Here is a 144,179-nt window from a genome sequence, read left to right as displayed (position 1 = left end):
CAAACATATTTTTTTAGAATATACACTTACATGAGATCGCCACTGTTGCTCGTGGATATCTGAAATGCTCTAGCACACCCCTTATGTACTGACGATTATCTTTATCGAAGACTTTCTCTAGGTCGATGTTCAGTATGCCTAGTGTTTGTTCCTGATGCTTCCATGAGCACAAGGTCAAATATCCTAAGGGGCAGATTCCATTTATAATACTTATGTTTGGTATACGACACGTCTGTTAAATTACACGATGCAACCAGTCCATGCAAATTAAATTTCTTTAATGCTATTGAGCTCACACAAAAATCTGAATTTTTTAAGTCAATTACTTGCAAACAGGAACCAACTATGTTAAATGGTTGCTGGGTGTGATACCAGCGATCCAGGTATATTAACCTACATCACTGTACTCGTATATTTGGTTTCAAACAGTCGAGTCCATCGCATGGGACCTCTCATTGTCAATCTGGTTTACTGAAAAACGTAGAAAAGACAGCACGCAGTTCTAATGTGAATGGGAACTGCAGATACATGCTAATCTCCTTGTCTCCCTTGTCTCTATACCTCTCTTCTTCCACTTCCTCCTTGTCCCCCCCTCTCTGTCCAGCACCTTCTCCCTCTCTCTCTCTGCCCATTTTCCCACCTCTCTCTCTCCATCTCCTCCTACCCTCCCTCTCCGTACATCTCCTTCATTCTGCAGGAAGGAGGTATATGGCTCGTGTTGTCTGTATTTCAACCTTGCCTAAACAGTCAATACCGTGGTTCGATTGCATCCACATTATTACTTTGTGACAGGAAAGACTCTCAACAACAGAAGTGTCCAGGTAACTTAGAGTGAACCAAAGTGATGTTGTTCGGATGTGGAGGGCATACAGAGAGACAGGAACAGTCAATGACATGACTCACTCAGGCTGCCCAAAGGCTACTACTGCAGTGGGTGATCTCTACCTACGGATCAGGGCTCAGAGGAACCCTAACAGCAACGCCACCATGTTGAATAATACTTTTTGTGCAGCCACAGGACGCCATGTTACGACACAAACTATGTACAATAGGCTGCATGATGCGCAAATTCACTCCCAATGCCCATGGCGAGATCCATCTTTGCAACCATGACATCATGCAGTGCGGTACAGATGGGCCCAACAACATGCCGAATGGACCACTCAGGATTGGCATCATGTTCTCTTCACCGATGAGTGTTGCTTACGCTTTCAACCATACAATCGTCGGAGACGTGTTTGGAGGCAACCCAGTCAGGCTGAATGCCTTACACACACTGTCCAGCAAGTGCAGCAACGTGGAGGTTCCCTGCTGTTTTGGGGTGGCATTATGTGGGGCCGACATACGCCGCTGGTGGTCATGGGAGGCGCCACAATGGCTGTACAATACGTGAATGCCATTCTTCGACCATAGTGCAACCATATCAGCAGCATATTGGCGAGGCATTCGTCTTCATGGACGACAATTCGCGCCCCTCATCATGCACATCTTGTGAATGACTTCCTTCAGGATAATGACATTTCTCGACTAGAGTGGCCGGCATGTTCTCCAGACATGAACCATGTCGAACATGCCTGGGATAGAATGAATGGGGCTTTTAATGGACAATGTGACCCACCAACCACTCTGAGAGATCTACGCTGTATCGCCATTGAGGAGTGGAACAATCTGGACCAACAGTGCCTTGACAAACTTGTGGATAGTATGCTACTACAAATACAGTCTTGCATCAATGCAAGAGGAAATGCTACTGGGTATTAGAGGTACTGGTGTGTACAGCAATCTGGACCACCACCTGTGAAGATCTCGTTGAATTGTGGTACAACATGCAATGTGTGGTTTTCTTGAGCAATATAAATGGTGTAAATGATGCTTATATTGATCTCTATTCCAATTTTCTGTACATGTTCCAGAAATCTCGGAACCGAGGTGATGCAAGAATTTTTTTGATGTGTGTATATAATGATAAAGAATATATATGGGACACACAGTTTGTCTAAAGGTTTAAATGCCACACTATCATAGAAAAAGCTAGCTGTAATAGGGGAAACAAAACTGCACATTTTTACAGCAGAGGATATCAGAACATTTTCATTCTTGCAGTCGGTTTTAAGGAAAATTTTTACATTTTTTAAAGAAAAATGTTGCAAGGTGGCATGGTCTCCTGACCTTCATTTCTAACGTATTCTGACCTCAATGTCGTATTCTGTGTATCAAGACGCGTCATTCGAGAGCAAACTTGATAGGGTAGAGTCAATTTTACATATTTCCATTTAATCGATATGCAAATCTAATAAATAAACCGCAAGTGGGCACCGAGATTAAAAAGTCAAGGCTGGCATACACAAACATTCACAACACGAAGGCCACAGGAGTTTTTGTTCAGCAGAGGCAACCAGCCCGCTGGAAAGTCAGTAGGAGGGCGAGTTAGCACGCAGCTGTGCCGACCGGCTGACTGCCCAGGGACCAAAACACCAAAACAGTTTTTTGCCAGAGAAAAGGGATAATGGCCTGAGTGTTCACCTTCAGAGCAAAACCCGCTGTATTGTTTGGGAGAGCCCCAGCATACGCATGTTTCGACAGACCTAGTGCACGGTTTCAGAGTTCTCACAGGTGGACAGTAAATGGCCAACACAGAAGCTATATATTCCAGATTGGTCGGCTTACACGGCGCGCTATTCTCCTGTTTGTAAGTGTAACGCTGATTAGCGGACTCTTTCTGATGCAGTGAGCCGGAGGAGTGAGGGAAAGAGAGCGGATGATACGCCCTTTTTGCTTGGAGAGTGGTTGTTCCAGTGACGCTCTTGAAGTGGTAACGCGTAGCGGGAGCAAGTGCGCTGATGCGTGTACGCAGAGAGCGAGGAACAAAGTCTCTACTCAGTACTGCACTGAGAGAGCACCTCTGTCACTAGCGAATTGGAGTGATACTTTATACTGAGTCACTCGCGATTAACAATTTGTTCACTGTGTTTGCCGCGACACTTAATGTGCAGTGTGAACACAGACAGAGTACGAGTTAAATGCCTGCAAGCGAATATTGAATGGCATTGCGGTGGACTGCTTATCTGACCAGTGTACCACGCCAATAGTTAGACTAGGGGCAGATAGGAGAACTTGACTTCATCAAGGCATAGTGAGAGATCGATTGGCAAAGATCAATTCAGATAGTAAGAGAGAGTTTATTATTTTTCAGTAGCAAACAATGCAGGCAGCAGTCGTCGCAGCTCAATGTATTGTGCGCTACTGCGTAGGCGAGCCCCATCTTTCCTCCATTAGAAATAACATACTTCATTCATGTCACTCCATTACATTTCTCACGCGACAGCCTCGACCATACTAAAAAAAATTCAGTTGGATAATTATTCAAGTTGCCGAGTAAATGTCATTCTTAAAGAAAAGGGATAAAAGAGCTTTCTCACACTTTGTATATAAATTCCATTAACAGGATTCCTATCCATAAGAGGTAACTTCCTATTAAGAAAAGAATCCGGAAATTTGTGTATCAGTTTATAAATAAAAGTTTCACTTGATATTCTCAGATTTGGCAATAAATAATATTTTCCATTCGTTTAAGGTTTTTCGTACACTAACTAGCAATACTCCGGTACCCAAGTATCCCACTTGTTATGTAAGAAAATAGAATATTTTTGTCTTTTCCTTGCAGTGGACGACTCCAGAAGATATTTATTGCTGAAAGTTTTTCAGGCATTTCTTTTTCGTACGTTAGGAGTCTGACTTCTGTAGTAGTGTGGGGTGGAAATTGCTTCTTGCAGGAGCCAAAGGATACTTGTCAGATCTATCCATAGCGCAATTCGTCAACATAACACCATCTGAATGTTTTTAATAGAGTTTTGTTAGAAATTTGAAGTGAACCGGTGAAGAACTTTACGAGATATTGGCTAACAGTATTTCATTGTTACATACTTTTTATATATTTTTATAAACGTTTTCTCTCCTAAGAGTCATCAGGCACATCTTGTCTGGTGTTTCAGTAGGTGTTTACATTTTCGTTTTTGCATTGTGTAGCTGGAGTTAGCTCAAACAAATAGTGCACATAAGGCCTGCATGCGAAGCCAATCGATAATCTGTGGAACCATATTAATTGGGCTGTCGTACCATGGACCCTCAACCGAGAAACCTGGCACACTTGGCCATGGCCCTAGAGCCTGCAGGGCTCCACATCCTAGAGCGCCTCCCAGAACCTCATCGACTCTCTTCCTGCACATCTCGCAGCGGTCGGCGCTGCAAAAGGTGATTATTCAGGCTTTTAACACGTGGTCATGAATTAATGTGACTGGGCAGGGTGTATTGCAATGCAACCACCCTACCAATGGTACTGATAAAAATCGACCAGCTGGGGTATTTACTGTCGCTTATCATGCCCTACTGCTTCTGCAAGTTACCCTCTTTAGTACTGTTTTACAAAACTCATGTGCTCCACGACATTACAGGACCTTGCGAGCTACTGCTGGGTAATTAATAATTTTTATCAGGTGGGTTCAACAGATAACGTAATGCTTATAACAACTACATGAAGCACCTTTGCAGGGCTTAATAGGGAGCATAGTACTTTTAATTATTTTTATTTATTGACCCAAGCTGCGACAGAGGTAGGGACTAATTTGTGGGGGTTTTCCTGTCACATCTAAGGGATACTTTACCAGTCCTATTTTCCATATTCTAGGGAGGTTTGGATACTCTAGGTTCACCTATTCTTTAAGTAGTTAATAATGAAGGGAGGAAACAATCAGTAGAAGATATAGATTAATTGATATCTCTTGACTACCTATAGCATTTGAACAATTAGCTGTGTATCTATTTGAATAGTTACTGTCCATTCTTATGCAACAGCAGAGGCTCTCATATTATACACAATGACAAATGGTCTCTCTAGTCAACAGGATTTACTTTCACCACGTGATTGTGGAGAGTGAGCACAGACCTGGCTTCAGCGGAGTTTTATGCAGGCACACAATTACACATAAAACCATGCCTCTTATTGATATTACATTTAATTATTATAGGTCACTGAAAACAAGTTCAGCAAAAGCCACTCCAAATGAACTCGGTGGGGCGGAAGAGTATCCGCCTAAATATTTCAAATTTCATTAAAACTTGCGCCGAAGAGGGATAGCAAGTGGTTCACTTGACTATCATTGCCAATTTTGGTTTAAGACTGCTTTCCGAAACAACGCAACCTTACTGAGCTGGGGGCGCAAGAACGTTCACTATCACATGGCGGGAAAAGCTTGCAGGTCTCCATCCCATCAGTAGGCTTTAAAATCTGAAATTTTCATAGATATTCGAGTTTAACAAGTATATTTTATGTAACTCACTTCATTATAAGCAAATCAGATAGTAATCATGGGGGGCACAAGAAAATTTACTAATTATCACTTTGATGCTAGTTCACACACGTGGCCAAGTTGGGGTAGCCAACAGAAACGCAAAAATTCTGACACACAAGACAATTTCTTCCCTATCTTACACTCACGCTCTACGATATAATTATTCACTTGTACCTTATATCAATTGATGTGACCACCGTTCTATTTAAGACCGTTGACACAGTTTCAGGCCATAGCAAATACGCGCACATTTCATGAATCAGAGTTCATATTCTCCACACAAATTTGCTACTTTGGAATATATCTATATGAAACTGTAATGAAGATACTGTTCATTTTTGGAATGAAACTGCACTTTACTAATGTGGTGGTGCTCCAACCAATCACGTGGCGGGAAACCAAGTACACAAGAAAAACATATCAGAAATAAAAAAAGTCCCAAAATATCACTGTGAAAGAAACACCACATTACAATGTATTAAATGGCTTTGGGCCCATGGTGCATACCTGAGCAAGGCATAAACGCAAAGTTTTTACTGAAATTTAATCAAATTACGAAAATAAACTCCCTTATGGGGGTTTCGTGGAAATCTCACACTTGACCTCAACATCCGGACTGTAGTAACTATCAGATTTGAAACATTCTAATACCTTTGATAATATTACCATAAAGTCGAGAGTTAAGTCTTCAACGTTTGCCCATCGCCAGTGCCGAGAGTGACCTGTGGGCCGTATCGCCTAACCGTTGCACATCCAAAAGCGGTGGTGGAGCGGGTGTTTCGCCAACCTGCCAGAGCCTATACTCGACCCTTCGCGACCTCTCTGACCTGACTTGCACACTTTGTCTTTGCCAAATTTGTTCGCGTTTAGGGGTTGGTACTGCACTACCACAGAACCAATCTACTCATGCAATGCTACAACCTCTGACTAAAGCTTTGTGCTACTTCACATAGTTTCTTATTCATACAGCCCAGGTTGCACAGGGGAAAGGATGTAGGGAAACGTGGCGCACACGAAATAAAATCAATAAGTAAGTAATCAAACGCCGTTTGGTCCATTCTCTCCTGCTTGTTACGCAATGATTAATTTCTGCAGAGTAAAAACACTCTCCCTATTGATTCTCTTGTACCAGAAATTTATTGAGAAAGTATGGAACGGTACAAGAAGTTCTGTTTCAATATAAAGGGGGAACAGAGCAAAAATCTCGAAAAGTACTCTACCGATTTACTTCAGATTTCTAAACGCGACTCTACATAAACGTTTGGATGAATATATGGCATGTTATTTTTAATACAAATGTTATACAGTGTGTCCCTTCCAAGAGTCGTCAGGCGAATTTTATCTGGGGTTTCAGTAGATATTAGAAATTTCGTTTTTGCATTGTCTAGCTTGAATCAACCCAAACAAATGCTCCGATATTGCCTTTGTCGATTTGTATTAAGAGGGATAAGAATAACCAGTGCTGTAGCAGCGACATCACCACCCGGCTACCGCCAAGTATGCAGCGCTATTGTCAGTAAATCGCTCCTGGATTCCTTATTCTTCGTGTTTTACTCTCTCTGATAACACATATCCACAAAAAGGAATATCGCACTAGATTAATTTGGGACCTTTCTGTCGTATGGGCTTGAAAAATTTCTCTTTAAAAATCATTTAGTTTGTAATGGGAAAAAACTGGCGCTTTCCAGTAACGCTGGGCGTCCGTATGGAAGACATGATGATCAGTATTTGGGCTGATTCAAGCTACACAGTACAAAAACGAAACTGCAAATATTTGCTGAAACACGAGAGAAGATACGCCTGACGACTCTTGGGAGAGACACTCCGTATAATATGTATATTAAAAAATATATATGTCCTATTTCTTTCAAACGTTTGTTAGAGTAACGTTTAAAAATCTACAGAAATTCAGTCGAGTACTTTTTAAGATATCTGCTAATGTTGACCCATTGTACACACTGATTCAACCAGATGTCAAAAACCTGAATAACCATCTTTTGCAGCGCGGACCGCTGTGAAATGTGCAGGAAGAGAACCAATGATGTTCTGGAAGGTACTGACTACGACGTGGAGCCTGCAGGCTCCAATGCCGTGCCGTTCTCTAGGTTTCTCGGTTGAAGGTCCATGGCACGGCAGCCCGACCAAGATGGTCCCACAGATTCTCAATTGGGTTTAAATTTGGGGAGTCTGAAGGCCAGGCGAGCACTGTAAACTCACCCTGATGCTCTTCGAGCCACGCATATACACTGTGAGCTGTGGCGCGTTGCATTGTCCTGCTCGTAGACGTCATCGTGCCGAGGAAAAGCACACTGCATGCAGATGTAGCATGTTGATAAGAGTAGATGCACACTTGTGTTGATCCATTCTGCCTTCTCGAATTACAATATCAAACAGGGAGTGCCACGAAAGCATTCCATAGGCCGGAGGCACTCAGCCCATCGATTGCGATCAACCAGTCGATTGCTATACCTTTATGAGTCGATCTTTCAAACCGTTGACTTAAATCTGTGTAAATGAGTTGTTTTTGTAAAATACTAGCTTACTGACTGTTAGTGTTCCGCACAGTATTTGTAGGTGGTAAATCTGACAATAATGTCTGAGCCTGTTTCTTCTCCATCTGCATTTCATTGGCTTTTAAAATTGCACCAAACAACAGTTTTCTCCTACTTGGCGAGGTTACTACTACATTTGGAAAGCAAAGTTACAGAAATTAGATGCAAAAATACTTTGCTCATATACAGTCAGAACGGTCGGATCAAAAGACACCATTGGATCAAATAGCTGCAAAGAAGAAAGCGAAGGCACAGTTAAGGCCTGTCTCAAGCTAAAGACCTGATCGTGAGGAATAAGTATAAGGAGAAATAAGGATATCTGAAGATGCAAAGCTAGTTCTTTTTGCTGATGATACAAGTATAGTAATCACACCCAAGAAGCAAGAATCAGCTGAGGAAATCGCAAATAAAGTCTTTCAGAAAATTATTAAGTGGTTCTCTGCAAATTGACTCTCCCTAAATTCTGAGAAAACACAGTTTATGCAATTCTGTTCAGTAAATGGCATAATACCATCGATAAATATAGACTATGAATGGAAATCTGTTGCTAAGGCAGAATACTCAAAATTTCTGGGTGTGTGCGCTGATGAGAAATTGAATTGGAAGAAACACATCGGTGATCTGCTGAAATGGTTAGGTTCAGCTACTTATGCTATTAGGGTTATTGCAAATTTTGGTGATAAACATATCAGTAAATTAGCCTATTATGCCTATTTTCATTCATTGCTTTCATATGACATCATATTTTGATGCAATTCATCATTAAGAGAGAAAGTTTTCATTGCAGAAATAATAGCAGAATGATAGCTGAAGCACAACCAAGATCACCTTGCAGACATTTATTTAAAGAACTCGGGATATTCACAGTACCTTCGAAATACATATATTCACTTATGAAATTTGTCATTAATAAGCCATACCAATTCAAAAATAACAGCGAAGTCCACATCTACAACATCAGAAGAAAGGATGATATTCACCATTCTGGATTAAATCTCACTTTGGCATAGAACGGGGTGAATTATGCTGCCACAAAAAACTTTGGTCATTTGTCAAATAGTGTTAAACGTCTGACAGATAGTCAACCAACATTTAAAAGCAAATTAAAAGAATTTCTGTATGACAACTCCTCCTACTCAATAGATGAATTCTTAGGTATGCAGAAGTAACCGTAAAAAAAAAAGAAAATAAAAAAATTAATTAATTAGTTAATTATTTTGTGTGAAGAAAACTTATGTTGAAGTGACATGTTTCATAACATTACGAAATGTCGTATTCATGATCTATGGATAAGGATTAGTGTATGTATGTATGTATCATAAGCATATACAGATATACAAGTTATTGAAATTAGCAGAATATCACTTTGCAATCCCAAGCTATAATGCCAGCGTCTCTTTCATAAACGTCCAATGGACAAAGACTGCAATAAATTTGAAACCCTCACCATTACAAAGACGTTTTGACACATAAAATTATCCAGCCAATAGTTCCACATAGTGATTTCCAGGAGAAATAACTTTCTTGATAAAGTGAATTCAAATGATAAATATTAATATTTAAACACATATTTATTTATTTCTTTATAAGTCCAATTGAAATGACAAAAATTATTGAATATCTTTCTTTTCCTTCCCAGAAGAATAGATAATTATTTTTGTTTAATGAAGCACTTGCCACCAAATCATAACGCTGTTTACCGGTCTTTTCTTAGCTTAGGCGTGTTTGAGGTAGATCTACATCTACATCTACATGATTACTCTGCAATTCACATTTAAGTGCTTGGCAGAGGGTTCATCGAACCACAATCATACTATCTCCCTACAACACCACTCCTGAAAAGCGCGCGGGAAAAACGGACACCCAAATCTTTCTGTTCGAGCTCTGATTTCTCTTATTTTATTTTGATGATCATTCCTACCTATTCCTTTAGTGGACTTGCCAATGAAAGGCAACCTTTGGCTCCCCTTCCCCACAATGTTATCTACGTGGTCTTTCCAACTGAAGTTATTTGTCATTTTAACACCCAGGTACTTAGTTGAATTGACAGCCTTGAGAATTGTACTATTTATCGAGTAATCGAATTCCAACGGATTTCTTTTGGAACTCATGTGGATCACCTCACACTTTTCGTTATTTAGCGTCAACTGCCACCTGCCACACCATACCGCAATCTTTTCTAAATTGCTTTGCAACTGATACTGGTCATCGGATGACCTTACTAGACGGTAAATTACAGCATCATCTGCGAACAACCTAAGAGAACTGCTCAGATTGTCACCCAGGTCATTTATATAGATCAGGAACAGCAGAGGTCCCAGGACACTTCCCTGGGGAACACCTGATATCACTTCAGTTTTACTCGATGGTTTTCCGTCTATTACTACGAACTGCGACCTTCCTGACAGGAAATCACGAATCCAGTCGCACAACTGAGACGATACCCCATAGGCCCGCAGCTTGATTAGAAGTCACTTGTGAGGAACGATGTCAGAAGCTTTCCAGAAATCTAGAAATACGGAATCCACTTGAGATCCCCTGTCGATAGCGGCCATTACTTCGTGCGAATAAAGAGCTAGCTGCGTTGCACAAGAACGATGTTTTCTGAAACCATGCTGATTACGTATCAATATACCGTTCCCTTCGAGGTGATTCATAATGTTTGAATACAGTATATGCTTCAAAACCCTACTGCAAACCGATGTCAATGATATAGGTCTGTAGTTCGATGGATTACTCCTGCTACCCTTCTTAAGCACTGGTGCGAACTGCACAATTTTCCAATCTGTAGGTACAGATCTATCGGTGAGCGAGCGGTTGTATATGATTGCTAAGTAGGGAGCTATTCAGTCAGCGTAATCTGAAAGGAACCTAATCGGTATACAATCTGGACCTGAAGACTTGCCCGTATCAAGCGATTTGAGTTGCTTCGCAACCCCTAAGGTATCTACTTCTAAGAAACTCATGCTAGCAGCTGTTCGTGTTTCAAATTCTGGAATATTCAATTCGTCTTCCCTGGTGAAGGAATTTCGGAAAACTGCGTTCATTAACTCCGCTTTAGCGGCACAGTCGTTGGTAACAGTGCCATCGGCACTGCGCAGCGAAGGTATTGACTGCGTCTTGCCGCTAGTGTACTTTACATACGACCAGAATTTCTTCGGATTTTCTACCAAATTTCGAGACAATGTTTCGTTGTGGAACCTATTAAAGGCATCTCGCATTGAAGTCCGTGCCAAATTTCGCGTGTCTGTAAATTTTAGTCAATCTTCGGGATTTCGCGTTCTTCTGAACTTCGCATGCTTTTTCCGTTTCCTCTGCAGCAGCGTTCGGATCTGTTTTGTGTACCATGGGGGATCAGTTCCATCTCTTACCAATTTATGAGGTATGAATCTCTAAACTGCTGTTGCTACTATATCTTTGAATTTGAACCACATCTCGTCTACATTTACATAGTCAGTTCGGAAGGAATGGAGATTGTCTCTTAGGAAGGCTTCTAGTGACAATTTATCTGCTTTTTTAAATAAAATTATTTTGCTTTTGTTTCTGGTGGATTTGGAAGAAACGGTATTGAGCCTAGCTACAACGACCTTGTGAACACTAATCCCTGTATCAGTCATGATGCTCTCTATTAGCTCTGGATTGTTTGTGGCTAAGAGGTCATGTGTGTTTTCGCAACCATTTACAATCCGCGTGGGTTCGTGGACTAACTGCTCGAAATAATTTTCGTAGAAAGCATTTAGGACAATACCGGAAGATGTTTTCTGCCTACCACCGGTTTTGAACAAGTATTTTTGCCAACATGTCGAGGGAAGGTTGAAGTCCCCACCAACTATAACCGTATGAGTGGGGTATTTATATGTTACGAAACTTAAATTTTCTCTGAAATGTTCAGCAACTATATCATCGGAGTCTGGGGGTCGGTAGAAGGAGCCAATTATTAACTTAGTTCGGCTGTTAAGTATAACCTCCACCCATACCAATTCGCGCACAGTATCTACTTCGACATCACTACAAGATAAACCGCTACTGACAGACACAAACACTCCACCACCAATTCTGCCTAATCTATCTTTCCTGAGCACCGTCTCAGACTTCGTAAAAATTTCTGCAGAACTTATTTCAGGCTATATCCAGCTTTCTGTAGCTATAACGATTTCAGCTTCTGTGCTTTCTATTAGTGCTTGAAGCTCAGGGACTTTCCCAGCACAACTACAACAATTTACAACTACAATTCCGACTGTTCCTTGATCCAAGCACGTCCTGTATTTGCCGTGCACCCTTTGAAATTGCAGCCCACCCCGTACTTTCCCGAGGCCTTCTAACCTAAAAAACCGCCCAGTCCTCGACACACAGCCTCCGCTAACCGTGTAGCCACCAGCAAAAAACTGACTGTATCTGATTTTTAATAAACGACTAAAACACCCAACTCATTATTTCTGTTTAAAAGAAGTAGATCGCCTTTTAGGGCAAAATGTCCGGCTAAATATAACGCCGAGCCAGGCTTCCGTATTTTTGGACGTGGCAATCCTAACTCGAACATCAGTTGTATTTCAGAGTGGTACCATTCCTCGTTTGGAAGCATTTTACGAAGTTCAGTAGCAGTGAATTACAATGCTCCATTCGCTTTAATTATTGATGAGCTATAAACTTAGGTTTCTGTTGCTTGAAAAACTCATACCACCCGAAAATTACTATGCAGAGAAATTATCAACTTGTGAACTTGCGCAGTCGCTGTTGCCATACCTCTCTCCTTCACCCTCAGAATCTTCGCTGGTGACAGTGAGATCCAACTTCTGCTGCGCCCGCAGCCTCATATCGACCGTGATCTCCTACTCCTTCACCTTCATTAGATTTTTTCAATATATGTCCGAAATAGACGTATATTATTGAAGGCAATAGCAATAAAAAAAAAACGAAAATCGGTGGTTTCAGAAACCGGTTGCCTTGCTGATTGAAAAGTCACGTTAAAATGGAGACGAAAAGAACCGGACTAACCGAAAACTGATTGTTTCAGCAATAACCGCCGTCCCTGCCCCACTCCCCTTGAGCATCAGTCAGCCATGTGTGTATGAACCAGGCGCCCGCTGCGGAGCCCTATACGTACCAACGTTCGCTGAGCGGTCGGCGAGGAGGCGCTATCGGTAGCCCCTTGGTTCATCTGGGTGATCAGTTACTGAACATTTGCACTCCTATTTGCCCACACACATCTCCACAGCCGTCGTTCACCCCTGTCATCTATGGCCCGTAGTGCACTTTAACTGCCTTGGCGCCGGTTTTGTACAGCTCCATTTTCCCATGAACGGTATACCGAACATTAACCACGGTGGTACGCGAGTAGTTTACAAAGCTCGCCGTTTCGCAAATGCTTCTACCCTTGGCCCGAAAGCCGATGATCATATTCAAATACAGAGATATGTACACAGGCAGAATACGGCGCTACGGTCGGCAACGCCTGTATGAGTCAACAAGTGTCTGGCGCAGTTGTTAGATCGGTTACAGCTGGTGTAACGGCAGGTTATCAAGATTTAAGTGAGTCTGAACGTGGAATTACAGTCGGGGCACGAGCGATGGGATACATCTCCGAGGTAGCGATGAAGTGGGGATTTTCCCGTTCGACCATTTCGCGAGTGTACAATGAACATCCAGAATCCGGTGAAACATCAAATCTCTGAGATCGCTTCGGCCGGAAAAAAATCTCTCAAGAATGGGGCCAACGACGTCTGAAGAGAATTCCACAAATTGCTGCAGATTCCAATGCTGGGCCATCAGTAAGGGCCAGTGTGCGAAACATTCAACGAAACATCATCGATATGGGCCTTCGGAGTCGAAGGCCCACTTGTGTACCCTTGATGACTGCACGACGCAAAGCTTTATGTTTCCCCTAGGCCCGTCAACACCGACATTGGACAGTTGACTGGAAACAAGTTGCCTGGTCCTACGAGTCTCATTTCAAATTGTATCGTGCGGATGGATGTGTACAGGTATGGAGACAACCTGATGAACCGATGGATCTTGCATGGCAGCAGGGGACTGTTCAAGCTGATCTGTAATGGTGTGGGGCGTGTGCAGTTGGAGTGATATAGGACCCCTGATACGTTTAAATACGACTGTGGCAGGTGGCACGTACGAAAGCATTCTGTCTGATCACGTGTGTCCATTCATGTCTAGTGTGCATTCCGACGGACTTGGGCAATTCCAGCAGGACAATGCGACATCCCACACATCCAGAACTGCTACATAGTGGCTTCAGGAATCTTCTTCTGAGTTTAAACACTTCCGCAGACCACCAAATTACTCAGACATGAACATTATTGAGTATATCTGGCATGCCTTGCAACGTTCTGCTCAGAAGAAATCTCCACCCCCTCGTACTCTTACTTATTTAAGGTCAGCCCTGCAGGATTCATGGTGTCAATTCCCTACTGCACTGCTTCAGACATTAGTCGAGTCCATACCACGTCATGTTGCAGCACTTTTATGTGCTTATGAGACCCTACACGGTATTAAGCTGGTGTACCGGTATCTTTGGCTCTTCAGTGCATATATATATATATATATATATATATATATATATATATATATATATATATATGGACGAATCACCTAAAACTTACACCGCAAATATTGCGGAAATGGAAAGTGCTATTGATGTGCAGTTTCCACAGAATGGATTGGTAGTTATGGGCTCATACTCTTAGGCAATCAACAGAATGTCACAACAATAAAAAAGTTTTTTTTGGCAAATGTGTGCAAATATACACTTTTTAAATGCAACAATGCCTATTGACATTAATAAACCATAACTAGTGTAAATTAGAATGTCAGTGGTTTGTTTTACAGGATTGTAGTCTGAGTCGTGTATGAGAAATCGTATTTTGTTAAGTTCACCCAATGACACTTGTACGATACTTGTGGCAGCACATACTAAAGAACAACACAAATGTATACACGTGTTATGTGGATTGTGACCAGTAATGAGTCAATTAACCATCAGAGGTTGAGTCCAAAATGACCACTGGCAGAGACGGTTCATGCTTCCAATCTGTTAGGTAATGACTGCTGCACACATGCTAGCATTTTAGTGGGGATGTCTGACAGGCTGCAGTAATACGTCATTGCATATCATCGGGTGTAGTTGGTATGTCATTGTAGGTACAGTCTTCCAGTTTTCCTCCATAGAAATAAGTGTACAGACGTCTAATTCGGGGAACAGGCTGGCCAAGGTGCAGGTCCTCTGTGTCTAATCCAACGATTTGGACAGAATTGGTGAAGACATGCTGTAGTACTTCATGCACTATGGGTTGGACAGCCATCAAGGTGGCACCATAAGTTCCTTCTAGTGTGCAGAGGAACTTCTTCTAGCATCTGTGGGAGATGGTCTATTAGGAGGTCGCGATACTTCATGCACGTTCCGTGTTCAATCTTCGAAACACCGGCCTATGAACTGATGGTTCACTATCCCACACCACAGATAGATAGACAATGACGTTCCATCTGATGAAGTCAATGGGGATTGTCAACAGACCAGTAGTGCTTGTTTTGGCAGTTTACCTGGTCATGATTAATAAATATGGCTCCATCACTATATGAGATACATGATACATCTGGAGTATCCTGTCTTAATGCCCATGAGCGGAAGCTAACACAATTCTCATAAGCGTTTCCATACAGTTCGAGATGGAGGGGGATTTGGTAGGGATGGAATCTACGTCGACGGAGAATGAATGGTACACTTGCCTGTCTCATGCCACTTCCTCATGTGGTAGCACGGCAGCTAATGTGCAGATCAATTGCAACAACAGCAAGAACATTAATTTCCCCCACTGTTAAGTCGTCTAGTTGTTTCACTAACAATTCCACGTAAATGGTTGAAGAGGTTGCTAAATAACTGCCGAGATGGTTGACGTCTACTGTGACATTTTGCCGCACATATCGTACAAGAACGAACTGCATTCTTCCTACACTTACCATACACCACGAGCATGTGCACTTTTTCTGTATTGGTAAATCACATTTCCAGTCACGACCTACTGCTTGGACTGTCGCACACTAACTAAATAAGTCACAATGCACTCAAGGAAGCACTGTAAGCAAACATAACAAGTGAGTGTAGGTGTGAGAACTTTTCAAAATACGATATCTCGTAAACGACTCGGGCTAGAATTCTGCATCTAACACTACTACCATTCTAAATTACCCTATTTTTAGTTTGTTGACATCAGTAGGCATTGTTCCACTGAAAAAGTGTTCGTTTGCACAAAAATACGCTTTTTAAGTATCACTACAACTGGCTTATAGGCTAGCAATAAGAGCTCCCGACCACCAATCCATCCTGTGAAAACCGCACTTCAGTAGCACTTTCCATTTCCACAATATTTACGGAGAAAGGTTTGGATGATTCACCAATTCACTATATATATTACCCTGTACTGCTAGTGCTGCCACCTGGCATCTGTGAGGGGTTATTGCATGTTGACGTCGAAAATAGGTAGTCGTCACATTATGGGATTGCATCGTGTGTTACATATATATTTTGGTATTATTACAAGTATATTATAAAAATATAACCTGCTGTAGGTCTGAATGTTCATTAGAGTATTGTGTAAAATTTCGATTAAATCAGTCAAGAACGTTTCGAAATTTTTGGTAACAATAGTTCCGCTTTGTGTGTTACATATTTATTTAAAAATAAGTACATAAAACATGCATTTATTCACGTGAAAAATTGTAACAAAATTTCAAAGCAATCTACTGACTACTTGCATTTCTGCGAGCATAAACACACGCAATCCTAATTTCTATATACTCAATACAAAGAAAGATCACGGTCGGGCGGGCACGCATCTCACCTGTTATTTCCGGCTCAACTTTTACAACTCGTGGAAACTCAGAGTAACTGCTTTTGTTATACTGTCAAGTTTTCTTCTTTAGATTCTCCACCTCAAGTTGTGCAGCGGACTGTTTGAGAACCGGCCAATTAATAACTGGCGGTTCCACGCAGCCAACGGCTCATCAACCCTTTCGGTCATGGCGTCCTCATATAAGGACATACTAAATAAATGCTTAGTGTATAAACATTCGTTAAATTATGAATTAACACGCAGAGTGTTTATTTGAGAACAGTGTCGACATCTCCTGTTAATCTGTGGTACCACAAAACAAAACTGAATGTGCTTAGTCACATGGGCACTTCCCAGTAACCTTTGTATCTCCAATCAGTCGATTAATATCTTCTAGGTTTAGGTAAACATATTTATATGTGCCTAGAAAGGTGTATTCTTGAACGAGAAAACTAAAGGTGTCTTTCAGAACGAAAGATAAGTGACATATTTATAACTTTATACATGTCTCCAAATGAGGACATTGTGACTGAAAGGTTGTAATAGCATAGAAATTTAAGACATTATTTCACTGTCTTTTTAGTCATCTTACGGTGATTTCACAACGCCCCGAGTCCAAGATAAGGCCACTTACAGAAGAACTTTAGAGCTCCTTAATTCATCTGAAACTGACGATCTATCCCATGATACTGGCGATAATTTTGAACATGAGGACAATGAAGGAGATAATATCAGACATTTTATATCATACTGTATACTGTAAGCTGAGTAGCCTAGACGCAAAGCCCGCTAACTGGATGATAAGTAACACTGAGATAATCACGAAACACTCGTCCCATTCAAACGACTATGCATTGGCAGCGAGAATTTTATTGTTGTGTACGGATTTCTTTCAGCGCAGCCAACCTTAAGCTGAATAAGAAAAATATCCAGTATAATCGTAACAGACTGAAAGGTAACTTTGAATGTCCAGACTGGTAAGTCTATTGTCTGTTCACATGCTTTGCATCCGGATATGGCAGGGCGATAGCCACGCCTATAGGGCATAGGGGGCTTTGCGCCCGAAGACAGCTGTCAGCTGCTTTTGAAACAGAACACGGTTTTCGACGGTTTACTGCCGGTTTTGCAACCTTAAACATATTCGATCACTTTCGCGCTGAAAAAAATTATACGGCCGTGTGCCCACCTCAAAATCGACATAAAACGAATTTAGCGTCTTTCTCATCTGCGTTAACCAGATGTAGGTTTTTTATGAATTTTTCTTTTCGTAATAGTATTTTTTACTATAGGTTCTGGAGAAATTGGTGTAATCGACAGGCCAGAAGTTATTCAAGTTTACACTCAGCATATGGGAGGGGTCGACAAGATGGATCTTCCGATCACAATTTATCGCACAGTCATCAGATCGCGAAAGTGGAAGATTTACATGTTTGCTCATGCAATTGATATTGCATGTGTAAATGCATGGATTAAGTACAAGATAAACGCATCAGAATAAGGTGTTTCTAAAAATAATACCCTTGATTTGCTTCACTTTAGGGTATGTCTGGCCAAAGTACTGACAAAAATAGATTAGCCAACTGCCAGGAAAAGAGGGCATCCCACTTGTGAAAGTCCAATGCCATCTCCAAGAGCCAGTGCGGAAGTTCGTCCAGAAACTGATGTTCGTTTGGACAACGTTGGGCATCTTCCAGTGGTCAGTGGCAAAAAATCATTTGACTGGTGCAGAAAACCAGGCTGCAGAGGCAAAACCACATTTTATTGTGTAACATGTAACATTCACTTATGTCTGGATGGAAAAAAATTGTTTCTTTCATTATCATTCTTCACAATTGTAAAACCATAGTTTATGTATATAATAATTAAATGAGTATTGTGTAATTTATCCATTTTGGAGAAATAAAATAAAATAAAATATTTTGAGTTTTCGACCTATAGTGCACCCACTTGAGCAGTATTGCTGAAAGACTTGGAAGGTATGTAGCCACTGTAAAAGATTGCCAGCAGCGGTCGTCACGAGAAAGTTCGACTGATAGCAGATCACGCTCTAGACAGCCATGTGGCTCTACCGAAAGGGAAGACCATCATGTTCGGAATATGGCTCTGGCACATCGTACTGCATCTGCAGCAGCAATGTGAACAGAAGTTGGCACCGCTGTGACACAAAGAAGTATTACAAATCGGTTACTTCAAGGACAGCTCCAAGTCACATGCCCTGTACTGTGCATTCTACTGACCCCAAACCACCGCCATTTGCGACTTCGGTGGTGTCCAGCGAGAGCTCATTGGGGAGGGGGGGAGGTAGGGTGGAGGCCTGTTGTGTTTCCTGACGAAAGCTGGTTCTGCCTCGGTAGCATTGATGGCCATGTGTTGGTTAGAAGGAGGCCAGTTGAGGGTCTGTCTGCATGCTTGGCATATTGGACCACACCTGGAGCTGTGGTCTGGGGTGCAATTTCGTACTACAGCAGGAGCACTCTCGTGATTATCCTATGCATCCTAACTGCAAATGTATACGTCAGTCTGGTGATTCGACTTGCTGTACTGCCATTCATGAACAGCATACCAAAGGGTTTTTCCAACAAGATATCGCTCGTCCACATACTGCTCTTGTAACCCAACATGCCCTACTGAGTATCGACATTTTGCCTTTGGCCTTGTCAGTCACAAAATCTGTCTTCAATTAAGTACATATGGAACATCACTGGACAACAACTCCAATGTCATCCACAGTCAGCCTTAACTGTCCCTGTATTGAATGACCAAGAGCAACAGGCATGAAAGTCCATCCCACAAACTGCCATCTGGCACCTGCAAATAACAATGCTTGCAAGTTTGCATGCTTGGATTCAAAATTCTGACGGTTACTCAAGATATTAAACCTCCGCTACACGCGCGATTTTTCTACCTCTGCTACACGCGCGCGGACTGAGAGTCCGTATTGCGTTTTATACCATTTTCCTGAACATTTCTGACATTACAGTTGGCAAATATAATATATTCGAGTCTGGATAACATAAATAAAACAATTAATTCGTAAACATAATGTATTTTAGCATCAGTAGTGTACATAAAAATTTTAACTCATAATTTACCTGTAAACCAAACAGAAAAATGCTGGATTCCACAGGACGATCGTTTGCTACTGTCATAGATGGAGGAATTCCACTTTTTTTTTCGAATTATTCCAACCATTGTCAGCCTGTCGTTTTCCAACAAGTCAGCCGCAAGTGGAATTGATGTGAACCAATTATCACATGTTACATTTCTGCTAAATTTGGATATGCATTTCACCATTCTTTTGACAATAGCATGAGGTGTGTTATCACAGAGATACGGCTCATCCACTTGCTTTCCACCGTATATTTGTAAATGGCTGGTATAGAACATCCTTGTATCTGTAAGTGCAAACATTTTTATGCCATATACTGCCGGTTTTGATGGAATGTATTGTATAAATCCACATCTGCTCCTGAATGCATCCAACATTTCATCTACTGTAACTAGTTGATAAACTGTAAAGTTTCTTGCAGTTGTCATTGAACTGATCTATCAAGAATCGGACAGCAGCTAATTCGTCTGTTTCCTTCCGATTAGCTCTGTTTCTGACGTCATCAAATCTCAGACATGTCAGCAAGAAACGAAAACGGTTTATGTCCATTGAGAGTCTGATGTACTCCACTCCAGTACCATCTGCAGCCCAGAGATCTAGTAAATTTGTGTGTGATGTTCGTAGCACACCCGCCAAGAAAAGGAGTCCTAAACAAGCTTTGATTTTTGTAATGTTTGTGTCTGCAGCATCTCTTTCTCTGGAATATTTAGAACGGATAGTAGCAATGTAAATATTAGTGCAGCGAACAATTTCTTCTAAAATGTCATATGTGAAGAAAAGTTGTAAACAATCAATTGGACGCTTGGCATTTTTTGCTTCGCCTATGAGTCCAGGTAAATGCTTGACAATATTAATGTTGAGGTCTTCTTACTCTTCTGTTTTGGATTAGAGGTCGATGGATTCATTGCATACCGTCTTTCCCAAAATACAAGTCAAATTGTTCGATAGAATCACTTTCGCCCAGCGACTATTCACTATCTGAATAGTGACCACTTTCGAATATTGACTCCAGATCACTACATTCTTCATTACCAAGCTCTTCGTCCAACAACTGTAAACCTGATCATCATCCACCGTTCTTCAGAAAAAAAGTGTATAACTTGTTTTACTTATCGGTGGTGGTCAATGAAAAGGCTCATAATTGTATGACAGTTTGGATAATAAATAAATAAAAAAAGTTTCAAAATCTAACTGTCTATGTTTTGTAATATTATAAAGGAAGAAACCTCCTTATTTGCAATACATCGTAAAAGAACTGATGATAGAACCGCGCCACACGAATGCACACACGCGGACTGACACTCCGTACCTCACGAGACTGCTGCTTCTGGCATTAATGACTAGCTTCAGTTGTTGCCAATAATTCGTTACGGAAGCAGGGGAAGGTAGAAAAAGGCGCTAATGGAAATATTGAATTTATAAGTGATTGCTGATGGAAAGATAAAACTGCGGACTCAACAGTTCGCGGTGCGTGTAACGGAGCGTTAATGTGCCAGTATGTCACATTTGCATGGTTTATCTCTCTGTTACGTTAACCTGTGATTTTGCACTATTAACGAGAGGGACTTGGCAGTTCCAGCATTCGCCTTACAACCAAGGGAAACTCCCCAAAATCCTTTGTCGAAATCGGGGGTTCGGAACCATATGCGAGGATTGGAACTTTAATAGTGGCAACTATTTATTTACAGCTCGTACAAAATAGATACTTGTTTCAAAGTTTTACTGACCCTCAAAGTAATCACCAGCATTGTTATTACCCATGGCCAGCGATGTGGAAGTCGTAGGGCACTCTTAGCAGTGCCATTTGTGTTGACGGTTGTAGCAGCGCGGTCTATTGCCTGACGAATTTGTAGCAATTCTGAAGCGAATGCCGTGAAGTGTTCCCTTCAGATTAGAAATCGAGTTGAACTCGCGAGAGCTTAAGTCAGGGGACTGCAGTAGGTGGTATAGCACTTAGCAGTACCATCAGTCAACGAATCAGTAACAGCTTGTACTGTATGTACTTGAGCATTGTCCTGCAAAATAATGGTCAGGTCTTGCAGAAAGTGTCATCACTTATGTCTCTATGCTGTTCATTTTTGGAACACAACCTAAGACCAGCTTAGAGACAGAAGTATTGACGTACAGTGCAGGTTGTTACTGATTTGTCTGACGGATGTGATTGCTAAGTGGTATACCACCTACTGCAACTCGACTTCTAAACTGAAGGGAACGCTTCATGACATTCGCTTCAGAACTGCTACAAATTCGTCAGGCAATAGACCGCGCTGCTACAACCGTCAACACAACTGGCACTGCTACGAGTGCCCTACGACTTCCACAACTCTGGCAACAGGTTATACAGAATGCTGGTGACTACTTTGAAGGTCGGTAAAACTTTAAAACACGTATCTATTTTGAACGAGCTGTAAATAAATAGTTGCCACTATTAAAGTTCCAACCCTCGTATGTTAGCTAGACAAATGTACTCCTGAAATTGCATTGCTCTAGATTATTTATTTTTTGGTGTCACGATTTTTGGCCTTGAATATATGTATGCGCCCATAAAAGTCCGCTTCTTGCATCACACACTGGTTATGGATAAGATTTTCTGACGCTGAACATATAGGATTAATTAAGATTAGTTATGATTAATTAAGATTAATCATAAGATATTTTGTAAAGAGCATGGCATTATTTGTTTTACTAATTATGCTGATCGCCGAATTGTGTTCGAAAACAATTCGCCAATCGAAAACAATTCGCCTGTCAAAAACAATTCGCCTGTGGTGTCCTCATCTCGCGGTCGTGTTCTCGCTTCCCGAGCACAGGGTCCGGGGTTCGATTCCCGGCGGGGACAGAGATTTTCGCCTGCCTCGAGATAACTGGGTGTTTGTGTTGTCCTCATCATTTCATCATCATTCATGAAAGTGGTGAGATTGGACTGAGCAAAGGTTGGGAATTTGTATGCTTGCTGATAACCGAGCAGTTGAGAGTCCCACAAACCACACATCATCATCAAATCCAGCAGCAAAACAGAAAATAAAAGTTGTTTCTTCTTTCCAAGTATAGGCCTGTAGTAAAATTTCAACCACATTTTGTTTTAATCACTGCTTCAACTCACTATTAGAATTTTTAGATCTTTTCGAAAAACTTACAAGACATAAGTGGAACGTCAGCTGATCCAGTTAGACTAAGTTCTTTTATTAATAGTAATTTTTAATTATGTGTATGCTCAATAGTTATAAGGAAATGATACATTCCATAAGCTGTAGATTTTTTGTACCAATAAAGAAATTAAATACATTGTGGAGAGTAGTGGTGTAGCAGTATACATCTCTCTTGTACACTGAGGTGAAAAAGCTATGGGATACCTCAGAATATAATATCGGACCTGCTTTTGACTGATGTAGTGCAGCAGTGCGACGTAGCATGGAATAGCTTCTTGGTTATGTCCCGTAACTGTGCAATGGGATTCATGTTGGGCAGCGATCTCGGTGGCCAAGTAATTCTCTCGTATTGTCCAGAATGTTCTTCAAACTGGCCGTGAATAATGATGGCCCAGCGACATGGTGCATTGTCATCCATAAAAATTCCATTGTTGTTTGGGAACATGAAGTCCATGAATGGTTGCAAATGGCCTCCAATAATCCGAAAGTAAATATTTCCAGTCAATGATCGATTCAGTTGTCCCAGAGAACCCAGTCAATTCCACGTAAACAGGGCGTTAGCATTATGGAGCCGCCACAAGCTCGCAAAGTGCCTTGTTGACAACTTGGGTCCATGGCTTCATGGGTCTGCATCACACTAGAACCTTACCATTGGCTCTTACCAACTGAAATCAGGATTCATCTGATCAGGTCACGGTTTTCCAGTCGTCTTGGTTCCAATCGATATGATCACAAGCCCGGGAGGAGGACCTGCAGGTGATGTAGCGCTGTTAGCAAAAACACTCGTGTCGATTGTCTGCTGCCATAGCCCATTAACGCCAAATTTCGCTGCTCTGTGCTAATGGATACGTTCGTCATACGTCCCACATTGATTTCTGCAGTTATTTCACGCACTGTTGCTTGTCTATTACCACTGACAACTTTATGCAAATGTCGCTGCTCTCAATCGCTAAGTGAAGATGGGTTCAAACATGCATCTAATGTGGTGCCACTACATGTGGCCTTTTGTGGTGGCATCTTGAGCTACCATTCACACAGGACAACACAAATTCTATGTTGACAGCTTTCAGTATGGCGTCAATTTTATCATTTGGTGGCATGAATGTTGTTGTTGTTGTGGTCTTCAGTCCTGAGACTCGTTTGATGCAGCTCTCCATGCTTACCTATCCTGTGCAAGCTTCTTCATCTCCCAGAACCCACTGCAACCCACATCCTTCTGAATCTGCTTAGTGTATTCATCTATTGGTCTCCCTCTACGATTTTTACCCTCCACGCTGCCCTCCAATACTAAATTGGTGATCCCTTGATGCCTCAGAACATGTCCTACCGACCGATCCCTTCTTCTGGTCAAGTTGTGTCACAAACTTCTCTTCTCCCCAATCCTATTCAACACTTCCTCATTAGTTATGTGATCTATCCATCTAATCTTCAGCATTCTTCTGTAGCACCACATTTCGAAAGCTTCTATTCTCTTCTTGTCCAAACTATTTATCGTCCATGTTTCGCTTCCATACATAGCTACACTCCATACAAATACTTTCAGAAATGACTTCCTGACACTTAAATCTATACTCGATGTTAATAAATTTCTCTTCTTCAGACACGCTTTCCTTGCCACTACCAGTCTACATTTTATATCCTCTCTACTTCGACCATCATCAGTTATTTTGCTCCCCAATTAGCAAAACTCCTTTACTACTTTAAGTGTCTCATTTCCTAATCTAATTCTCTCAGCATCACCCGACTTAATTCGACTACATTCCATTATCCTCGTTTTGCTTTTGTTGATATTCATCTTATATCCTCCTTTCAAGACACTATCCATTCCGTTCAACTGCTCTTCCAAGTCCTTTGCTGCCTCTGACAAAATTACGATGTCATCGGCGAACCTCAGAGTTTTTATTTCTTCTCCATGGATTTTAATACCTACTCCGAATTTTTCTTTTGTTTCCTTCACTGCTTGCTCAATATGCAGATTGAATAACATTGGGGAGAGACTACAACCCTGTCTCACTCCCTTCCCAACCACTACCTCCCTTTCATGTCCCTCAACTCTAATAACTGCCAGCTGGTTTCTGTACAAATTGTAAATAGCCTTACGCTCCCTGTATTTTACCCCCGCCGCCTTCGGAATTTGAAAGAGAGTATTCCAGTCAACATTGTCAAAAGCTTTCTCTAAGTCTACAAATGCTAGAAATGTAGGTTTGCCCTTCCTTAATCTAGCTTCTAAGATAAGTCGCAGGGTCAGTATTGCCTCACGTGTTCCAACATTTCTACGGAATACAAACTGACCTTCTCCGAGGTCGGCTTCTACTAGTTTTTCCATTTGTCTGTAAAGAATTCGCATTAGTATTTTGCAGCTGTGACTTATTAAACTGATAGTTCGGTAATATTCACATCTGTCAACATCTGCTTTCTTTGGGATTGGAATTATTATATTCTTCTTGAAGTCTGAGGGTATTTAGCCTGTCTCATACATCTTGCTCACCAGATGGTAGAGTTTTGTCAGGACTGGCTCTCCCAAGGCCGTCAGTAGTTCCAATGGAATGTTGTCTACTCCGGGGGGCCTTGTTGCGACTCCGGACCTTCAGTGCTCTGTCAAACTCTTCACGCAGTATCATATCTCCCATTGCATCCTCATCTACATCCTCTTTCATTTCCATAATATTGTCCTCAAGTACATTGCCCTTGTATAGACCCTCTATATACTCCTTCCACCTTTCTGCTTTCCTGTTTTTGCTTAGAACTGGGTTTCCATTTGAGCTCTTGATGTTCATATAAGTGGTTCTCTTATCTTCAAAGGTCTCTTTAATTTTCCTGTAGGCAGTATCTATCTTACCCCTAGTGAGAAAAGCCTCTACATCCTTACATTTGTCCTCTAGCCATCCCTGCTTAGCCATTTTGCACTTCCTATCGATCTCATTTTTGAGACGTCTGTATTCCTTTTTGCCTGCTTCATTTACTGCATTTTTATACTTTCTCCTTTCATCAATTAAATTCAATATTTCTTCTGTTACCCAAGGATTCCTACTAGCCCTCGTCTTTTTACCTACTTGATCCTCTGCTGCCTTCACTACTTCATCCCTCAAAGCTACCCATTCTTCTTCTACTGTATTTCTTTCCCCCATTCCTGTCAATTGCTCCCTTATGCTCTCCCTGAAACTCTGTACAACCTCTGGTTCTTTTAGTTTATCCAGCTCCCATCTTCTTAAATTCCCACCTTTTTGCAGTTTCTTTAGTTTTAATCTACAGGTCATAACCAATAGATTATGGTCAGAGTCCACATCTGCCCCTGGAAATGTCTTACAATTTAAAACCTGGTTCCTAAATCTCTGTCTTACCATTATATAATCTATCTGAAAACTGTCAGTATCTCCAGGCTTCTTCCATGTATACAGCCTTCTTTTATGGTTCTTGAATCAGTGTGAGCTATGATTAAGTTGTGCTCTATGCAAAATTCTACCAGGCGGATTCCTCTTTCATTTTGTACCCCCAATCTATATTCACCTACTACGTTTCCTTCTCTCCCTTTTCCTACTACCGAATTCCAGTCACCATGACTATTAAATTTTCGTCACCCTTCAGTATATGAATAATTTATTTTATTTCATCATACATTTCTTCAATTTCTTCATCATTTGCAGAGCTAGTTGGCATATAAACTTGTACCACTGTAGTAGGTGTGGGCTTCGTATCTATCTTGGCCACAATAATGCATTCACTATGCTGTTTGTAGTAGCTTACCCACATTCCTATTTTCCTATTCATTATTAAACCTACTCCCGCATTACCCCTATTTGATTTTGTGTTTATAATCCTGTAGTCACCTGACCAGAAGTCTTGTTCCTCCTGGCACCAAACTTCACTAATTCCCATTATATCTAACTTTACCCTATCCATTTCCCTTTTTAAATTTTCTAACCTACCTGCCCGATTAAGGGATCTGACATTCCACGCTCCGATCCGTAGAACGCCAGTTTTCTTGCTCCTGATAACGACATGCTCTTGAGTAACCCCCACCCGGAGATCCGAATTGGGGACTATTTTACCTCCGGAATATTTCACCCAAGAGGATGCCATCATCATTTAATCATAAAGTAAAGCTGCATGCCCTCGGGAAAAATTACGGCTGTAGTTTCCCCTTGCTTTCAGCCGTTCGCAGTACCAGCACAGCAAGGCCGTTTTGGTTATTGTTACAAGACCAGATCAGTCAATCATCCAGACTGTTGCCCCTGCAATTACTGAAAAGGCTGCTGCCCCTCTTCAGGAACCACACATTTGTCTGGCCTCTCAACAGATACCCCTCCGTTGTGGTTGCACCTACGGTACGGCTATCTATATCGCTGAGGCACGCAAGCCTCCCCACCAACGGCAAGGTCCATGGTTCATGGGGGGAGCGGTTCTAGGCGCTTCAATCCGAAACCGCGCTGCTGCTGCTACGGTCGCACATTCGAATCCTGCGTCGGGCATGGATGTGTGTGTTATCCTCACGTTAGTTAGGTTCAAGTAGTCGTAAGTCTAGGGGACTGATGACCTCAGATGTCCCATAGTGGTCAGACACATTTCAGCCGCTCCAGTTGCTACTACGTTTTCTACTCCACGACCGGCTTCGTCTTTTATATTTAGCGCACTTTCCAGAGGATATGAAAGTGACATGCAAACAAATCCATGATATAATAGATACAGAAGGAACTGTGACAAGAGTTAAATACCAGGAAGACAAAACCCAAATGTAGTATCTGAAAACAGATTTTACACAAGGATAAATCAGAGGCTACAAACGCAATTATAAAAAAGTAAAACATGGAGACAGAAATGCTGTCTGCAATTGCAAACTACCAACAGTTGGCATGTAAATATCATCTACAGACATGTCACTCTTCCAAGACTTTAGACTCTCATTGTATTCGCTGATTAGAGGCATTTTGAATAAATAAATTTTAGTTTAACAGCACCCACATCACACTCAGGAGCTATTTCCTGCATACAATACACAATTTATACAATGTATGGTCTCACAAATCATGAAGTTTGTAGAACTTGCCTTTCTGATTGTGTGTATTAAGTTGATTAATTTATTCATTCAAAAAACTTGTAAGTGTGTATGATAAGTCATTGATTTGCAAATATTGCACCTCCCCCCACCAACACTCCCCCCCCCCCCCCCACACACACACACACTGCTGGAGAAAACCAACATAAGTTGCTGTTCTTGTAATTATAGAAACTGCAAAAGTGTACCTGCCAATCATTGTTTTCACTTTTTTCAGTAATAAAATGAAAACTCATCGAAATTGAGTGGAGTACAGCAACAATTACTACTCCATGACAACTGTGACAGAGTGCCTGTGTTTTGAAATACTGCCACCAGGGAACAGTGGCAGAAGGAAAGTGGCACAACAAAGTAGTGTCCGTGGCGGATACAGTGGCCAATATTTAGTGACCAATTTTCGTCCAAAGCACTATATAGAGAGGGCTCCAAAAATTGTATCCACTGTTTAAAAGTCCATAACTTGCAAACTAATTGATGGAGTTGTCTTGTTTTTGGTGAAAGTGTAGCCTAAAGTCCAACTTAAAGATATCACCGTAGGTGTTCGAATTGGTCACCACTAACGTCAACACACAAACGATGCCGCCGAACTGCAGCTTGAACTACTGACTGCAATGTGTTCAGTTGGATATTTGAATGTACGATGGGTTCTCAAAGTTCATCCAATGTGCGTGGCTTTTGTCGATAAACGACGTACTTTAGTGTTCCCCACAGGTAAATGTCCAAAGGACTTAGGTCTGGGGAACGTGGTGGATACTCCACAGCACCTCTATGGCCTATCCATCCTCCTGGTAGATTTTCGTCGAGATACGCCCTAACACGATGTTGGTAGTGGGCTGGGGCACCATATTATTGAAAGTAAACTCTTCGTCTCCATACAAGTCTCGGGTGGCAGTTAAAATGGATGTCTGAAACTTCTGAAGATACACCTCACCGGTAAATGTGCCGTCAAAGAAGAATGGCCCAATCAAGCCCCGGTAAGACAACCGACACCACACATTTACTCCTGGCAAATTCACAGCTTTGTCTACATGCACATTCGGATTTTTGGCGGCCCAGTAGATGCAATTGTGGCGATTTACTGTACCATTGAGTTTGAACTGTGCCTCATCAAACTACACAATCATCTCTGCAAAATCTTCATCGTTGGGCACCATGTTAGTCAACCACTCGAAGTACTCTGTTCTACGATCTGGGCCGTCCTCGTTATTGCGTGTAGCAAACGTGGGCTGTAGCACATCGACTTTGCTGTCTTCAAAATTCGCCGAACACTTGAGCGACTCACTCCATTCCACGGGCACACTGTCTCACAGACTTCTGTGGTGGGCAAGTGAATTGTTGTAACACACGACGGGTGTTAGCTGGACTTGTTACTGTCACATGTCGTCCAGATCTTTAACACGGCCTTTGGCTTCAAATTTGTCTCGAATGCGACGAATCGTTAAACGTGTCGGTGGCTCTGTTTGATACTCATTTCGCCATTGCCGTTGAACCTCATTAATGTTTTCGTACTTAAAATACCACTTCAACACAGACTTCCTTTCATCGAATGTAAGCCTTGCGCCATCCATATTTGCTCGAGTAACTAGGCGCAACTAAAAACAAAACACTGACCGTTTAGCGACTATCATCTGTGAAAGCAAAACAACGCAATACAACGCTTGTGTGGCGATTGCCGGAACTACAAACTATTACACTGCAAAAGATGAGACAACTCTGTATATTAGTTAGCCAGTTATGGACTTTTAAACAGTGGATACATTTTTTGGACCCCTCTGTATGTGCATATCGCTATCCCATGACTTTTGTCATCTTATTGTATATAACGTGTACAAGCTAACGGGTGCAACGACTTTGCATCCTGTATAATTCTGTGAACGGATTGTTGTAAGCTAATGCAAGCCTTGAGCCTGGAGCTCGTCACTGTGTGCAGTTGCTATTGACTTAACTTGTTGCTATTAAGTCTGATTTCTTTACGTCAATAAAAAACTTATTCTTTTTGATGACTAATTTATTATGTCAAAGTACTCAACTTACAATCCTGTACCTAAAAGGTGGCATACTAAAACCGAACTGTGACCAACAATGTCCACGTGACATTTCTCTCAAAATAGCAGTTTGTCAAATGGGACTGAAGCTAAAAATTTTGTAGTCAGTATATTGGCCTAACTCAAATAATAGCAAGTATAGACTTATACACTGTAGGTATGCACAAGGAGTTGTTATATCCATAACAGGTGCAGCAACTGCTCATTTGCAGCATTATAAATCGGATGCAAATGACGAGAACCTTAATAGGCTTTCCCCTCTTTATGGAATGTACAAACACTGAGTGGGGAAATTAGAAGACAGAACTGATTTTTTTCACATAAATGAAGTAATTTAACTGCTGGATACTCCTGCAAACGCTTTTGTTTATTTATTTTATTTTTACCGGAGTTCGTTTGTGTATTGTGTACTACTTCATATAGAATTGCAAAAATTCCTTGCCTTCAGCCACTTTATGAAGATAAGGACGATTCTCACGAAAAAGCGTGTAAGGCAAGTTTTATTGCGTGCAAGACTACCTACTAAAAGAAAAACCTACACACGCAAACAATGTTGATACTCGGTACGGTGGCTGTTGGGAGCCACCGAAAAGGCATTTCCCACTAGCAGTCGCTCCCTTCAACCACTGCGCCGGCCGCCGAGTGTCAGCTTTGTTTGCGACCTACAGTTCTCAGATCCTTGATTTCAAATAGGACGCGTGCGCAGCGCTGTCTGTAGGCGTATGTCAGTTTGTTTACTCAGCTGTTGGCGTCCTATACAGTGAGGAGAAGACTAAGAGCGAATGGAGAAGTGAGTCATCGGCTGAGTAGCGGTATTTCAGGGAATCGTGGTAACATTTTGTGACTGAGTAGCGTGTAGTGGTCGCAGTAGTCAGTCATTATTTTCTTGGCGTTCAAGAGCAATCAGACCTACAGAGTAAGCGAATAATTTATCGTGATTTGTTTCCACCAATCGAAGGACTTTAAATTAAAGTAAAGTACGGGACTCTAACGATTCGCCAAAGCAGTGCAGGTGAGTGGCAACAATCTGTCGTTACTGTTGGTTATCTCAAGATAAACAGAAATACTTCGTACATACGCAGTCCAGTGCTAGTGTCAACACAACAGGTAGCTTACACGGTAGCTTTCAGAAATAATGTGTACATTTTCTCTTTCAGTAAACTGAAATGGCAGCTCTGCAAGGCCCTGAACATAGGCAGCATCCAGAACAGACAGTAGTTCCACTGTACCCGGTAAATATCCTTGTTAGTGTGTTCATCAGACGGCTTACTGCCGACGACTCACAAAAAAATGCTCACGCCCACAACGTTTCATTTCCAGCACTGGCGGGCAGTCTTCAACAAGTACGATCTGGATAACGATGGACGAATATCATTCTCAGAACTCAAGAATATCATCAATAGTGAATCATACGAGAAAGATATACCAGAGTCTGCACTCAGGGAAATCATGAGACGAGCGGATCAGGACCAGAGTGGATATCTGGAATGGAATGAATTTGAGAAGCTGGTAAAACTGCTTACATTTGTTTCATATTGTGTTGTGTGTACGGAAGTGACCTTTTGTGGCAATTTAATTGACTATAATTGAAAGATGAAACCTTGAAATTATTAAGTAACCATTGTTCATGTGACAAGATATTCAAAAACATTATTGAGGGCATTGATGTATGATGGGTGGTAGGAAGAAATGGAGAAACTTGTGAATGTGTCATTCCTTCCTTTAGTTTATATACAGTTTACTGCTACATATATTTGAGGGCAGGTTTTTGTTTTCATAAGTACAGGGATCTCATTACATTTCCATTTTTTTTTTTCATAAAAATGCCTGTTAACACCAGACTGTTTTGTGTGGGATGTGCCCTATAGTGGTGCTTGTTTACATTCATGTTTCCTCTCTCTTCATCTGGATTTTCCAACACTTCTCCAAGCATAGTGTGGCTACGGTGTCTGGCTGTACTCGAGGACGTGGTATTTTCCTGTGCAGGTGTTATTGCAAGCAAATGATTTACAGTTCCACTACATAAGAATTGTGAGAACAATAAGTTGTATTACTGCAATATGCAAATGGTGGTAGGGATAATCATATGTGATCATTAATATTAGTTTATTTGTTCAAGGATCATTTTACAGTGCTATTGGACCTGTAAGATTAATACAATAAAATGTACAATTCATATTTACAGACATATGAATATTCAAACATCTTCAGTGAAGAGAGGGCAGGTGCTCAACTAGGGCCTTGTTGAACGATACATCTTGTCATTTGCCTGATGTGATTTAGGAAAACATAGATTTTTCATGTTTGTACATATGTGTCAAAAGGTTTCTTAATGACATAGAAAGTAATTATACACTGTTTGTTTAATCTCCCCACAATTTTGATTGCACACAACCAACACATTAGCAGATGACTCAATGACCATGCATGCCATTCCCCTCTTAAATTTCAATATGTTTCCCTGCATCTCTGAAAAACTGACTTGTAATCCTTTCGTGATGAGTGAGAGATTGAACTTGGAAAAATGACAGGGCATTACTATAGTGACCCGGTGATTACCTTTTTTTATCTTGTTTTTAATAATCACTGTTGTAAGCAATCATTAACTATGTTTTATGCTATATTTAAGAGGTGCATGTTGACTATTGGTACCTTTTAAATAAATGTCTTTTAGTTATCTCTTTCATCTTATTTGGCAAATTATAATAAAATTTTAGTGCATTGTAGAAAATGCTGTTTAGAGTTTTTCGTTTGTTTTTCTGTACTAAGTGTAAGACTTAAATGGCTCTTTGCCCATAAACATGTGTTGAGCTCTTGAGCCCTACTTACTAATTTGTTAAGACTTTTTTTTTTTTTTTTTAAATGAAGGTTGTTTTGAATGAATGATCTGTAGCACAGCCCAAGGTGTCACATGTGAGTTATAAAGCCATTGAATGTGTAAAGACAATCTCTCTCCCTCGAGAATCACATTTTCACTCTGCAGTGGAGTGTGCGCTGATATGAAACTTCTGGCAGATTAAAGCTGTGTGCCAGACCGAGACTCGAACTCGGGATCTCTCTTTCTATCTAAGCAGATTTCCATTCCACAATTATATTATGTGTCCTCAGAAAATTCATATTTTCCCATTGTGTTAAGGTACTGCTCAAGTTTTTAACATTTCTGTAAGATAACACAGTCTCAGTAGAGTTTATATAGTGCTGAGAAACATTTACATTGTTGGTAGTGTTATTCATTACAGCTGTTGTTTTCTTAATTACGACCTCTTGTTAACAAAGTTTATGAGAACCATAAAATTTGAATACTGTTCTTACAGAGCTCCTGTTAGTGTGGCAGGGATATCTAATACAACAATGTTAGCTGTGTGTGCAGCAAGGATATTCCTTAGTTAAAATTGTACTCCCATACTTTACAGTGGATAGTTACATTTCATCTGTACTCATTACAACCTTTAACTGTACTTGCCCGAACCTTCTGGGTGCTGAACAACTAGTTACAAATGTTCTTCTGAACCTGTGAACAACAGAAGGATGAATTTTTAACTGCTTGGCCACCTATTTGTGAGTTCGTCCAGTGTCCAATCTACCAGTGGCGCTCTGTAGAAGTTTCTCGGCCATGTGATACCACTGTTTTATTAGCGGTTTTGTATATTGGACCATAACTTCCATTCCTCTCTCAAGCATGTAGCTTTCTGCTATTTATATTGACATAGCCAGACTGTGGCTCCGTGTTTTATTGAGAGGAAAGAACATTATAATTTAATTTTATGTGCCAGTGACAGTGGTCTCATGAGCGGCGCAACACAAATTCCGATAAGAAAAAGGTGGAGGAAAAATTTGTGGTCCTTTTTATTCAGGTGTCACCTTAGCATCTGCAATAATTGTTTTAGGGAAATCACAGAGAAGTTAACTCTGAATTTGTTGTGCAACATTTAGCATTGCTGCCATTTGCTTCTGACTCAAAGTATCATGTTCATCCAATATTGCTTGCAATTCGGCGTCTTCTTACTTTTTTGGTGGTCTTCCACGTTCTTCATTTCTTACATCAAAATAATTATTTCTGAACCTTTGAAACCATCTTTTGCATGTTGCTTCTGATAGAGCATGGTCACCATATGCCTCGAAAAGCATTCGTTGCAACTTTGCCGCACTTTATTCAAATGAAAACAAAAAATTAATGCTTTCCGCAAATCATCACTTTCTGGTACAAAATTCGACATTGTTAACACAATGAAAACATATGATGTTGTTTGTTCCATGACTTGATGTATACTAAATATCTTTGACAGATGTCATACCAACCAAAAAAAAAAAAAAAAAAATTAAGGCTTGTTCGCAACAAATATTCCCTATCGACACATTTGTTTCTTAACGCTCACTCATACTGGTACCCCTGGTACAGAACTCAGTTTATTAATGTGCTGAATAATCCCTGTGATTTTATTGCTTTTGGCTTCAATACTGTTTGCCCAATGGTTCTAAGTGACTGGTGCTGCTACAAAGCAATATCATATAACAGCAGCTTCCTATAAATGAGGATTGTAAATGTAATTGTTCCTTGTTTGATTCACAGTTATTTAAACAGTGCTAGTATCTGCAAACCCAGGACAGTGTCATAATCCATGATATATTCAAAAAAACAGTGAAATATTTCTCTGCTCTGTGTTGCTACCCAGTCGATCTGTGCGAACACACTGAGTAAGTGGATCAGTGTTTTTTAATTAAATCATGGTAGGAGGTTAGTGGATCAGTGTTTATTAATACATTGAATGTGTGACTGCATTGTGCATAAACATTAATCCACCTGTCTTCTCGCACAGTTTAATTAAAAAACATTGACCCACTTACTCGGTGTGCTCGTGCAGATCGATTGCGTATTCATTTTACCACCACATTTGATACATTTTCGTGTTTCTGCAATTAATCCATGAGACATGGAGCAACATCAGTCCACTTTATAGCACTTGCTGTCATAATCACAAAATATTTCTCTTGAGACTCACTAGTACACTGAAAAACAGAACAGTTTCAGTTTCGGCACTATAAATATGTTGCCACTCTTCTTGCCTATCATTGATTATGTCAAAGAATCATCCTATTGGCTACACAAAACTGACACATTGCCAATGTAAGAGCAATAGATAAGCACAGCAATGACTGCCGCTGGCCCTAATCTAAACTTCAGCCAACTTAATTTATCTTATTTGATTTTCTTTTCACTGTAACTACAGATGGGACACAGGCAGAATTATCAAACATATTCCTTTTTGCTTGATAGTACTATATAGGGCTGTTACATGCAGGGCTGTGATATGTTCACATCCTTTCCTGGAAAGAAGTTTGTATTATTTCCTAAGTGAGTGTTCATAAGAACATTTTTTTGCTGATTTATTAAATTTAATGTATTTATTCACCTGAAGCATGTATCACATGCTTAGCTGGGCACTACTTTAGACAACTGGTTTTGACTTGGTTTCACAGTCCTGTTGAATTTTTTGAAGACAATATTTTTACTATTTATTATGATTTCCACATTTACAGTTTGAACTTAGTCATTTTCAAGCAGTTAAGGCACTGAAAATAAATGCAACTCTCCCCCAATCTCTCCACATTGGGTCACAGGTTTATTGAGGAGTGTGCATGTGTGTTCTTTATTTTATTTCATTTTTTTTAAACAAGAAAGAAAAAAACCACTTATATTCAGGAGGTGAAATTCCTAGTACTACTGACAGATGTCAAAATACAAGAAACTATCCTAGCTGTCAGAGCTGTTAATTTTTTCTTCGGGAAAGAAATAAAAGGTCAGGAAAGACTAGAAAGGAAGAAAATATCACTTGGCTCCCAGGTTAAGAAAGATAAATGTTCTCAAAACAGTAGTTACTGCATATACTAATGTCTAGAAGGTATGTGGCTTTGGGAAAGAGGGAAACACGGCCAGAGGAAAACAGGTAGTTCTAGGCACTAGCATAGTGTCTTGTGATTTTGTATATGTGTATTAGCAGTACTAAGAATTTTGCCTCCTCCTTGCCAGCAATTTCATCTTAGAATACTGTAGTTTTCTCCAGTGAACTCCTCCATTGGTGCAATTAAAATTACTGTGAAGAAAACGCATAAAACTAATGTAACAAAATGGGAAGCAAGATGATTTTGCTAATGAAATGTAAATACTAAGAAAACTTTATTCTTATGGTTTATTGTGAGGGATTATACTATTAGTGAACTTGTCTAATTTTGTATGCTTATTGTGCTGTAATAATTTTAACTTAGGTGGATTTCCTGTGCATGCTATTAGCTAGGCCTTATGTGCAAAATAGATTGAGTTTTCTGGTACCATAAATTTGCAGCATTATTTTTGTTTATAGGTGCACATGAAAGAGTTTCACAACCTATTTGGTGCAGCCATTAACAAGTACATACATGCAACAGTGGTGCCACGATCCAGGCTATCTCAGGTGGATCAGGTGGATGGGACAGGGGAGTATGAGGAGCAGTACAGCTGCTGGCCGCCTGCTGTCTGCATGATCATCATCAGCATTGTAGAGGTTTGCAATAGTATATTTTCAAACTAGAACATGTTATTGAAGAATGTTTGCTGACAATGAAAGTGAAGTAATTTGACACAGCATGTTGTGTTATGTATTCAGGTTTGTGTACGAATATATAGGATGATTAAGATGGTTGTGAACTGTATGAACCAGACATTATAGATAGCTACTCACCATATAGTGGAGATGTTGAGTCGCAGACAGGCACAAGAGAAAGACTGCTAAAAAAGTGAGCTTGTGGCCAAAAGTAATTCTTCCAAAGAAGAAGACAGAGTGTGCACCTGTGGACACACACACACACACACACACACACACACACACACACACACACACACACACGCGCCCAATGCCCCTGGCTGCTGAGGATGGACTATGAGCAACTGCACAAGATAGCAATCTGGGCAGTGTGGGTAAGGAGGAGTAGAGCGAGGAATGGGAGGAATAGCGAATAGCACGGTGGGGGTTGTAAAGTGCTGCTTGTGGGAGCATACAGGGATGTAGTGAGGATAAGGTAGGGCAGTTGAGTGCAGTCAGGAGGTTAGATGTTGGGTGGGGAGGGTGAGCATGCGATGATGGGACCATGATCACTTTCAGTACTTCTTTCTTTTCTCTGCTGCTATCTTTCCCTCAGACCATATCTTTTCTCAGACTTGGTCTGAACAATGGATTCCTTCACAACCAGGCTTGTCTACCAGGACACCTATTATGGTTTCAGGCACTTTATTTATTTTCTCAAAACTTCACAACATTTGTTTTGTTTAACTCTTGTTTGGTCCCCATGTAGTTGAGCCCTCCACCTTTTAAAAAATTTTTACAGTTGTTTGGGCTGCATGGGGCAGGCTTCCCAAAACCCCGTGTGATAGCCAGTGCATGTGGTAGGATGTTAAGTACCTGTACAGTGGTAGCCTCTCTCTACATAGGGATCTCACTATGGATGTCAGAGCTGTTACCTCTCCACACATGCCAAGGAGTAGGTATCTGTTTTTTTTTTTTGGGGGGGGGGGGGGGGCACTGTAATTTTGAAGCAATGGCATCAAGCCAGGTGGTCTCTGCCATGGCTGGGTGGTGCCAATGGGGTGAGTCCTTGGCCAGAGTATGTGGAATCGTAGTGGCTATCTCTGTCAGTAAAAAAAAAAAAAAAAATCCAAGCCATCATTCAGTGACCATGATGGCAAGCATTGTTTCTTACGGCCAATGCAACACTTTAAATGCCAGTACATAGGGTATATGTTCCCCCATTGCATGAATAACCCAGTTTGTGGTGAGTGGTTGGTTACATCATGAAAACTCATCAGGTGAGCAATGATAATGCCAATTGTGGATTCTGGTGACAGCCCACTCTCTCCCACATATTTCCAATCCCTGAAATGCACAATCTTAGTATGGAATGGAAAGCCCACAAACTTAGTGTTTCTGATTACCTTTCACATTTTGAAGCCCAGGAAATCTAAGATCAGTTATATACATCCCAGTGGGTCCAAATTTTGTCTCTACCTTGGACAAGGCATTAACAGTTCCTCTTGTACTTAAATACTGCATCTCTCCATTCATTCAGTGTTGCTCTCTGTTAGGTATGCAACTAAATTGTCTGGTTTGGGATATGGGCCCCTCCCTCTCTTGCTTCCTCAGCACTGTACCTGGGGACCTTGACTCCTCACATCCTGTCCAGAGAAGAACATCAGCCTCTAGCATCAAACAGTGACAGGGATCCCTTTTGAACAGCACAGTTACTGATGTTTAAATGGCCATCTTAATTGATATCTCCATCAACAAGAGTCTGCCCCCTACCCTATTCGTCTTTGGGATTTCAGTACGCACCACCACCTGTGGCAGAGTATCCTGTTGTCTTGTAGGGACCTTGTGTTTGCCTAACTTCTTTCTGATCCTGATCTTTGTAGGTACCCCAATTCCTTTTAGTGCAGCCTGTTGCAGCTTTTCAGCTTTTGATCTTTTCCTCAAATCCTGTGGCTTCACTGCAATGAGTGCTAAACAGTGGTTTTTGTAACTGTGCAACATCTTAAGGTACATACTTTGCAGACTGCCCTCATCACTCTTGAGTGGGCCCCTGGACAGGCTCACTGCCCAGTAAATGTAGTAAGAAGTGTTGCAGGGAGTGTTGCGTCTCCTCTTGTTTACCGTGTGCCTCTTCATCCCAGGTGTGGGGCAAGTTCTGGGATCTACTGGGCTGCCTAAGATAAACAACTGTTCTGCGCCTCCTCCTTCATTGTGTTATTTCTGCTGATGCACGGATTCTTGCTGAACACCTCATGGCCCACTTCCTAGTGCATACGTCTTGGAGTTTCCACATTGGGTGCTGTGGTTCTAGTAGCTGGATGAACTACAGAAACAACGTACAAATGGGGGTAACACTGTCCTTTATCGCTTTTTCTGTCTAGATTTGTGAGTATATATTTAGGTGTGATAAAGGAATTACTGTTGATTTGTTTCAATATGAGAAGGTATTTAATTATATGTTTATTATAAGAAAACATAAACCTGATGTCAGTTTTGTGTCTCATACTCCCTTTTTAATTTTGTACTCTATTTATTTCTTATGGTCTTGTCATACATTATGTTAATGCAGTAGCATCATGTTATAGGTTTCAGTTTACCAATAGCAGTGGCATGTTGCTGTTTACCTCTTTGCACGAGCCAAAGTGGTAAATTGAAAAGAGTGTCATTTTAAAAATTTCCCTGCCAGACTTGTCTCAAGAACAATATCTTAAAGCAAGGTCTTTTACTATTATGGGCCACATCTCCACCCTATTAGAAGAAATTATTTGTTCCATTACTGTCTTACCCCTGCGACAAGTCCCAGGGAGTTATGAATGGGGATGTGCCTCTCGTTGCATGCAAACCTTTGGGACTCTTCATGTGCTCTTTAGCCTGCAGCCCACCTCATATATTTTTTTATCTCTGAAGCAGTTCTCTTTCATCTCTGGCATCAGTATTCCTTTCAGTACCTCAATTTCACCGCCCCTAAAAACAAGCACCATTCAGTCAGATTTATAGCTGTGGTTACTAACTCCAGGAGGACTATTCCATGAGTGAGTGATCGACAAACTCGCTATGTAGTGTCTTAATCTTCGAGGAACCATCAGATTTGTGTGCCTTATCACTATATCACAGCATCATTGACATACATGTACCTAGTGATGTCTATTTATTTTAATCTGGTACGTGTGAGTTTAAAACACATGGCGAGTCAAGATATTCTGTGTTGTCCAAAAATTTGTTACCAATTTGAAACCAGTGATGACCCTTTTTAATATAGTAACAAAAACCAAAGTGTGGCTGGTTGGTGTTGTATACTGCTAGCATTTTTTACTGGATAACATTATTGGAGAGCCAGAGCTGTTATTCCAAAAAATACAATATTATTCAACATGAACACCGAGGATCCCTGTGCAGGTTTGACTCTTTGGCGACTCTACGACCAGATAACCCATATCGTTAGTAGCAAGAAATCCTCTTATCAGGCACAGCATTCCATGTGAGAACCATGTAGCACAACATTAATGCTTCTGGATGAACTGTAACTGCTTCAGTGTGTTAGATTTTGGGCAATTTTTCACAAACATGCTTTTCACTGCAGGAATGTTCTTAAGAAGGCAAAGGTTATTCAAAATTTTCTTTGTTACTTCTAAAAATTATCATCATGATTACAGATAGTGCCAAAAATCATATAAATTTAAATACTGCTATTTACATCATCATTAAGGTGTATCATAGATTTGACATTTTTATTAATTATGGGTTTTAAAGAAGTACCACTCTTTGGAGCAACATACTAACAAATAGAGTGAACTTCTTGTAGATAGTGTGTGAACATAGTGGAAATTTCTGTAGTAAGTTGCTATTTATGATGTAAATCATTGAGGGCAATTGATGGATATAACTAAAAGTAAATATTGATAACTGCTATGACCTATGGTGGGGTTTTCAGATGGTGGAGCAGCAGCAGCAGATGATTCTCAGTAACGAACAATGTCATGATATGCATTCAGTCATGGGTGCAAATAAGTCTATGTTCATAATGTAAATCAGTAGTGGCCAGAGCATTGCAAATAAAATTATCGTGAATTTATCATATTTTGGTGATGTGTTACATATTTGTTTGTCACCTCAACCAAGATTTAATACTTCAAACTAAATCATTAATAATTATTTCAGCTTAGTGAAAGTCAATATGCGGTACACATAGAAATTCATGGAATGGTCATCCAGAAAATGTGAGCCGTTTACTGTCGTATATATGGCATCAGTTTAAGTTTGTCATTGTCTACCCACTCTTACATTGGCTATCTCCAACTTGAAATGATGATATATTGCCACCATTCGCTCTGTAATGCACATGAGCACCATGGGTCCCACAGATGTGTTCAGCTATTTACAGTACCCAATTTTTTTCTGACTACATGTGTTGAAGTTAATTTGAAAACAAAAGCGTTGAATTTTGCAATGAAGGAGCTGCAAGTGTGTGTGTGTGTGGGGGGGGGGGGGGGGGTGGAACTTTGTACAGACACTGATGACCTCGCAGTTGAGCACCCCACAAACCAAAAGTCACTTCCATGTTAGGTGTGGTGTGGGCATCTTAGTGGAAATGTATGTCCTGTGGTAATCCTGATTTGGCCATAGAAATTGCTCTTTCTTGTTGTTGTTTGTTTCATAGTATTCAGTATATAGCAGTCTTTTTGTTGATGCCCAAAGATTTCAGTTTTTTTTTCAGAAATACAAATGATAGAGGTGTATAAGCTCAGGGAAAAGAATAATTTCTAGATGAAATAAAATAAATACATACTGTTTTTTCTCTTCTTTCTTTTTTTCTTTATCTCTCTACCCTAAGAAAAGGCACACATTAGTAGGAGAGATGTTGAATATGAAGACTTTTCTGGACAGTAATTTTATGTTTTATCTGTGTTCAGGTAATTACATTCCTGTTTGATGTTGTTACTATGGGAACAACAGCAGCAGATGGTCCTGCTGCAGTGGCACTTATGTATGATCCACATAAACGATACGAAGCCTGGCGCTACCTGACTTACATGTTTGTTCATGTTCGGTAAGTATTCCCAGAAGTAATAGTTATCATAGTACTTCTTTTTCAGTTGAAGTTTTCAGTTCCATTTTTAACATTTAGTTCTATTTAGTTATTTGCTGGATTCAGTGCTTGTATTGCTGTGCTTTTCAGAATGTAGGGTCATTATAAATGATTGAAGTAGTTTTGTGTATGTATCCTAATTGTGTTTTTGGACAATACATTAAGCTTTGCAGTCACAGAGCGAAACTCTGTTTCTTTTCACAAATGCTCATTTGTATTCCCTAATTGCCAATTTTGCAAATATGACACTCAACCAATGACCCTCCCCTCCACCATGTCCTGCCTGCACGCACACACAGTCACGTGGGACTAAGTTCAGCTAATGTGAAGAATGTGACAATAATTGTCTAACTCTTACTTAGAGCATAAGACTGATGCAACAGTATTTAAGTGCAGAGTTTCAGATCTCATGAATGTAAGCAGAAGAGGGATGGAATCCATCCTGTTGATAGATGAAGTTTGTAATGTCTGCCTGCCTCTGTCTCCAGCAGTAGTCAATTGTTGCAGCTTGCTTGGGTACCCATGTCAAAATGGCACTGTAAACTTTAAGCTGTGATGCCTGTAGATAAGTTGGTGCAGATAAGAAAAATGGGATTCACATCTCCAAGTCACTTCTTCACGTCCACAACTCTTTTATTTACATTGAAAGATATTAAAGTCACCAACAAAGGCTAAATATTTAACATTTATTTTGCATTCAGAATTTCTTATGTTTATCCTTTTGATTTTGTGTTTGTAAGAGTTTGGCAGATATGTTCTCTGGTCTTTCTGTCCACTCTGACTTCTTTTGGAGTGTCAGAACATTGTCTTAAGAGTCATAGATCTTCTTAAAGATCGCAAGGGTGACAATTGTGCTTGGACATTGGCAGATCTTTAATATTCTCTTCAAGTCCCACATCTGTTCTGTGTTCAGTTGACCTTTCCTGAGGCCTTCTCCTAACTTTCACAACCCAGTGGCAATGCTATCTTCAGCACAAATGTTTTTGTTTTCAAGTGATCTGATATTTGCTGTTTCTGGTATTGTTCGAGGTTGTGAAACTGGATTTGTTAAGGGTTTTCAATGTGCAGTCTTCCTTTTGTTGAATTACAGTTGAGTATATGTAGGAAGTGGTCAGCCAGTATTGTGCAGTTATCTTTGGTATTCATCTTTAATGTGCCATTTATTCAGTGGAAGCATATTGTTCGTAGCTGGAAATGAGATGGATTCTCCTTGAAGGTTTTATAAAAATATATCTTTATTCTTTAATTTTTTATAGCTACACAGGCTATTTGATTTTAAATAAAAATTGATCTGTGGAATAGATGAAGTTGACGAAAGAAAGGATTTTTGACTAAATTTAAAATTACTTTATCATCTTTCAGACTTTTGTGTTATTGTGCAAGTAATTACTCTTTTTTGCCATATGTTGTGCTACTTACTTTTGGTGCTATTCCATCCACTCAAAAACTCTATGGAGAAATTGTTTTTCATTACTTTCTCTCAATAGGATTAATTATAAAGCTTGTATCCTTCGCAAAACATTCTAATCTGCATCATATATTTAACGTGGTTTGTTATTCACATATATTAGGAATGGGACAGGACCTAAAATTGATGCTTGTGGATTTCCCTTTGTAATTTCTCCCCCGTCTCTAAATTTTCTCACTCCATCATTGTAACAGTTATTCAGTGCAACTATTTTTGTTCTTTTGTTAAGTGTGATTCAAAACATTTGTTTTTACAGTGATAAATTCCTTAAGTCTTGATCTTGGACAGATTACAGACTGAGAAAGTGTGTAATATTTGGTGGGTAAATATAGAAATTGAGTTTAGTCATGCAGTCATTATAGAATCCTGATTGTAATGCACAAACTAAATTGCTTCTATTTTATTTTGACACCACTCTACAATACCTCCTCTTATATTTTGGTAAAAGCAGCTTGTATATTATCGGTCATACCATAGTCATTCAGTTTGTGATAGTACCTTGTGCACTGACTGATTGTCTTTTGTGTTATTTCACTGTATGTCAGGTAGTTTTATTTGTAACCTTTATTATTAATTTATGTAATGATGTATACATTTTTGGAAAGTAATACATTTAAATAGTTTTGGAAAATAATGCATTACTTTTTGTAGAGTAAAAATTATACAGGACATTTACTTTTTAGAGCCTTTATACAGATTTCAATTTTATTTTATGTGATATTTTAACCACTTTAGTTATGTGACCTACGTCGTTCTTTTTTTTTTTGTTGAATGGACATTCTGAATTTTTTTTTTTTTTTTGAAAGTTACTGCAAAATACCAGGGCTAAATTTGTCAGAAAATACTTTGTATTTCACATTAGTACTTGTTTCCATGTATGTCTAATTCAGATAACCTAGACAAAATTTCTAGTAGGTGTGATGAATGACAGCTAGTTCTAAATGTGAAAAAATGCAAGTTAACGTAGATGAGTAGGAAGAACAAACCTGTAGTGATTGGATAGAATATTACTAGTGTCCTGCTTAACACAGTCAAGTTGTGTGAATATCTGGGAGTAATGTTGCAGAGTAATGTGGTATGGTACGGGCATGTGACTATTGTGGTAGGGAAGGAGAACGGTCAATATCGACTTACTGGGAGAATTTTCGGAATGAATGGTTTGCCTGTAAAGGAGACCAAGTATAGTACATAGGTGCAACCTATTCTCTAATACTGCTCGAATGTTTGGGATCCATACCAGGTAGGATTGAAGGAAGACATTGAAGCATTTCAGACGTAGGCCACTAGATTTGTTACCAGTAGGTTTGAACAACATGTAAGTGTTACAGAAATGCTTCAGGAGCTCAAATGGGAATCCTGGAAGGAAGGCAAAGTTCTTTTTGAGAAACACCATTAAGAAAATTTAGAGAACCGGCATTTGAACCTGACTGCAGAAAGATTGTACTGCCACTGACTTACATTGCACGTAAGCACAACAAAGATAAGATACAAGAAATAAGGACTCATACAGATGCATGTAGACATTTGTTTTTCCTGTCACTCTGTTCAGAAGTGGAACAGGAAGGGGAATGACTAGTAGGGGTATAGGATACCCCCCACCTTCCCCTGTGGGTCCGGGGGTTAGAATAGTCCCGAGGTATTCCTGCCTGTCGTAAGAAATAACTAAAAGGAGTCTCTCACATTTTGGCCTTTATGTGGTAGTCCCCTTTGAGATTAGACTTCCATTTTTCAAAATTTACCCGAAGGTCGAGCCAATTACGGAAGGGAGCCTTACATGGTGCATAGTGTCCATCATGCGCTAGACCTCTCGCATCCTTCGTCGATGTGGATCTGCACTTCCACTCATTCTCCAGCTGTTGGGTGAGGTCACCCTCCTGGGTGCATTTTACTCTATCTTCTGTGCGGTATTGCTTTCTGCGCTGTCAATGGTAATGGACTTCTTAGCTCGTTTGTGCCTGATACCCAGCAAGGTAGCCAGTCCATTGTGGTGGGGCTGCAATGTACCATGTTGATTGTAGCCCCTTGACCACACAGGGATCGCTGTGCTGATGCCTATGCCGTTAACTCCCCAAGTATGCCAAGGGGTAGACGGCTGTCACCCTGGGGCATCGAGGCTTCCAGCAATGGCCCTCCTGCCAGGTGGCCTTTGAAGCGGCTGGGTGGCGCCCGTGGGGAGGCCCCCTGGTCGGAGTGGGTGACATGAGGGCAGATGACATGTCATGAAGTGTAGTAGGTCATCTCATGCTCGTGGTCAAACACCAGCAGTCTCTGAGCGGTCAAAGTCTAACTTCAATGCTAAGAAATATGACCCCAATTCGTTCCCCCCACGCTTCCCCTCTCCCCTCCCCCCTGCCGGCCACACCACGGGAGGAGGGCCAGACTAAGTATGACAGCAAAGCTTATTCAATCCGGTACATTGTATGTAAAGAGTTGATGGGGAATCTTTGTCAGTGAAACCTCAATTTTTTGTGGAGCATTTAGAGGTCAAGTTTGGGGAGGTGGAGGGCTTGTCCAAAGTGGGGTCAGTGTTGGTCTTGATAAGAACAGCATCCTCTGCCCAGTCATGGGCACTACTCACCTGTGACAAGGTGGGGGATGTTTCTATTTCCATCATGCCCCATAAGATCTTAAATACGCACCAATTTAGAGTGGTGAGGTATCCATTTCATCCGGCGTGTCCACCGGGGTCCGAGGGATAATCAGGTTGCCACTGGGGCCTTCATCTACACATTACCCAAGAAGGTCAAGGTGATGGTCTATCACTTTGATGTAAGCCATACATCCCTTCCCCGATGCGGTGCTTTAAGTGTTGGAAGTTTTGGGATTGTGGACATCCTTCCCTTTCCAATACTCCCTGTGCCCCACCTCCCATCAGTGTCAGCTGTGGAGAAGACCATTTGCCATGCTCGTCTGACTGCAGGATTCTCCAGAAAGAAAGAAGAATAATGGAATACAAGACACTCGACTGATTGACCTATACTGAGACTAAGAGAAGATATGAAAGGGTACATTCTGTCAATATGATGTCAACCTACACTGCTGCTACAACGGTTCTACCCTCTTTCATTCTGCCGTGTACAGTTGGCTCTCAGAGCCATCAGACTCCACCTGCCCCCTTATTGGTCGGGGCCATTTTCCTCCCTCTTGCTCCTGCACAACCTACTTCAGAAGCAAACCCCCCCTCTCCTCCCTGCAACCATCTGGGATATCAGTTCCTCCTCAGTCCCCGAGCCAGAAAAACATAAGCAGCAGCGAGAGAAACCTAAAAAGAATAAGATCCCCAGGAACCAAGGCTCTGCGGTGGCACCCACACCACCAATACCTACAAGCTCTGTTGGGTCTGAGGATGAGGTGGAGATTCTGGCGTCTGCTGGGCCCTCAGACACAATGGATGTCAATCTCAGAGGTGACAGCAGGTGATCCTGAGGCATAGACTGCCTCATTGAGAGTTTCATGTTTTCTCAGTCTCATGATCATAATACTTCAGTGAAACTGAGGTGGTTTTTTCCACCACCTGGCTGAGCTACGGCAACTGTTAAGCTTTACACTTGCTTTCTGCATTGCCCTCCAGGAAACCTGGTTCCTGACAATGCGGACCCCTGCCCTCTATGGCTATAAGGGATATTACAGGAACTGTACTGATTATGACTATAATAGTGTGTCAGGTGGAGTTTGCATGTATGTCCTGAACTCTGTATGTTGTGTACCTGTGCCCCTTCAAACCCCTCTTGAAGCTGTGGCTGTCAGGATAAGGACGATGCAGGAAATAACTGTATGCAATGCATATCTTACTCCAGATGGTGCAGTGCCCCTGAATGTATTGGCTGCACTGATTGATCAACTCCCTAAACCTTTCCTACGTTTGGGAGATTTTAACATGCATAACCACTTGTGGGGTGGCGCCATGCTTGCTGGCTGAGGTAGGTAGGTCGAAAATTACTGTTACCACTCGACCTCTGCCTGTTGAATACAGGTGTCCCCACACGTTTCAGTGTGGCACATCACACATATTCGGCCATTGATCTCTAGGTTTGCAGTCCTGGCCTTCTCCAATCTATTCACTGGAGAGCACATGAAGACCTGTGTTGTAGTGACCACTTCCCCATCTTCCTGTCACTCACACCGTCATGCCCATGGACGCATACCCAGATGGGCTTTAAACAGGACAGACTGGGAAGCCTTCACCTCTGTTGTCACTGTAGAATCTCCCACACATGGTGCCATTGATGTTGTGGTTGAGCGGGTCGCTACAACGATCGTTTCTGCAGTGGAAAACGAAATCCCTCATTCTTTAGGGTGCCCTCAGTGAAAGACAGTCTCTTGGTGGTCGCCGGAAGTCACTGAGGTAATTAAAGAGCATCGATGAGCTCTACAATGACATAAATGGCACATTTTCTCAGAGCACCTAATAGCTTTTAAGCAGATCTGTGCCCGCGTTCACCAGCTTATAAAACGACAGAAACAGTGGTGTTGGGAGAGGTATGTGTCAACTGTTGGGTGCCATACATCACCTTTCCAAGTCTGATGAAGATCAGATGTCTTTTTGGGTACCAGACCTCAGCAGGTGTGCCTGACATTAACATCAATGACGTGTTATCTACCGATGCAAGCACAATTGCTGAGCACTAGCATCGAACCTCTGCATCGGAGAACTACGCCCCAGCCTTTTGAATCCTCAAATGGCCTTTGGAAAGGAAAGTCCTCTCGTTCACTACATGCCACAGTGAGCCCTATAATGCCCCATTTACAGAGTGGGAGCTCCTCAGTGCCCTTGCATATTGCTCCGACACAGCTCCTGGGTTGGATTGGATCCACAGTCAGATATGATCAAACATCTCTCGACTGACTAAAAGTGACATCTCCGTGACATCTTCAACCGAATCTGGTGTGATGGCATCTTTCCTTTGCAATGGCTCAAACCTGGTCAAAACCCACTTGATGTGGATAGCTACTAGCCCATCAGCCTCACCAACTTTCTTTGTAAGCTGCTGGAATGTATGGTGTGTCGGCAGTTAGGTTGGGTCCTGGAGTCACGTGGCCTACTGGCTCCATGTCGGGGTGGCTTCCACCAGGGTCTCTCTACCACTGCTAATCTTGTGGCCCTCAAACCTTCCATCCGAACAGCCTTTTACAGATACCAACATCTGGTTGCCATCTTTTTTGATGTACGTAAAGCATATAACATGACCTGGCGACGACATATCCTTACCACATTGTATAAGTTAGGTCTCCAGGACCCTCTCTCGATTTTTATTCTAAACTTCCAGCCACTCCGTACTTACTGTGTCCAAGTCGGTGCCTCCCATAGTTCACCCTGAATTCAAGAGCATGACGTTCCGCAGGGCTCTATATTGACTGTGTCTCTATTTTTAGTGGCTATTCACGGTCTAGCAGCAACTGTAGGGCCATTGGTCTCACCTTCTCAGTATGCAGAAGACTTCTGCATATCATACTGCTCCTCCAGTACTGGTGTTGCTGAGTGGCACCTACAGGGAGCCATTGACAAGGTGCAGTCATGGGCTCTAGCCCACAGCTTCCAGTTTTCAGGTGCGAAGTTGTGTGTCACGCATTTCTGTCATCATTGCACCGTTCATCCAGAAGCAGAACTTTACCCTAATGATGATCGACTCACTGTAGTGGAGACATATAGATTCTTAGGACTGGTTTTCGACACCCGATTGACGTGGCTACCTCACCTTCGTCAGCTTAAGTGGAAGTGCTGGCAGCAGCTCAGTGCCATCCGCTGCCTGAGCAATACCAACTGGGATGCAGTATAGCTCTATGGTGCTGCAGCTCTACTGAGCCCTTGTTCAATCCCGCCTTGACTATGGGAGTCTGGTTTATGGTTCGGCGGTGCCCTCAGCATTTCGTTTACTTTACCCAGTGCACCACTGCGGCATTTGCCTAGTGACTGGAGCTTTTAGAATGAGTCCAGTGACCAGTGTCCTGGTGGAGGCCAGAGTCCTTCCACTGAAGGTTAGGCATGCGTAACTGCTTGCCAGTTATGTTGCACATGTTCATAGTTCTCCTGCGCATCTGAATTACCATCTTCTTTTCCCAGCTACAACGGTTCATCTGCCGCATTGGCGGTCCAGGTCAGGGCTTACGACTGTGGTTCATGTCCAGTCCCTTCTGTCTGAACTGAAGTCCTTCTCTTTACCACCTCTTCTCGAAGTCCGTTCACGTACACATCCCTGGCGTACGCCTAAGCTGCAGTTTCTTCTGGACCTTTCGCATGGCCATACGGACTCTGTTAACCCTGTGGTTCTCCACTATCACTTCCTCTCGATTCTTGACATGTACGGGAGCCATGAAGTGGTTTAAACCACCGGCTTGATGGCTGATGGTCATGTAGGCTTTGCGTATGTTCATGGAGGACATATTGAACAGCACTCCTTGCCCGATGGCTGCAGTGTTTTCACTGAAGAGCTGGCGAACATATCTCGTGCTCTTGAGCACATCCGCTCATGCACTGGTGAGTCATTTCTCCTGTGCACTGACTCCTCGAGCGGCCTACAAGCCATCAACTAGTGCTACCCTCACCATTCTTTGGTAGAATCCATTCAGGTGTCCATTTGTGCTCTGGAATTGTCCCATCATTCAGTGGTGTTTGTGTGGACCCCAGGCCATGTTGGAATCCCAGGCAATGAACTTGCTGACAGGCTATGCGGAAACCGCTTCTCTAGATGGGCATCTCTGAAACTGACCTGCGTTCTGTCTTATGCAGCAGGGTTTATCAGCTTTGGGAGATGAATGGCATAACAATACACACAATAGACTGCATGTCATTAAGGAGACTAAAATGTGTGGAAGTCTTCCATGTGGTCCTCTAACAGGGAATCAATTGTCCTCTGCCGCCTCCGCATTGGCCATACATGGCTAACGCATGGTTACCTCCTCCTACGCGAGGACCCACCTCGGTGTCACTGTGGCTCACAAATGATGGTCGTCCACCTCTTGCTGGACTGCCCACTTTTAGCTCCTCTGCATTAGACTTTTAACTTTACTGGTACCCTACTTTCAGTGTTGGGCAACAGTGCCTCACCAGCAGCTTTAGTTTTATGTTTTATTCATGAGGGTGTGTTTTACCATTTGATTTAAGCTTTAGTGCATGTCCTTTGCCTGTATGTGTCCTCCACCCTAGTGCTTTTAGGGTGGAGATTTTAATGTAGCTGATTTCTCCTTTTCATTCTCATGGTCAGCCAGCCATGGCAATCTGCTCTCGTTTTGATCTCTTCTACATCTTTCTTGCGTCTCTCTGTGGTTTTATTGCTCAATTTTGTCAATTTTAGTGTTTGTTGCCCCTCTGTCATACTTGTGGTTTTCTCCTTTCTTCCAGCTGTGTTTTGTATTTCTTGATTATTTTACTCCCACCCTTGTGGACTTATTTTAATCAGAATGAGGGACCGATGACCTAGCAGTTTGCCCCCCCCCCCCCTCAACCCCCCCCTTTTTTAAACTAACCAAACACCACACCGTCGCCCATCACACACCAAATGCTGGCTTGCAGAGTATTTTTGTAAATGTGGATGTGTCATCCTCTTCGACTGTGGAATGTGATCCAATGGTTTCCTGAGAAGACTGTAGAAACCAGTTGACAAAATGGCTGACTGTGGAGTTCATTGTCCAATCCAGTGTTTGGAGTTGGGAGCTTTTGGACAGGATCAGATGGCTACAGGACACTGGTTAGCGGGATAGAGGAAGTAATTTTTTTAACTGTCTCACAGAAGAAAACGAGGCTGGTGACCATTACTTAGATTGGTGGCATATGTGTAGCAGAGTATAAAAATTATCCAGGTTTGCCAACAAATGTTTCAGCGGAAGTTTGTGGAGCAATACATTGCGTGATTTACCTTGAACACCACATGATGCGATGGGACTTAACTGGTGCAACAGAAAATCAGAAACAATGGACAAACAGGGATGTTTCAAAAGTTCTTGCAAGTGGAATAAATAATACATTAGCAAAAGAACATTTCTGTCTTGGAAGAAAATTCCTTACAGTAAGGAGTGTACCTTCATTCAAATCAGACTGACACTTCTGTGATACAATGACAATAAACTCTGTAACACTAAACAATGCTCTCAGCAAACCAAATTAACGTATCAACAGTTTGGAAAGCAAGGGTGTGAAGTACAAACATATTCCACCAGCAGTAACGTGATCAGATATTCTATATATTAAATGTTCACAACTACGATGTACTAATCGCTTCAAAGTCTACAGTTCGTGGTCTCACAGTCCCATTCTCGCTTCCCGAGCAGGGGGTTCCGGGTTTGATTCTCGGAGGGATCAGGGATTTTCACATGCCTCGTGATGACTGGATGTTTGTGTTGTCCTCACCATTTCATCATCATTCATGAAAGTGGCTAGATTGCTCTGAGCAAAGGTTGGGAATTTGTATGGGCACTGATACTGCGTAGTTGAGTGCCCCACAAATCAATCATCATCATCATCATCTAATAACTTCAACTTTAAACTCCCTAGTATCTTTAAACATTATTCATGCAGTAACAGCTTCACTGTTATTATGTGAAGGTTGCTTATATAATATATAGAATATCTGATCATGCTACTGCTGAATGCGTGAACCCCCTCCCCCTTCGCCCTCCCACCCTCCCCCCTGCCCCCCCTCCCCCCGCCCCACACACACACCTGTGCAGGCTACAGTGTATTATTTCCAGCACACATATACACTATTTGCATGTCAAAATCAGCCTAGAAAGTACTCTTTTCTAAAATTATCTCAAATGTGTTGGGTGCACTAATAGGTAATTGTCTTCTTTTCAGTCCATTCCACTTGATTGCAAATCTTCTAGTCCAGGTACTTCTTGGGATACCATTAGAAATGGTGCATCATGGATGGAGAGTTCTGATAGTTTATTTTGCTGGAGTAATTGCTGGTTCATTGGGGACCTCTGTGTCTGATCCTAGCGTTTACTTAGCAGGTGCATCAGGCGGTGTGTATGCTCTAATTACAGCACATGTGGCCACAATAATAATGGTTAGTAAACTTCTTGTTTTAGAAACCTTCAGTAGCATTTATACACCAGTTAATGTGAATATATTGCTTTGTGAGTTTGTTTGTTTGAAAATAAACAGATTAATTGTATGTCTTGTGTTTTTGCCAGAACTGGAATGAGATGAAGTTTGCGATTCTGCAGGCTCTTGTATTTTTTATCCTTGCTGGTAGTGATATTGGATCTGCTGTATACAATCGTTATGTCCTTAAGGAAAAAACACAGGTAAGAAGTAATTTTTTAGTACATTACAGACGTTAATTTTTCTGTTATTACATCCTAATGATGTTTGATTATCATTTTTTTAAATTTCTTGTGTGTTAGATCTATTGAATGGACAATAAAATATATAAAGGCATATGTTACATGCTAGCATACTTTTACAGCATCACTAAAAACAATATGGCACAAAAGTACAGGCAGTTACTTAAGTAGACAGTGATGACGTCTTCATATATTACTTCAGATTTTCTGTTCTTGTGCATGAACTTTGTACTAACTGCAAGGATTTTCCTTCTGCTTCAATTTATGGTGAACATTTATTTAGCCTTCATAGACGGGAATGATCTGGGAGCCAGTATGTTCTATAAATTGTCAGAGATGCTCAGTTGGATTGAAATTAGTGGTCTGTACCAACCATTAGGTTTAATTAACTTCTGATTTTGAAATCACTTATATGTCCTGTTGTGTGATTTACAGCAGCATAATGATGTTAAAGAAAAGAATTAATCATAAAATTATTGATCTTGAGCCTGGAGAACTGCCACAGTATGTAGTGTCGACCAACACACTGCTGTATGTTCTGCCACTGATTTTCAGTCCACTGGTGAAATTATGTCAACCACTGTAATGTGTTAATTTAGGGGTCTCCAAAATAAGAGGTGCATCAAGCTCACACAGATTTAATCTGGCCTGTGCTACAGTGAAAGGTTTTTAAAGTGCACGATTCTTCCTGCTTCTTTGACTCTTAAGAGAAGTCGCTAACTGTTGATGTATTTCACCTTTGGCCTCCTGCTCATAGTTCTTGTGTCAGATCATTTTTCTGACAATGAAACTTCAGGATGAAAATAACAACAAAATATTAGGAAAGCCACTCTCTCAACTGCAGCTGATTAATAGGTGACACATACACACTTAACACCACAGAAAAGAACACTGTAGTTCAAATATAATAACTTTGCAGTTGACAAATGAATGTGGCAAGGGCAAGTGATGCTGGCTAGTATGCAGCATTCCGTGAACTCATGATGGATCAACAAAAAGCACTGTATAGCTTGGCTCCCTCTCCCCCCCCCCACCCACCTCCCTCCCCTTTGCCGCTTCCCTGCATAACCCACCTTGTGTGGCAAGGCTCTGCATGCACCTACAGTAAGCATGTGAGGTTTAAGAAAGTGCTGGAGTTTGCAGAAACCTGGTCTCTTCCATTCAACTTGTTAAATCAATCATATAGTTTTTTTTAAATAAAAATATAGGTAGCTTTCTAGGAATAATTTTTCCTCAGTCTAAGTTATCTTTCTCTATTGCAATCTCTTATGTAGTAATGTGGGCAACATCTTTTAGAACTGAGACTGTTCTCACTCACTCACTCACTCACTCACTCTGCCCATCTCTCTGCCCATCTCTCTTTCCATCTCTCCCCTATCTCCCCCCTCCCCCTCCCTCCCTCCCCCCTCCATATCGCCCCTCACCATCCCCCCTCCCCATCCCCATCCCCCCTCCCCATCCCCCTCCTCCCCCTCTCTCTCTGTTCTCTTTTCATCTTCTCCCCTTCCCCATGCCTGACTTCTGTGTTCCAGATATGTTTATTCTTATGTCATATCTTCCAAGAGCCTTTCTCAAACTATGTATCTGCTTGCTCCAATCCCATCAGCATTTAAAATGTTTGTACCTTCCCCAAACTCAGCTTATCCGTATCCAATACAATTTGTCAACTTATTTCCACACATAATAGCATCTGCCTATAAGTAATATGGTAATAGTGTTTTTCACCTCTGCGTGGCTCTGTTCTTAAGTTTGTAGTAACAGAACAAACGTTTGAAAAAATAATATTCCCTAACTTAATCATCTTGATTGTAACATTCTATTCCCTGGTGTCCTCCAAACCTTCATGTTATTTCTAGCAGTCTCCATACCTCTCCTGCCTTTCAAACAGTGTGAAACATCAACTTGCAACATAACAACTGATAACTGTAAAATTTTGAATATCTGTATTCACAATTTTATTGCTTTATTTTTCTGTACCGTCCTAGATGTCACGTTTGTACCTAATGTAAACTGACCTTCCAAATACTTGTCAGATTTTCATCATACGGGAAATGGAAGTCCCCCATTGTGGACCATTCGTCTAATTGTACTAATACATTCTATACAAGACACTTCCTCTATGAATGAGAGATAAGTGGTTTACTTTCTTAACAGATCCTGGTGGAATGGAGTGAAATGATCTTTTTCCTTTATGCTTCCCTCACTAATTTCACATGAATGTTTCATCTTGATTGTAACATTCTATTCCCTGGTGTCCTCCAAACCTTCTTGAAACTTTTTAATTACTCACATCTTTTAAGAAATTTAGTCTTCATGAGGATGCTAGTTTAAGTGAGAACTTTCTTAAGTACTACTAAGTAGTTTAAATATGATACCTACTCTCAGTTGCACAATGGTTGTGAACCAAACATCCTTGTAAGTAATAGAAAACAGATATCTCGTGCCTTTCACAGTTATGTACGGCATTGTAATCAGTGGACATGACATAAGTATCCACAAACCAGGCATACACAGCTAGCTAGTGGTGTGTAATAAATTAGTCATTTAAACTAACTGGGTCAGGAAATAAAGGTATTTTTTTTTTATTTGTTGAAGCTGGAGTGCCTACTAAAAAGAAGAAACTCACATCTTTGTGTAAAAATTGTCACTTGTCTTTTGCACTGTTGGTTTTTTGAACTGTCAGGATGTCCAATGCCCTGGAAAACAAGGACAACCTAAGGAATTTTTGCTTTTGCGCAGAGGCACTTGTTTGTGGTCTGCTTGGCACACACAGCCCCCAGGGGCTCAGCATTCACTTGCTTAGTACGGGCTTGGCGACCCCGGGGTCCTGAGCTGGGGACTGGTCAGCGCCGCCAGTCTCCTGTCACCGTAATCCCCGGAAATGCTTCAGCGACCACCGTATGGCGCGGCGGTGAAATGTTGTGTGCTGCGGGGAATGGTAATCTTGGCTTGACCGCCTGGATTGCGAGGAAGGCCAACCTCTATAAAAACCCCTCAATCTTTCGGTGTGCTCCGCGCCTATAAGATGCATGGCTGTGGGGGTGGAACAGTCGCAAGCGGGCAACCTCTGGGGCACCTACCGCACCCCAGTTGTATAAGGCTTACTCAGGCACGTGGGGCTCTGTCTGAGCGGACCTTTAGTTCCCTAGTTGCTCGTGGGACCGCAATGGACCCATCGACCTCTACATTTCCCCCTACCAGTGGCATGGGTGGGCCACTGGTAGGAAAACACACCCCTTTGAAAAAGCGGCTACGCGCTGCGAGTCCTCCAGTGCCTGGTGTTGCTAGAGATTTAACAGACTGTCATAACGGAGCACATGCTGATAATCAGAATGTGTTTTTGATTATTAAACAGAAGGAGGGTAGCTTTGAGAGGGTTTCTCCCTTTTACATCCACAAGGGTCTTGAGAGAATTGCAGGAACACTGAAATCTGTGAAGCGACTGCGCAATGGGACTCTGTTAGTTGAGACTTCTAGTTCCCGTCAAGTGGCTTCCCTTCAGAAAGCAACCTGTCTAGGAGAGTACGCTATCAAGACTGAACTCCACTCCACTTTGAATTATAGTAAGGGTGTTGTGACTTGTAGGGACGAGTTAAAATCTGAGTGGGGTGACGAAGGCATTGTTGATGTGCAGCATATTATGAAACGAGTTGATATGGACCTCGTCAAATCTGATTCGTTTATTCTCACGTTCAGTTGCCCGAGACTCCCAGAGCATGTTAAAGCGGGGTTCTTACGTTTGCCAGTATGGCCATATTTCCCCAACCCAATGCACTGTTTTAAATGTCAGTGCTTTGGGCATACTACGTTGGGGTGCAATGGGATAGCCACTTGTGGTAAATGTGGTCAGCCTGCCCATGACAGAGCCGATTGTTAATTGCCTGTGAAGTGCGTGAATTGCTCTGGGAGTCACCCTGTCTGGAGCCGGATCTGCCCCATCTATCTCGATGAACAGAAGGTACAGGAGATTATAACATCCAAGCACATCCCCTATGGTGAGGCCAAGAAGCTCTTTAAGGCCATGCAACCTCCTGTGTTTTCAACATCTTTCGCTTCCGCTCTGAAAAAACCGGTACTAATGGCCACTGTTGCTACGCAAACGGAGGTTGCTAGTGTTAGCACTTGCCAGTGCACTTGTGCTGCTGCGGTTGTTTTGCAACCTGCGGCTCTCCCCGCTATGTTGGACAAGGCCGTGGTTTCTGACATTGGGGTACTTCCTGCCTCTCCCCATATGGCGCCTTCTGCCCAGGCGAGTAAAGCTCCAACTGTTGACAAGGCTCTGCATTCTAAACCCCCCAAGACAAAGACGCCGAAGGTGAAGGTTTTGCCACCTGCGGAGACTAGTCAGGGTCGGTCCGATGACGAGGCCATCATGCTGTCTGACATCTCCCGTGGGTCGTCATCGGAGCTTATGGACATTGATGTCGACCGGGGGCGATCTTCTCGCCCCAGGAATAAATCTCTGGCTAGTACGGGCTCACCTCCAAAGCACAGAGGCAGGGTGAAAGTTCAGCCACCCTGATCACTGGCTCCCATATTACAGTGGAACCTGAATGGGTTCAGGACGCATGTGGCCGAATTACAACTCCTTGTACGAGAGTGCCCCTTATGCTTATGTCTCCAAGAGACACATTTTCGGGCCACTGATGCTCCTTCTTTATGGGGCTATACCGTATATCGAAAAGATGATCTGACGGGGGAAGGGGCAAAGGGTGGTGTTGCGGTTTTTGTCCGTGACATGCACCCCTCATCTGCGCTCTCTCCATTACCGACTTGCAAGCAGTTGCAGTTGACATTCTTGTGAGTCAGAGGCTCACAGTCTGTTCAGTTTATTTACCGCCTCAGGATGCGATAGACTCTGAGGCTCTCACGGACTCTATTGGCCAACTCCCCCGCCCATTTCTTCTTCTGGGGGACTTCAATGCTCATAATGTCTTATGGGGCTCTCCGACTACTTGCCCCAGGGGTCGCATTCTGGAAAGCCTCATGATGTCTGAAGAACTGTGCTTTCTCAACTATGGTGCTCCCACTCATTTCTGTACTGCTTCCGGGTCATCATCGGCTATTGACCTTTCCTTTTGCTCTCCAGCACTCGCGGATTCTGCTCTGTGGGAGGCTGCTGCTGACCTCCATTCTAGTGACCACTTCCCCTTTTTGATTTGCCTCCTGGAAGAGGCTGTGGCATTACCAGTGCCGCCTCGGTGGCACCTCTGCTGAGCTGACTAGACACTTTTCAGCCAACTGGCTGTTTTGGAACACCGTGCCAGCGTCCACGAATGGGTAGGCAATGTTACAGCCGTGATCTCCCATGCTGCTGAATTGTCAATCCCACGGTCATTCGGTCATCCCAAGAGTCATCCTGTCCCGTGGTGGACCACTGAGTGCCGCTCAGCCGTCCGAGCCCGCCATGCAGCTCTGTGCCGCTTCAAGTGCCGTCCCTCAGCTGACAATCTTGCGGCCTTTCAGGTGGCAAGGGCCAAAGCGCGGCGAGTGATTAAAGAGAGCAAACGACGGTCATGGCAATCGTTCTTGAACTCCATCTCTCGCTCCACTATTTCTATTAAAAGTATGAGAAGCCATCAGGAGGATTTCCGGGAAACTCAGCCAACTCCCTGTCACGGCATTGCTGCATCAAGGATGTCTCCTCATGGCACTGAGAGACATTGCCCAGACACTGGCCATGTATTCTGCGGAATCTACCGCCACTATTAACTGTGATCCAGATTTCTGCCACTACCGCACTGCCATCGAGAGGGGTCGCTTGGACTTCTGGTCTCAAAATTCTGAACCCTACAACTGCCCCTTCACAATGTGGGAACTGGATTCGGCGCTGTCTGTGGCTCGTGATCTGTGGCTCATGATACTGCGCCCGGTCATGATCAAATCCGTTACAGCATGCTGCGGCACTGGTTGCTGCCATCCAAGGAAGTTCTCCTGAACTGTTTTAATATGATATGGTTATCCGGTACGTACCCTGACTTGTGGAGGAAGGCGCTTTTGATTCCCCTCCTCAAACCAGGGAAGGACCGAACGCATCCCAGTAGTCATCGCAGTATTGCTTTGACGAGCTGTGTTGGGAAGACGTTAGAACGCATGGTCAACCGGCGCCTGGTTTGGCTGCTCGAGACCAGGCAGCTCCTTAGCCCCTCTCAGTGTGGCTTTCGGAGATGTCGTTCCACTATAGACAACTTGACCCTGCTTGAGGCCACCATCCAGCAGGCCTTCTTACATAACCAGCATTGTCTAGGTGTCTTCTTTGACATTAATAAGGCGTATGACACTACTTGGCGCCGTCTTATCCTCAATCAACTCCATGAGTGGGGCTTTCGTGGCCGTCTCCCCGTCTTCATTCGGTTCTTTCTTTCTCACCGCCTCTTTCGGTATCGGGTTGGTAATGTGCTATCTGATTTGTACATGCAGGAGAATGGTGTTCCTCAGGGCAGTGTTTTAACAGTCACCCTCTTTGCCGTCGCTATTAACAGTATCACGTCCACTATCCGGAGTCCTGCCCAATGCTCCTTGTTTGTGGACAATTTTGCTGTTTTCTGTTCTTCCTCCAGTCTTGTCACTGCTAGTCGGCAGTTGCAGCTTACGATAAAGCGCTTAGAGGCATGGACTGTAAAAACAGGTTTTACCTTTTCTGCAGACAAATCTGTGTGTGTCATTTTAATCATTCTCGACGTCCTTTTACCTCCCCTGAATTGCATCTGAGGGACACCATTCTTTCTTTTAGAGGCACTATGAGGTTCCTGGGCCTCACTTTTGATTCCAAGTTGTCGTGGTTGCCTCACCTTAAAGACCTCAAGGTGCGGGTCCTGAAGACACTGAATATTTTGAAGTGTCTGAGCCATCGGTCCTGGGGAGCAGATCGGGTGCGTCTGCTGCAGTTTTATATGGCTTTTGTCCGATCGCGTCTTGACTATGCTTGCACCATTAGCCACTTTAGCAGATGAATTAAAGGAGCAGCTCATTATATCTACAATGAGTGTATTCATTGCAATTTTGAGAGCTACTGCTGTCTCTTCTTTCTTTGGGAGTCAGAAGCTGCAAACTTAATGGAAAGGATGTAAGAATACAGTTTGTGAATGATGATGTAACGGTTTCAGATGTTATATCGCTGAGGCTCAGTTAGTAAAATGATGTTGTATGATGGTCAATGTTCTATGTTAGAAACTACTGAGAATCTGATTTTTTTTAAATTTTTATTCGTAATGTGCTGTGAATTTGCACTGTGATAGGGAGTCTACGTTAAAGTCAAAGAGGATCAAATATATGTTCCAGGCTACAGAGCAAGTATGTGCACTAGTGCCTTCTTCTCAAGTATCTGCAGCTGCATTACCTAAGATAACTGAAAGCATGTATGGCGGTTAAGATTAATAATCCCTACTTTATGATAACCATTACAGATTAGTTTCCTTATATATAGTTGCAGTACAGGTGAATTAAAGCATTCCAATGTTTTATGACCAATGTATACTCTGTGCTGGCTGCTGAGAATGGTAACCATGGAATATTGCTATTGGAAGTGTTTGATAAGATTTTATCCTTGTAAGCACTCTACCTACCTACCTACCTACTGCAATGCTTACTGTAATGAAATCAAAATCACGAAAGTTTGTAAATTGCATATGAAGTGTAAAATGAACTTATGCGGTATTGATGATAGTCTTATCCTAGAGGTGCTAAAAATAAATAAGAGCTACTTATCTTGATTCTGACAGCAGTGGATAGAAGATGCAGGTGCAGAATAACTTTGAAATAATCAGGTCTGGGTTGTACTTTCATGATTGAAACACCATTTCATTATTCCACTTCAAATTTTATTTAGAAAACATTCCTTCATCACCACATTAAAAAATCAGTTTTTGCAGTCAGAGAGTAAAATTTAAGTAATCTTGTAAATGGATTTGTAAAACTGTTATATGTAGCTCTTAATATGCCACAACAGCCTTCTTCCAGAGGAGAAAACCAACCCTATTACAAACCTGCATAATCAGTTTTTGAAAATGTAATGTAATTGGATGGATAAAAACTCTACTCATTAAGTGGTGGTAGGAGAACACACTTATAAAGGCAGTGAAATTTGGAAGCTTTCAGAGCCAGTGACTCCTTCTGGTGGAAGGGTTGAAGGGCAAGGAAGGGAGGTGAAGGATAAGGGCTAACAAGGTTTAGGAAATGGGGAGAGTTTGGAAATTTCGTCCAGAACCTAGGATCATGGGATACACCCTGCCCTGTGCTTTTGGGCAACTTCCCTGAGCTCCCTCTATTTTCTAAACCTTGCCAGTTCCTCTTTTTTGTCATCTTATTCCTTCCCCTTCAACCCTTCTGCGAGAAGGAGCCACCAGTGACTCTGAAAATGATCAAAAATTGATTATTTTCTGTGACACAGAAAATTGGTATTCGACGCGTAAACATGTATTGGTCAATTCGGAATGGAGAAGATTGTCAGCCTAATATTGTTAAAATTACCCCACTCACTGAATGTTGTGTGAGATATATGTATCACATTTTGTGACCCTAAGACACCTATTATATCGAGAAAATGTGCTCACCCTGTATCGTTGTGAAAGAACATATTTTATGAGAAGAAGTGTTTTACAATGTAGATTTTTGCATACAATCAGTTCTGGTACTGTGAGATGTGAAAAAAGACAAATGTATTAATTAACAAACCATATTATAAACTGAGCATTTATTTCCTTATGTATCTTGTTATGTATGCGTATTAACAAATTTTCTAATATTTTATTGTTTGTGTCATACAGTAGAAGCAAAATACAAAACAACCAATCACATAAAATTTTGAATTTTTGATCATTTGAAATGCACAAAGTTACCTCTGTTTAGGAAATTGAAAACGTGAGGAGATATACAAGATATGATTAGAATTTATCTCCCAATGAATATGCAAAATATTAAGAATTCAGGATGACCCTACATCTGATCTGTAAGTGATAATTTTGTTTCTTTGTTTAGCCAGGCAAAGTTTCAAAATTGGTTTTGTATTTTAATTAACTTGAACCTAAAAAGGTTGAAAACTAAAATGAAGTACTGAAAACTTTTAACAAGGAACTTGACTATTTGCTAATTAACATTTAAGTACCAAAAGAGTAAAGACAGTATGATAAAATTATAAGTGTAATCCAGCCTAGTACAAAATGATACATATGTGATGAGAGAGAACATCAGATAATTGCTGTTGATTGAAAACTTGAGATATTTTTGTATGTTGACTGTATTAACACATAGTCTTGAGATAAGTCATATAAACAATAAATAGTCTGTGCATGCACTTTTGTATGTCAGTTCACTTAAGAAACATCTTTAAGAAAACACAAATGAAAATGCTGAAATGTTTTGCAGGTAGTTCCACAAGGTTAGTAGTAATAATTTGTTTCTAGTCCATGGGTCATTTTATATAAAATGACATTACTGTTTTGACTACACAGATTTTGTTTGAAAAATATTAATCAGTTTCTCTTTTGTCTACATAGTTTTCCACTGTTTTAATTATTAGCTCTTTTATCAGTCACCTTTTGGTTTAGTGTTGCTCTCATTCTCAAAACACAATCTGTGTTGCAATGTCCTCCAGTTTACATTGCCATACATCTAATACATCGTTATCTCTGTAATACTAGTTGAGCATGGCTTACATAAAAATGTGTGGGTTAAAGGGGATGCATAAAATTCACACGTAGAAAGTAAATGTAGCTTCTACAGCGAGAATATTTAAATGTAGCATTATAAAAGTACTCTACGCAAAAATGCTGATTTGGAAATAGAGCTAAAAATTAACATTTATATAAATTCCTAATTAATACTTTGATTATACACCTCATTTTGTCATTGAAACAGAGGAATTATCAAACCATGGAAAATCCAGAATTGAATAATGACAGTATTGCAGGCAGAACAAAGAGACTGCTATACATTTGAGCTTTTGGGCAAAAGATCTTCTAAACTAGAAAACACACACACACACACACACACACACACACACACACACACACACACACACACACACTGTCTCTAGCCCCTAAGACTGGATCGCTAGCAACTGCATCTAAAGGGAGAAGTAATCTGTGGTTGGAGGGATGAGGAAGCTGTATTGGGTAGGGGAAGGGTTACTGGTTAGGGATATGGGACAGTATAGTGCTGCTTGTAGGGGCAAGCAAGGCCTTGGTGGGGAAAGGGTAGAGTAGCTGAGTTTAGTTGAAAGGTTTTTTTCCTTTTTTGGGGGGGAAGCGGGGGGGGGGGGGGGGGGGAAGGAGAGAATAAGAGGAGGGGGAAAAGACCAGTGGGTGCATTGGTGTAATAGAAGTTCTCGTATTGCTGGAGTGGAAGCAGGGAAGGGATTAGTTGGGTGATGCATAGGAACTTGTGAAGGTTGAAGCCAGGGAGGTTATGGGAACATAGGATTTATTGCAGTGTGTTCCTACCTGCACAACTAGGGAAAGCTGGAATTTATGGTATTGGTATTCCTGAATGAAAATCAGTTAGATTAATTAATGTCAAATGTTTTTAAGAATAGTGAGAGATGATCTAGGATGAAATATATAATGATCCAAATGGTGTCATTTAATCTGTTACATGATAAATTCATATCATTATTTGAAAGTAGCTTTCCACATAAGGTAATCATATGAGACGTTAAACAGCCATGTAAAAAACCACAGATCGCTAGAGGGATTAAAATATGTTAGGAAGGGAAATGCATCTGCTGGCAAGACCAAGTCAAGATCCTGCAATAGTTGCACATTACAAGAACTACTCAAAATTACTAAGTAAAGTTAGTAAAAAATCAAGGAACACTCACATCGTCAGAGATAAGTGATTTCGACAACAGATTTAAGTATGTATGGAATGCAGTGAAACAATAGACAGGACAACCATTCAGAGAACAGGATAACATCAATACTGTATTGAGTGGAAGGGCTGTAAATGATCAGTCAGAGGTGGAATATTGTGTTTAATAATCGTTTCTTAAATATAGTAGAAAGTATAGAGACAAACACTTAAAGAGAAAAATCACAGAAGTATATTGAAAATGCAACTCTCTTAAATTCAGTCATATGAATCTATCACAAATTTCTCCCTCAAAAATAAATGCTCTTTTGGATTTGATGGTGTTTTCAACAGAGTGCTAAAGCTTTGTTACTGAATAATAAATCTTATCTGAAATATGTAGTGCATCATAAATAAATGCGTTTTTCCAGTGAGATTCAATATTCTATTAGTAAACCCCTCCATAACAAAGGTAGTGGGAAAGATGATCAACACTGACCCGTTTCACTATGGACATAATTTTTCAAAATTTTTGAAGTGATGTGTTCTAAAGTAGTATTCTGCCTAAGAACAATAATATCCTTAGTAAATCACAGTTTGGGTTTCAGAAGAGATGCTGTACTGAGAAGGACATTTACGTCACCCCTCACTAAATGTTACAAGCACCAAAAACAAAACAGCATTGGTTGGTATTTTCTGTGATGTACCTAAAGCATTTGACTGTGTGAACACAACATTCTTCTTGGATAAACTGAGGTTTTTATGGAATTGATGGTATAGACAACCAATGGACAACATCACATCTAACCAAAAGAATGCAGAAAGTTGGACCTAGTAATTCAAGTGATGTAATCATGGGAGTTTTTCTGACTCGGGAGAAATCACATATATGGTTCCCCAAAGCTCAATCTCTGGTCCTGCATTGTTCCTCATATATGTAAACTATCTTCTTTCTAATATGCAACAAGCAAAATTGGTTGTTTTTGTGTATAAAGCTAGTATTGTAATCAGTCCAAGTGCATGTGCAGCAACAGAAGAAATAGTAAACAGTGTTCTGGAAAGTATCATTGACTGGTTCTCTGTAAATGTTCGCATTCTGTTTTAAAAAGACACAATATGTTCAGTTCAAATCAAACAACGGAAAATCCAGGATGAAATGTAACAATGTTATGAATGCTATTGGCAAATTCATAAGCCACAGGTTGCAGCGCCTCAAGATTTCTCTCAACTCTGCTGGCCCACAATATCTCAATGTGTGCACTCTAAAATCACAGCCCAGCCTCTGTCATTGTGGCTCTGCTCACTCTCATAGCACACAGCTGTGGGCAGATAAACACTCCCAAACCAGAAAGACAAGCCAAACCTACAAGTGGTGAAGTACAGGAAATGTTGCCTATCTAGAAGGTAAAGTCAAAATCATGCGAAGTGGCACATTAATGGATATGTGGTTCTTTACAGTATAGTCATACACCATGTAACTATGTGCAGTTGGACACCTAGTATCTACTGTATCGCTGGCTTGAGTAAATAATAATATTAACTTTCAACAACATGCGTGATGTTTTCTATCTCCTGTGTCTGTGCAATGAAAATGATAAATATTTGGGCAAACCAAGTTATAATTATGATTATTTTATGTACAGTTAATTGAAATGTGCAAACTAACTGCAAACCTTCCTTCTTTTGTTGTATGACTTTTTCTAACTTCAGTCTGCCTCCATAGCTGTGTGGTCAGCATGCCTGAATGCCATGCAGTGGGCCTGGGTTTGATTCTTGGCTGGGTCGGAGATTTTCTCTGCTTGGGGACTGAGTGTTGTGTTGTCCTCATCATTATTTCATCCTCATTAACAGGCAAATTGCCCTATGTGACGTTAGCTGAAAAGACTTGCAACTCTGTGGCCGAATTTTCCGAGGTGGGAACACCCTGATGTCAGTGCTATATGATCATTTCATTTCATGTTAACTTAATCCAAAGCTCAAATTAAGTGCCAAGTCAGTGGCATAATTTTAGTCCTCTCCTTATTGTTTATCAGATTCAAACAGATGTGTTTCTTTATTACTTTGTCTGTTATGAAAATTACTATGAAAGGTATCCTATATCTACTTCACCAATGCTAATTAATTATTTTCCACAGTTTTATTTGTTTTCTATCAAACAGTGTTTGACGTTACTGTATTACATTGTAATATCTGTAAATTGTATCTCTTAACTGTTATTCTCTGATGTTGCTAACAGAAAATTACTATCATCTTTGCCTTTACTTTTGTACATATATTTGAAAAGATCTTCCTCTTACACTTTTCTTTTGGACTTAAGATTAATTCAGGGAAAATTCTGTTTACTTCAGGTAAGAAGTCAGGACCTTGTTTTAATTTTTCACTGGTCAAAGTTTAATTGAACTATACTTTTATACAGGAAGTTATCATCAGCTGTGAATGAGTGCAAGGAAAGCTAATGTCCAAGATAACAGTGACAGAAAATTTTAAAAAATGTCACCAACACTTTGGGCACTGAAGTTACACAACTGAATCAAAATTTTACCTCTTCAGGCATTGGCTAATGCCTCTCACTATCATGTACATGAAGAATGGTCATTCATCGCAATAATTTTGCAAGTAATGTTAACTCTAAAAAAACGGTCCACATTAATGGTTCCTTTAGGGTACAACTACTTAATAACGAGCAAAAGATTTCTGTGAATTTGTGTGTGTCACACGCTGTGTGACCAAAGCAAAGTTCCATTTTAAAATCTCAAGTGCCTGTTAAATAATAATAATAATAATAATAATAATAATAATAATAATAATAATAATAATAATAATAATAATAATAATAATAATATTAAATCCTGCAGTTGAATCAATATGTCACTCTCTTTTATACACATAAAGCAACCACTCACTTACCTTAGAGGATGCCATGTCCCAACACTTACTGCAACCACACGATTACCTCTTAGGGGGCCAAATCCCAATACAAATGCAGCAACCTAGGTTGCCAAACAGGACTACTAGCCACAAGGTATGAAACAAATCAGATCACTGACAGATTGCAACAGATATTCACACTAAAATACCAGTACTAATTGCTTGGTCAAGATACAGCTGTTAGCCCAGTGGTGCAATAACCTAAAAATTCATATATGTGTGCGCTCTCCACAATTATTTCAAAATATCTCACTGTAATAATAATGATATCATGCATTTAAAATCGGTTCTGACAATAATAATTGGAACCCACTCTACCAGTAAAAACTCGAGGATCTAAAAAATTTCCTGGTAGTCATTCCTTTTATAGTTGATGTACATCTGCACATTTACTCAAGACTATGTATGGCCTCCCAGACGTATATAGTCGGTACCTACTCTAACCCTGCGAGGACCCATAGCTCAGTCTTAACTCTTCGAAGTCTAATCAGAACTGCTTGTAAGATCCATCTTGAACTTATTGGAACAGTAAAAGCAAACAATTGTACAGCACCACCATCACTTTTAACAGTTATGGTATTATTAAGGATGGGTACCAGTTCATCTTAGAGTGGCCAGCAACTACATGCAACGCATGTTGCTGTTGCACTGTTGGAAATCAGCATGCAATTTAATTTCGCAGCAGCACTGTACAATGTATATTTGAGCAACGTGTACGCAGACATTTACAATGACACATGATAAATACCATTTCTATTACAAAATATACACAGGAACTGGGCAAACAAGTTAAGGTGATAAAACTACAATGATTCCAAATACTATCAAATTTTGTGAACTATCAAACAGTTCAACATTTTTCTGCATTTCTCATCCATTATTTACACTTTGGACATTAATTACACATGTTGCTTTAAAACATAGCAAAAATTAGTATTTCAGTCAATGATTTTTGGTCCCTTGCGTGCTGCCCACAATTCTAACCGCTTACTACAATGCTTACTATAATGAAACCAAAATCACAAAAGTTTCTAAAGTGCAAACTAAGTGTTAAATTTCCTGTATGCATTATTGATGCGCTTTATTGTAGAAGTGATACAAAATAAACAAATGCTGCTTATCTTGATTCTGGCAACATCCCTAGGAGCTGCAGTGGTGCAGAATAGTTTTCAAATAATAAAGAAAAGTGTGGGTTGTGCTTCCATGACTGAGATATCACTTCACTGTCTCACTTTAAATTTTATTTCAGTGACAAGCCTTCTTAAACACTTTAACAAGTCAGTTTTTACAGTCAAAGAATAAAATTCAAGTAATCTTTTAAATGCATTCATAAAACTGTTATACGTAACTCTTAATACATCACAACAGGCTTCTTCCAGAACAGAAAACCAACTGTTACAAACCTACTGTAATGGCATTTAAGTATTCATATTAGTAATTATGTGTTGTGACTCTGAATGTTGACAAGAAAATTATTACTTATTTATTGATTTTTTGCATTGGGTTATTTTATTATGAAGTATAACCATTTTTATTTGAACTGGATCTAAAAAAGTATCAAGGTGACTTAACTTTTTGGATTTCTTGTATTTCTGCATAAAAACCTAGCAGATGTTCTCATTAACCTAAACACAATAAATGAATAGTAATAACTGAAAAACTTGTTAGTAAACCAACCTCCTCTGCAAAAACCAAGAATCGCAGAAATATAACCAAAATTGGTATTGGACACACAATATACAAACATCATTTAATCAGCTCAGTTATATAAGATACATTGTTCAGAGCTTTCATTGATGCTAACTATATTTGGGTACTGAAATGTATTCGTGCTAACATGTGAGAATTTGTGTCTGGGTGTGACTCAAAGCTGGATCTCCCACTTTGCACGAGTGGTCGCTGTAACTACCTTAACATCCTAGCAAACTTCCATCCACAACCCAAGTTGCCTGCCTGTTACATACTACCGACAGTGCCACATACCCAAGAACCCCTTACTCATGTATCCTGGTTCCCTTAAGAGATAGTGCTTGTTGTGCCTCTGCACTGAAAGAAAGGATCATTGCTCATTTTCACTGTATTGATACTAGTAAGGGTTTCATTTCATGGGTACTTGATACTATGTCAGTATTGTGTAACAGGCTGGGACTTCAGCACTGGGGGGAGGGTGCATGTTTGGATGGCAGAGGCAGTTAAGGCAACAGATAGTGTAAAGTGTGAGATATGGGTTGGAGTCCTGGTCTAGCACAAATTTTCAGTTGTTACCATTGATACATTTTTATTCCCAAATGCAACTAATGTCAGTGAAAACTTTGAACAATATTTTTAAATGGCTGCTGGATCAATCAAGGTGTCCATTCATTTGGTCACATATTTACTAATTAACAAATTGGTTTTCAATTATCATCAGTAATTGATGTGAGTTAACTCATTAGCCATTCCAGTAACTACATTGTCAGCAGTGCTCTATTCAGGGATATCTATGGGAGAAATATTGTACAATTATTAGACAAGCACAGTGTGTGTCTTTTGACACCAAGCAGAAGTGTTCACAGAATCATTTTCCCCATACCAAAAGCTGCTATCTCATAGCCATCTCACTGGGGCAACAAATAGCCCATCTTGGCGAGAAAACATTATTTCATGATCGCCTCACTCAGTTCTGCAACAGTGAAGCTTGATGATAGGATATTCCACAGAACAGCTAAAAATTGGCTGTCAGAAACAGAAAACAACCTAATCAAAATTTTAAAAAATTGTCCTGTGATCAGGACCAATTGCAAACTGGGAACTTGAAGTTGTTATTGAGCACCCAATTATTTCGCTCATTAGAATGAAGAGTAAAACTGTGATAGTAGGTAAACTTACTGTTTGCCTTTCTTTATGCACTCGAGTCTGTAGTGGAATTGACTAGCTTCTCTTAGCTTTTGTTTGGTGGCACCAGTCTTGATCACTTTGAAGTTCAAAGTCTAAATGAGTGTGGGATGGTGTTTGATGGAAGATGCTGGTGACACAATAATTTAGATTGCATTAACACACAAATTTATTCTTCATGAAGTTTGATTATTAAGAATGGTGAACAGCTTGTTAACTACAAAAATTTATTAGCACATTGAGCTACATCAGCCCTACAGCTATCATGGTGAAATTAATTGTTCAATTGTGGAACAAAAACAGTTCACCCTTTACTTGTGCAAATGTAGTGGTTGAAACTTAACACTGCCCTATGGCAGTTTATTAAAGAAAAGATTACACTTCGGTAATTGAATTAATCAAGTCCATATATCAGTGTCGAAGTGTCCAAAAATCACTTGTTTTGATGACAATGATTTTTTACACTCTTGTTAATCACAACATATTTCAGTGAAAATTTTCCTTAATTTGAAGTACTAAAATTATTCAGAAGCTGTTAAACAGCAGAATTATTGAGTTTAATTGATGTCCAGTGAGTTTCATGGATGTCCGGTGCATGTATCTTTCTCTACAGAATGTGCATGTCTATGGTATGAGCCAAAACTGAGAGTGCATGCAACATAGGTCTTAACTCGTGACCTTTTTAATCTCAAACTGCCAATTTTGTGTGATGGGAAAAACACCATGGACAATACTATTCTTTTGCAATTTGAATATCCTTATTTGCATGTAAGAGTGCCATATTGGAAATATATTAAATTACATGAAATTATTAATTGATGAATTAATTAATCAATGTTGTACGTCATTTTGTACAGAAACATTAAGGCAACAAAAATATGTAGTCAAAGATCAGAATCTAACAGTGGTTATGCTGAAATCAGTGATGGAAAATGGGGCTGTTTATTACTTTGATGTTAATTATTACATAAGATAATTAATTTTAAGTAGTTTAAAATATGTTACTGGAAACTTGAGATGCTTGGTTTTCGAATGGTATTTGTCATTATATAGAATTACGCTGATTATCTCACAAAATTATACAAGTATCGAACTATAATGATGATTTTATTTAATTGTAACTTGTAATTACCATGCTCTAAAGCCAAAATATTGTTACTCCCAGAATCAGTGCAGTTAGAAAAATAAAATCAATAATAAATCTAAATGAGGGGGAAACTTAATTACACTTCTGTAGTGTCAGTGCATACACCTCGTATTAATTATAAAACGGTATTGGAAACATAACAGAAAATTAGGGAAATCAAAGGAGAATTAATTATCATCATGGCTCGAAAACATAACAGATGGGGAGAATTCACCATGTTCTGTCACAGGCCATTTCAAATATTCAGATACATTTTTGGCACATGGTGTTTTGACTCCCATTAATTAATGTATTTGGTACATTCTTGATCCAAAGATACTTCCAGGTTTTGTGTCTTTACCTACTGTTGTTGTGTGTTGTCTTGTTGTAGTTATAATCACTGACTGGTAACATGCAGATCATTTGTCTGATTCTTGCGTCATGCAGTTACATATTTTTAAACACCTATGATATATAATGACTCAATTTCAGAATGTTATTGGTCGTGTACAAATATGATTTTATATATGTCGACTGAAGCAGCAAGTGAAAATTTGTACCATGGCTGGGATTCAAACTTGGGTCTCCTGTTTACTACTCAGTTGCATTAGCCACTAAGCCATCTTGGCACAGCGGTTCACTCAACTACAATGTTCGTGTGTAAGGGGGAATTTAAAGTAGACAGGGACGGCTGTGGGAATTTGGATTGAGGAGGGAGGCATGCTAGGGTAATCCATGCAGTTGTGTGAAGCGCTGTTTTGATTCCCAGCCTTGGTACAAATGTTCACTTGTAGCTTTATTCTATTTCCATAAAATTGGATCTGTAGAAGACCAGTAAAGTCACTGAAATTGTGTCATTTCATTTGTGTAAGTACCTGGACCTGGGTTATGGCTGGATTCCCCATTTATGTTTGGTGTTGAGGTACTATACTTCAGACAGTGACACCACCATGACTCTAATACTGCTTCTCAAAACTGTTACTCTCACAGGCAGGAACCTGAGTACAGACAGTGAGGCTCATACTGAGGGTCATGAGCAACCTGTTGATAAAATTGAAATTCCAACAGTGTAACAAAGACAACTGCAGGCTTGTAATCTATAGACTTTCCACCACATGCTGTCATATTGTGACATTCTTACTGTCTATTGTGTGACCACATGCAGTACTTCCAAAATAGCGGTCATTGATGTTTTGTTTCAACAGTGTGCTGTGATTGAATTCCTTGTCAAAGAGGGAAAATCTGCTGATGAAACTCAAGTCAGATTTGAGTGTGTCTATAGAGATGTCTGTACGGGTGATAGCAGTGTTAGATGGGTGAAGCATTCCCATGTTGGGAAATAAGTATCCAAGATGAGTCTCGCAGCAGTCGTCTGTGAACTGCTTTCAAGGAATTCAACAAGGAAAGCTCATTAGAGAAGACAGTTGTGTTGTAGTGGATGAAATCACCACATTGGAAGCTCTGTCATGCATTGTGCAATAAGCGCCCTGAAAAAGATCATCCTGCAACAGGATATTGCAAATCCTGTCCTTACACTGCCTGTGTCACAATGAGGGAATCGGAACATTTAGGTGGGGAAACTCTTCCACATTGTCCCGACAGTCCTGATTTGACACCCTCTGACTACCGTCTTTTTGATTCCCTAAAGGGACAGATGTGAGGCTAACAATATTCACAAAGAAGTGCATCAGTGTCTTCGTGCAGCAGAATGTTCTATCAGAAGGCTGTTTTCAAACTAGCAGAATGATAGGGAAAATGTGTGGAAAGAAATGAGGTTGGGTTGAAAAGTGAGAGAAAAGCCTGTAGATTATGATGATGTACTTGGTTTCTCTAAAAAGTAATCATTAAGAGATCTGAAAATTGTTTGTCACTACTTTCAGTTTGACACTTCTACATTCTTATTACTGCCTACATTGTTAAGATGCCAGTTGATGCAAAAGCATTGCTGAGTTAGTTGCACATCACGCATCCAGCTGTGTTTCGAGAAGATACTGGCAAGGATCCAAAGAAATGAATTTAAGAATTAAATTATGTTGCTGAATTATGACGTGTGTCTTTCCAGTGTCTATTTTTACTTGGTTGGTACAGTCCCACAGTGATTTGAGAAACATCAAAACTCAACAGCTTAGACAAATTTTTGATGGATTTAGAGAAAAAGTTTGGTGAGCACACAGCCAGAGACCAAATGAACCAACACCAGGGGGAAACGACATACTGCATTTCATGGACACACTTTTTTCTTCAAAAAATTGCCTCCAAAATTCAGATGCATCTTATACTACGTAGATTAACACCTTCAACCCATTACATGCAGTCTCCCATCCTTCATCAAAGACACCAACCACGTTCTCGAACGCCTGGAATCCTTACCCAGTCTGTTACCCCCGGAAACCATCCTTGTAACCATTGATGCCACTTCCCTATACACAAATATCCTGCACGTCCAGGGCCTCGCTGCAATGGAGCACTTCCTTTCACGCCGATCACCTGCCACCCTACCTAAAACCTCTTTCCTCATCACCTTAGCCAGCTTCATCCTGTCCCACAACTTCTTCACTTTTGAAGGCCAGACATACCAACAATTAAAGGGAACAGCCATGGGTACCCGGATGGCCCCCTCGTATGCCAACCTATTTATGGGTCGCTTAGAGGAAGCCTTCTTGGTTACCCAAGTCAGTCAACCCAAAGTTTGGTGCAGATTTATTGATGACATCTTCATGATCTGGACTCACAGTGAAGAACAACTCCAGAATTTCCTCTCCAACCTCAACTCCTTTGGTTCTATTAGATTCACCTGGTCCTACTCCAAATCCCATGCCACTTTCCTTGACGTTGACCTACATCTGTCCAATGGCCAGCTTCACACATCCATCCACATCAAACCCACCAACAAGCAACAGTACCTCCATTATGACAGCTGCCACCCATTCCATATCAAACGGTCCCTTCCCTACAGCCTAGGCCTTCGTGGCAAACGAATCTGCTCCAGTCCTGAATCCCTGAACCATTACACCAACCACCTGAAAACAGCTTTCGCATCCCGCAACTGCCCTCCCGACCTGGTACAGAAGCAAATAACCAGAGCCACTTCCTCATCCCCTCAAACCCAGAACTTCTCACAGAAGAACCCCAAAAGTGCCCCACTTGTGACAGGATACTTCCCGGGACTGGATCAGACTCTGAATGTGGCTCTCCAGCAGGGATACGACTTCCTAAAATCCTGCCCCGAAATGAGATCCATCCTTCATGAAATCCTCCCCACTCCACCAAGAGTGTCTTTCCGCCGTCCACCTAACCTTTGTAACCTCTTGGTTCATCCCTATGAAATCCCCAAACCACCTTCCCTACCCTCTGGCTCCTACCCTTGTAACCGCCCCCAGTGTAAAACCTGTCCTATGCACCCTCCCACCACCACCTACTCCAGTCCTGTAACCCGGAAGGTGTACACGATGAAAGGCAGAGCCACGTGTGAAAGTACCCACGTGGTTTACCAACTGACCTGCCTACACTGTGACGCTTTGTATGTGGTAATGACCAGCAACAAACTGTCCATTCGCATGAATGGACACAGGTAGGCAGTGTTTGTTGGTAATGAGGATCACCCTGTGGCTAAACATGCCTTGGTGCACGGCCAGCACATCTTGGCACAGTGTTACACGGTCCGGGTTATCTGGATACTTCCCACCAACACCAACCTATCCGAACTCCGGAGATGGGAACTTGCCCTTCAATATATCTTCTCTTCTCGTTATCCACCAGGCCTCAATCTCCACTAATTTCAAGTTGCCGCCACTCATACCTCACCTGTCATTCAACATCATCTTAGCCTCTGCACTTCCGCCTCGACTGACATCTCTGCCCAAACTCTTTGCCTTTAAATATGTCTGCTTGTGTCTGTTCTGTATATGTATGTATGGACGGATATGTGTGTGTGTGTGGGGGGGGCGGCGCGGCGTGGGCGCGCACGGGTATATACCTATCCTTTTTTCCCCTAAGGGAAGTCTTTCCGCTCCCGGGACTGGAATGACTCCTTACCCTCTCCCTTAAAATCCACATCCTTTCGTCTTTCCCTCTCCTTCCCTCTTTCCTGAAGAAGCAACCATTGGTTGCGAAAGCTAGAAATTTTGTGTGTGTGTTATTTTATTGCGCCTGTCTACCGGTGCTTTCCCGCTTGGTAAGTCGTGGAATCTTTGTTTTTACTATAAATTATTTAATTGGATAGATAAAAAATCTATTCACTAAGCAGTGGCAGAATAAACACACAATACTGTTGTGATTGGCAGGTTTTCTGAGCCAGTGACTCCTTCTTCAGGCAGAAGGGCTGAAGGGCAAGGAAGAAGGGTGAAGGAAAAGAACTGGAGAGGTCTAGGAAAAGGGGAGATTTTGGGAAAGTCGCCTAGAACTGCGGGTCAGGGGAGATTTACTATATGGGATGAGAGGGAAAGTCTTTCCTTCTCATTCCGTATGGTAAGTGTCCCCTGACCCGCTTCCCCTCCAGCCCTTCTGCCTGAAGGAGCAACCACTGGCTCCAAAAACTTGCCAATCACAACAGTATTTTATGTGTGTGTTCAGCCGCCACTTGCTGAGTAGATTTTTTTATCCATACAATTAAATAATTTGAAACATTCCACGTGGGAAAAATATATCTAAAAACAAAGATGATGTGACTTACCAAACAAAAGTGCTGGCAGATCGCTAGACACACAAACACAAACACACACACAAAATTCAAGCTTTCGCAACCAACGGTTGCTTCGTCAGGAAAGAGGGAAGGAGAGGGAAAGGCGAAAGGATGTTGGTTTTAAGGGAGAGTGTAAGGAGTCATTCCAATCCCGGGAGTGGGAACTGATTGTTTTCATTGTTATACTAGAAATTAATATAAAAATGCCCAGTGTTTGATTGAAAATTCCTGCCAGTCTTTAAAATGTGCGTACATTCGATGCTGCCGGAAACCTATCTCTATATAGTAACCTTGGATTCAACTGGTAGCAGCAGTGCACAGATGCAACGAACATGAGCTGCAGTGATTCACAAGCTTGCTAACACTGTCTCCCTCCTGCCCCGCCATCACAAATGTGGAACATTGTCTAGCCTATGATGTGCTACTGCAGTCTACGGTACCAGTGAACTTGAATTGAAAGTGATTTTATTATTGGTAACAATACAGTATTTTTATTAGGAGCTAGTTTAATAATAATAATAATAATAATAATAATAATAATAATAATAATAATAATAAACACTGCTGCTGTTCTTTCATGTTGTGCTGGTGGTACTAAACTTAATCCAGTGGTCATTTCAAGCACAAAACATTGCAAAAACTTCTGAAATTCTGCCAGGTGTTGTTCATGTACATGACAAGGGTTGGATGGACAAGGCATCTTTTGGGCAGTGTATGAATACCGCATCGAAAAAATTGTTCAGCTTTTGAAGCGATCCACGAACCGATCCAATTTGTGACTTCTTCATGAGATCAGAAGTGTTGGTCAGCCAGGCCATGCACCATTGCTCTAAACAGGTGATCGAGGGAGCAATGTCTGGAGAATACGGGGGGGTTGGGTAGGACTTCCCATTTTAATGTTTCCACGTTTTGACCTCTGTTGCAATGTGGGGTCGAGTGTTGCCATGCTGCAGAATCACTTTATCGTACCTCTCGCTATATTGTGGCCATTTGTCTTTTAATGCTCTGCTCAAATGCATTAATCGTGTTGGATAACGAGCACATGTGATTGTTTCTTGTGGTTTTAACACCTCATAGTATATGACGCCAAGCTGGTCCCACCAAATGCAAAGCATGATCTTGGAGCCATGAATATTTAGGCCGTCGATGTGGAAGCATGGCTGGGATATCCCCATGATTTTTTGCATTTAGGGTTATCGTAATGAACTCATTTTTCGTCCCAGGTCACAATACTATGCAGAAATCCCTTTAGTTTTTGCCTCTGAAGCAACTGTTCACATACACACAAACGTCATTCAACGTCTCTTCGTTTCAGCTCACACAGGACCCAAGTTCCTTCTTTCTTTAACATGCCCATGGCCTTGAGACATTTTGAAATGGCTTGCTGTGTCACTCCCGCTAATCGTGCCAATTCTTCTTGAGTTTCACTCAGCAATGTCTCCAATTCTGCATCTTCGAAAACGTTCTCTGTTCCCCCACTATGCTGGTCTACGATGTTAAAATCACCGTCTTGAAGCGTTGAAACCACTCACAACACTTTCTTTCGCTAATAGTGTCTTTATCATATGTACTTGAGAATATTTGATGAGACTTGTCCTCTGTTTTCTTTATATTAAAATGAGAATAAGGCTCATAAACTGACATTTTCAATTAAGAACAATTTTATGGAGGAGACGCAAATTGACTAATGTTTGAATGAGGTTATGTTGACTGTGGTCCAAGCTAACTGCCTGACATCTACGATCAGTTTCTTTCGACTGCTACTTACCATTGTCGCCACCTATTGGCAAATGGCGGAAGCAAAGTTGTACACCTTTTATTTATTGTTTGTGCTATCCATGTATTATATTTTGAAAATAGGCTGACCACTTTATCCTCATCAACTTCAAAAGAGTTTAAAATATGAAGGTTCGACTCCTTATAATACCTAATGGCCATTATCTTTAAAACTTTGTGCTTTGCTTATTCAATTTTAATTGCTTTCTACAAATATATAGTGCTCTTAGTTTTTCATGTGTGTTAGTACTTTGTCACTGCTAATTTCCCCATTTTTTTTAACTGTTTGTGTGTTGATCTGCCAATATCACAGGCACAGCAGAGGGGGAGATAAGATTGGTATAAATATTTACAAAAATTTTCTGTATTAACAGCCCACTTCCATCCATTTTGCATTTTCTCCCTCAGAATGCACTCTTCTATTCATTCTCTGCTTAAGTGTCAGTTCCATTGCCTGCTCTACCCTGTGTGCCTTTAACCAATTTTTTCTTCATATGGTTAATACCTAGGTTTTAAATTTTTAATGTATGTCTGGGGGCATGCGAAAGCTGGTGAAAAGTAAAAGTATGTTCAGAATTTTTCACGCACTATGCGTGTTATAATGTATTTGAGTTGTTTATTAGTAAGGAAATCTTGAAAATACAATAAAATATTTTTTTTCTTTCTATGTTTAATGTGAAGGGGTGTACCAATTTTAATATTCTCCTTTTCTTTTTCACCAGATTGGGTATGCCGCCCACCTTGCTGGTGCTGTCGCTGGATTGCTTGTCGGAATCAATGTTCTGCGCAACCTACAGGTGAAATACTGGGAGAAAGTGTTGCGTTGGACATGCATAGTCTTGTATGTTGCACTGATGCTTGCTGCCATAATCTGGAATGTAGGATTCCCTGAATATTTTCCAGAGTCTGCATACAGCACATAGTGCTTTGTAGCTGCGACTGGGACAGAAACATCAGCTGATGCAAACATTAAGTCAGAAGCGTAAAGTTGTTTCCTTCCAGACAGTGCTGGTTTCTCTCATTATGCCTCACTTTTTAGGTGATGTTCCGGCCAGTTGGCAGACATTTTGATTTTAAAATATAGTGGACATAATTTCTAATTGTTGGTGATTATGATTGACGCACGTTGGTTGTGAAAATAGTGCCCATTGGAATTTGTGTGAAAGAAGACAAGAAGAAGAAAAGCTGGATGCAAGTATGGTGAAGAGACCCTGTGGTGATAAAATAATGCTGATAGCCCTTTGGGTGAGTCTAAGATTTATCAGATAACTAGGCAATCAAAACCACTGCCTATAGAAGTTCGTATTCACAGTTAAAGGTGTATAAGATACACCCATTGTTTAGAATACAGATTTAAAATTCTTTACATGTCCAGCACAGATAGAGCTTCGAAAAACTAGTTGAATAGTAGTTAAATTTATTACATTCAATGGATGCAGTCTCTTGTTTGCAAAGAAAATAAGAGAGACTGTATTACAGACCCCACAAAAGGAAAAGAAAAATAAGATCAGCACTTATTTGTAGTTTTATAACAGGTATGTCATGATTCAAAATACAGCTACAATGGTGTAAGTCCAACTTTGGAATGTCGTCAGTGAAACTTCCCACCAAAGAATATACCATTTAGCACACTCACACAACAATAGTAACATTTTAAATTTTGTGTGCTGAATCTATAATTCCGATTACTTGTCCAATCTTATTCTTTTCAAGCTGTTTTCCAATTTTGCAGACTCAATTTTAAAGCTGCCTAATGTTTCTTGTTCTATATTGTGTAATCAGTGTTGCTATATTTTTACTCTTATATATTTTTGATACTGTTATTTGTATACAAGCTAACAAATGTTATATAATTTATGAGGAAAACATTGAATATGTGCACTTAACAGTTTGTGTGTTATTTACAATGTTTGTAATGAGTATATACACAATAGCACTTAGATGAAACTGATTACTTTTTTTATGAATCTCTTCTTTATTTATATATTCTTTTTACATATGTATATTCTTCTACGTAGCATTGAATCTATTTACAGTATTAACTGCCTCAGACATCAAAGATGTCTGAAAATGTGTGAAGCATGTATTGTAATATAACTTCAAATTTTTGTGTGTGCTTCATGTTGTATTGAGTTGTACCTACAGTCTTTGCTGAAATGTCAGTGCCTTGTCTTAATACTTGTCTGCATAAATCTGTTTTATATAAAAGATTGTAGTATTCTAAGTATTGAACAGAAATATGCAATGTAAAGAAATGTATTTCCCCAGCTCCATAATTTGGGCTGCTATTTCTTTTAAAATTTTGTATTGAATGTGCCTTCTTAAAGTACCATTCTGTGATAAAAGTCTTTGGAGTATTGTCAACAATATCCTTATGTGTTGCAATCTTAAAGATTTAAGATTTTTTTTTCAAACTATAAAATAAGTACAAACTGTAAACAATGGATAAATGTATTTTTAATGTGTGTAAGTTATGGCTTAGCTTTTTCAGGTCTTTCGGGACACGAAATATTTTTATATATGATGATCCATGGCTAACATTGTATATGAGAGTCTTGTTGGAAAACAAACACACACACACACACACACACACACACACACACACACACACACACACACACACACACACACACACACACACCAAGTGACACCCTTTATTGTGCTATCCCAGTTCCAGTCTAAAATATCATCACCAGGACACAAAACATCACTGTAACATATTTGTGTACAATCCATGGTGATTTTGATCAGCAATCTGTCTCAAGTTTACAATGTGTAAAGTCTAATTGGTGTCTAAGTTTGAATCTTCGAAATGTTAGATATGAACAAAACTACATGTAACTAAAAAGCTTAATTTTATGAGGCATCACCTACTGATAACTTCTTTGTTGTTGTCAGATATTGTTATTTGCATATATTATTGTCTAAGAGCAAGATCTATGTGTCACCTGTGCCGTTATGTGGAATGTATTACACTGAAATCTAATTATAAGTGCAACTGTTCTCAGTGTTAGATTTTCTCACATATGTGATAGGAATTTAGAAGCAGATCTGACCATACACATTTCACACTTGAACCAGAATGGTAGTCTTCAAAATCATGTTATGTGTACATGTAGTTAAGTGATGTTTTGTTACCTGGTGATGTTACAGATTGAAACTGATAGCATGAAAGAGAGATTTATTTAGCAGATGTCAGTAAGTTTTCCAACAGGATTTTCTTCTCAAACCTGTTATATGGCTATAACAAGTTACAAGGCTATGATGACAGTCAAAACAAGTTTTTTGTTGTTGTTTTATTATTATTATTATTTCTGTTGATGTTTATTATTATGTTGTAAATTCTTGCTTTTTGTTCATGTTTATATCTATTTTATTACAAATGTTGAAATTATCATCCAGCATCTCTAAGTTTTTATGAACAGTTAGAGAGATTGTTGCCAAGTCTTTAAAATACTTTGTGTTCTCTTTGTTTTGATTGTAGAATTTGCTGTATTAGTACTTGCAATGCTGTTGGAACAGTGCAGTGACTACAGGTCCTATTTTGCTTTTCTTCCTGAGAGTGGTTAGTTACTTTCTTGTTCCCTTTTATTAAGAGAATTGTAGTTAGTGTGCATGAAGCTCAACCCTCATTTTTAGGCTTTTATAGGTATATATATTGTCACACTGGCTTGATTGGAGTACCTTTTCCCCAACTCTTCTTTGTTATGATAGTGTGTACTCAAAAGAAGCCAATTTGAAGATTTCTTGTATTGGATGACTAATAATTGCAGTGTTGAAGGACATATTGCAATAATTACTGTGTCAGAAGGCATGATGCATTTTGTCTTCTTCAGGTGCCTACATTCAGGGAAGGTGTGTTTTTTTTCTATTGCCTTGAGTGTATGGTGTCTTTTGATGCAAGATTTTTCAAAAACCTATGATGTACACAAATACTCAGGACAGCGTGTGCTATATTTACTTGTCATTATTGCTTTCCCCTCTTCGTTATATCTATTGATTTCCTGTCGTGTGACTTGAAGTTTGTGTATTAAAGTTTAATTATTAGGTCAAAAATAGTAGGAAATATGTGGTGCAGTTTTATTTTTTGTTTTCAATTTAATGCAGTGGGATATATTTTTATGGTCGTTATAGAATATTTGTGTTGAAGCTAGTGTGCACTTTCACTTTTCAACACTCATCTCATGAAGAGCAAAAGCTATCCTTAAAATATTTCTCATAATGCTAAACAGTCCATTCAAAATACAGGCTCTCTTATCAAACTTATATTCATTTTGTATCATATGCACAAGCTGCCCCCCCCCCCCCCCCCCCCCCCCTCCTCTTACCCCACGTACACACACATGTGCAGAGAGAGATAGAGAGAGAAATTTGGCAAATTGGTTTCAACCAAACAATTTCTAACTTAAAATGGTTCTTTAATTAGATTGAATTTTGTGGTGTGGGTAAGTGAGGTAAAAGATCTGAAGATGATTTTTTTTAAGAGAACCAAAACTAGTCATAACAAAAAAAATGTGCTTTGTGATCCAAATGGAGGAGAACTGTTATCTTTTTATTTTGAGTAACATAGAAATTAAAAGCAGACTGAAGTACTCTACTGATTTTATAACATTTTGTAGTGATTAAAGCTTAATAAAGAGTTATTTCTATCTTGTGCAGAGTACAGTATTTAACATAAGTATTTAGAATATATGACTGTGTTTAAATTTTCTGTTCTTCTAGAATTCTATTCCGAGATGTATCACTTGACCTTTGAACTGGAAATAAGGTGATGAACACTTAAAATTTAGGAGTCATCCTGTTTCTGTGGCATCATAGAAGAATCGTGAAAGACGAGGGTGAAGTATTCCCCATTTATTGCTGTGGGAGCATTGACTGTTCTCCTTGGAGCTTGAATTTTATTTGCACACTGTTTATTTGAGTGTTTGATCTGTCATATTGGTATTGTTCAGTTGAATTTATCCTACTTTTTCTTCCTCTTGCTTGTACACACTAGTTTTTGTTAAGGGGAAGCAAAACTATCTCTCTTATTTGCATTGTTAGCTATCTCTTCTGTCGCTTATAGATCATAAAAATGCATACATTGCTTTCTTATTGTTAGTGCTCTGTCCCTCACATATCCAACACATAACAAAGGCTGACAGATTTTGACTTTTAGTCTGTGGCTTGCATGAAAATATGAGTATCTGACTAAATAGATGGCACTGATCACAAGCTGAAGCATGTGTTTCTACAGCACATTGGGTTTTTGCACCATCATCACATCAAAATCTGTGCCCAGTGAAATCGGGAATCAATTACAGGAAGCTGTAGGCAAAATGGAACACAAAAATGGTAAAAAAAGTAACATGAGACACATGACCCTTAAGAAGCAAATATGGTGATTTGGGCTCTCACTGGATGGAAGTTTTGCTTCTGTTAATCCTTGATCACCCTCCTTGTGGATGTCGCTTCTTCTTCATGTGTGATACACCATCGGTAGTCAGACATGTTTATTCTGCAACAACCTTGATAACAACATTCCAGAGTTTAAGCTCCTAATGGAACCATTCACCATGTTCCTATGATGCATCAGCCAATTTGGCCTCAAAATCTCTGGGTGTGACATAGGACCTTGTGTCCTACCTGTTTAAATGACTGTAGCTTATCTTCCACCATTTACTTGTAATTAAGCTGCTTATTCTGGCCAAGGAAATGATCCACAAATTTTTTTAAGCTTCTACAAAGTTGCTATTCTATTTCCAACATTATACCATCAATGTGTTCATCAGACATCAACTTACATGTATCTGATCCAATAGATATCCTTTCTTTCGCATACTACTTCATCAGTCCTAATTTGATGTGCAGTGTAGGCAATAAAATTAAATCTGGATTAACCAGATGCTTGTTAACAATATTCTTCGATCCCATTCTCAGGTTTTTCCTTTTAAGTCACTCTCTCATACTCCACTGCTCATGATATCCTCTCCAGTCCCATTCACACATATAGCGGGCATCTTGGTGAAACCTGTTCACTGGCTGAGAAGAATGCCAATCACTTTAAAGTCACTGCATACAACCCATTAGTGTTCTTCATACTTCAGATTTTGAAGGAGTACATGTATAGTAATGTATTTCCCTCCTGTGTGTACTGAATACACAATTGAAATTGAAGTTTACTAATTTCCAGTAATGAGAAATACTGCTTTCAAACTTTGCTTTTAAAAATTGGTACATAACCTCAATTGATTACTGCCATACATTTGAGCCCCCACTTTCATCAGTAATCTGGTGATGTCTGCAGAATACAATTAAACCATTTAAAATAAAAGATTCTCTAAAGTCTTTATCACAATTTATGTACACAGAATATGATATATTGTGTGCAAGTAAATTATTTTCACTGAGACGTGATCCTAGAAGTTATGTTGTGTCTTTTCAAGAGTCCCAAGTCTTTCACCAAATTGTTAATTTCTGTTTGAGTAAGAGATTTTGGATTACTATCAGTACCACAGTCAGATTCATTACTTTCTTCACTTTCCTTCAGTTTAGAGAATTTTCAAATGATGATGGTGGTGTAGAGAGGATCGGTAGGCCTGGACCGATGGGTATAAGCCATGAAAATGTATCCGGGCTATTCACACATTCTCTTTTTGACGTATTGGACACTGCACTGATGAAATAATGCAACTCAGTGCACTTAATCACCTTTAGCTCTCACACTCGCTCAACTGTTGATTTCTGCAGTGACAATGGAACATCTGCTTCAAATTTCATTCTCCCCCTGCTTCTACTTCACCCTCTTATAGTACAGATATCCAGTGTTGGCACATTTATATAAATTATACTACAGAACATAGATTTAGCAACCAGTAGTCAATACTAAATAACCCACAGTAGCCTGGGAGGAGGGGTAGCTGTACAGAGAAAACTGAGAGTGATGGGGAAAAAACTGATATCATTTTCATGTTAAGGGGTGCCAGGTTAGTGCAGAACACCACTTACATTCTAGGCTCTAGTACCCTTGTCGACCTCTGATGATTGTCCCACAATTATTTCTGCTGCTGTTTCAGTTTGGTGCTCATTGCAGTAGTGCCTTACTGCAATCATCTCGCTGTATTCATCATCAGTTGCTGTAAATTACTTGACACATTCTTTATTTATTGAATTTCACTTTCTTTAGTTTATATTTAATTATAATATTCTGTTGTGGCAATGGCCTCATCTAGTCAATTAAATGCTGAATGGTGTGTAGTTTTGTTGCAGCATGTCACAATTAGTCTGAAATTATTTGAATTTAATTCTCTTCTGGAACAGCATGTGTAGGAGAAACCAAGTGGCAACATGAAATACTCATATTTCCTGAGATGTTTTTCTTAAAACTTTTTACACTTTTAGATTTTATTGTCCTTTCAATTTTAGTTTTTTTAATGTGATTAGTCAATATTTTCATATAGGTTGTACTCTCATGCACTGAGATGTTCCACAGTACGTTACAAATCACATAATTGCGTTTTACACTAAGTTGATTTTTGTTTCTACGTGAATGATGGGGTAGTAATAACAGTTGGGTGCCACTAAATTTTATGCATTATTGTGTGTGGTGGCACTATGTGCAATAAACATGGATGATGATGATCGTGAACAAATTTGGAACAATTTGTGAATCAATGATACAGTGAATCATAACTGTCTTTTTTTGTTTTACAGCCTCTTTTCTGCAGTCACAGTTATACAGTTTATATAGATTAACATCTTCTTTTCAGCTGTAATAAAAACCTTTTTAAGATCAAACCTGTTTTGCATTATTTTAAAGCAGCTTCAGTGGTCAGGCTTTTACGTTTCTTAATGTATTCTTAATGTTCTTGTACATATGTGTTAGATTTTTGTATGCAGCACTTTCACTAACATGAAACATATTTGTTCCTTTTATTGTGTAGGTCTACTGCCCTCTTGACATTTGTGTACTTCATTTTGTAGTACATGAAATGGTGAGAAGGCTATGTTCGTGCACAACATACAAATTTAATTATATTTCGTGTTAGTGAAAGTGTTAGGGATGTAAAAAATGGAAGTAACTTTTCGACTTATCTGGCAGCTTCGAAGAAATGTAAATGATAACATCTTGATGTATTGCCACTTTTTACAGTTAGTACCAACGTTCATTTCATGTAGTCGTCTGTGTTGAGTTAAAGTAACATGATGATATCATGTTGTATAACATGACAAATGCCATCATGTCACCCAGCATGGCGTTTGTCATGTCGTGCAATATGATACAACATGTTATTAAAGTTTAGGATGCAAGCCTCACCTCTCTGGGATACTCCCTATTACAGATGTGCCCCACACTCATATACATTCTCATATAGATGTATCCCACTCTCTAGAAACACATAAGTTTGTGTCTATTTATTCTTACTCCCCTCACCATACATGTAACAAGATGTGGGTCTAAGAGAACTCACTGGCTGGGGTAGTAGGTTTAACTCATAAACGAGCATGAATATGTCACAATGTTTTGATTTAAATGTCTTTAAACCTGCCTGGTAAGTCAAAAAGCTAGTTCTCTTCTCTTACACCCCTAACTCTGCCCCGGACATATTCGTCTTTTTTGTGCTAGGGTAGGAGCATTTTTTTAGTCTGGTACTCAACTTTTACACTACCATAATTTTGAGATTAGAAGTCATAATTTGGCAACCAAGGTAGATTTTTTATGACTCAGGCGATGATTGATCGAGTATAGGTGTTTAATTGTCTTTCAAACCATGTTGCTTAAAATTGTGCCAATTGATAAAGCTTTCACAAAACAACAGTATTACCATTAATTGCTTGTATTTGTCCATTTTCTTACAAAATTTGAACAGATTCATACAAGTTTGAAATACAGGAGTGGCACATGTATAAAAACTCAAAAAAGAAAAGTTTTTTGCACGTAAAATCCAAATAAAGCTAGATTTTTGAAAGTGCGTTTTCAGTTTTATTGTAAGAATGCATTTTTTATTTATTTGATTCACTTTAAACTGTTCCTGCACATTCAGTTCATGTAAGAACGAATCTTATGTGCTACATTTAGCTCGACTTTAAACCACCATGCCTTGACAATGGATAAAGATTATTGGATTAGAAAAAATTGTCTTTACCTTTGTGCAAAGCTTCAATCAGTATGTACAAGTTTAAAGTATTGAAGCATTGTGCTTCAAAAACCTCCCAGAAAAATGTATTTTTTGCACCAAGGTCCAGTACACTGGTGGCTCAAATCTGAACCATCAGTCTTCCTTCAGTGTGGAGTTATTTAAAATTGTCTGTTTTGGCACACTAAACCTGAATGAGGGTGACTGTTTGTGAATGTAAAATCCAAATGGTGCACATAAAATCTTTTGCAAAACAAATTAATCAATTCGCATAATTTGCCGCATGCCAACTCCGTTTCATCGTTCAAGCCTTGCTTGATGTACTATAACATAGCTACAATAAGAAAGACGTATTTGAATGGGTATATTAATGGCCACTGGTCCAGGCTAAATAAAAAAATTTTCACTCCATGTTCCTAGCTTAAATGGGAACAAAGTACTAGGAACTCCTCCACCAAATTGTGATTCTGTGCACAGACTTTTGAGATGTACTCATATTTGTTACAGTGCTTGTAAGCTTGTAGATGCGACAGGTCATTTTCAAAGTTTATATTAGACATGTGAATGCAGCTTTTTAAAAAATTTCTTTTAATTACCTGGCTATGTAGTGGTCATCTCTTTTCCCTACTTTACAACAATTAGTCGAATTGCGTGAGAGGTTAACTTGCCAGCAATACAGAAGCAAAAGTTTTCAATAAGATTATTTCATCCAGTGTGTGGTGTGGTGTGCCACCTTTAAAGTATACACTGTGCAGGTAATGCCCCACATGTCTTATATCTCTAAAAAATGATGTCTTTATTGATAACTAGGTCTAATCAATCCTCATCTGTTTACTTTAATATTATTAGTGTTTATATTGATAATTTTAGATCAAACAAAGATAATCCCAGAGACACACTATTTTTCAGTGAAGAACATTGTGAATACCTCTTATTTGTAGAAATTTTGTTGACCATATTGTGTAAAGGTGTGTGTGTGTGTGTGTGTGTGTGTGTGTGTGTGTGTGTGTGTGTGTTCTGAAAGTATTCTTCAGACATCTATTACTTTTATGTGGAAAGTGGGTTATTTTTTTATATTAATGAACACTCTTTTGTGTTCATTGTCCTTTTGTATGATTCAAAATATTACATTAAAACAAATTTTGTGAATAAATTGTTCATAACTTTTATACACTGTGTTCATTTTGTACAAAAGTATACTGTATGTGTTTTACCTTTTTCCAGTGTATTGCTTTTGCACAAGATATATTTATATCATAGTTTATGTATTGTGTGATGCACTGTACTTTCATCATTCTCCATCCATGTACGCTTTAATAGTCTGAATAAAACCTTGTATTTCTGTAAAGATTTGTAATTTTTTAAAGTTCTAATGGTAACCTTGACTGTATGCAGAAATTAAAATCAAAATTATTGCAGTCTGTTAAAGAAATTAATGCTGGAAAAATATTTCTCACTTTCAAGTGAAATGTTTGTGATAATAGAATCAAATTCCTTCTATTAAATGAAATCTATTACAGTATTTCAACAGTTGCCCTTCTGACTGAATATGCTTTTCAGTTACCTAGACTTCAATGTGCATAGTAAGTTATCTTCACATGTCAATGGCATCTCCCAAGCAGAAAAATGTAGCAAAACAATTTGTAGATCTGTCTCATCTAATCAAAATTTTTAACATCTCATTCGCTAGAGTTCAAAATGACAAACATTTCCACAATGACTTTTGGATTCTGCAGCAGTGTGTGTCCTGTTATAAACTCATCAACAAATTAAATCTGATTGGTGTACTGGATTCTTTGAAGCGGGGAAGAGGTGTTCCTAAAATTTTTTGTTGTGAAAGTGATTTTGAGCTCGCTCAGTAAAAAACATTGATCATGAAAGGAAATGGTTCAGGTTTGAGTCCCAAACTCCTAACAATTTTGTCACGAAGCTTTAGGAACTTGTGATTTTCATAGAGGTTGAAGGAGATACAAGAACTGAAATCTCTAGCTTTTCAACAGTTCTTCAATTGCCAAAATTGTCGGTTATAACTGCATTTGATGATGAAAAGTGTGCTGTAACTGAAAAAAAAGCAGCCAATGAAATGCTGTGATTAGCTTTATGTTCATACTTTTTGTAGTGTAAAACTGTAAATACTAGAAAGACAGTGCTGTATATGAGCATGTAGGTATATTAACTTGTTCATTGATACACTTTGTTGAAACAGCTCCCAATGAGTAGGTTTTTGTCATCAATTACTTACTGAGACATAAGACTACTATTAAAATGGATTCGTTGGCTCCTCAATGAAAATTTATAGTTATTTGTGGGTTTCAGATACTGAAACACTATGAAACAAAAATGAAAAGAGTAAGCCAACAACACTGAGAACACACTGAAATCTGTCCAATACTTTGGTTAATCTGACAAGACAAAACCTTAAAACCTTATTGTCACATAAAATAGAGAGTAGATCAAATGGTTTTTCCCTGTCTTGTCATAAAACACATGTAGGGGCATAGAGTACCTACTGACCACTCAATGCTTCTGCTTTTCAGTAATTGGTCTCCTTTGCTCCTAAAGCATATTCAACTAAAATATGTCATATCAGAATCTAAATACCACGATCTTTTTGCTCTGGTGGTCATCTTGCCAGAGATGGGATTCATGTGTCATAACTCAGTCTGGATCACTTAATCATCCTGTCATTGGATAATAAATTTTTCTGCATTTGCTGGTTCCAAACTTACTCACTCTTCCTCTCTAAACACTTGGCCCTATGTCTCAACATCAAGATTAATGCACACAGGGGAGCTGCAACTGTAAATACTATAAATGCCCCCTTGGCTGCTTCATCACAATCATCGTTATCAGTGCCCCAAATTTTCATGTCTCTCTGTATCTGTGCCTAGCATCTACATTTATGCTCCACAAGCCGCCCTATGGTGCATGGTAGAGAGTGATTTCTGTATCACTGCCACTTTCTACAAATTGTCACTTTCCACAAATGTGACCCTCTGTGAGGGCTCGAATCTCTCTGATTTTATCTCTGTGGTCTTATCTTGAGGTATATGTAGGAGGACCAGACAGTGGGTGGGATAGGTTGCATGCACCAGTGATACAGATTGCTGTACTGTAAGCACAACCATAACGAAGGATATCTGTTGAGAGGCCCCGAGGTTCTTGAAGAGGGACAGCAGTCTTTTCAGTAGTTGCAGGGGCCACAGTCTGGATAATTGAATGACCTGGTATTGTAACACTAACCAAAACAGCTTTGCTGTGCTGGTACTGCAAACAGCTGAAAGTGAGGCGAAAACACAGCTGTAATTTTTTAGGAGGACATTTGGCTCTACTGTATGGCTAAATGATGGTCTCCTCTAGGGCAAAACATTCTGGAGGTCAAATAGTACTCCATTGGATCAGGGTCAGGAAGACTAGCTTTTTGCAGATCAGAGTGTGGAATGTTGGATCCCTTAATCAAGCCAATAGGTTATAAAATTTAAAAAGTGAGATGGATAGGGTGAAGTTAGATATAGTGGGAATTAATGAAGTTTGGTGGCAGGCAGAACAGGAACTCTGGTCAGGTGAACATCAGGTTATAAATACAAAATAAAATAGGGGTAATGCAGGAATGGGTTTAATAAAGAATAAGAAAATGGGAATGTGGGTAACCCACTATGAGCAGCATATCGAATGCATTATCATAGCCAAGATAAGACATAAAACCCACACCTAATGCAGTAACACAAGTTTATATATAGCAACAAGCTCCGCAGATGATGAAAAAATTGAAGAAATGTATGACGAGATAAAAGAAATTAAGATCTTAAGGGAGATGGAGTCTTTAGTTGTGATGGGGGACTGGAATTCAATAGTAGAAAAAGGAAGAGAAGGAAAAATAAGTTGGTTTTTTGATTTGGGACATGGGACCAAACAGCGAGGTTGTTGGTCCCATCAGATTAGAGAAAAATTATGAAGGAAATCAGCTGTGCCCTTTCAAAGAAACTATTCTGGCATTTGCGTGAAGTCATTTAGGAAAACCACAGAAAACCTAAATCAGGATGGCTGGACATGGGTTTGAACCCTTGTCATCCCAAATGCGAGTCCGGTGTGTTAACCACTCCTCCACCTCGCTCAGTGAAAAATAGATGAATATGGACTGGGGGAAAGGAATGAAAGAGGAAGCTACTTGGTAGAATTTTGCACAGAGCATAATTTAATTATTGCTAACACTTGGTTTAAGAACTCTGTAAGAAGATTGATTCTTGGAAGAGACCTGGAGACACTGGAAAGTTTCAGATTGATTACATGAGCATTGCCCATAAAGTAATACACCACTTTTTTTTCTCAGCCTAAAACAGTGCTACGAATGCAAAACTTTATGTGTGTATTATTTGAAGTGTCCTGAGTGAGCGCTCCAAGTTTCTGTCACATCTGATAGGTAGCGTAGCTGTGGGACACTTTCAAAATGGCGTCTGTAGATGATGTATTTTACAAGAAACATACCGTCATTGAATTTCTCACTGCAGAGAAAGAAACTGTGTGGAATATTCACAAATGCTTGTGCAAAGTTTAAGGAGCATCTGCTGTCGACAGAAGTATGGTTAGTCGCTAGGCATGGAGGGTGAGGTCATCAGAAGGTGGTTCAGTGGAGCTCCACAATTTGCAGCAGTCGGGGAGGCCATCCATGGTTGTCACACCTGGCATGTTGCAGCGAGCTGATGTCATTTGTGAGAACAGATGCATTATTAGCTGGCAGTTGGTACTGCATCTGTCAATCAGCAAAGGAAGTGTGGATGCAAGCACTATTGGATATTCAAAAGTGTGTTCAAGATGGGTCCTGCAGTATCTAACGGTGGATGACAAATGACACAGAAAAACCATTTGTCTTGATTTGTTGCAACATTTTGAAGCTAAAGGGGAGGCCCTCTTGCCCTGGTTTGTGACAGGTGACGGAATGGGTTCACCATTCTGACCCCAGAACTAAAAGACAGTCAATGGACTGACACCATTCCCATTCCCCACAGAAGAAAAAATTCAAATGCCAAGAGCTCAGCTGGAAAACCAGGCCTAAGCAAAGAAGAGAAGCTGAAAAGTGGAAGGTATATATAGAGGGTCTATAAAAGGGAAATGAAACTGAAGTCAATGTTATGGAAATGGAAGAGGATGTAGCGGAAGATAGGATGGGAGATATGATACTGTGAGAAGAATTTGATGGAGCACTAGAAGACCTAAGTCAAAACAAGACCCCAGGAGTAGATGACATTAGACCAGAACTACTGACAGGCTTGAGAGAGCCATCCATTTCAGTACTCTTCCATCTGGTGTGCAGGATGCATTGGATGGGCAAAATACCCCCAGGCTTCAAGAAGAATGTAATAATTTCAGTTCCAAAGAAAGCAGATGCTGACAGTGTGAATAGTACTGAATCATCAGTTTAATAACTCATGATTGCAAAATACTGACACTAATTCCTTAGCAAGAATGGAAAAACTGGTAGGAGCTGACCTTGGGGAAGATCAGTTTGGCTTCCAGAAATTTTGGAAGTAAAGTTAAATGACGTTACTCGTTGAATAAATGAAACTAAAGCTTTGTTATGAAAAGAATGACTTTCAGTAACCTCTGTGTAACGTAATGTAAAACTGAGAAAAATGCAAGCAATTTACTTTTGATAGGTATAAGATTGAATTGAATTCTTTTTAAGCAAAAGAGCAATTGATTTTAATTTCAATGTAACCACAATAAAATACTTACTAAGCCAGCAGTTGTCACTTGCTAAGCTAAATACAGAATAAATGAAATTGTACACTCTCAATTTGGGCTGTTTCTTTGGTTATTAGTTTTGCCAGTGAAATTTTACATTACTTTAATTGAATGAAGATAATACTCATAATTGCAAATTAGTCAAGCCTCTGTTACGAAATGCAAGAATGAACACTTACTGAGGCAGAAAATTTAGACTGAAACTGGCCATTACCAAACAAACAAAACTGACAGCAAATAGTTGTTCTACTTTCATATTCTTAAGACACCCGGTGATTGTGTGGAAAGGAACCCTGCATGGTAATGATGTCTGAGGACAGTGACAACACAGGTGCCCTACAAGTGTTAACTATAGCAGGTTATTATTCAAGTTAGTCATACTTTGTGAAAGAAATGTTACTGGGTAGTGCTTCTAGATGGTTACTTATATTTTATCACTTTACAGTCTTACAACATTGTAGTTGTGTGGACAATGAAGAATGTAGCCAATGACAATGCTGAGCTGCTGCTGTTGCTGCTGCTGGTCGAGAACCTCGAGTCGTCTCCAGAGCCGCAGATAATTATGTGGCAGGTAATAGCTAGAATTGCAGCTTCCTCCGCCTGTTCATCCTACCATGCTCTCAATGCTTGCGGGTTAACAAATGTGGTGTGCCTCCACTTGTGCAATCATAGCTGCACACCTCATTTGCAGGAGCACTCACCAAACACTTCTGCACCCTTTCATCACTCAAGCTGCTCTGCTTCCTCTCTGCTTGCAGTGCAACAGAGACTCTCCATACCCAAAGATAAACAATGGCACAGCTACTGCTATTTTGTCTTTGCTATTTATTCATTAAAATAAAGTTCTCTTAGCTCATTGCCAGCAATTTACAATATTTACATTATAATCACAATCAGTTATATACAGTCAGTAAGAAATACACCATTACATCCATTCCATATTAACTATAGCTTCTGTAATAAAGCTTACATATTCAGAATCAGAAGTGTCGTACAAGTTATCAACAGATATTAAATGCCAAAAAGATTGGGATGGTGCAGAAGGTATTTTATCTGCAATTTTGGTGTTACAGCTTCTCTTAGAAGATAAGGAAAGGCAAGCACATGTTTATAGCATTTGTAGACTTAGAGAAGCCTTTTGGCAGTGTTGACTGGAACACTCTCTTTGAAATTCTGAAGGTAACAGGGGTAAAATACGGGGAGTGAAAGGCTATTTACTACTTGTACAGAAACCAGATGGCAGTTATGAGTTGAGAAGTGTGAAAGGGGAGCAGAGTTTGAGAAGGAAGTTGGCAGGGTTGTAGCTTATCCTTGAGTTGCTTAATCTGTGTATTGAACGAGCAGCAAAGGAAACAGAAGAAAAATTTGGAGCAGGAACTGAAGTCCACGGAGGAGAAATAATGACTTTGTAGTTTGCTGCTATCATTGTAATACTGTCAGAGATAGTGAAGGACTTGGAGGAACAGTTGAACGGAATGGAGAGTGTTTTGCAAAAAGGATATGAGATGAACAACAACAAAAGCAAAACAAGGATAATGGAATGTATTAGATTTAAATCAGGTGATGCTCAGGGAATTAGATAAGGAAATGAGACACTTAAACTAGTAGATGAGTTTTGCTGTTTGGACAACAAAGTGACAATGGCTGAAGTAGAGAAAATATAAAATGTAGACTGTAATAACAAGAAAAACGTTTCTGAAGAAGCGGACTTAGTTAACATGGAATACAGGTTTAAGTATCTAGGAATCTTTTCTGAAGGTATTTGTCTGGTGTGAAGCCATGTATGGAAGTGAAACATGGATGATAGAGTCTAAACAATAAGAGAATAGAAATTTTTGAAATGTAGTGCTACAGAAGTATACTGAAGATTAGATGAGTAGATCATGTAACTGATGAGGAGGTATTGAACAACACTGGAGTAACAAGATATTAGTGACACAACTTGTCTGAAGCAAGGGATTGGTTGATAGGACACATTCTGAGACATCAAGGGATCTGCAATTTAGTATTGGAGGGAAGTGTGTTGAGTAAAAATCATAGAGGGAGATGAAGAAACAAATACAGTAAGCAGATTCAGAAAGATGTAGGTTACAATAGTTATTCAGAGATGATGAGGACAGTGCAGGATGGAGTAATGTGGAGGGCTGTATCAAACCAGTCTTTGGACTGGAAGCCCCATCAACAGCAACATGTGGGTGGAAGCAACATGTTGGTTGAATCTTCTAGGAATGTACACTCTTGGAACTTTTGACCATAATCCACATCATGATTCAGAAAGCATCTCTTGCAGTGTTTGCCACTGTAGTTGTCTGAGCTTTTTGTACTTACCAAATGAAACTGTAAGAAAACATGATGATCTTCTTTGGGTCTTCTCTGTTTCCTCTATTGATCCTAAATGACATGGATACCATATTGACAGACAGTTTCCAGGTATTGACCAAATGAGGGATTTGTAAGCTACCTCCTTGGGTGAAGGATTATGTTTCCTGAGGATTCTTTTGATGAATCTGTCTGGTACCTGCCTTACCCACAGTTAATTTTCTGTGGTTGTTCTACTTTAAATTTCTTCTACAGAAACTGATAGATGTTATTTGCAAGTAATTGGTTCTAATGATTGTTCTGCAGCCATGTGATCATACAGTAATGTGCCTTTCTATCTATCTGTACACAGTACATTACATTTATTTTTGTTGATGGTCAATTGCCATTCCATGCATCAAGCATCGATCCTGTGCTAGTCTTCCGATATTTTGCTGCAATTTTGTTGATTGTGACTTTCTGTATTCAACAGCATCATCCAAAAAAAGCCTAATCGAACTACTGATGTTATCTACTATGTCCTCTGAGGGATACTCAGGAAGTTAGAGCATATGATGAATCCTATAACTTGATTACATTTTATTTACTCCAGAATCCTTCTGTTTCTGTTCCTGAAGATCCACTTACTGAATATGGTGGGGGCAAAAGGCAGAGTAGCTCAAAGTTGTCCTCCACTTAGCATATAGCTGTAGTGTAGAGTTAAAATTTTGTCAAATAATAACTTGAAAATAAAATCTGGAGTGCATTCTCCTTATACTGTGTTAAATTTAAAATAATTCTCTACAACATCAGCACTTAGGATGAACTCAACCACAGTCTAAGGACTGAGTACACACCAAGCACCACAAAGTCTGTGTTCTGTGGACCACAAATGGCTGTATTGTTTATGAATAAATTATGTGAGGATGGGGTGTGAGTCATGCTTAGGTAGCTCAGTTGGTAGAGCACTTGCCCGTGAAAGGCAAAGGTCCCGAGTTCGAGTCTCGGCCCGGCACACAGTTTTAATCTGCCAGGAAGTTTCATATCAGCACACACTCCACTACAGAGTGAAAATCTCATTCTGGAAACATCCCCCAGGCTGTGGCTAAGCCATGTCTCCGCAATATTCTTTCTTTCAGGAGTGCTAGTTCTGCAAGGTTTGCAGGAGAGCTTCTGTAAAGTTTGGAAGGTAGGAAATGAGGTACTGGGAGAAGTAAAGCTGTGAGGACGGGGCGTGAGCCGTGCTTGGGTAGCTCAGTTGGTAGAGCACTTGCCCGCAAAAGGCAACGGTCCCGAGTTCGAGTCTCGGCCCGGCACAGAGTTTTAATCTGCCAGGAAGTTCCATATCAGCACACACTCCACTGCAAAGTGAAAATCTCATTCTGGAATTATGATTACCATTTATAGGGGGGCTTCTGAACAAGATGTAACACCAGTAACTGCACCTTACAAGAACCTATTTGTTACTTCAGGTTAGTGGCAGGTCATTAACCTCAAAACAGAGGTTAGAGGTGCAGTGGGATCTAGAGGAGCTTTTTGCAAGCCTTATTCCCAGATGGTGGATGGCATGGACTTGTTGATGCATGCACCTGACATCCATAATCAGTCTGGACACACCAAAACTTTATAAACTTGAGCAGATTAGCTTGTTGGTCACTCAAGACCTGTGGCTGAATCACACTGCCTTGAAGAAATTATCTTTCACATCCTTCAGATGTGATACCCACAAGAGCTTGTCATGAAAAACAATGAACAGGAACCTCACCAAACCTCTTATGTTTGGAATGCCATCTCCCATTTTTATTGTGAGTGGGTGGCAAATGGCTCATGCACTATGTTCTTGTATGTTGAAAGTTGATATACTCTGTTGAAAATCTGAAGCCAGTGTGCAGTGTAACCTAGGGGACATGTTGCTTACTGAATGCCATGGATGCAGTGAGCACTACAGCCCCACAATCCAAATAAATGCCTTTTGGACAATAATTATTTAGCAACACTTTGAAGTGTCAATGGCGCCAGTTGTAGTATTTTGGTGGCATGAAATTTGACCCAACAACTTACCATCTGGTTATACTCATAATTAGTTTCATGGATAGGTTGTTGTGTGCAGTCCTTAGGTTAGTTAGGTTTAAGTAGTTCTAAGTTCTAGGGGAGTGATGACCATAGATGTTAAGTCCCACAGTGCTCAGAATCCATTTGAACTATTTTGAGTTTCATGTATACTGCTTTGCAGAAAACTATTTTATCTAATAAAATATATCTGTAATTCTGGAGTTACTTACCACATAGATAATGAGACAGTTCACCTTTTAAATATATGTGAAGCAAAGAATGAGAACAGGATCAAGTAGCCAGGTTATTCTCTACTTTCAGATATGGTGTAAGGACTGTAGAGTAATTCACATTTACATTTACAATCTCCTCTTAGTCAGTAACATTCTCATCACAGCTGAATTATTTAACTGTTTCTATTAATTTGTCATTTGAATGAACAATTTGGTATACTACTTCATCTTGTGTTCATATGGATCAGGAACAACCATCCCCCTATCCCTTCCTTCTTCTTACTTAGAACTTTCCCATTTGATGACCATCTTTACAACAGTCAGATCACAAGTGGTTAGAGTAATGTAAATATTCCACATTCAATTATACTGATAAGGTTAACAAACATCTGACAATTGGAATGCTTTGACCATTTGACTACCATTGTGACATATGTGTCCCACAACAGGTTTTCAGGGAAGTTGATGCATGTAAGTGCTGTGTATCAATGTCCCCTGGTAAAGGGAAGCCTGGTAATGGCTTGCAGAATGCTCATACTTACAGATTGCACCTATAAATAGTATATGCTGCACTGTTATTAAGTTTCACTATTAATCCTCGTCTCTGTATTGCTGTGAGGAGGAAGTTCAGGTCGGTTACACCAACCAAAACTCCCATTTTGCAGTAGTTCGTTTATTCACCTCTTTACACAAGCAAGGCTTACAAAGAACTGCTATGGCAGAACCGGACAAAGATAAACTTAACTTAGTTCAAAGATGAATGTATCAATATTGGAGTCGATCTCATCGGCACAACAAATTGTCTGCCCTGGTCAGTTATGATGATAGCTGGGCATCCAAAATGTGATACCGATGACTCGATGAAAGCTTGAGCAACAGTTTCTCTGCCATAAAATTGGGGAGGGGGACAACCTCGGCCCAGCGAGTTGTTCGGTCTGTAGACAAGATAGCATAATAAAAGCCGTTAGAGGGGATGAGAGGACTGACAATGTCAATATGAATATGCTGGAAATGCCCTGGAGGGAACGAAAAGGCGCCGAGGGGGGGGGGGGGGGCTGAAGTGTGCTTGTGTACTTTGCAGCATTTGCATGCAATGCAGGAGCTTGCCCATTGCTGGCAATCCTCGTTGACATTTCTCCATACAAAGCACTCCGCTACTAGGTGGGCAGACGCACGAACACCGGAGTGGTCTAAATTATGCAATGCGTTGAAGACAGCTCGACGGAGTGTGGTTGGGATGAGGGAGTGTAATGTGCCCATACTATCATCTCACCATAAATGCCAGGGAAGGTGGTGCGGACGAAGTGTAGTGAAGAGGTAGAGTCTGCAGTCAGGTTTTGTGTCTCCTCGTCGGCGGGTTGAAGGTTAGGCACTTCAGAGAGGTCTAACAGCAAATGGACAGCATCAACCCGTGAAAGGAAATCAGCAACTATATTGTCAGCACCCTTTATGTGTCTGACATCGGTGGTGAACTGAGATATTAAATCCATGTATCTGAAGCGGCAAGGAGGTGGGTCAGCTGCCCGGTTTTTAATGTCTGCAGCCAGGGGTTTGTGGTCTGTTAAACATAGAAAGGGTGTCCCTCAATGTCAGTCTTAAAATGCGTGATTGCTTCGTAGACCACGAGAAACTCCCTGTCAAACGCGGAATATTTCCGTTGTGCATTGGTGAGCTTTTGCGAGAAGCACTGCAGAGGCAAGGTTTGGCCGTCAATTGTCTGGCTAAGGACAGCGCCGATGACAGTATCGCTTGAATCTGTGATGATGAAAAGCTGCGCATTGGGATGAGGATGCACGAAGATATTTGAGGGCAGTGAAAGAGTCAGTCATAGCAGGTATCCATGGAATGGGCCGACATCCAGAAGTTTTGGTGCGTGCCAAGGCGTCAGTCAGTGGAGCTTGAATCTCCACAGCCCGAGGTAGATATCGGCGATATTAATTAACCGTCCCCAGAAAGTGCCGGAGCTCTTTGAATGACGAAGGTCTGGGTAGGTTTAGTATTGTTTGTACTTTCTCAGGGGGCAGAGAAATTCTGTCGGCAGAGACCTGAAAACCAAGAAAAGTGACAGCAGGTTGATGTAGCTGCAATTTGTCCTGGTTGGTCTCGATGCCTGCTGCAGCGAGAGTGTTCATAACAGTTTGCACATGTCGAATGTTGTCCTCGATGGAGGAGCTGAACACAAGAATATCATCAAGATATGCTAAGCAGAATTTTAGTTCGAAAAGCACTTCGTTGATGAAGTGTTGCCAGGTCTGGGTTGCGTTTTTCAGACCAAAGGACATGAATTGAAACTGAAATAACCCAATCGGGGTGGTGATTGCTGTCTTCTCAGTGTCTTCAGGTGCCATGGGGATCTAGTGGTAGGCCCGTTTGCAATCAATGACAGGGAAAGTGGTCGTACCTGTGAGGGAACTGGTAAAATCAGCAATGTTGGGTATGGGGTAGGTGTCCATAATTGTTCATGCATTTAGTCGATGGTAGTCTCTGCACATGTGCCAGGACCTGTCTTTCTTGGGTGTCATATGTATGGGCGTAGACCAGCTACTGACAGAGGGTTCAATGACGCTGGAGCTTAGTAGTTCAGAAATCTGTTTTTTAAGGTAAGAGAGGCACTTGGGACAAAGTTGATGTGGTTTACTGGAGATCAGGGGACCCAGCGTGAGGTGACGCTTGTGAACTGTGCCATTGGTGACGACGGAAATGTTGCCGGCGGCACGGGAAGCAGTTTGTTTACAACGTATGGCGAGCGGGGCAGGAGAGACGTGGTCGTGGTGTTCGGATCCACTCGGTGGATCCGATGGGAGCCGAGGTGGTGAAGTGTCCCAGGAGTTAACGCGACAAAATGGTCGCCGGCCCGAAGCAGTGGCACCGTGGTTGGGTGAGCTCGGTAGAGCTTGGGAGCCGTTAGTGGGTCTATTGTCCGAGGGTGCGGCATATGGCAGCACGTTCCCAAGCGAGATGCTTCGCGCAAGCGCACTGTTTGTGTTGTCAATGGTGGTCGCACTGCGGCATGCAGGAGCTGAAGTTGCATAGTTTGAGGTGCTGTCCGTATGGGGCGGGGTAGGAGCTGTCAGTTCGGGAACATGTGACGCTCGTTGCGCATGCGCACTTGCATCTGGCTGGGTGTCAAATGCTGCAGTGTTAGGAGGGTGTGGCCCTGCAGGGCTGTCAGTATATGTTATGGCAGTCTTTATAGCACAGCTGCGAGGGCTAGTGGGAGGTAAACACACAGAGGCTCAATTGCTGGGATTGCAAGCAGATTTGGCGCACATACTGATCTTGCTTTGTCCTTGCTGTAGTGTCTGTAAGTCATTTGCTGCATCAGAGAGCTGGAGCTGTGTTTCGTGGAGCCAGAGGGAGAGCCCGATGTTTTCCTTGCATAGGCGAGCAACGTGTTCGAGCTTGATAAGACACTCATGCGTGGTTTCTTGTAATGTCATCGACAGAGACAAGCAGGTATGGATGAGATGAGATGAGCCCAGACTGATGTGACATGGGAGAGGGGGGGGGGGGGGTTGGTTTACGGAGCACAAGGGAAGTGAGTCTTGGACGGATGGTGAAACACGATGTTTCGCACTAAGTCCGGTAAAAGTTTGTGGTGTCACAAGAAGTCAATGCCTATTATAAGTTCGTCAATTTCGCACACTAAAAAAAGTCCACTCGAGTTTGCAGTTTGCGGAGAGTGAGACGACGTGTGAAGTTGAACCTGAGTATTGTAGTTCGGTTGAATTCACAGCTTGCAGTGAAATATGATGAGGGTGGATGTTCGACGATGCTAAGGACGTGGGCAGCAGTGAAACATCTGTACCTGTGTCCAGTAGGAAAAGGTATCCTGACGAAATGTCTGTAATGTAAAGTCGTCCACAATTATCTGGTTGTTCCCAGACAGAAGGGAACACTGGGGGGTGCCTGTCATGTTGTGCGCAGGAGGCAGCACCCGAACCTACCTGCGATTGGCGTTTGGGAAGTAGCAGGGTGGTCTGCAGTTTCGTGCCGCCTCACCAAACCGTGTGTGAAAGTAACAGTATGGGTAGTGCGGTTGCATTTCCTGTGGAAAGTTCATTGCCAGTGGTGGTGGCCGAGGTTCATTGGTTGCAGCAGGTTCGGTTGCAGGAGGTGGCATGACCGCACGAAGAACCGGTGGCGTCCCAGTTGCTTGTTTACAGCTTCCCGGAGCAAGTGGAATGGTCAGCACAGTACAGTCCTGGGTGCGTCCGGCCGCAGGGCGATGAGCCTGAACCTGAGATTTGTCAGGTAGGCAGTGGCTGGCGAAATGGAGCAGTGATGCATCATGTAACTTTTCAGCAATCGTCATTCTTTGCTCGACAGGTTCGGGAGGTCTTTGAGCCAGAGCAAAGCGGATGTGAGGAGATAGTTTATCTGACCAGATGGCGAGGAGATCTGTGTAGAGAATAGATCGGCGCTGACCAGGGCACGTAGACGTCTCCAGAGCTGGGAAGTTTGTCATTGCCTAGTTGCTCAATGTGGAGCACTTGCTGAATTGCTGCCTCAGTTGAGCGTGCAAGCCAATGTAGAAGTGTCTCTTTGGCTGGAGTGTACCAGGTAGATGAGTTCAGGGCATCGACCAGGTCAGCAATCAAGTCGTCCTGGTCGTGCAGATGGGTGATGAGGTACAGAAACCTGGTTGACTCGTCGAGCTTGTAATGGTTGAACACTTCATCTGCAATTTTGAACCAGGTTGTAGCTCTGTCGGGATTAAACAGCGGCAGTGTCGGTAAGCATTGTAGAATGTTTGGAAGAACAGGTTGAGTTGAGTTTGTTGGGGCACTGCCTGAAATGAGCTGTTGTTGCTGTAGTATTCCAGGAGAGTGTACATCCAGAGTATGTGGCAACAATGGCTGTTTGGGAGGCAGCATGAAGGTGACGTGTTGTGCTTGAGCGCAATCTGTCATGACACTGAAGGCCGACGTGGGTGAGACACCATAACGTGTTGATTGTGGTTGCAGAAGCTCAACATGTTGCGGGTGTGTTCGGATTGACACGTTGCGGAAGACCAACATGGATGAGGCACCAAGATGTGCTGAGCATGGTAGTGGAAGCTCAACTGGAGCCGGCGTGTGGGCGACAGGTGAGAAAAAGTTCAGAGTTTGAGAAAGCGTGTTAGTCCGCAGAAAGCTCGACGTGTGATCAGAGCCGGGGCCACCTGTGTTGCAGGGAGGCTGCAGAGGTGCAGGCTGTTCAGAAGCACAGTGTGGGAAATGATGTCGAACGTGCAACGGAATGTGTGAAAGTTCACTGTTCATAGTCAGTCCACTCAGAATGGTGTGTGGATAAGGTGAATGTCATGGCACAAAACACTGAGGCATAGCAGTGGGGCGGAGGTGGAGGTCAAGCACAGATAATAAGTTATTGTTCCTGTTGCAGGCCGAGGTATTGAAGTAGGAAGGCAAGTGCTGATGCTGAACCGAGGCAGGTACGGGCGTGGTTGGATGCTGAGTAGGCTGACAAGTGAACGAAGCAGATCTGGCCACATGGCAGGTACCCGCATGGTACTGCACGGATTGCGGCGTGGCAAATCGTTGCCCTGGTGGTGGTAAGTTGTCCGACGAAGCATTTGCAGAAATCGGCATTGGTCCCGCACTGCAAGGAGATCTGTAAGAGGTAACTGCACAGTCGATGAGGGAGGGCACATGTGGTGGGTTCAAAGGCGTTTGATAGCTGGAGTCATGCACACTCCTAACCTCACTTATTGTTGCACACTTAAAAACTTTTGGTGAAATCAGCGTAATCGTCGAGTGAGAGGCATCGCGTTGCAGTCCTGGTGGGTGTACATCGCCCGCAACATGATGCAAGCCGATCACAAAATACGGTGTTAGGCATTGGGCCGAAGTCATTGTTTGAATGCTGTGTCAATGTAATACACGCGAAAATAACCAACGTGGAGGTCGCGGACAAAGTAAAGCGGCCAAAACAGAAGACATTACAACTCGAGGTCAGCAGTGAGGAGGAAGTTTGGGTTGGTTACACCAAACAGCACTCCCATTTTGCAGTAGTTTGTTTATTCACCTCTTTACACTAGCAAGGCTTACAAAGAACTGCTATGGCATAACCGGACATAGATAATCTTAGCTTAGGTCAAAGATGAATGCATCGATGTTGTAGTCGATCTCATCAGCGCCACAGCTGCATTGAATTAGTTCACAACTGCATATAGGAAACTCAGTTATCATATTTGCAAAGTGGGCTGCCATTGCATCCTCGTGGACACATGGTGTCAATGAAGTGCTCACTTGTATTGACTTTTGCCTCATCACAGACAAAGCTCTCTCATATTGTCCAGCTATATTATGAGTTACAAATTTGAAGAAATGTTCTATCCACTGATGCATGTCTGTTTTCTGCATGTCTTGTAGTTTTTGTGCAGTTCTCATCTGAAATCCTGGAGAGACTTATGAATAACCTTGAATGTCCTACCCCTCCCTGTGTCAGAAAATGATGGCAGGAAATATTCATTTCATATCGTTACTTCTGACTGTGACATTAATTAAAATAAATTAGTACTCAAAGCATTAAAGCATCAGGGGCAATGGGTGTGCTTAATAACACTGGCACAATGTTATGTTTTCTGTACTTTAATGTGAATTAGTGGAAGAAAGATGAAATAGTTCATGGAAACCTGTGTTTGGTAAATTTAGAAAAAAATTATTTGAAGAAGACTATGTGACCATTTTGCTGCATCATGAGGAGAAGATAAAAGAAATTGGGATGCATACAATAGCATATAGAAAATCAGTTTCTTAATATAATTGCATTGACTTCCACTGTCAGAGTCAGTTACCATAAAGTCTTCTGGATATTGCACACCATTCTGTGAATAACTATCACAACATTTTAGCCACAGTTAACAATGGCATGTTTCTGGGTCTACTGGTCAAGACCTAGCAGAAGGCCTTTTAAATGTGACCAAAATGTTTGTGACAGTTATTTACAATATATTGTGGCCAAATACCAAGTAGACTTTTACATTAGTCATTTTCCCATCTGCTTTATTGTGTTACTCAATCTGAAACAGCACTTTAGGTGGTTTTTCACATTTGCCTATGTAACTGCTGTTTCAGTTCTGATTTATCTATTGCAGAATCTGCTCACCAATGTAAATACATGACTTTACCATAATATCATAGAGGTAATCTGAGTTATAATGTTGGCATTTGAATGCACATACTATCAAGTGAGGAATATATTGAGTATTAGGATTTAGTGTGTGTTTAACTTTTGTGACATTAATGTTGTAATTCAACTGGAATTTAGATTGTTATTTTGGTGTTATGCTGCTCCCACATCGCTAATTCAAAGACGGTGAGGAAGAAGTTGGTAAACACAACCTCCAGAAATATAAATCTCAAAATTCTCTGTTTCATCATTGAGATTAAATGTAACAACTCAAAAGTGAATGTGATCTGTGGTATTTTGAAGTAATGTGTTTCAGGCTTACTTTTCTTCAGTGAAGAAGCAATCACAGATCAGATGCACATAAATATGAAACATGTTAATGCCACAGCTCTCAGGAGAATAGGGGAGGGGGTACAGTTCTTCTTGTACATAACCACATGCTCAGCTGATCTGAGTAAAATTTCCTTGTGTAGATTTATATCAAACTCAGGTGACATTGGGTAGAGGCATTCCTACAGATACTGAGAACAAAAAAATAGAATTCTTTGTCAGAGCTCAACTGCAATTCCACATGGGTCTCTCAACTGCAATTCCACATGGGTCTCACATTCTTTGCATTTCAAGGTAGTGAAAAAGCTTCAACTTCCCCCTTTGAGATGGTGAGAAGGCTATGTCTTTGTATGCAGTGTTGAGAACAATTCAGTCTTATAAAAATATCTAGTTTGGCTGTATTGTAATCATACATAATTTGCGTGCTAGTATAATGTAATTTACATCTTATCGTACTCATCATATTACACATATGGTGACATACACTCCATTTCTTTTTAAGTTAATGTTAGAGTTACCTTTGTTAGCTCTGTAACTACAATTATAAGGTATTACCTCTTTTTGCCATTGCAGTACCATTTCTTTTTAGAAGTACCCAAACAAACACAGAACAAATAACATTATCCAAGACTGTATATTGCTCGGGTATCTTGGGGGAGAAACTGCTAGTCCAGGTTAACAGAGATGAATCTTTACAAACAGTGAATCATAAATGCTCTACTGGCTTTGCTATCCTAGCATGGCTCAAGGCCCTACCTCACAACTTTACTTACACCAGTACTTCATCTCCTACCTTCCAAACTTCACAGAAGTTCTCCTGCATAACTTGCAGGACTAACACTCCCGGAAGAAAGAAAACTGCAGAGACATGGCCTAACTACAGTTGGGGGGCATGTGGTCCTAGCAGAAGTAATGCTGTGAGGATGGGGATGTCAGTCATGCTTGTATAGCTCAATTGGTAGGGCACTTGCCAGCAAAAGACAAAGATCTCAAGCTCGAGTCTTGATCTCCCGGAACAGTTTTAATCTGCCAGGGAGTTTCAAGCTGGTGCATACTCTGGTGCAGAGTAGGATTTATTGTGGAAGTAAATCATTTGAAAAAGTCATAATTCACTACCAAGAGTTGCTGTTAAAAATTCTTTATTGTACAACCAGTTTTGGACATATTCCATCATCAGGTGTCATGAAATATTTTATGATACTCAAATGTGGAAACTTTGCCTTTCATTGGAAAGTAATCTACTGACTGAGTAACCAAGAATGACTCATGGCCCATAGTCATAGCTTTACTTCTGCCAGGACCTCGTTGCCCAGTCTGTGGCTAGACCATGTGTGTGCAATTTTCTTTCTTGGAGGAATACTATCCCTGGAAGTTATAAAGGACAATTTCTAATATTGCCAGTCCCAAGATTTAAATTCAACATTACCTTAAATGAGCTGTTAGGGCTCAATAGGTCAAAGATGTGAGATAATCAAATGAAGGCAGAGAAAATTCTACTTGTCAGTAATAGCAGTTATAGGCACAAACAAAAAGTTATATATTATAAGCACAACAATTCAGAAGAATAGATTCCTTAATATGACCAGTGAGAGGTAATCATCTAGGGTCACAGTAGAAAAGGACTAGAGAGAACTCAGTGATGAAGTGCCAGCAACAGAAGCGATTGGACTGCCTGTGAAATTAAAAATGGCGGAACATCAATTGATGAATCAGAGATAAGAGCATATCTAAAAAAAGAAGCAAATAATAAATAAGCTAAACCCAAGGAAAGGATAGGTCTGAGAAGCTGCAAAATATGTATGAGAGATGATGAATGATGACTAAAGAAGTGGAAAAAGCCAGTTTACAGAAAACATGTATACATTTGTTGAAAGTCGCAAAACAGGATCAATATGCTGGAAGGAATTTATGACTTCCTACAGTTATATAACCTTCCTTGTACAGGATGTCACAATCCTTGACTACTTCAGTCAGGTGGCTTGCGGAGTACGGATGTAGATGTAGATGTAGATGTAGATGCAAGTGGGTTACAGATTGAAAGCACATATAGAGCTATAATTAAAAGACCTATCAGATGGAAACTCAGAAAAGTAGTACATGATAAGTTATTTAAGATATAAAATAATGACAAGAATACAGTCTTGGTGTATCTATCACTATTTACCAATGTAAAAAATAGTGGATGCTTCAGAAAGTGTTTTTCCATTGTACTAACAAGGGCCACAGTTTCCCAAAAGTGTCATGACTACAGTCATGAAATTTAAGACTATTGTTGTACACTGAGTTAAATCAAACAACATGTTCAACATCTTAGAAAACTAAGATTATACAGAAAATGACAAGGAGATCAGTTACTGAGTAGATGTACTTATGGAAACAGTAAAATATGCTGTAGACAATAAGACAAAAGAAAAGAAAGTCTCAAACAGAACATGAAATGATGTCTGGAGTAGTGTTCCAGTGTTCGGCATCAGCCACATTCACACGACAGCCTATCACCCCTTATCAAATGGCTTAGTGGAACGATGGCACCGCACTTTAAAGACAGCACTAATGTGCCATGGGGAATGGTGGTTACATGACCTCCCGTGGGTACTGCTAGGCCTCTGTTCTGTATATAAAGAAGATCTGCAGTGCTCGGTGGCCAAACTGCTCTATGGCGAGCCGTTGACCCTACCAGCCTAGTTTGTCGAGCCTTCACCGCTCCAAGATACCATCGAATACCCTGTGCTGATTGAGAACATATGACAGACGATACGAGCACACAGAGCACCCACTCCAAAAGCACACACTCTGCCTAAAACATTCGTGCACCAGCGGTTAGACACATGTGAAGCTGTAATGCTTAGGGACGATACAATGTGCGCTGTCACGCTACCCCCATACACAGGCCATTACAGGGTACTTAGGCGCTCGTTGAATACATTCGACATCTGTATCAAAGGCAAACCCTTGACAGTGTCAATGTCTCGACTCAAGCCGGCGTGGGTCACTGCAGACGACAACAAATCCAGCGACCCGACACCACTGACCAAGACAGACGATGACCCCTTCCCCAACGACGGGAACCCTTAATGGGCAGAGTCTGATGTCCATGCCTTTCACCCCACCCTCTCCTGCTACGCCCGTCACACACTTCTCACCCAACATTCAACAACCCACTACTGTCTCCATCAACATCTCGCACTTTTCACCATCTGACATCTGTATAACTACCACAAATGATTCTCTCTTAGTCATCCACACCCCCCGCCCTCCCCCCGGTGCGCCCCCCACTCCACCGATGGTGACATCTTCCAACTTTCCATTCTTCACTCCTCACTGATCACCAATTCCTTAGATCCTTCCCTCATTCAATCTTTCATTGACGCCACAGGGACACTGTATATGTTGTAACCCGTGTCTCCGTCTATTCCCCCCAGCCCCTCCGTCACCTCACTAACCAGTCGCTGCATGCTCCCACCAGTGTGGCACCATGATTACATTTTTCCATCCCGAAGGGTTCGAACCCTGGCCCCGCCCAGTTCCCCCTCCAGACGAAGACAGCGCGACATCCGCACCCTCCCCCAACAACGGCCAGAGCCTCGTCCTCCGGAGTGCAAGGGGGTGCTCTGTGGCAACACTGACATGCCATAACATCTCTGGCGCGCAAAAACTCTTTGGGCCAAGGCGGCCATTATGTTCTGTTTATGTGATACTTTTGATGTGTAATGATGTATGACGTGAAGTGTGACAATAAAAATGTGCTCATTGTTTTAACAAGTGTGCTCTTCAACCAGGAAACCACCAACTGAAGTTTTCGGATACCGCAGTTTTATCTGCAACGTTAAATTACTATCCACGCCTATACAGAGAATCTATTGAAATTTATAAACATCACGATAATTTTAATAGGAAAGGGGAGGCTATGAAACTCAGCGATATATGGACAGTGGCTCTACAAAATTGCTAACAATTTTTATCTTGACAAGGTGGTAATCGATAGTCAACCTTATCTTTGCTATGGATTATCACTGCTCATCACGTGTCACCTGAACCACGCCCCCCTTTCTCACAATATATAAGTCGCTCTCAGACACCCGACCAGTCAGTCGGCATGACTCAGCGGAGCAGCGCCTCTGAGGAAGTCCAGCGCAGTCCTGGACGAAACGTAAGGAGCAGAAAAAGTTCTTGGACCACGACCTCACATCCCGGAAAGTATATCAACAGCCATGTCACCCGGTCGTGAAAGCCTTCATTCTATAATGCAGTTATGACTGAAATTTAATGCGCTGTGCCGTGTTCTGCCAAAAGATTTCTGTAAAGGCATTAGGCGTCCTTGCGTTTTCGTCCGATTTTGTAAACCACTGTTGCCTCAGTGCTCATCCCGCCAGTCGGTCGACCTGGCAGATCCTTCAGGCTAGCGAGCCAGCATAGAGAATGGCGCTTCGTAACAAGTGTGAATGCTTCGCTAAATTAGTATAGATGGAACTTGTTGGTGGCTGAACCAGGTCAAGGCAATCTTTACCGATTGTAAAGTAGTTCACCTCGGACTTTGAAAGTACTCTGGAAACATAAGCTTTACCACCTTCCCGAATTTGTGCTAGAAAAGTACCTATCCCACAAATACTAGCGCCGATGTGAAGTAGTTCTGTCTTGGCATTCTCGTTGTACAATGCTTGGACTGGAGAAGATTTTAGGACCCTCTTAAGGACAAGAAAAGATCTTTCTTTTGCCTCGTTCCGGTAAAGCTTGGTACCTCTCTGCAGTAGTTCTTGCGTGGAACATTTATTGGTAAAAGGGTCCTTTATGAATAGCTGGCAATACGAGTACATTTCGAATTTGCTAGGATTCAGAAAGTCAGTGACTTATTTTTTGGGATTGAGGCAGAAACCGTCGCTATTATCAAGGTTGACCAAGATTTTTAATTACTGGGTGACGAAGGGGCATTTTTTGGGATTGAAGCAGAGGTATGCGACCTGATCACACTCCAGCATATTTGTCAGCGACTTCGATGTTCTTTAAGCGTCTAAAGACAATATCATCCAGGCAGCGAAGATACGTCTTCTATTTGTGTCGAAATAGGGTGTCCAGCGTATGCTCGAAGGAGACTGGAGCTAACTTTGAACTCATAATGGCCGTCAGATGCTAAGAATGCAGTCTTTTTCCCAGTTAGCCTAATCAACCTTGATTTGTAGTAGTCTGTCTGCATGTCCATGTTGAGAAATGCTTTGTTCCTTTCAGTAGTCTAGGTTGTCATCAGTGTGCAGTAGTGGATAGACATCATTCTTTTTTTTGTTTTGTTCAGTCATCAGTAGTTGATGCAGAAACGCCATGTGCTGTCCTCCTCCTTCATGAGAACCACAGGAGTGCAAAAAGGACTCTGAAGGTTCAGTTATGACATCTTGCAGTATCTACTCGCACTTCCTTCCAAACTGGGCGTCGTTCAGCTGGTGACATTCTATTCAAACACCGACTAATTGTGTTCAAATGCTTCAAATGGCTCTGAGCACTATGGGTCTTAACATCTGAGGTCATAACTCCCCTAGACTTATAACTACTTAAACCTAACTAACCTAAGGACAGCACACACATCAATGCCCGAGGCAGGATTCGAACCTGCGACCGTAGCAGCAGCGCGGTTCTGGGCTGAAACGCCTAGAACCGCTCGTCCACTACGGCCGGTGCTAATTGTGTGGATGATCCCCAGTGATGATAAGGAGTTATATCTTTTCGCTCTTAGTCTGCCTTTCCTCCGCTCCTGACGTGAAAGCATCCGAAAATTTGTGGAGAATGGCTAACACTCGCAGACATAGTTCCTTTGGCAGGCCAGATCCTATCGGTAGTTCGACAGTAGCTTCCTCAACTGCGTTGTTCATAGTGTTAGGTGAGCACAGTTCTTTCTCAATGGCACTCAGCTGCCCAGCCTGGGCTGCTAGTGACAGCAATCCAAAATTTTCCTTGATTAGCTGCAGCACCTATGATAGTCGCTGGCAAGTAAATTTCTTTTGTGAGCCACACTAGCTTTTACTATCGACAAAAGATTCACAGTTTATCTAACACCAGGCCGATGACTGGAACTTGGGTCATTGAGGACAGGACATCGGGATGATAACGTCCTCAACGGTAAACAACAAATCAGAGCCATGTTTTTTATGTGTGCTTCTTGGAATAGCTTCTGCAGTCTGGAGCTCAGGCCTTCCACAGTGTGTGACTGCTTTTGATGCCTGCAAGTATTTCCATCCGAGAATAAAATGACATTATGAAATAAAACATTATGACTACATGCTGTTAAAACGACAAGTTAAAAGAGCTGGTTTCTGTCATTGATAGTTACTTTTGCAATACATGATGCTGTCAGCTGGATGTACACTCCTGGAAATTGAAATAAGAACACCGTGAATTCATTGTCCCAGGAAGGGGAAACTTTATTGACACATTCCTGGGGTCAGATACATCACATGATCACACTGACAGAACCACAAGCACATAGACACAGGCAACAGAGCATGCACAATGTCGCCACTAGTACAGTGTATATCCACCTTTCGCAGCAATGCAGGCTGCTATTCTCCCATGGAGACGATCGTAGAGATGCTGGATGTAGTCCTGTGGAACGGCTTGCCATGCCATTTCCACCTGGCGCCTCAGTTGGACCAGCGTTCGTGCTGGACTTGCAGACCGCGTGAGACGACGCTTCATCCAGTCCCAAACATGCTCAATGGGGGACAGATCAGGAGATCTTGCTGGCCAGGGTAGTTGACTTACACCTTCTAGAGCACGTTGGGTGGCACAGGATACATGCGGACGTGCATTGTCCTCTTGGAACAGCAAGTTCCCTTGCCGGTCTAGGAATGGTAGAACGATGGGTTCGATGACGGTTTGGATGTACCGTGCACTATTCAGTGTCCCCTCGACGATCACCAGAGGTGTACGGCCAGTGTAGAAGATCGCTCCCCACACCATGATGCCGGGTGTTGGCCGTGTGTGCCTCGGTCGTATGCAGTCCTGATTGTGGCGCTCACCTGCACGGCGCCAAACACGCATACGACCATCATTGGCACCAAGGCAGAAGCGACTCTCATCGCTGAAGACGACACGTCTCCATTCGTCCCTCCATTCACGCCTGTCGCGACACCACTGGAGGCGGGCTGCACGATGTTGGGGCGTGAGCGGAAGACGGCCTAACGGTGTGCGGGACCGTAGCCCAGCTTCATGGAGACGGTTGCGAATGGTCCTCGCCGATACCCCAGGAGCAACAGTGTCCCTAATTTGCTGGGAAGTGGCGGTGCGGTCCCCTACGGCACTGCGTAGGATCCTACGGTCTTGGCGTGCATCTGTGCGTTGCTGCTGTCCGGTCCCAGGTCGACGGGCACGTGCACCTTCCGCCGACCACTGGCGACAACATCGATGTACTGTGGAGACCTCATGCCCCACGTGTTGAGCAATTCGGCGGTACGTCCACCCGGCCTCCCGCATGCCCACTATACGCCCTCGCTCAAAGTCCGTCAACTGCACATACGGTTCACGTCCACGTTGTTGCGGCATGCTACCAGTGTTAAAGACTGCGATGGAGCTCCGTATGCCACGGCAAACTGGCTGACACTGACGGCGGCGGTGCACAAATGCTGCGCAGCTAGCGCCATTCGACGGCCAACACCGCGGTTCCTGGTGTGTCCGCTGTGCCGTGCGTGTGATCATTGCTTGTACAGCCCTCTCGCAGTGTCCGGAGTATGTATGGTGGGTCTGACACACCGGTGTCAATGTGTTCTTTTTTCCATTTCCAGGAGTGTATTTCCCATCTTTGACCTCTAGCACAATCGCTTTCGTTTCATTGAACACAGTCTTCTGTAGGAGGTGTTTGATAAACATTTGACATTACAGAAAAAGAAGCCTCTGAATCGACTAATGTCGGGACAGGCTGGCCATTGATGATGACATCGACGAGATTCCCTGACATCTTGATGACAGTCGTCGATGGAGGATTCTCTTCTATGGTGACACCACCCCCATTGATGATCGTCTCGCTTAGTTTTTTCTGAATTCGGCGGGTAGGCGAATAGCTAGTACAGAGTATTGGAGAGCAAACTCATCCAGGTTACCGTGATGGGCTTCGTCACACAGGTCAAATATAAACATCTGCAGTTGACTAGCGTGAATAGAACTGCTGTGATTTTTGACGTATGGTGGCGTAGTAGTCGCCGAAAAGTTGCCTTCTTGCTCTGCAGTTGCATATTTTGTCCAGGGCGTACATGGTGGGAACATACAGGTATATTGTCCGCCATCCTCTAAATACTGGTTCTTCTGGCGGGTGTTGCACTCGGCTTAGGAGTTGATTATGCCTTTGTTGGTCGGGGGCTGGGCTGTCATCTGACACCTGCGGCATAACCAGAGTTGACCGCACCCATTCCTCTTGATATATTTGATTTGCAGCAGAGATTGGTGCTAACACTCGATACACCTCTTCTTGCACATTCTCTGTACCTCCTGACATACGGCGGTCGACATTCATGACTGATGCTCTTTTGTGTACTCAGTCTGGCATTTCTGGCTATTATAAACTGTGGTATCTCTTCTTGTACCTGATGTGTGAGAGAAGTGAGGTCATTGTGGTCTTCCACAACTGTCATAGGGACCACATTTGCGTTACATTTCCTCTACGTACTGACATCACTTAATGAATTCCTTTGTTATGATATACTTTACCAGAGGAGCTTGTATTTGTGCCATGATGTGGGAGTCTGTTTTTCAATTGCTCTTCTGCTATGTGGACTTCTGATTTTCACCAAATGTTTTCTTCAGTTTGACCTGAAATTTGTCCCAGCTATCGGTGAAAGTTTAAAAGCCACCCAAGAGAATGAACATGGGACAACATATGACATTAGGTTTCTAAGACAGAGTCATAAAATTGTATTAAAATATTACTGGCCTAATGTAACAGGTGAAGGAACTGTTACTAAAAAAGGTACTGTGAAGCCGCTCAGTGGTCTAAGTACGGCTAGGAGAGCATTTCCAATAACTGTCGAGAAGGAGCTGAAACGTATTAGAAGAATCCCTGATAGGAACAACATTTCTGGTGCATGCTGTTCTGTAGCGTCAACAAATTTATGAAATGCATAATATCGTAATAACAATCCACCAGAGCTGCGTTTTTATATTTTATTTGGAACAAGGATTGTTTATTAATTTCCAAAGCGCTCAAATTAATTGTTAAACTGTTTCGTTGTTATTATATATTTGCGCACTTGCATGTTTAATTTATTTTGTGTATTTTTGTATTTAAAATATCACTGATGTTTGTAGTTACCCATTTCCTTTACAACTTTGAACATTAGTAAGAATTAATGTATACTGAAAGGTGCCATTATCGCAGGAAAAGACTGAACAGTACGTTTTTATTATTTTAACATAAACAATTGTTACACGAGAACTATTGACCCTTATTATCATTCCACCTCCATAGAACCTGCCCCCCCCCCTTCCTCCCCTCCCCCTCCCCCCGTACTTTGGTGAATTAAGGGAGATGAATGCACTCATAATGAGCTTCAAGTTGTTGTTAAGAGTCTAGAAATGTCCAAAGGTCTTCTTATTTACGGTACGTCATCCAACCTGATACATTTGGCAACTCGGTCGAATACCCTGAGCCATTTCATTGTGACCTGATGAGCGTCATCGAGGAAAGCTAATGAATGTCTGTTGTGCAACTGACTAAATACCATTTTGGAATCAACGGGCCTCCTGAATCAGACCTTAGGAACGACGTACTGCCTATATTCTGGTTCCTATCCGTGTAGGCGACAACTTTAATTTTGCCTAACAGGAGCCATGGTGATGTAGATGTTCCGAAGCACCCGGCGTCTCCACCAAACGTCACGCTGAAACTGTAATGAAGTTTGGTTTAAACTGGGTAACACTGCCACAGACACTTTTGAAGTGATACAAATTGATTGTGGTAGTGAAACAATGCACCGTAAAAACGTTTTTAAGTGATATGCAAGGTTTCGTGATAGCAGAGAACACTGAAGATGATCCACGTTCGATCGCTGACAGTTGATGAAAATTTTCAAAAAATGTAGAAAAGTCTTTTAAATTATCGCTGAGCATTTAACTGGTTAATTGAGAAGCTAAGTCTAATTCCTAAAACAATAGTGCTTCGCATTTTAACTGGAGATAGGAGAAAAGAAAATCTGCTGTCGCTTTGTGCTCCACTTAAAAGATTGTAGAGTGGAACACTGAAGAGACGTGAAAAGATCGGTCGCTAGAGAAACAGACTTTATGAACAGGTGATAAACACTGTTTTTTATATTTTTCATGGTGTTTGTTGGACAGCAATACGCATGCGCACAAAAGCAGATTGCACGTATTTCTAGGCTCAAAAACGTGTCATGGTGCTTGAACACTCTCCTTATTCGTCTGATTTGTCTCCGTACGGCTTCCAGTTATTTCCAAAACAGGTAACTAGAACGCTACGACGATGGAAGTAAATAAATCTGTACGACCTTCGAACGTAGGAACTGTAATGTAATCTTCGAAGAAGCAGTTTCGGGAGACAGAATTTAGAACTTCAGCCTTCGTTTAAGCATATTTAGTTTCGGCACTATCATGATCAGCCAGCATTTAGACAACGTCTTCCATGCCTTTAGTCTCTCTACCTAACGTATAGTACATCGCTAGCATTCAGTTTAGCCTCTCACAACTTATTCCCGCTAGTGATGTTGTAGTTTTGTCAAATACTAATGGTCTGCGAGAACGTCGGGTCAGATAGTGGCGGCGTTAACGTTGCCAACTGTGTGTAGTGTAGGACTATAGACAACTTGGAGGTTAAGCATCTGCTGTCTAGTACCGTGCGGCCTGGAACATCAGCCGAACGAATTAATCGGCTTATTTATTTCCCACCATAGCAATGAGAGTGTGCCGTGCAAATGACAAGTGAAATGTGTGAACTATTATGTCTGATGCTGACTTTTACGATCTTTATTGGCCGACGATCGGAAAAACATTATAGATTATGTGGCAAGCAGTTAGAGGCAGGCTGTAGAATTGTCGCCTGCAGAAGAGACTATTCCTTTCCCGTCCTTCTAGTTATGAAATGTAAACTAGTCGAACATGTAATGGTACAGAGGACACCTCACAAATAAAGTAAGCACATTTTTTTAATATAATAATGGCATATCTCATCTTCAGATCCAAATCTAACAAAAGAAAGTAGAAAGGGAGAAGCTAGTACAAAGTAGGTAGGCAATTTCAAAGGTTAATATTTATATAGGCCCCTGTTCTAGAGTCAGTTTACCACTGAAACAAGGGAGCGTGCCATGTAACAGCACAAAGGAGCAGGTCAATGCAGGTTACAAGAAATGTTGCAAGACGGACGCGCTAAAGTATCTATCTCACTGGCGTCATGAGCGCCACGTAATTCCCGTAAATGAACGAAGATATTGTTTGACTACGCATTCTGTGATGAGCCGCTAGAACCAATCACGACCTTCAAGTTACTAGGAGTTTCTCTCTGGAGCCGTAAATATCGCCATCTAGAAAGACGATTTCAGACTCAGTCAGATTCATTGAAGGTATCCCACAGAAGGTTAATTCACGCATGAAAAACATAGGTTACAAAACACTCAGTCGACCAATTCTGAAGGATTGATGGTCGATTTGAGATCATTACGAAGTTAGAGTAATGGAATTGAAAGTAAAAGGAAGGTTTGCGCAATTCGTCATTATACTGCTTAGTCAGTATGTTAATGTCACACAGACATTCAACACACAGTAAACACGTGATCAAAAAATACGGTGAATTATTTTTTTAACAACTGCTGACACTACGACCATTTTATATAATTTATCCGACAGTCTGATCTGTTGAGACAGGGAGCCTCATAATGGAACACTTTCTGACTTGTCTGTGAGTGTCCAGAGACGTTAGAGTGAGATTGCGTTTAACGTGTCTCACCCGAATTAATGGATTTCGAGCAACATGTGAACATTAAGTTCTGCTTCAAGTTACAAAAAAGTGCCAAAGACACTTATGAAATGTTGAAACTGGTCTATTGCGATAATTATGTAGCTATGGAGACTGTTTACAGGTTGATTTTCAATTTAAAAGCGGAAATGAGTCGGTAGAAGGAGAGCAACGTTCAGGAGTCCCTTAACCTCAAAAAAAGAAGAAAACGTCCAAAGAGTGGCAAAAATTGTTCATTAGTATCTCACATAGTCAATGCAAAGCATTTCAACCATTAATTTGCAAATGAATGATTGAGTGCCAAATTTGTTCCCAGACTTTTGATTGTTGAACAGAAAGAATATCGTGTGGCAGTTTACACATAGTTGAAGGACAAATCCGGACTTCAAATTTGTAACTGTAGATGAAAATGGGGTCTGTGGGTATGACTGAAAGACGAATGAAAAACCAGTGAATCTCTTAGCCCTAAAACAGCACATCAGTCAAAATCGAATATCAAACTCATGCTTATTGTTTTTTTTTTAATATTGAGGGATTAGTATGGTCAGAGTTTGTTCCAAGGGAAACAAATTTAAACGCCGAATTTTACAAGGGTGTACTGCAACACTTGCGGAACGATGTACGAAGAATGAGACAAGAAAAATAAGCCATTATGACAATGCGTCGTCCCAGACCTCACTTTTGGTTTGCGGGATTTTGGCCGGAAAAAGTCTTCCTGTCTGTCCACAACTGCCTTATTACTAGATTTAGCATCACCGGATATCTGGCGCTTGTCAAAAATTAAATATGTGCTTAGAGGAAAACGTTTTGACACCACTTCTGACACTGAAAGGGCCACGACAGAGCAGCTTAATGCCCTTCCAAAAGAAGCCTCCAAGAAATACTTTCAGTTATGGATTCAACGTTTAGGATAAGTGCATTGCTAGCAAAGGACACTGCATTGAAGGATATTAAATCAAATTCCATGTAAGCTTGTCATTTTGTTTCTAAGAAAATTGTTGACCGAATTTTTGTATCACAACTCGTAAATGTCTATGGCATTATTAGTTGGAATATCCCAAAGCGCTGGTTCAGCTGTGTAACGAAAAGAGTGTTATTCCTCCACGCACATTGGCCCCTTTCCTTGCTGATGTGTGAGTGGTGTCTTACATGTATTTGTGAAATGTAGGTGAGCATAATGGATAAGTGTGTAGTGTAATGTATGTTTCGTATGATGAGCGAAGGGAGAGGGTGTAACTTGATGCCGACAAACACCCGACTTCTCTCGAATAGGACCGAGGGGGCTAGTGACCCCAACTGACAGTCGGGTCACCATCAACCGTGGCGCATTCCCTCACCTCATGAGACACTGTGGAGATTTTTGGAATTTAATCCAGGACGTTGCCGCAAAGATTGATGATCAGCAACTTTACACCATCACTTCTCCTCCCCTTGCTGCCCAAATACTGGCAGTACAAATTTCATCCGAATCGGCTTACTTCAGAGTCAAGTGCCATCTCGGATAAGAAGCTGACAGGAAGTAGCGGAAGACGTTACAAGAAAGACGTTGTGTGTCTCGGAGAGCCTTATTCACACTATCCCAAGAGCCTACATTCCAGACGTGGCCATGAAACCTACTGTTTCCTCCGAAACGTAATGATCACAACGACAAATGAGAGAAAATCAGACCGATACGAGGGGGATGGGGCGGGGTAGCAACAGTTTTTCTTTCCTTATACTACTCACGAATGGAACAAGGAGGGAAAGTTATACTGGTAAACATGAACACTGCGCTATACAACTTACTGTGGTTTGCGGAGAACACACGTAAATATTATTTCTAACTTTGACAATTCAATAAAATGAGGAGTCCATAGAGTATGCGGATGTGGTGGCATGAGATCAGAAGGGATCTGAATATGTCAAAGGGATGTCTGCATGGGTGGTTTTTGTATGCAATATCGCAAGGCTCAACAGTGATTACCAGAGACCCTGGAGACAACTTACCAACCAACCACACCCCACAAATGCGTGACGGGCGATGTGTCAGGCAGACATACAGGCCAGGGAAGCAGAGGCGCTTGACATTAATTCAGGAAGGTTTTACCATTGCACACATTGGAGATGGTCCACCTGAAAAATAGATCATGAAGTTGCAGGGTCAGAGGCAATATCTTACGCCAAAAGACCTTCCTGTTGTAGAGGCTGCGTATCTGATTGCTTTGAAAATGGTGCAATCGAGATTGGATGTTGTATCACATTGAGCTCCGAGCCTTTACAGTTGGCATTTGCGCACTAGATGTTCAGCAACGCAGGCTGCCAGATTGTGTCCACCACGCTAGTGAGTAACACGTGTGCAACATATGTTCAAGCACAACTCGTCCCAATACTCGACATTTTGTGACCCAGCACGTTCCGTCCAATCTCATGTATGGCCATTGCGATCGGAGGAATCTGTTAATTCTGAACACCAGGCCTGGCACGGTGGTGAGACTGCACTTATCGCCTGTCTATAATACAACAGATAATGTCGGAACATCAACACATGTTCACTCAAACCTGTTGTAGTGCTCTGGTTCTGAGACAACCTTGTGCACAGACGTATATGTTTAATACACTTATCTGATACACGCACCTGTCTTGTAGCAACATGCTCGGTTTCATTTGGAGTGTCTCAGTATGAAAAAGTCATTCTTGACGAACAGAGACGTTAGATTGTAGATCGGCAGAAGTACAGCCGAAATCGCCACCTGACTATTCAGTTTTAGGTTTCTTATGGTCAATACCAGGATGGTTTCTTTGAAAAGGACATAACTAGTTTCCTTCCCTATTCTTACCTAATCCAAGCTTGTTCTCTCTCTCTCTCTCTCTCTCTCTCTCTCTCTCTCTCTCTCTCTCTGATGACCATGTCGTCATCCGAACGTTAAAAGATAAAATCCCTCCTCTTCTTACAGTAACCGATTAATTAGCTTTTGTTAGCTGCCTCATGTGGAAGACGTCATATGTTTTTCGCTGTTTTTAGTAAGAGAAACTGGCGCTATGTTGTCCTTCTTTGGCTTGCTATAATAGTCGGTATCACAAAAACAGCTATGGGCAAAATCTGCTCATTTCGAATGTTGATTGACATACGAGGGTTAGTCAAATGAAAACCTTAAATATTTTTTTAAAAAATATTATTTATTGTGCACAAGTGGTACAAAGCTGTATCAATTTTCAACATAATCTCCCCAACGCTCAGTGCACGTCCTCCAGCGCTTACAAAGTGCATAAATTCCTTTAAAAAAAATTCTTTTGGTAGTCCGCGCAACCACTCATGCACCGCGTGGCGTACCTCTTCATCAGAACGTAACTTCTTTCCTCCCGTTGCGTCTTTGAGTGGTCCAAACATATGGAAATCTCTTGGGGCAAGGTCTGGTGAGTATGGTGGATGAGGAAGACACTCAAAATGCGGGTCTGTGATTGTTACAACTGTTGTACGGGCAGTGTGGGGCCTTGCATTGTCTTGTTGCAAAAGAATACCTGCTGACAACAATCCACGTCGTTTTGATTTGATTGCAGGCCGCAGATGATTTTTTAGGAGATCTGTGTATGATGCACTGGTGACAGTGGTCCCTCTAGGCACGTAGTGCTCCAAAATGACTCCTTTTTCGTCCCAAAAGAGAGTCAGCATAACGTTCGCTGCTAATGGTTCTGTTCGAAACTTCTTTGGTTCTGGTGATGAGGAATGGTGCCATTCCTCGCTCGCTCTCTTCGTTTCCGGTTGGTGGAAATGAACCCAAGTTTCGTCCCCAGTAACGATTCTTGCAAGGAAGCCATCACCTTCTCGTTCAAAGCGCTATAGAAGTTCTTCACAAACATCAACACGTCGTTCTCTCAGTTCAGGAGTTAGCTGCCGTGGCACCCATCTTGCAGACACTTTGTGAAACTGGAGCACATCATGCACAATGTGGTGTGCTGACCCATTACTAATCTGTAAACATGCTGCAATGTCATTCAGCGTCACTCGTCTGTTTTCCTTCACTATGGATTCAACTGCTGCAATGTTCTGTGGAGTCACAACTCGTTGTGCCTGACCTGGACGAGGAGCATCTTTCACTGAAGTCACACCATTTGCGAACTTCCTACTCCATTCGTAGACTTGCTGCTGCGACAAACATCCATCACCATACTGAAGATTCATTTGTCGATGAATTTCAATAGGTTTCACACTTTCACTGCGCAAAACCGAATAACAGAACGCTGTTCTTCCCTGGTGCAAGTCGCAAGTGGTGCGGCCATATTTATACTGATACTGAGACGGTATGTGTGCATCTGCACTATGTTGCCACCTATAGGCCATTCTGCACGCTGTTTGTAGCACGCTTACCGACTTACAGGATAACGGCGCGAACTTTCAATTTGTTATTACAAATTTAAGGTTTTCATTTAACTCACTCTCGTACATAATTTGAGTGTGCGTGGGAGTGAGGACACGTGCATCAGAGAAATTCACGACGAAATTTCAGATTTTTAACATTTCACTTACGAAATGCACATGATTTTCATGCCATTTACCGACGATCTTTCACTGATTGTATCAACAGCTGTGCATTTGTCATAATATGTAATGTATTTTCGAAGTGCCACAAGATACGTAATTCGTACTACAGTGATGAGCCAAAACATTGTGACCACTGCCTACTGCGAGACGGAATGCCGCCTGGAGGTGTTGGGAACAGGTGACACGGTAATGAAAATACATAAGCAGAGGAAGACGAATGGGAAAATCCACTGACATAACCGACAGTCATAAAAGGCACATATTTATGACCTTGCGCCTGGAAACGAGCATCTCGGAAACGGCGAAGTTGATCATCTGTTCGTGAGCATCTGTCGGAAGTGGTTGAAGGATTGTCTAGAACACGAGTAGGTGACAAGGTGCTGGACGACCACGGGGCACCACATAAATATAGTCTGTAGGCTTGTCTGTTATGTAAGCAGGTTAGGTCGTGATCTGACAACTGAGTGTAAAGTTGATGCAGGCACATGTGTTTCGAAGCATGCCGTTCAGTGCATGGGGCCCCACAGTAGACGACCCCAACATGTTCCCATTTTGACCCAGTGACATCCACAATTACGACTGCAGTAGCCACAGGATCATAGCGACTGGACCGAGAATCAATGGAAACTTGTCGCCTGGTCGAGAGAATTACGTGCCTTGTTACACCAGGTCGGTGGCAGTGTCCAGATACGCCATTGTCCAGGCGAGTGGCTCCTAGAAATATGCTTTACACCACAGATGCAGGCTAATGGGGACAGTTTCATGCTATGGGGGATATTCGTTTGAGCTTTCATGAGACATGTGGTGGTATTCAAAGGCACCATAACTTCTGTGGAACACATGAACAATTTTGCGGACTACCTGCGTCATAGCATGTTTGATGACTTACCTGATGGTGATGCCATCTTCCACGGGATAGCTCTCTGCTTCACAAGGCCAGAATCGTGTTAGTGTGGTTTGAGGAGCGTGATAATGAAGGCACGTTGACGTCTTGTCCACCAAATTAGCCCGATCGTAATACGGTGGAATACATCAGGAACGCTGTCAGGAGCCATTTCCGCTCACACGAACCACCGGCCAGCAATTTAGTGAAATTGTGTGACCTGTGCAGAGATATCTGGTGACGAAAACCTCCATAAATCTACTAAGGGCCTGTCAAATCCATGCCACGCAGATTCGCTGCTGAATTGCGTTCCAAAAGTGGATCAACACGGCGTTAAGCAGCTGGTCATAACGTTCTGGCTTATCTCTGTATATCGTCAGTTCTAAACTACATTCGTGCTTTCAGCAAACTTTGTTTCGTAACGCTGTGGCATCTACGTTTCTGCTTTCCTTGCTCGAAGGTTATGTGACAGTGCTCGACTTGTGCCTCACCGTTCGATACAATTTTACTCTGCTGTCAGCCTGGAAAATCTGAAGTGATCCCGATCAGGAAAGGTTTCACACTCTTTTTCATCCTTCCTTTACGCGCCGTTCTATGGCGTTATGACGATGAGGTGGAGGGGGGGGGTTGTAACATTACGATCTATGTACGACAAAAGGTCCCTCTGAGACCCCCTCCCCCCAGTTCGGCCATTCACGCACCTTAGTTGCAGATATACCTGTTAGAAACTTCGGCATACATTCAGCGTCGTAGCTGCTCTTGCACCTGAGAGTTAGGCAAGCCTTTCAACACCTCTCAGCTACTGTTTGCCTGCCTCAGGCGCTAGAGTAGCCACGAAGAAGAATGTATGTCAAAGTTGGAGACACGTACTTCCGCAATAACTAAAGTGCGTGGGTGAGATCGAGGGTGTTGCCGAACTGGTGGATTTTCGAGGGAACCTTTGCCGTTCTATTCACACAAATCGTGATGTTGCACCCCTCCCCCATCTCCGTAGTCACGGCATAGGAGGGTGCGAAAAAGGAGGAATGTAAAAAGCATTTGAGTCCTCCCCTGCTTCGGATGAATTTCCGATTTCGTCAAATGGTTTTTACCAGTCCCTAGTGACTCCAAGCCCTACAGTGTGGCAAAAATTGCGGTCGCGTTACTTTCCAAAGGGGTCATATCACGATGAATGGGGTTACTGCTCACGATGCCCTTAGAGTAGGGTTGAAACACCTGAGAGGGGGGTGGGGGTCGGGTGGTAGGCGGGGGGGGGGGGGTGGGAGGTAGCATTGTTGAACGTTGTCAAGAAAGTCATTCTGTTGCTCATAGCACTGCAAATAGTCATTGTGTGTCTGAAATTATCTCTTCAGCCACCCATAAAAAAGCGTTTGATTTCAACGCTGGGCGTCGAATTTCTGACCTGCATCGCTGAGACGCCAAAAGAAGGGGAAAATACGAGTAAGAGGGTCTGTGAAGTCCTTCCCATCGTGTGATATGTGCACCGAGGCACGGAGGCGTTTGTCAGGATTGTGGTGAAGTTTGGCGCCAATGTGACATCATTAACCTGCATTTCACTTCGCATAAACTTCTGAGCTGTGGCCTTTTTTTCTGCCTGTGTCGAAACCTTTCTATTTGAAGCGTCGCCGAGATATAGAGTGCCGTTGCTGAGCTCCACGTTTTTGCATCATTACAGACGAAGGTTGTAGGAATATTTGAGACAAATATCGAACTTATGCGTTGTAACGGGAGACAATTGCGGCGTTTCGAAAAAGTGATTCTTTAATTTCGTTGCGCAGTGTAGATACAGATTTCCATCTTTACCAATACGTCATAAGACGTACACAAAAACACTTCAGATATGAAAAGAAAGTTAGTCCACACCACTGAGACCCCCTCCACCCTCCTGGTCCTTGAGTTCCATGAAATTTGATGGGCTTCCAACCTTATGTTATCGATTTCCTTTGTCAGACAGTCAGCAACATTCTTCTCGCTTGCAATACTATTCATGCCTTGATTATCGGCGAAAATCGTCATAGGCTGGAACAAAAAACAATCTTGACCATTCCGAGAAAGCTGTTCATGTACTTCGCTTCTCTTACAGATTCACTAATAGCAGCAAACTGCGCTTCAACAGCACTTATCGCCTCAGTTCGTTGCTCCAATTAATAGCCACATTCCCAAATGAGGAGCTTAGTGCCAAAGATGGCCAAGTCCTTTTTTTTTCTTTATCGAGCCTCTATGGACTGCGTGGTAACAACCAATTTCATTTTACTGTCTAGGTCTTGTACTTGTTCCAGCTTTGACTTTATGCCAGCATCTTCTCAGCCCATCAAGAAGTGCCTATTTATGCTTTTCGGGCAAAGGTCCTCTCCGTCTTTTGGACGTTGATGCCATTTTAAAACCTTGGTAGTTGTTCACCAATTGTTCCAGTCAGGATACCAATCTGCCTAAGATCTTTTTCACATTCTTTGAACCATCTCGGCCTTGTTTTCTTAGATTGGATGAAACTCCATATTCTTTTTGTTAGTTGATCACCGTCCATCCTCATGAGATGACCGTAAAATAACAATTGTCTTAATGGATGCTGTGATAGGTTCTGTCTTGCTGTGCAAGTCCTCATTTGCTCTCATTCGCCATTGTCCATCAACCCATCTTTTATCTAGGATTTTCCTTAATATCCTACGCTCTCGCTTTCCCAGCTGCTCAGCTTGACCTTGTCTATTCATGGTCAAAGTTTCAGACGCATATAAGCCCTCAGGTTTTACAACTGTATATAATGTCGGAACTTGGCCCCTATACTCATAGACTTTTTGTTCTAGGCACTCTTTGTCAGTTGGTATGCCTGGTCTAACTTCCGCATCCTTACATTAATTGCTTCTTCTTCTAATCCAGTCTCCTGGATGACTTCACTGAGATACCTGAAATTCGTAACTCGTAAGTTTTTTTTCTGAATGTTCTGATATAGAAGTTTTCTTATAGCACTTTCCTCGCTGAATCGGATAGTAGCCTCACTGAGTGTGAAAAACGGATGAAGACGGTTTAAGAAGCCGTTAAAATTGTGGCTTTCCTTCAAAAACGGCCAAGCCGAAGCAGGTATTGCTTCAGAGGTGGCCAGATCCATTAGTAACCTATAATAACACAGTACTCGGTACGCGGTATCCATCTTGCTTTGTTTACTTGCGTGCTGTTTGTTTTTTAGCGTTGTTTATTATTGTGTTTTTGTGCAATTTCGAATCGAGTTTTTCTTGTGGAAATTGTCATGAATGTGTCAGAAGTCCCTCCAAATGAGGCACGCGAAAGAATGATAAACGGAGCTGAATATCAATGCTCCAAAGAAAACGTTAGCAAGGTAAAAGAGACGACCTAACTTTTTCATGTGGTGTCTATTCAGATTCTCTGAGTGTTTAGTTCTAAAAATAATAATTAAGTTTTTTATGGTAATATTTTACTAGTAATTAAATATTGAAGATCTGGGATTCTGTTTAGTCCAGATTCTCGCCTAAATCTCCCCCTACCTTTCCAAGTTTCAACCGCTGAGGACGTAAAGATCTGTGCCGACTTCTAACAGTGGAGGACGTTCAGTGTTTTCGTACAGTTTTCTACAGCACAAAAAATAAACGTTTCAAGTAAAAGTTGATCTAAGAAGCACGTGGATCTATTAGTTAGTATCATAGTCGGCCAAGCCCAGCATTTAACCCATTTGCTACTGAGTTTTACGTAAAAAGTCATTTGTTCGCCATAAAAGGGAACAGACAAATATTTTACAAACATGGGTATTTCGCTAATATGGTTTTCAGTTTTCTGCCTCTCCTGTAAAGAACTTCGAAGGCAGGCACGGCCGTCTTTAATAGTAGGCTCCTCAGACTTCCGTGAAGGGATTTACATTGATTTGGAACAGATTTTCAGTATGCATGGAATTACATTTCAATCTTCTTGCCAGGTAAGCGAGCGGGCGCGTCATTTCTTATGCCTCGCAAATAAAATAGAGTGTGATTGACGGCAAGCCGTTGCCCCTCGCTTGGACTGCTGCTGAACTGGCCTAAATAGCTCGCTGGGTATGCTTAGAGTGGACTTGCACCCGTTGCCAAGGATGGAAGACGTGCAACTACAGCCGTGTGTTTTGATGCATAGTGTTCGCTGAGTCGTATTCATCCGTCGCATTTTGTAGCTTAACATTTATGACGAGATGTGTTTTCACAGGTTTGCAGTTTTCCTTTCGGAATTCTTTTGAGATTTCTTTTGTATGCGCTGTGTGGTCTAAAATCAGTGCTCGATATTCTCTCGTAACTCGAACTGACTGTAAGTGTCGTGCTAATCCCAGGTCCTTAACTTCAAATCTGGTGTTTAAAATATTATTCATTTTCATTATTTCACTTTTCTCTCCATACAGTGTTATATCGTCCATATATACAGCTACTAACACTCTTGATTAGTTAGTACACGGGTTTGCTACTGACCGCAGAATCCCTTGTTTGCTCAGGAACTTGACGAGCGTTTCATTCAATATTCTGTCGGAATGATGCAACCTACAAATGCACTTTTCAAGTCTACAGATCCACTCGCCATTGCTCAATTGATCTTGCTGTGGTATACCACGGAAGCGTCTTCGTAGGTTGTCAGTAGCATCTATTCCAAATCTCGTTCAGCTGCTGTTCCCATAATCAGTCATAGTTTTCTTTTATCGAAATCAATTCCTGGTCTTTGCTCATTACCTAGAGCCGCCACTCGTTTTCTGTGTCTGTCATTTCTTCTATGTTCATCACATTTTCGCTTGAAAATTCATTTTGTTCAGATCGGCTTTGTGTTGTTAGTACGTGGTACAAACCTCCAGGTTCGGTCTCGTATTAGGTTTTAGGTTTTTTATTTCTTCTGTTATTGTTTCTGTTCATTTCTGATACAGCTTCTAGTACACTTCCTGGATATTCTTCTCATGGCGTATTCTTCTTTTCGACTGCACAAGCCTTCTCCTTTCCATCAGCCATTTCAGTGGTTTGACTTGTCACCTAGAAAGTGTTTTCTAATTTTCGTTTATTATGGGTACTTGTATTTCATAGTTGTTATCATTCGTTGTGGAGTATGCATTCTCAGCAATTTCAGTCTCTCCTTCAGTCTCCTTTTCTACTTCGATTATTTCAGAAGGCACGCATGTTTACAGATCTTCATTTTGTTCAACATCGGTTGTTTTCTGTTCTGGTTATGATCTTCAAATCGATCACTTTGTGTAAAATCTCTGTTCGATTTTGCAGGAAAGATTATTTCATGAAACGCATTGTCTCTGGCAACTGTTACATTTCTTATTGTAGGATGCGACAGTCTGTAATCTTTCATGATTTCCGAAAATCCGATCGTTACATGATGTTGTCCTTCTGGTTTAAATTTGCCAAGTGGGCTTTTCCATTTTTGCCCATCTAAGGCATCAGCATAATCGCAGGTGATCAATGATTTGTTCTCTCTTTTTCTACAACTTGTTTTATGTTGTCACTACACTTTGAGAAGTTCCGGATTGTTACTACCAGATATTTTACAGTCTTCGAGATGTGCTGCTACCGCAGAATTCTCAAGATTTGATGGAAATGCCATGAGGCTAGAGCATCCCGTCGGATAGACCGTTCTCTTGGTGCAAGTATTTCGAGTTGACGCCACTTCGGCGACTTTCGTGTCGATGTTATATGACTGGATTTGTGATTTCCTGTCAGGGAGGTCACAGTTCGTGGTAATTGACGGAGAGTCATCGACTAAAACAGAAGTGATTTCTGGGGTTCCCCAAGGTAGTGTTATAGGCCCTTTGCTGTTCCTTATCTATATAAACGATTTGGGAGACAACCTGAGCAGCCGTCTTCGTTTGTTTGCAGATGACGCTGTCGTTTATCGACTAATAAAGTCATCAGAAGATCAAAACAAACAGCAAAACGACTTAGAAAAGACATCTGAATGATGTTAAAAGTGGCATTTGGCCCTAAGTAACTAAAAGTGTGAGGTCATGCACATGAGTGCTAAAAGAAACTCATTAAATTTCGGTTACGCGATATATCAGTCTAACCTAAAAGCCGTTAATTTCTACTAAATACCTAGGTATTAAAATTACGGACAATTTAATTGGAAGGAATACATAGAAAATATTGTGGAGAAGGCTAACCAAAGACTGCGTTTTATTGGCAGGACACTTAGAAAATGTAACAGACCTACTAAGGAGACTGCCTACACTACACTTGTCCGTCCTCCTTTAGAATACTGCTCCGCGGTGTGGGATCCTTACCAGATAGGACTGGCGGAGTATATCGAAAATGTTCAAAGAAAGACAGCACGTTTTGTATTATCGCGAAATATGAGAGAGAGTGTCACAGAAATGATACAAGATTTGGGCTGGACATCATTAAAAGACAGGCGATCTTCGTTGCGAGGGAATCTTCTCTCGAAATTCCAATCACCAACTTTCTCCTCCGAATGCGAAATTTTTTTTGACACCTACATAGGGAGAAATGATCACCACGAAAAAACAAGAGAAATCAGAGCTCGTACGGAAAGATATAGGTGTTCGTTCTTTCCGCGAGCTATACGAGATTGGAATAATAGAGAATTGTGAAGGTGGTTCGATGAACACTCTGCCAGGCACTTAAATGTGATTTGCAGAGCACCCATGTAGATGTAGATGGAATGATGATGATAAGGAGAACACAACATCCAGTCCCTGAGCGGAGAAAATCTCCGACCCAGCCGGGAATCGAACCGGGGCCCTTGGGTACGACATTCCGTCGCGCTGACCACTCAGCTACCAGGGGCAGACCTCAAGATTTGATAGGTAGACAAAATGTCATACAAAGAGGTGCTCCACAGAGTTGAGGAAGAGAAGCCTTGTCTTCTGAAGGTAGTCGAATACAGAAAGGACACATGGGTCACCCAACTCCTGAGACATCATGGTATCATTAAAAGTATCACTGGAGGGACGATAGAGTGGAAAAACAGAGGCAGACAGAGACTAGAATACATCAACCAAACTATGGAGCATGTCTCAGCTGCACTATCTACACCGCTCTCAAAAGGAAGACCGAAGACAGAAATATGTGGCATACTGCTGCTAACCAACCTGTTGGCTGAAGACCTAAGAAGAAGAAGTGTTTCTAGTGATTAATTAAGCGAATAGCAACGGCCCTCTTCGCCTGTTTATGCACAAATTTTACATTTACTTACATTCAGTGTCAACTGCCAGTCGCTGCACCAGTAGTTGATCCTTCTTCCTGCATTTCGCTTCAGTCAGCTGTCGTTGTACTCTTCCTATAGCCAACAGCGTCATCCGTGGATAGCCTCTCGGAGCTTCTTGCGTTACCCACTTGATCATCCATGTACGTGGAGTACCAGACACGTTTCGACAAACTTCAAGGTGAGTTGGTGCACATCGTAAGGATTGAGAAATGCAGAGTAGTCCATGGCCGCAAACGTCAGAGGTAAGTACAGGGAGAGGTACAAGATCGAAAAGGAAACAAGAGAGTGATTCACCTGAAACACGTATATTGTAAACAGCAATGCCCTATGCATCTACCGACCGAGATGACCCTGGACTTGCATTCGGGAGGATGACGGTTCAAACCCACGTCCGGCCATCATGGTTTAATTTTTCCGTGATTTCCCTAAATCGCTCCAGGCAAATGCCGGGACGATCCTTTGAAAGAGCACGATCGAAAAGGAAACAAGAGAGTGATTCACCTGAAACATTTATTGGACATAATGGTGTGCGATATGAATACAGCTCTAACGTTACAACAGATGTTCGAAGTTTGCACCATTAGACACCGTGCGTATCTAACACCGACAGAGCATTGACTGCCGGACACCGTCGAACACACGGGGAGTGTTTTCGATTGTAGCAGCTGCACAGACGATTCTTGCGACGAGATCCGTTTCAGACTCCACAAGGATCGCGATACGTGAACGATTTCATGGCTCACTCCAGAAAGAAAACGAGGCTCGGTAGGTGAGCGGGTGGCCACGGAACCGGTCCACCACGCCCAATAGATTGATGGGATAATGAACTGTCCAAATGCCTACAAACTGCCACTCCAAAATGAGCAGGCGTCCCACCATGTTGGAACCACATATTGCGCCTCACGTATTCTGGAAGCACCACCTAGCGGCTATCCCCTCCAGTACTGCCGGTCGGAGTGGCCGTACGGTTCTAGACGCTACAGACTGGAGCCGAGCGACCGCTACGGTCGCAGGTTCGAATCCTGCCTCGGGCATGGATGTTTGTGTTGTCCTTAGGTTAGTTAGGTTTAATTAGTTCTAAGTTATAGGCGACTGCTGACCTCAGAAGTTACGTCGCATAGCGCTCAGAGCCATTTTGAACCCTCGAGCACTCTCGTGTAAGGTACTATCCAGTGGTGTACGACGGCGTTTGCGGCAATGTGTTGCCATACAATTCTCAACCCTTATGATGAGCCCGACCTCCCACTGAAATTTGTCAGCACATTTCTGGGACATCACGTATATTGTAAACAGCAATGCCCTATGCTTCTACCGACCGAGATGACCCTGGACTTGCATTCGGGAGGATGACGGTTCAAACCCACGTCCGGCCATCATGGTTTAGTTTTTCCGTGATTTCCCTAAATCGCTCCAGGCAAATGCCGGGACTGTTCCTTTGAAAGAGCACGATCGACTTCTTTCCCCATCCTTCCGTAATCCGATGGGGCCGATGACCAGGCTGGTTGGTTCCCTCCCCCAAAATCAATCAACTAACTCTATACTTCTCCCTTGGCGAACTCTGTAGTTACTTTCACATCCGTCGATTTTACCCCATTAAGAACAACGTGTTCAGTCGCTCAGGCAGCCCTGGATCCCGTCAATAACCTGGGTACTTGGTAAGCTCCTGTTCCGTTTATTAAAAATCAGTACGAGACTGTTTCGAATGCGTTCGGGAATTAAATGAAAATGGCGTCAACCTAGGCACTGTTGTATGTGGCACTATAGATGTATTTGATGAACAGTGTAAACTGAGCTTCACAAGGTGTCTGTTTGCTAAATTCGTACTGATTTTTCCTCGACAGTCTGAATCAGCACAAAGGTCTGTAATTACGTATGTATGTCTGTCCAACGATTCTTGCTCAAAATAGGAATCAACTGTGCTTCTTTCCAATGGTTTAGTGCCTTCGTCCTTCCAGTGACAGCTACTAGAAGGGCAACAAGTTGTTTCACGTAATCTCTGTAGGAACTTACAGGTTCCTCGTCTTGCCGACAGTGTTCATCCTGCTGCTGCGTCTGGATTCACACGTTACTACAGAGACAATTCTGTCCATGGATACGATGCAATATCTAGACTGCACTTGCATTAACCAAGAAATAATAAGTATACAGTTCAAAACAGCATTTGGTTCAAATGGCTCTGAGCACTATGCGACTTAATTTCTGACATCATCAGTCGCCTATAACTTAGAACTAATTAAACCTAACTAACCTAAGGACATCACACACATCCATTCACGAGGCAGGATTCGAACCTGCGACCGCAGCGGTCGCTCGGTTCCAGACTGTAGCGCCTAGAACCGCACGGCCACTCCGGCCGCAAAACACCATTTTCCACCAAGAAGTAATATTGTGTAATAAATAGCCCAGGGATATAAGGCATTTAAAAGTACATGTTACAAATTACATACTATACAGGGAAAGGTGACTTAGGTAGCACATTTTTGAGATTTGGTAAATAATGTAAAAGTAAATAATGATAGTAAAACATCTCTCTTTTCACAACACACTTCAGCTCTGCAATGTTCATTTATTTTTTATTTTTTGTGAAACCTTACACTCAGATGCTACTGTGGATAATACTGAAATGTTATATTCTTTCTGTGCTCAACGTCTTATTTTTTAATAATTGGGTGTTGTCTCTGCTTCTCAGGCAAAATGGAAACCAATGTCTTCATTCTGGTCTTGATGTTGGCTGATAATGCGTATGGTGATACATTGTGAAATAATTTGTGTGTGCAGTGATCCTTACTGAGAAATGAATGAACTGTGTAGCACAACCTTTTTGCCGGCCAGAGTGGCCGAGCGGTTCTAGACGTTTCAGTCTGGAACCGCACGAGCGCTACGGTCGCAGGTTCGAATCCTGCCTCGGGCATGGACGTGTGTGATGTCCTTAGGTTAGTTAGGTTTAAGAGGTTCTAAGTTCTAGGGGATTGATGACCTCAGATGTTAAGTCCCATAGTGCTCAGAGCCATTTGAACCATAAAAAAAACACTACCTTTTTGCACTATGAAACAGTTTAATTGCAAGAATTTATAAACAACACAGTGTTAAACACTAGGATAAAACAAATGAGTATGTGCTGTTTTACCCAGAAGGAAGACTAAACTGTAACATCCCCTCAGCAGTGCGATCATTAGAGACTGAGGACAAACTCGGATAACAAAAGGATGGGAAAGGAAATCCGCTGTGCCCTTTTCGAAGGAATCATTTCGGCATCTGCCTGGAGCGATAAAGGGAAATCACGAAAAACCTAAATTTGGATGGCCAGACCGGGGGCTTTTAAAAGGAAATTTCGGATAATTTTTCAATTTTGTAAGTACTACAGCTCAAAAAATAATAGACATAGGTTCATGTTCTGCTTACCATTTTTTAACAGAACTTTTGCAAATATTTTGATGCATGAACCATAACTTTTCGCCACACACATTTTTCTGAATTGCATTTTGTGTTGAAATGAAGTGTACGTACAGCATAGGCACACCTAACTGGAAGTAAATACAATTAGAAGCTTGATTTTTTTGGAAGTTCTCAACACTATTATCTCTCAAATAGACCTTTAGAAAGATGTTGTGGTCATTCATTAAGTTTCAGATTTAAAAAAAAAACATACATTTATAAAAAAATTCAGGAATTAACTCGAAGTTTTTCTTTAAAAATCCCTGATTTTTCAAGTTTAAGTCATAAGAATGCTCCACTTTTTAGTTAAATATGCTTTAAGAAAGTATACCAATTTTCAGCTCTCTATTATCTTTAATAGTTTTTAACCAATACATACCAGAACAAAAAAGGTGAACTATGGGAAATTCAAGTTAAAAATAAAGAAAATTTCTCTATCAAACCTGCACAACACTAATACATCCCAAGTCCATATTCATCTTGTTCTTGACGTTGTTCTCCTCTCTTTTATTTCTCAGTATTCTTATTCTTATCATTGCCACTTTGGTGGCTTTCACTTCTGATTTATCTGCTTCAGAGATTCCTCTGTGGTGAATGGTAATTAAAGCTCTCTGCGTATTTAGTCTACCAGGAACTCCCACGAATTAAAAACTTACACCGTGACATTGTACCTTATACACTGAGACTGCACTATCAGTGAGACGTAGCAGAGCATCGAGCACACCTATTTTCCAAGTATTTAGTCCTACCAGAACATTTTTGGTATCCATCCGCAACTACAATTGTTAAAATCTGTGCTTTGAGTCCTACAATGTAAACACTTCTCTAATAATCTTGTGTCATTGAAATCACTTCATATAAGTTTTACAACTTCCAATATGGCAAACAATGGCTCTGAGCACTATGGGACTTAACATCTGTGGTTATCAGTCTCCTAGAACTTAGAACTACTTAAACCTAACCAACGTAAGGACATTACAAACATCCATGCTCGAGGCAGGATTCGAACCTGCGACCGTAGCAGTCGCGCGGTTTCGGACTGAGCGCCTAGAACCTCTAGACCTCCGCGGCCGGCTATATGGCAGCAAAGAATGTTTATGGCTGTAGGTCTCTCTGATAGCCACACCTAACTCACAGTCACGTGGACAGCATGCACGACGCAGGTTGTTATCTGTGGATTTTTATGGAAGAATATATAAAATTTGATGAAGTTTTGGTAAGGGCTCGGCTCATACAGAACTACTGCAAATAATACGATTATTTCACTGTAAACACAAATGTAAGTGGCAAAAAAGGACTAAACACTCTTCTATAAATAAAAACGAAGCAACATGGTGCTTTCACAGGTTAGCCAACATTAGAGACAAAAAATTCATAAAAAACAATCAAGTGAGAACCAAATACTGTTTTCAACAGAGCTGTCTGCATGACATGAGGGCGTTGTCAAGTCTGCAGCAACTATTAAATTCCTTTAATTTTGGAGCTTCCCTCTGTCGAACTTCCTCGAAGTAAACATTTTCCTTATTCAGAAAACTGCGGAGAAATTTTAACACAAATATTTAAAAATCGCTTTCAGGCACTTTTACACATACTAGTCCCTTTTACCAGACAGGCATTGTTTTTGGGAGGATGGGGCTGCAAACTCCATCTTGCTATTCTGATTTATATTTTCCATGGTTTCGCTAAATTATTTCAGACTAAGAATGGGATGGTTCCTGCTATAAGGCCACATCTAAAAACGTACCCCATTCTTATCTAACTAGTCCTGTAAATGTCTAAATGTCTGTAGATATGACCTACGATTTTTATTCTTAAACTGTAATGTCATTTCATGTCCAGTCTCCTTGTAAAAGTTATCTCCAGATGAATAAAGCTAATACTAACAAGCACACCATACAAAAATAATTTTTCTCCATGATAAATCATGCTAATGTCGTGGAACATAGGCTGTAACCTTGATAATGGCCTCAATTCGGTAAAGAAGGGAGTTCACCGTTTGCTCATCTGAAGCCAATCATCAGTGATTAGAGCCTGTGGTTCTATTAAATTGTCGAGAAGTTGATTGCTACGTTCTACCAGCTGTTACAAATCGCTGCAAACAGTTTCTATAGGATTAGGATCTGTTGATTTAGCGGACCAGTCGAAGCGTGATGCGGTGTCTGAGTGTTCGTCAAACCAAGAACGTATGCTTGCACCCTATGACCACGGCTGTTGTCTTGGGAATGTCCACAGCACCTTCATCATGAGGATGTAGAAGAAAGGCCAACACTTGGTTAATACATCCCGGTTCATGTTCATGGTAACGTGGATGAGTGGACCTAAGTTCTGTTAGAAGATACTCCTCCCCCCCCCCCCCCCCTCCCGTCACACCTCACACGCACGCACGCACGCACACACACATACACACACACACACACACACACACACACACACACACACACACAGAAAACCATTGTACAGTCACGGCTGACCTGAACCACATCCTTCACTCACTGCCAGATCAACGCCTCACTGTCGTGTCAGTGCTCTCGACGCTTACTTCATTTGGAAAAAATGAAAAAAAAGAAGGCAAAATTTCTTAACTCGTTGGACCACAGTACACACCTTCTGCCTACTACAGTCTGTTTCCTGTGTTGCTTTGTTCAGGGATTCCAGATGTCCATTGAATCCAATTGCCTTTGCGATGGTCACTCGGAAACTCAGATTGACCTGCATTAATTGACAGCAGAAATTCATGTCAGGCTAGAAACGTATCGATACTGAAACAGCGTGACGCTAGCCTCTGGTCCATGTGGGGTAGGATCTTTGTACGATCACTGTTACCACAGTTAGATGACTGCGATTGGTACACCATTCCTTGGAGACAAACTGGAAAGTCTACACTGATACACCAGCGAATGACAATACCGTCATGGGCACATCAAGAAGGAGATGTGCGACACAAACAAAAGTTGGTAGGCGTATTTCTACATCTGAAAGACGATGTCTATTCAAATTTCCCTCCGGTTGCATAATAATGGGGCTAGTGGCACCGCTACGAGGATGCAAATCAGGTTCGCTTTAAATACACGCTGTAACGGTCGTGAGCGTTAGTTACCCTTTGAGACTGGAAGTTGGCAGCCAATGTTAGTGAAGAAAGCCTCTAAGGCGACAAAGACGCCATTATCAATACCTCACCGCGTTTGAACGAGGTCGTGTAAAAGGGCTAGGAGAAGCTGGATGTGCCTTGTGCGATACTGCAGAAAGACTCGGCAGAAATGTAGCCACTGCACAGGATTGCTGGCATCGGTGCTCTCAAGAAGCTAAGCTCGCAAAGAGACCGGATCCAGATGGGCACGTGGTACTACCGAGAGGGAAGACCGTCGTGTTCGGCATATGGATCTGGCGCATAGTAATGCATTTGCAGCAGCAATTTGAGCAGTAGTTGGTACTACTGTGACACAACGAATTGTTATATATTGGCTACTTCAGGGACAGCGCCGAGCCAGACATCCTGTACCGCACATTCAACTGACCCCAGATCACCGGCATTGGTCACTTTAAGAATGTCAGGCGATAGTTCATTGGAGGACAGGGTGCACGTCTGTTGTGTTTTCCTATGAAAACCGGGTCTGTCTCAGTGCCGGTGATGACTGTGCGTTGGTTAGGAGGAGACCAGTTGAGGCCTGCAACCAGTGTGTCAGCGTGCTAGACACTCTGGACTTACACCTGTAGATACTGTCTGGGGTGCGATTTCGTACAACAGTAGCACTCTCGTGGTTATCCCAAGCACCCTGATTGCAAATTTGTACGTCAGTCTGGTGATTCGACCTGTTGTGCTGCCATTCATGAACGGAATTCCAGCAGGTGTTTTCCTGCAGGATAACGCTCGCTCACGCACCGTTGTTGCAATCCAACTTGTTGTACGAAGTGTCTGCTCGATCAACAGATATGTTGCCAGTCGGGCACGTAGGTGACATCATCGGATGAAAATTCCAACGTAATCCACAACCAGCATTAACCTCTGTATTGACCGACCAAGTGCAACAGGTATGAAACACCATCCCACAAACCGGCACCCACATGACACAATGCATGGACGTCCCGTGATCTTGCAATGCTAACCACTTAAATATGTTACCTCGACAAATGTATTCCCGGAATTGAATTACTCTACATTGATCATTTTTTGGTTTTTCGATTTTTTCCCCGTCAGTGTAGTTAAGTGGCAGATACACAACACTTTACAACCATGACTTACGTCACAGATGGAAGGCCGCATGACCATCTGGTACCAGATCTACAAGATCTCCAGCACTCCAAGCCGATTGCTTTGTTCTTTTAAGAGAATGACTAATATCTGAGCTTCCATATTGTCCCAGATTTAAATTAAAAATAAATCCTTTCCCGTTCTGACTGGGTTTAGGCTGGGTCTTGGCTGTAAGGCAAGTGCCTGAACTGGAAATGGCCACTCATATATTTCCAATTCTGACTCCCTTTGCCCCTCTTACAGATACCAGCTCATACGAAAACTGCTTGACTCTAAAATTGGTCATTGGTCGAACAGCTGACTGCCTAGTCAAGTAAAAGTGTATAAAAGACGCTAGCAGTACATGAAGCAGGTAACAATATTACAGTGCTTCAGTGAACGACTCTCTCAAGGATGGGTAACTTATAATTTCATATAAAATATAATTTTGCAATAATGATTTTGTCCCTGCAAATCATAAGCGAAAATTATTTCTAACACACTAAATTAAAAATTAAAAATATTTCTGATTCTAATGTGAAGTCGCATACTGTGTTGTGTCCTGTGGAAACTGTCTATTGTTTACAAAACTGTTCCAAAAATCCATTACCTTCTGGTACTTCAGTCCTTTTCTCTTTCGTCAGAGTTCAGCATAAACACTCTTTGAGTGAACGTCTATAGAATAAATTACTGGGGTAAGGAGTGGACCCTTATTCTATGACAGAGCACAACGATTTTAAGCTGTAAACAAATGGGGTTTTAATGCTAATTTTTTCACCGAAATACACGAAATTACGCAGTTTGCAACGTGACAATGTTAGGACAGTTGTCAAACGAACGAATCTCGTCCTCACAAAGTAAAATAATCCTAAGCACAACACTGGTAAATTTTAACTAGAAGTTTCTTTACAAAATTATTCTTACAACTACGTCATAAAGTTGGTCAATATTACGATAAATCGTCCGATTCCGGTTCTAAGTTCGGTACTAATTAGGATGAGAATCAAGTCTACAGCTCGAGTTTACAGTGGTCGTAAGCTGGTGAACCTACAAGTTACGCCTCTGCTTGCGGCATTTACCTTAGCTGCAATGTGCTGTCGTCTGTGTGGCTGCTCTGGTCCTCTGAAATTCCTATAAAAGCTAATCAGAACCTTTGCTGATTTTATCAGCGGAAACTCTCCTGTTTCTCGTGAGGCGAGAAAACATGCACTCGTTCCTAGTGTTGGAATACGGCAGTATGCACGCACATGGCTGGAGCAGGGTGCATATTACAATGCCCTCTCAGTTCTCACAAGAACAATTAACTAAGTGGCTGGTTCGTTTCTCCACAGTTGGATCTCAACGACGCTACAGCTGATACGTAGCTGAATCTCAACCACAGTGAACGTAGTGGTCACACAAATTTCTCCTCTGGGTCGTACAGAGCGATGTGCACCCCGTTGACGTCAGTTCAGATGGGAGTGCCCTCCAAATTTTCGGTCTTGTCTTTCTCGTAGCAAAACTGTCCCCCACCTGGGTCCTTTTATCCTCAACATCACTGCTTCTTCCGACCAATAGGAGCGTTCCTCTTATTTTGTGCAAACTTTCTCTGCCAATCGCAAAGGCCCTACTATTAAACTGCATCGAAATCTTGGCATTTTATTCCTTCCTAGATCGTTTCCGCCAGTCGGACATTTTGTGCCCGCTCCAGACGCCTAAAAGTTACATACATCCAGTATGAGGGTACCACTCGCTGCTCACATGATCAACTGCGTCATTGGTTTGTTCATATCCATTTGGAAATTCCGGAACACAGTTTTCTAAAGCTTCTTTCTGTCCCACTCCAGTGTCCCGCTACTTGTTCTCCTGCATGAGTCGCCTGGTGTCCGTTCGTTGACTCGCACCATGGGATGCCCCCTAAGAGCTTTCCATTTTACTGCCCGTGGTGTACCCTTCCCGCCCACTCGTGCCTGCTTCCAAACAAAACGTTTCCTCTACCTGCTTGTTTCACCTCTTGCTCATTGACATACAGTGTGTTAATACCGTCGATTGAGTATCGTCCCTTTGTATTACATACTTATAGGCAAATCTGCTCATTTTCGCCGAAGTAAGTTAGGCGACATATTCACTTTCCAGTTACGATGTATAAAAACTCCCATGTAAGATGCGAAATTGACCTTCATTTAATCTGCCACCTTACAACCTGTCACATTGTACTCATCTCTCTGTTGTCAAAATAGATACATCTATGACTCAAAAATACAGAATATATTCCCGAAAGTCTAAATTTACTGTACTACTGAGAGAAAGACATTACCACATTTACACTACATGTCTGTACGACAATGAATATCAATATAAATTTAGATACACAGTACAACAATTCAGACACCAAGTACGTAAAGACGTATTTAATTTGATATGTAGTTGTCTCGTACATGTTCATATAAGAATCAGTTTAAGAAGTGCTTACTTAGTTCTTTCGTTTTTTCCATTATCGTATTCGAGAAAGTGTTGCCTACTTGGCTGAAGATATGCTGGCATTGTTTAGGACACTTTGTTTCACGAATTACTCATTGTTCAAATTTTAACTAGCAAATCATCTGACCTGTAACCTGCATCTGGCGTCGTTGTTCCGCACAACAGTGGAATGAATGAGTAATGAACAAGTAAGAATAACCCAGAAATATTTTTCTGATCAGTCTTCCTATGTTTGTGTCCCATTCAAATTTTGAAATGATACAGCGCCGGCCGGGGTGGCCGAGCGGTTCTAGGCGCTTCAGTCTGGAACCGCGCGACCGCTACGGTCGCAGGTTCGAATCCTGCTTCGGGCATGGATATGTGTGATGTCCTTAGGTTAGTTAGGTTTAAGTAGTTCTGAGTTCTAGGGGACCGATGACCTCCGATGTTAAGTCCCATAGTGCTCAGAGCCATTTCAACCAAATGATACAGCAGAAGTGTTTTTGCACTAGTTTTGAAACATCTCATTTTATTGTTCCCTGGAAATATGGAAAACCAATGTAAAAGCATTTTGTTTTGCATTCTAGTGAGACTTCGTAAGCGCTAAGTTGCTGATAGGAGTGAAAGGGGGGTACAAGGAACTTTGGTCGACACGCTGAAACAGCTGCAGTTCTATCTATGAAGCAAAATTGCACAGGGTGGCTGAAGCAAGAAAGATATCAGATCTAGACTGGTGCAGGCGAAGAAAGCCTTCTTCAGTAATAAAAGTCTATTGGTATCAATATTGACATGAAAGTGAAGAAGTATCTGGAAGAGTATATCTGGAACACAGATTTGTGTGGGAGTGAAATGTGGATCAGCAGAAATATGGGGAAGAAAAAAACAGGAAGCATTTGAAATGTTCTCATATCGAAAAAGTTCAAAATTAAGTGGACAGATAAAGTACCAAATAAAGAAGTACTAACAAGAATAGGTGAATAAAGAAATATTTGGAAGACCCTGACCATCAGAAGGGATGGGTTAGTGAGACGTCTGCTGGGCCATCAAGGAATATTTTACTTGGCGATAGAATGAGGAAAACAATAGGACACGCAAAGACTAAAACATGAAAAAGAGATTGCAGAAGATGTTGGAAGCAATAGCTACGTAGATAGGAAAAACACTGACTCAAAAAGAGAGTGAAGCACCCATAATGGGGGAGGAAACGAAATGAAACTTCACCGGTACAGAGGCTATGTGATGGTATTTCAGTGATTGTAATATCGTGTCAAATTAAAAAGAACTTGGCGGTGTGAGGCTGCGTACCAGTATGACACCTTCTGATCTGACGTATATACTGGCTCGTTTGGGAAGGTTATCGTAAAGCTGTTGTATCTTCTCTTGAGGCAAGCTGACCCAAAGCTGTTGTAACTGGTCTATGATACCCTGGACACTGGCACTGGGATGGAGTTGACATCCGGACTGATTCCACACATGTTCTGTCGGGAACAGATCTCGGGATCTTGTTGGCCATGGCAGTACCTCAGCATCACGCACACACTTCATAGAGACAAATGCCTTGTGTGGACAAGCACTGTCCTGTTGAAAAATGGCACCACGATACTATTGAATGAGAGATAACACAGGAGGATGCAGGATGTCTGTGACCTATCGTTGGACCAGTAGAATCCCCTCAATCACTGCCAGTCAGGACCTGAAGTCATGCCTGATGACTCCCTATATCAACACGCCAGGAGTAACACTTCTGTGCCTCTCCACAACATTGACAGAATGGGTTAGTGAGACATCTGCTGGGCCATCAAGGAATATTTTACTTGGCGATAGAATGAGGAAAATAATAGGACACGCAAAGACTAAAACATGAAAAGGTTGCCCTAATACTCTCCAATTATGGTCATCCGGGGTAGGGTAGACTCGCGATACATCACTGAATGCAATGCTATGCCATTCGTCGGATGTCAATGCTTCTCAATCATAGCACACTTCAAACACTGTCGTTTATTTTATGGTGTTAACGGTAGTCTACTCAAGGGGTGGTAATTCTATAGTTCAGTTGCTTGTAGTCTCTGATCAACTGTGTGGGATCACAGAGTCCACTACGTGTTCTTGGGTAGCAGATGCAAATGTCAAAGGGTTACGATGTTCTTGGTGCACAATTCAGCGATCGGTGGTGGTCACATATAAACAGCTAGAAAATTAACGATGTGTTTGCTTGCTCTCGAGTTGTCATGCCGTCCAAAAGCGTATCACTAAATGCATCGCAATTCTGAATATTGTATGATTTGACCAGTTGGTCAAGTAGAGACCCACAATGTGGCCCTTTTCACATTCACGTCAAGTGCTCTCTCTATTGAGTAAGCAGCATTTGCGTGTCCTTCACGGTGAACACCCAGCTTCTGACACTGTTCACGCCCCTTATATGAAGGGCTTCTTCCAATAGCGGTACAAGTCCATTTTTGTTCATATTGAAATACAGAGTCCTAAAGTTAAATGAGTGCTGAAAAATCTGCAGTTAAGATACCAGAAATATTCAAGCATATGGCTTCTTGTTGGAGATGAACCTTTCTTTCTGTTTGTTTGGCTCATTAATTTCAGAAGCATTATAGACAGAAAAGTGGAGGTAATGGACTTGTACCACTATTGAAATAAGCCCTTCATATAATCTACCAGACCTGGTAACTACACTGAACACGAACAATATAAATTCACCCTGATGGCCATCCGTTATCTATCAACGAGAATCGCAACACTTATACACATGCTGGCGGTTAGTTAGTTACATGTCTCAAAGATTATTTCAACGATTCTTTTAACGGAATGATGTGGAACGAGCCAGTTTACAACATATACGAGGGTTGGAGCTTTAACAGTGGCAACTATTTATTTACAGCTCGTACAAAATAGATAATTGTTTCAAAGTTTTACCGACCTTCAAAGTAGTCACCAGCATTGTGTTTAACGTGTTGCCAGCGATGTGGAAGGCGTAGGATACTCTTAGCAGTGCCATTTGGGTTGAGAATTCGAGCTGCGCTGTCTATTGACCGATGAATTTGTAGCATTTCTGAAGCGAATACCGTGAAGTATTTCCCTTAGTTTAGAAATCGAGTTGAACTTACGAAGGCTTAAGTCAGGGGAGTGCTGTAGATGGTATAGCACTTAGCAGCCCCATCAGTCAAAAATTCAGTAACAACCTGCACTGTAGGTGTTTGAGCATTGTCGTGCAAAATGGTGGTCAGGTCTTGCAGAAAGCGTCATCACTTCGCTGTTCATTTTTGGAACACAACCAACGACCAGCTTAGAGACAGAAGTGATGGACCTGATAATCATTTTGCAGGACAATGCTCAAGCACCTACAGTGCAAGCTGTTACTCTACACTATTGTCATACGTGGTAAACAATGACAGTAACCAACAAAGAAAATGAATAACAATGTACGTTAAATGTGTTCATCTCGGAAATCATTCGGAATAGGGCATATGAATTTTTCTGTTCAGAATCACTAATACTGTCACCCCTTCTCTTCTGACTTACCCAGTATTCTCTTCGGTATTCAACATTGTTCATCTTTTGCACCATACCTTCTGGTGTTTTCCAATCCACGGTGGTATGTATTATATTTGTTTTTCTCGTAGGCGATCGTAAGTTCCATCCACCTGGCTATCGTGCTTAGGCTGTCTTGTTGTTTCTTTGAATCTTCTTCTGTCTCACTACCTCTATCTTATAACCGAACACTTAGTCTACCCCCCTTAACAATTACTCAGTGACTGTCGGTGTTCTATGTGACCCGATACGCGGAGAAAAAATTATCGTCACTTTACTATTGAGATTTTTTGTTTTTTTGGTTTCTTTTCTCCCTGAAGGCCACAGAGGCATGATTCGTTCTTTAAACGCTAAAATAGTTGTTCCACAAATTTAAGACTCTTCTGTTTATCACAAGCCACCCCTCTAATAACAGAAGAAACGTGTTTACTGCCGGAGAACCACAGAAAAGCGTAGATGCAAAGCGATTCGGAGTTCACAAGAAACTGGTCCGTAAAATGGAAGCGCGAGTTTTGAGCCGTAGCATTCGTCCTCTGAGGCCGACACGCCACCGCACAGTAATGGTGCTGTGACTTGTGAATGGTTTATTCAGCCTTTACGAACACACAACGAAAATGCCCAGCGACTTGAAAAGGCGGTCTGTGGAAGAAAAAGGCGGGCGAGTTGCTGGGAGACTTTTCGTCCCAGGCTGGCAGTAACGGCGCTTTTGGTAGGCTCTCTAATAGCGCTGCAATAACATTTTGCTGGAGCAACTGAAAACGAACTGCGAGAAATGAAAATAAACTCATACAGACTAAATGAAAGCATTTTTATTTCTATTCGTAAACTTCAAAAGAATGACGCAATAATAAAAAATCTCTCACAGTATGATTTATGGGTTTAGTAATTCTGAATGGAAGGTTTGAAGCTAATCATATAAAAATGGGTACAGGAATAAGAATGGAAAGGATGTTGGTAAGGGACAAAGGAAGGTACGTAACGAGGTACAGTTCCGTATGTTTGTCGGATGCGAAGACGAAGTCGCTTTCTATAAAATGTTTCAGGGTCGTAGACTGCTACATAAATTAAAATGATGAACCGACTTTTGGGTCACTACAGACAGCGACCTACATCAATGTATGTAATGCTAGTGGGGCATTTCACCTTTCATTACACTCCCTCCTGGTGCAACGGTCAACTCGGAAGTGTGCCGCGCTACCCTCAGAAAACCAAAGAGGCGATGTCAGCGTGTTCGTCACCAACAAAATACAAACGAACTTCTCTTTCGCCACGACATCATGGCAACACACAAGTCTGCACACATGAGAGAAGCTCACAAAGCTTCATTGGGCTGTTCCTCTTCATACACCCTCCATCGTGGATCCCTCAACTTCTGGCTCCCATCTGTTTGTCCCAAAGAAGGATGCACTCCGCGGGAAGCAGGACTTGGATGTGGATGATGGGGAGGTCACTGATGCACAAGACGTTGGCTCCGACGTCGACGAGTAGAATGGCGCCATGTGGGCATACAGACCGCCACAGTGCGGTGGCGTAAGGCCGTCACATTGAACAGCGATTATGTTGAAAAATAGGGTTTTGTAGGCAAAAGAGTGGGGAATAATATAGTGTATTGGAATCAGGAACAGAACCAATTTTCTCGAAGGAAAAATGTGTTGCAGTACCTATCGTATGCCCAGCGTAAATATACCTTGTATTATTTCAAATGAAATCGCCATAACTGTCGGTGCATTTATCCCACTGTGGGACTAGACGATCAATGCTTTAATGGAAATATGTTTGTGGTTGCCTACTGTAACACGTTTCGCATAGTACCAGTCCTATCACTTTATAATTAGATCAGTGGCCGAGTACCAGAACTCGACAGACTACGAATCAAGAAGTACAGTTGACACTTATTGGCTTTGGCTTAAAGATTAACTGCAGTAATGGGAATAACAGCTTCCTCTAATGTTCACATGTACATACTGACATAAGAGACGAATTAATCTCCTTCAGTTAGTGACATTTGATGGCAAGTCAAAATTCCTACCCTGAGTAAAACAAAGTAATAAAACAATACTAATTCTCTCTTCCTTTCGCAACTGCCTTTATCCCGCATTCGGCGCAGGGTCGGCAGGGTTAACTACGAATTTTGCATGGTTAAGTTAAGGGCTGGCCGGATGCCCTTCCTGCCGCCACCCCACACCCCCCTGGATGGAATTAGTGTACCCCAGCTGTCTGCGTCTATTGGAAAAGCGTGAAATAGTTTGAATGTGTTTCAAATGTCCGCGAGTCGTGGAACTGAGACGGGACGTGGGGACCAGCCCGGTATTCACCGAGTAGGATGAAGGAAACCGCCTAAAAACCACATCCAGGCTGGCCACAGCACACCGGCCGCCGTCGTTAATCTGCCGGACAGATTCGATCCGGGGCCGGCGTACCCGAGCCCAGGCAGCAGCGCGTTAGCGC

General features: G+C 41.4%; 1 protein-coding gene and 1 non-coding gene across 2 annotated transcripts; both read left to right on the top strand.

Annotated features, from left to right (window-relative positions):
* The first annotated feature begins 30,691 nt into the window (after positions 1–30,691).
* LOC126284345 (rhomboid-related protein 2-like) lies at positions 30,692–83,534 on the top strand. The gene is made up of 8 exons (XM_049983199.1): positions 30,692–31,108; positions 31,254–31,328; positions 31,417–31,605; positions 36,456–36,635; positions 41,564–41,700; positions 51,999–52,212; positions 52,340–52,453; positions 77,385–83,534. Exons 2-8 carry the CDS (start codon positions 31,263–31,265, stop codon positions 77,583–77,585), a joined length of 1,101 nt encoding a protein of 366 aa, XP_049839156.1. The 5' UTR covers positions 30,692–31,108; positions 31,254–31,262; the 3' UTR covers positions 77,586–83,534.
* Positions 83,535–95,060: 11,526 nt separating this feature from the next.
* On the top strand, positions 95,061–95,135 carry Trnal-caa (transfer RNA leucine (anticodon CAA)). The gene has a single exon. It is a non-coding gene; the product is annotated as a tRNA-Leu (tRNA).
* Positions 95,136–144,179: the final 49,044 nt, after the last annotated feature.

This window comes from Schistocerca gregaria, chromosome 8 (assembly GCF_023897955.1).
Source record: "Schistocerca gregaria isolate iqSchGreg1 chromosome 8, iqSchGreg1.2, whole genome shotgun sequence".
NCBI classification, from domain to species: Eukaryota; Metazoa; Arthropoda; class Insecta; order Orthoptera; family Acrididae; genus Schistocerca; species Schistocerca gregaria.
This window is presented reverse-complemented; position numbering and strand designations above follow the sequence as displayed.

What these genes read in the sequence shown, in the direction of transcription:
- LOC126284345 (XM_049983199.1), top strand. Translation starts at nt 31,263, where the DNA reads ATGGCAGCTCTGCAAGGCCCTGAACATAGGCAGCATCCAGAACAGACA. An exon ending in ATGTGGCCACAATAATAATG is followed by an intron (nt 52,213 to 52,339) that starts GTTAGTAAACTT and finishes TGTTTTTGCCAG; the next exon opens with AACTGGAATGAGATGAAGTT. An exon ending in TCCTTAAGGAAAAAACACAG is followed by an intron (nt 52,454 to 77,384) that starts GTAAGAAGTAAT and finishes CTTTTTCACCAG; the next exon opens with ATTGGGTATGCCGCCCACCT.